The 144,179-nt window shown below is 41.7% G+C and overlaps 2 protein-coding genes and 1 pseudogene across 6 annotated transcripts; 1 reads left to right on the plus strand and 2 right to left on the minus strand.

The window, feature by feature from the left end:
- Nucleotides 1-2,928: 2,928 nt before the first annotated feature.
- Nucleotides 2,929-12,145, minus strand: THOC7 (THO complex subunit 7). 2 transcript variants are annotated; one of them, XM_061354278.1, is made up of 8 exons: nt 11,949-12,145; nt 11,307-11,424; nt 10,279-10,406; nt 9,399-9,485; nt 8,234-8,291; nt 4,458-4,524; nt 4,273-4,342; nt 2,929-3,074 (listed from the first exon to the last, which is right to left on the minus strand). In XM_061354278.1, exons 1-8 carry the CDS (start codon nt 11,965-11,967, stop codon nt 3,007-3,009), a joined length of 615 nt encoding a protein of 204 aa, XP_061210262.1. In that variant the 5' UTR covers nt 11,968-12,145; the 3' UTR covers nt 2,929-3,006. The 2 variants fall into 2 exon arrangements, with proteins under 2 accessions (XP_061210262.1, XP_061210263.1); XM_061354279.1 differs by lacking the exon at nt 11,949-12,145 and adding an exon at nt 11,699-11,720.
- A 15,448-nt stretch (nt 12,146-27,593) lies between these two features.
- On the plus strand, nt 27,594-94,632 carry ATXN7 (ataxin 7). 4 transcript variants are annotated; one of them, XM_061354275.1, is made up of 12 exons: nt 27,594-27,686; nt 35,737-36,000; nt 36,600-36,668; nt 58,088-58,192; nt 86,341-86,593; nt 87,315-87,577; nt 88,346-88,428; nt 90,064-90,329; nt 90,725-90,923; nt 91,785-91,906; nt 92,185-93,136; nt 94,464-94,632. In XM_061354275.1, the coding sequence occupies exons 2-12, from the start codon at nt 35,748-35,750 to the stop codon at nt 94,479-94,481; spliced, it is 2,583 nt and encodes an 860-aa protein (XP_061210259.1). In that variant the 5' UTR covers nt 27,594-27,686; nt 35,737-35,747; the 3' UTR covers nt 94,482-94,632. The 4 variants fall into 4 exon arrangements, with proteins under 4 accessions (XP_061210259.1, XP_061210260.1, XP_061210258.1 ...); XM_061354274.1 differs by lacking the exon at nt 27,594-27,686 and adding an exon at nt 35,353-35,563; XM_061354276.1 differs by lacking the exons at nt 27,594-27,686; nt 58,088-58,192 and adding an exon at nt 35,352-35,563.
- A 7,896-nt stretch (nt 94,633-102,528) lies between these two features.
- LOC133212627 (26S proteasome non-ATPase regulatory subunit 6-like) lies at nt 102,529-108,571 on the minus strand (annotated as a pseudogene).
- Between the last annotated feature and the right edge of the window lie 35,608 nt (nt 108,572-144,179).

Genomic DNA, 144,179 nt, shown 5'->3' on the forward strand with positions numbered 1-144,179 from the left:
GTCCCGGCTGCCCGATGCGGCCTCCCCGGGCTCCGTGTCTGGGGTGCGGGGAGCGAGCAGGGTGTGCTGGGCAGGAGGGAACGCGGAGCTGGGCGGTCAGCTCTGCACTAAGGGAAGCCGGGGATGAGCTTTATGCCGGTGGGGTGGAAGTTAAATGCTGCTCGCGTCATCCTGCCTCTGCCTCGCTTCAGCAGATGCTCCCCCAAGCAGCCCCAAGTCTCTTCGGTAGTTTGAGCGCTGTGGCTAAGCCCGTGGGTCTAACCCTTGCACGGTGTGAGTTGGCACTGCCGGGAGCTGCGGTGGTGTGTGTCACCCAAACGTGCGGCCCCATGCAAAACCTACAGGGAACAAACTGAACAGATGTAGACAAACGAGTTTACTTCTGTTCCTCATAGGTTCCTCGATTAATACCTGCTCCTGTCATTCAGCAGCACTGCTGCCTGACATAGGCAGCTCTGCTTCCGGGCTCTCTAGTGAAACAAGCCCTCCACCATTTCAGCCTGCAGAGGTTCATCCTTCCCTTCAGGTCTCTGCTAACGTGGACAAATCCTATGGAATGTTACATCCCAGCTTTAGGATTGCTCTAGAAACCCTGTCTTGGGACACTGTGCTCCCAGCCTTGGCTTTGTGTCCCAGCGGTTGTGGTGTGCCTGGTATAAGGGGGTAGAACAGACTTTTTGTTGTACAGTGTCTGCAACCTGTGGGCCCTGGGCTACAAGTGGCACTTACAGGGATTTTTGTAACATAGATAATAACATCTGTTAAAACAGACCTGAGAAATGACAGTTAAGGTTATCCAGGAACACATTTGACAATCAGGATGACGCATGAAAGGTAGAGCCCTTCTTTACTGCTTTACTCCCCTGGGTCTGTTGTATATATTAAGTGGTTCATACAGTAGTACAGTATATCCAAGATTGCATCACTGTAGTTCAAACTTGAATATACTCCTTACTTTGCTGTGCATCTGTGTTGCTTCTCTTCTGTACAACTTGTTTCCACTTAATGTATTCTTTACCTGAGGGGCTGACACAGGCTGTTTCTGGTCAGGTTCTATACAGAGCAGCACAACCTCTGGGATAAGATACTTGAGTGATACAGGTAATTTCCAAAGAACTGTGTAAAACAGGAAAAACTGAGGTTTTCATGACAATGCTGTCACAGAGACCATTTGAGCTGGTGAATGTCACCACCTCTGCAGCAAAACACACTCCAGGTAGGCACAGAGGGCCTTTCAAACACAGAATATATATGCTTTAAGCGTGTTTAGATTTTATCATTTACGATCCTTGTAATTCATACATGCATGGAAGTGACTCCTCCCTGGTTTGGCAATAACTTAATATTGCTGCTCTACAAAATATTCTACTAGTCACTGTTGTTAGGAGGAGGGTGTCTAACTGAGAACACTAAATACTTTTTGACAATGTATTTTTCATATGAAATACCTTTTGTTTGCTTACCCATCCCTCCTGATCTGCAACATTTGTAGTGCAGGAGAAGCCCTGCATGCCTCCACAGGCTCTGTCAGGCAAACCTCAGCTTCCCCTGTGTTCTGAGCTGATCAGCTGTGAACTGGAAGACTTCTGACAGCTCATTAGTCCAGGGCTGTGTTGTGCTACCAAAATTGTTTGACTCCTCATTCAGCTGGCTTGCCTTTAGCAAACTTGGAATGTGAGCAAAACAAGCTTGGAAGTGTCTGTTCAGAGATCCACTGCCACTGAGTGGGAATTATATGGCATTTAGACGATAGGAGTCCAGAGCCACACTCCTGGAAATCCCTCAGCTGTCACCTAGCTTGAGGAGGTGGCTCTATTCTGTGTAAGATTGTTAACTTTACTTCAACCATATATGCTGCTTATGACTCAGTCTGAGCACAATCCAAACCGTGTTTCCTTTATCCAAACCACTGGAGGCTTTTTGTAACAGGTGTTCTTAGAACATAGAGAACAGGTACTGACATGACCTACTGCTGCCCCTTGTTCCTTCTCCCTGCCTTGCAAAAGCTTAGAGTACACTCATCACTTCACTTATAGGGAAAGTTGAAACTTGTATTTCCTACCTCCCAACAGACTGCAGAATGATCCAGGTGGATAGATTCCACCTTCTCTATTAATAAAACTATCTGAGATTCTTTAACAGTGTGATTGCTGCTCTACTGCTTCAGTTTGTCATGAGAAAGAAAGAGTTACACCATATGTTTTGGGAACTATGATGTATTTTGTAATAGCCAACTGGCAGGTAAAATCCAGAAACAGATTATAAATGGTATTGGGATTAGATTCCTCCTTCTACATGAACAAAGTTTTTGAAGTGCAGTTTCAAACATGTAATTTCAAAGTGTGACTTTTGATGTGGTTGCACAGAACACAGCATAGTGAGGCCCGAATCACTGCAGTTCTTTGCAACACCTTGAGAAGAAAATAAAGCTTGTACGACTTTTGTTGGTTTGCACCCCTTGACAAGCATGAATTCCACAGAAGTAATTTTTTTATATGAAACTAGCAAATTCTAGTCTAGTCACAGGTGAGTTTAAAATGGCAGCTACTCTGACAAATTAAAGTCCTATTTAGTTCAGGATTAGGTCCCATCTGGACTCAGGTATGGAGGCCAGGACTCACGCAAAGATGCACCACCCTCAGTCCAATATCAAGTAAATAAAGGTGTCCTTACTATTAGGCTCAATGTGTGCTAAACCCACAAAACTCTCTGTAAACACCTTTTATTGACAATGTTTTGCAAAAACCTTACTTCATGAACACTGTGTAGACGTTTCATCCTTTATAAAAACAAAGTATATTTCTTATCAGGAATTGCAGACTTTGTGGATTAATGCAAATTGCCTGTCTGCGTAGATCTGTAACTGTTTTCCCCTGAAGAAAAACCAACATCACAGAAATAGTAGAAAACAATTTTTTTTGCTCCATCCCTTTTTACTGTTGGTTTCAACACAAACTGAAGACACTTGGACATTCTTTAGAAGTATGGTCAGTCTTCATATCACATCTACTGTTTGGTCTCTGTTTCAATCTGAGTTTCCTGAGATTCTTCAGCTTCTGAAAGTTTTTCATCATCTAAAATTCAATATGACTGTTAGTCAAACATGCTTTGCTGTACTTACAGGCTGCATTGCAGAGCACTTAAATACTTTATGTTGATTGCCTTAAATATGTAGTTGATTGTCTCATTAAAATGCTGAAATCGAATTGAAACAAAATCCTTCAAAGTTTAAGGGTTTTGTGTGCAAAAGCTACTGCAGGGAACATGGGGTAAACCCTATAGCATCAATTCAGGCAAAAAGTACCAAATTTAATTCACATCCTTTCACTTTGCCTATTAATGGTTTATTTACTTCAAACTGAAGCTGTGCTGTCCACTGAACTGTTACTTCTTTCACAAAATCCTAGAACTGAAAGGTAATCTATACATTCGTATGTATTTTAGAGACCAATACTTAAGCAGTGTTAGCAGCATATAACAACATCCTTCTGCTAAAATGCACCTAGGATTAACAGTTCATTCTGCTTAAGTAGATCTAGACAGTCTTAGAGAATGAAAGTCTGCTCTTATAGCCACGTATGTATTTAATCAGGTCATGCTCAAGGGCTATACCAATGATTCCATCATTGAAAGACATGGCAAATACTCAGCAAATACTACTTAAAACAATACTATCCATATTAGAGAATGAAAAGTAAATGCTGATTTGAAAATATTAAATATTTGTATGACAAAAGATGAGTATGACTCAATTCCTGACTTTAGCTCTTGTGTATGCCAGTTTTAGTCCCTCCTCTATTACAGACTCACTGCCTGAGCAACTCATTTTGCTTTCCTGTATTCCAATTTCTCTTTAGCAAAGCCTCAAACAATACCACAATGGCAGTGACACATTCATAACCACCGAAACTGGAATTACACAAACAAGTTTGGAAGTATGCCCAAGAATACTTTCCTGTAAGAAATATTTTTTTCTGTTTAAAAACAGAAACAACCTCAAATTGTCATTCTCTGGCCCCACATTTTAAATAAATTTGTCTACAACAGACTAATATGAATTTAGTCAGGAAATGACACAGTGGCCAGTTGGTAGGAGAAAAAAATCTCTGAGCAGTCTCAGGCTCTGGGCTACCACTGGAAAAAACTTGCTGCTCATTCAAGAGGTCTCCAACCTCAGCTGCAAACATCTGGCCACTGCTGGAAGCTGTGAGTCCTTTTGATCTGCTGAAACCCACCCCAGTTATAGATAAAATGCCCAAGAACATCACTTACTCTCCAGGGTCTGCTGAAGTTCATGGATGGTGCTCAGGAGAACATGAAACTGCTTTCTTCTCAGTTCCAACTGGAATGATAAAAATATGTATTTTAGGAAACAGAGCACAGATAGCACATAGCAGATTCTCCATTCATTATGTTCCTAATAATTTATTATCTAACAATCTCTATGAAAAACCTACCTTATCTTCAACATTCTCTTTAATGTGAGAAAGATGTTGCAGTTCTTTTCCCAAAGCTTCCAGCTGCCTGGAAAGAAATTGTTGCAGTATTTTTAAAAGTTCTGTAAAGTTCTTGCAAAATAGATATGAAGAAAGTAAAGGAAAAAGAACCCTTAAATAAACAGCATAGCTAAAGCCTAACAAATGAAGTGACACAGGGGTAAGGCCACTTCATATAGATGTTAAATTACAGAAAACACAGTCTTCAAGTCAGGACGCTTAGTGATAGGACAAGAGGCGATGGGTTTAAACTTAAACAGGGGAAGTTCAGATTAGATATAAGGAAGAAGCTCTTTACTGTGAGGGTGGTGAGGCACTGGAATGGGTTGCTCAAAGAAGTGGTAAATGCTCTGTCCCTGGCAGTGTTCAAGGCCAGGTTGGGTGGAATCTTGGGTGACATGGTTTAGTGTGAGGTGTCCCTGCCCATGTCAGGGGGTTGGACCTGGATAATCTTAACATCCTTTCCTTTCCTGTGGTTCTATAACAGCTGTATACGGGGCATTTGGACTGTTAACAATTCAGTCCTGCTAGAAACATGGTATTTACAATACAATACAATGCATACAATGAAAGTTAAAAGTGGGTTACATTAAACACCCACAGCATTTTTATAGGTTTTGCTACTTCACAGATTTTTTTCATGTTGACATAAGAAGATTAAATAAAAACGCAGCATCAACTTGGAGAACATATCTGATAAACATACATACCCAACATACAAACACAGCAACCGACCACATACAGTCAAGTACATTATCTCTGACAATGGCCTAATCAGACAGAGTTACTGGGCAACATGTAGACTTTACAGAAAGCATATGTAGAATAATCCATGTTTTTGATGGAATTACATGTTATAACTTACGCCTTACCACACAGAATTTAACACTGTGATCCATATAAATACTCACTTCCTTCTCAAATGCCAGTTTTTAATTTAATTGCTTGCCTCTGGCATCAGGAGATAAAGGAAACATGCAACACCTGTAATCTCCATTATCATCCATATCCTTCTGAAGTATATTATCTTTCAACATCTTTTGGGATCTTCCTGCAAGCATTTCTGGTCTCACTTGGACCCATCACATCCAATCCTTTTTGAGGTAGGGCAAAGAGTAATAGGTATAATAATGTACACCAGCTTTCAAATGAGGACACAGCATCAACTCAAACTCAAATGTCCAGTTTGGTCCTTCTAATTTCCCTCTAATGCCTACCACAATTGATGCTTTGTCCAATGAGAACAACGTGTTTCTTTAAAGGTGAAGTGGATTGAAGATGTTCATCCCTGATCAGCAGAGACATGTAAGGCCCAGAAAGGAAATAAGGCTTTTTCTGAAGCACTGAGAACTCCTGCAACTAGTCTGGGCAGGGAACCACAGCAAGGCCTCTGGTCCTAAGAAACTCATGATGGTTGAGAAACAGATTTAGTTTAGTGCTACCTGAGGGGGTTGTCTTCTTTTGAGCCACTACGCTTGGTACCTTGAAGGGAATGCCTGGAAGAGGGCTGGGTGTGACATTATCCTTTCCTTTAATGGAAACAGACTAACAGTTTATAAGCTCATACAGTGGTTTTACTAGTTTCTAGTTTCTGAAAGGCTTCCATTTGGCCAAATGTTGCTGTTTACACCATGATGTCAGGTATAAGCAGACTGTGAGAAGACGTGCAATTTTTCTTCCAGTAACATTCAAGCTAGATCTGGAATTTGACTTTCCACTCCAGAGAATCTCTGCCTAGCCTTTTCATTTCTGTATTTCCTTTTCCAAGACTTGGTGTCTTGTCTTGGTCCTTTTAAGAGCTCTTCTGATACTGCATCTAATTACACTGTGGGCACTGCCATTTAGTAGTTCAGCTCCTGTTACTTCCTGAATTGGCTCTTGTGTATTACTTGTGACTAAGCTCATAACAGCTTTTCTTCCTTTGTGCTGTAGAACTAGTTGTCCAAGAAAGAGTCCCTTTATAAGCATAAAGTATTTTTCCAAACTTTGTTCTATTGTGTCATATAACCTGTAAAGGCTATAAATGTAACTCTTGTAATAAACCATGACATTTCTCCTCACAAAAGGTTTTATCCAGTTTTTTTTAGTGATTAAGAGTCCACAAGAAGTGTGACATTGTCAGTGAGGCTTCCTGAATTCTGATGTAAGGGTGATCCTTCTTGGTTAACAGTCTCATTTTCTGTATGCTTTCCTCAAACTGGAGAGAAAGGAAGCCTTCTAATTGAAGCACTGAATGAAAACTTATCTGATTCCTATATTTAGTCTATTCACTTGGGGAGGTCGGTTAAAGCTAAAATACCTAATGAACCAAGGTTCCTTTAAAAATGTTCTATTCTGTAACCAGGCCCTATTTCCCCATCTGTAAAATGAGGGATCATATTATATTATAGTTACAGTCTACGTTTTTGACTCCAGATATGAAGGACAAAGGGCATATGCTGTGGCTGCTCTTCCAGAGGACTACACTCATTTTTCTAACTGTAATACACTCTGGTAAGTAGATTATAAAGTTAAGTTCAAGAAAAGACAAAATACTCAATTTACTAGCTGTACCTTACCATCATTTCTAGCTTTGCTTAAGAAACTTATGCTTGGATGTGTTAAGACAAAATTAGAACAACCCCTCCAAACCTAAACCTGGCATCCTCCGAGAAGAAAGTATCACCGCTTAGGTATTTCAGCTCTTACTTGATTTATTGAAAACCCTCAATTCTGTAATGCTTTATGATGAAGCCTCACTTGATAAATGGCACATTCTGCCTAATGAAGTAAGTAGTCATGCCTCATAAGAACTGCCTGTAATAACTGAAGTTGTAATAAAATCAAGGCACACAAAAATGACACACAAGAAAGGAATGTGTGAAATACTGTCAGTGGCTTTATAGCTAGAAACATCCTATTTTTAGGGTAATAGAATAAAAAAAATCTTCCTTTTGCCATTAAAGACCATGGAATGTGAAAAGAGAGCCTCCCTCTGCAATTTCACTGGAAATAGGCAACAGGATAGGCAAAAGCTGTGCTTAAATGACAGCAGTAACATCCACGCTGCATCTGTAATCAGACTGAGAACAAACTCAAAGATGCAGTAAGTTCTGGAATGTTTCTGGGGCTCGAAGTTAAAATGATTATCTCCTCACAAATGACCCAAAAGCACAGATAGTAATCCAAATCCCACAGTGACACAAGCAACACTGTAAGTTACATGCAAGACTAGTTGGACAACAGGTAGGTCTAACCTGCATGCCAGGGCAGGTTATAGTGGTACACCATGCAGGCATTTATAACCGGGCATGCAGGAACAACTACTACAAGGAAAACAACAAAAACCCTAAAAGCTTTCTCCCTGCTTTCTCTTGTTGTATGTTATGGATTTAGGGTGTCTACCGATTCCTTCGCTGTCACACTTTACAGCACTTCCCTGCTATCTCACGTTTCAGAGTAGCCCATTCCTGGTAAACTAACGTTAGATGTCCATTCACCTCCGAGTTCGCTTGTTCACTTTAGCGATGGAAACATCTCAAATACAGAATGACCAGCAACATATCTGAGCCTATGCAGGAGGGAGATTAATGAAAGAAAGCTGATAAGGGCGCAATTTTAAAACAAACCCTAAGCTTTTCTTGTATCACAAGAAGTTACATAAAAGTGAGAAAAGGTTAAACTGAAACCAAGGAATGTCAACTATGGTTACTTCCAGCTTACTGGCTTATTATAATTTAACGTAGTCTCATACTTACTTCAGTGTTTCATGTCTGTCTGGATGGTGCTGTATGACTTTAGCCAATGCATCATATTCTGAAAGAAATTTAAATTGTTATCTAAATAATGCTTAAAGTATTGATTCAAGAACCAAAACTCAGGTACCACAGAATGGTGCAGATTTTTTGTCCTTCCTGAAAAACTATTTTAGTATTCTTCCAATTTGTAATAACACCTTACATATATAAAAAGTACCTGCAAGTATACATATATAAAAATGTATATCATTTATACCATAACATTTCATTACATCAAAAGAGATTTTAAATAAACTACAACTATGACTGTAGGCTATTATCTACCCACTCAAACTTACCCCGTACTAGTGATTAGTAAAGGATGTGGCCAGAAAACACCTTTAGGTAGCTCTGCATTGCTGCACACTTGGTAATTTGTATGACCAAAGCATTGGTTTTAGATACAGTCTAACGTATGTGTACAGAAAGTGGTGCTGATGTTACACACAGACTTTTTCTAAGAACTTTAAATGTTTAACATGCTGCCATGAGAAGCAACAGCATTTTTTTTTAAACTGTATTACACATTAAGAACAGTATTATAGTTACATGGGCAACTAACATAGCAGTTTCCCAATAGTAAGATAGTACATATGCCAACCACCTCATTCACATGGCAAGATCTGTGCTGCAGGCTAGTCAGAACATATCAGAAAGCAAACACTTTGGACCTGTGTTTGTGAAGATGTAAGATTTCTACATTCCTACAGGTTAAAGTTCTTTTAATTTCTAGTTGAGTCTAAAATTATCCACAAAATTGATCAGTTGTGTTTAAAACGTTTAATCTGTTATACTCCTAAACATTCTCATTTAGCATTTTGATCATGTCAATAAAAAACATAAATTATTTTCTTCCATTACTAAACTTTTGATAAAACTACTACAGGGAAATGCTTTAAGTTTCTATTGAAATTATCAGCATAAGAGTAGGGAAAAAATACAACCCTCATACCAGGTTCAGTGAGGATATAAACAGTGTTGCTGGGTGTGCAACTGGCACCACTGTCTCTGTGTATAGTCCTTTGCACTTCTTAAAATTGGGAATCTGTTTTCCAATACAATGTATTTGAAAAGCCAACCAAACACTGAAACTGCCCAGTGTATAAAATAAGGTACTGCTCCTTACCCTGGCGATTTTTTCGAATCCTTTTTGCTTGCAGGATTTGCTTTTTGCATTCAGAAATCTTCTCATGAGCTGCAGCTATGCTATTTTCTTAAAGGAATAAAGAAAGTACACAGAGTTATACTTACATCAAACAATACATGTAAACAAGTTATTCTGCTAAATCATACAGAGATATAGAGCTAATTGTGGCATGGTTGCCTGCCAGCTTTATCGTTTCAAAACTACACACATTTCAATAGGTTAAAAAACCTCTTTATTTGTATTGCAGCAAGATCAGTAGAGATCATGAGGATGATTAGGGGCTGAAGCATCTCTCACATGAGGACAGGCTGAGAAAATTGGAGCCGTTCAGCCTGAAGAAGAGAAACTGTGTGGAGACCTCATAGCACCCTCCCAGTACCTGGAAGGGGCCTACAAGGATGCTGGAGAAGGGACTATTCTCATCAGGGGCTGTAGTGATAGGAGAAGGGGTAATGGGTTTAAACTTATACAGGTGAGATTTAGATTAGATCTAAGGAAGAAGTTCTTTACTGTAAGGGTACTGAGGTGCTGGCACAGGGTGCCCAAAGAAGCTGTGGCTGCCCCATCCCTGGCAGTGTTCAAGGCCAGGTTGGGCACAGGGGCTTGGAGCAAGCTGCTCTAGTGGAAGGTGTCCCTGCCCATGGCAGGGGGTGGAACTGGATGAGCTTTAAGGCCCCTTCCAACCCAAACCATTCTGTGAATCTATGTATTTTATATACTGATAAGATGCTTACAGCATATGTATGAGTGCTCCCTATTAAGAAAAAAACCCTAAACCACTCATGTATCTATTACGCTCACAAAATGTTCATGAAAGAGCAACTGTCAAGCAGAAAATAGTTATATTTTCTCACTTTACCTATGTCCTTATAGATTTTTTCGTAGTTTTCCATTTCTCTCAGGTTCATATCGTACACCAGAAGAGTTTTTCCCATTGAAAATTCACACTGGGATAAAGTACTTAGCATTCGTTGGTACTGGGTGTATCTGAAAACCGACAAGATGTTTATTTGTATGTATTCATTATTCATTTATTAAATCTTTATTTTCATATTTATTAAGCTATTTATTCTTAAGCAGCATAAAAATCCCCCCCTACCTTTACAAAACAAGAAAACAAACCCTCATGTAGCAGAAGGGAAGTTAAATAACAATTATTAACCAAAGAAAATATTTAAACGAGTCAATGTTTATTTCTTTACAAGTTTAGGTAGAAACACTGCACCCATTAACAGCACCAGTCTGTCCTTATAGGTGTAAAGTGATTGTTACAGCAAGGAGCAGATTGATCAGGGGTTGTAAAGTTCCCAGCTTGGGCTGGCTCTGTGACCACCAGGATTAGTATTTTGATAGTGCACTGCTTCTCTGTACACACAATCATTATATCGAGCTCTTTGGGAATTTATATCCAGTGCTAGTAGGGATACACAGCAGAACAGCACATTATCACTCATCCCTTACCACTTTAGGCTGGTTTGAGGGTTTTTGGTGTTTAAACATAAAGGAGAGAACTACAGCAGCAGAATATCAGCAGCACTCCCTTCCCTGACAGAACAACTGCAGAACTGCCAACTAAGATATCCGAGGCACAATCCTGTTATAATAAAGAGCAGGGCTCCCAGATGCCAATCCTGAGGGCACTGGAGCAGTTCTGGCAGATTAGATGATACAGCCCTGCAGCCTTCAGTGATTTCTGACCTGGCTCAATTCTTCATCTACCACGGGGCTCGTTGTTTGCACTGGAAGCACCACAGAGCCACAGTGAACAGCACTTGTATACGTTTTAAAACTGATCTTTTCCTAACGGATCAAGCCCAGTTTTCTGCTGAAGCGCAAGCTAATCGGTTCCAAGGCTAAAACAAACAAACAGAATCAGAAAACAAATACCCTTCCTCTTGAGATCCAGAATTACACCACTTAATGAAACTCTTCACCAACAAATTGATCCGCCTGTCGTCACCAGCACCATCGCCATCGATCAGAAGTCGCTTGCGGATAACTTCATCTGAGGGGAAAGAAACCCTCGTTTAATACCTCACGCTATGGCAGCCGCATCCCCGAGCAGAGCGCGAGTTCCACCCCGGGCCCTCAGGGAACGATTCCCGGGCTAAACAGGGAGGGTCTGCTCAAGAGCAGGCGCCGCAGGGCCGGAGCGCGCGGCTGAGGGACCCGGGCGGAGAGGCCTGGGGGTGGGGGGCGCCCAAGGCCCGAACGTGCCCCGGCATGAGGGGCCCCGGAGCGGAGCTGCGGGGCCAGGGTCAGGATGGAGGCTAGCCTACGGGGTGAGAGGCCGGGGGTCGGGGGGCCGCGGGGAGAGGTCTGAGGGCAGGGACCCGGGAGCCGTTCCCGGGCGGGCGAGAAGCCGGAGCTGTGCGGCGGTAGCCGGTGGGCGAGAGACGAGGCGGGCCCGGCGCTGACGGGAGCGGAGCGGAGCGGGCCGGGGCCGAGGCCGAGGCCGGGGCCGGGGTCGGGACCGGGGCCGGGGCGCGGGGAGGGAGGGAGGAAGGAAGGAGTGGAGGGAGGTCTCACCGTCGGTCACGGCCCCCATGGCGGCGAGTGCCGGAGCCGGCGGGGCGGCGGCAGCAGCGAGTGAGGTCAGCTTCCCACAATGCAGCCGGCGAGAGCGGCGGCCATGGAGGGGGAGGCGGCGGCGGCGGCTGGGGCCTGAGCCGGCTGTCGGCAGACGCGCGGCCCGGCGGCGGCTGCCGCGGGGAGGGCCGGCGGGCGAGGCCTGAGCCCCGGGTGGTGAGGAGCGGCCCCGCCAGGTGAGGGGCCGACGGGGGAGGGAAGCGGCGGTCCCCGCGCCCGCAGCCAGGCTCCACCTCCCCGCCCCCTCCACCGCGCCCCCGGCCCCGCCGCCCCCCCGCCCGGGCCGCCCCGCCATGCCCCCAGCACATGCTCCCTCACCCTTCGACGCGCCGTGGCTGGGTGGCAGTCGGGCCGGGGTGCGCTTTCCGCCACTGTCCTGCCTCCCGGTGTCTTCCCGGGGCCGCCGTTACCATCGCCTTTGGCTGCCCCCTTCTCCCCTCAGAGGGCTCCTGCATGGCCTGGGGGCTGTGGTGATGGTGGGGATGGCATGGTGAAGCAAATGGATGGTGCTCCTGTGGTGCCCAGCACTGAGGTGATGGTCCCTGTGTCTTGAGTGCGCGGGAATAGCGGCCCCTTTGTGCCCGCTCTCTGGTAAGGGTGCGGAGGACATGCCCATGGCGCAGGCGTGAGGGAGCAGGTTGGCCTCTTCTGGGCTGCCCTTGGGCGCATCACTGAGGGAAGACAAGCAGCAGGGCCCATGGTGTAAAATACATCATTATTCTGGTATTTTCCTGGCAAGTTTTGCTCTCACCAGTGGATAAGAACAAAAGTTGTTTCTTCCAACCCTGAAAACCTAAGCTGGCACTGAAAAAAAGGCTAGAGGTGTCTGGAGAAAAGAGGTATTAAGTGTTACTCATACTAAGTGTTGAATTTTAGGCTTTTGGTCCACAGACTTTGACACTTGGGCAGTGCTAAAGTTGGCAATGTTACTGCAGTATATATCATGGTACATGAGATATACGTCCAGAGCCTGACACCCTCTTACTCCCTTTTCATTATGGTTTGTACACGACTTGTTCTGCTCAGCACTTCGCACTGACAGCTTTAGGGTGGTGGGGAAAATGAGGGTAAGAAAAGAACAAAGTGAATGTGTGCTGTGATCTGTGCTTCCCAGGTTTTAGAGCTGGGAGTGATTATGAGGTGCTTTTTTGTTCTGGATGGCAGTATATACGGATTTGTAGATTGTTCAAGCCAGTGCTTTGTTGTCAATAAGCAACTGGTGATGCTAACAAGCAACCCAATGCTATTGGGAGAGTGTTACAGAGAATGGTCATAAAAACTCTGCCTGAACTCTTGGGAATAAAGAGTTTCCAGCATAGAAAGCCTGGGTAAGTGATTTGTGTTCTTGAAATTCTTTATGTATTATTATGTGATTTGTGAGTGATATAATTTATGTGGAAACCTAACTATTCAGTTATACAAAGTTTGGGCTGAAGAACAGGTCATGAATTCATGAGCTTTGTAAGCACTATTTAAAATGCTCACTTTTATGAATTCTGAATTTACTGCCATTTAATATAGTTGGTTTGACAAAAACTTTTGGTTTTTGTAAGGCTTTGGTCACTGTGATCCAGCCCCAGTATTTTGCCAAAGAGTGACAAGAAGACTTAGCTGAACTTCTCTTTACAGCACGCTTTTTTGCTGCTTTTCCCTCTTCACCCACTGATTACCTCTTGGAAGTCTTAAGCATCTTGAAGCATCCAGTCCTAATGACTGGATTAAAAACTTACTGTTTTTCTTGCCTGTCTTTGAGCTCTTTCTGTTTTCTAAACCTTTTCCATTTCTACCACAGATAGACCTTGATCTGAACTGCAGACTATTGCAAGTGAAAATCCACAGTTGGTTATTTAATCATGTTAGAAGACTTCCGTGCTCTTTTCTATCATTTAATCCAATAGAATCTTTTCTCACTTTTTGTTCATCATTCCAGTGTTGATCAGATAGTGTTATTAAACCCTCAACAAAGATAGATAGTCCTCGAGTAATTAATATAGAATAAAGCAGAACATATGATTAGTTAATAATATCTAATGATTTTTTTTTTCCATTCTTGTCTTCATATGTGTTACTAATTACAAGAGTCTTACAAATTCTCTGTCCTGGCTCTGAAGTTCTTAAGAACAATTTTGAGAACAAAGTCATTATTTTTCTTTTCAAGACAGGGCTTTATAGCATTGTCAATGTTCATTAACTTCACTCCTTATTATTGGTAAATAAATCACCAAGAAACTATTGATGTAACAGCCCCTTCTCTTCTGTGCTCTATTTTGCCATTTTAAATATCCATGAGATATTTTTGCCCAGGAAGCCAGGTCCAGTTTGCTGGGTTTCTCTATGCACTTGAGTATTTGCTATGTATTTGGAGTCTTCTTTCCATTTGCTCCAAGTAGAGTTCCCCAGCTTATGAAACACACCTTGTTTCACGTGTGTGGAGTGTGTGTTGTGCTGGGCTGTATACTGGCATGTTTTTCCCATTAATTCAGTGTCATGTATAATGTGGATCTCTGGAGCAGGCTTGACCTACTCTTACTTATTTGTCCTTCACCAGTTCTTGTATTCTGTGCAGACTCAGACTTTTATATAATCCTTCAACTGCCTGGCAGAAATTCTGAGTAGCATTGAACCTTCTTAGGGCATCAGTATTGGAGAGTCATGCAGTAATGTCTTGCACAGGGTATAGCAAAGGCAGAGCTGTGCCAGCTCTTTAGGAGTAAAGTACCTGTGTGTGCAGGCTTACAACCAAGCTAAATGTGATGTCGTTTTCCCTCTTCCCTTGAATTCCTTTATGTGTGCCATATGGTAAGACCCTGAAGCAGCTTATACATAATAATTCGCTGCACACCTGTCCTTGTCAAAAGTGTTAAATGATCCTCTGTAACATTTCCAGGTGACTCTGGATATGGAAAGTATAAGCTAGGTAAGTTTAGTACTGCAAGATGTTACACGCATGTGGAACTGGCTCAGATTTTTCATTACTACCCTTTCTATTTTGCTGAAAAAAAAATGGCTTTTAAGTACACCTTTATATTGAGGAAATCTGTTACTGTTGGAGTTTTCTTTCCTAAAAAGTAAATAACCTATAGGAGTCAAAGTTTAAAGTGACTTTATACCTCCTCCCCTTCTCTTTAACTCTGTGTAGATGGGTTTTTTTCCAACTGTAGAAAAGTTAAAAGGGAAGAAGCTTTTTATAGTATTCCAGGCTCTAATGAGCCATGATTTTAGAGCTGAGAAAACAGCTTTAACTATTGATGAGGTGGATTTCAAATATTTTTCCTAAGTCTCCCTAATAATTTATGAGGTGGTTTTAGATTCCAGGTTTTCTTCGTGTTGAATAACTTCTAAATCAGACTGGTGTGTGGCACTAAATCTTACAGGGATCTAAGTATAGTAGGTCAAAAACTACAAGGTATTTTTATCCAGTCCAACCTATATTCTTGTCAGAAAGCCATACCAAATCTATTTAGCGAGACCTATCTTCTGTAAGCCTATGTTTAGTGTTTCTTTTTACCACCATCATTTATTTCTTTGATTGTATACCATGATTTTGGACAGGACCAAATCAAGCTGGTGTCACCCTGTTGTCCTTTTTTAAGTCATGTTGGAGTGTTGGGTTTTCTTTGCAGCCTTCTTTAGCCTCACTTACTGAAAACTAACATCAGTGTTTCAAGAGCTTGTCATCTTATCCTGTAAAAATTCTTAAGACACTTGTGGTCTGGTTCTGCAGATTTTAAAATGCTCACTTCTGGCAGATAAACTTGAAATATTTCAATTGAGTGAAAGGGACAAAAAAGCCATTGGGTTTCTATTTTACTTTTAGACACTCAGCCATGTGGTTCTTAGCCTTGTAAAAAGCTTTCCTAACATGGACCCTTGTGTTTCTGCAGAGCTAGCACATTTTCATAGAATTACAACATAACAAGAGGAGGGAGAGTGCAAATACTTGTTGTGACTGTAGTGACAAGAGCAATAATTTAAAAATGCAATATTTTATTATGGAACAGTAATCAATTTTTCTCTCTGCTGCCTGTGTTACCAAGACTGATTAAATGGACTGTTAATACCATATTTTAGAAAGCAGATAGTAATGGCACCACAAGTTGTGGGCTACAGGATTGTATTTGTTTCTTGTTTTTTGCTTTGTAACTGGAAGAAGCCTGTAAAATTCCAGCATTTTTCAAAGGAGCACTTTGTAAAATGCAAGTCCTGGAAATACTTTGTTTATTGGAAAGACATTTCATTACTACTTTTCTCATGAAGGGAGAAAAAAGCTTATCTTAGTCTTAAAAAATAGTGCTGCATGGACCTTTTAGATAATTCTTCCTAGGAGCTCTGTCTCTTGGTTAATCTCCATTTTAGAGGTGGCATTCTGATGTTGACCTTTTCCAGCTGCCTTCACAGGAATTATGCAACAGCTTTCTACATTTCATACCCGGATCCTACTGAATATTTATGAAGCTTGAAGATCAATTATTGTACATTTTGTTGCTAACTTACTAAAGCTTGTCAAACTCAAGGTGAAACTACAGGATACCGGAAATTTAGGTACTCAGTAGAGAAAACTGAGCTTACAGGTTGGTGGGATGTGCCCAGCAAATGGAAGCATGACTTGCATCTGTGTCCAGTGGTGCTTTAATTTAATCAGACATTTGAAGTGGCACACTGGGTTATGATAGATATTGCCAGTGGCTTGGTAGGTTTCCACTTGGTAAGAAAGTCAAGGTGTTTTAGCAGGTATCTCATGAAACTGATGCAAGACAGATTAGATGGTCAGATAGTTCTTCTAAGATGGTTAACACCATAGGCTTCAGCTGCCTGTGCAGTGCCTTGGAGATCCCACACAGTGTCTGTATGCTAGGATTGAAAATGACTGTCAGGTAATTTTAGTCTGTGTTTTTGTGTGTTTTGTGAGGAAGCAGCTGTTTATCCTTTCGGAATGATTTTTGGCAGCATTAGGCAGTTATCTAGTAGCCTCCTAGTTTGTTGGCAGGATGTTTTCAATGTGGCTTTATTTTATTTTTCTAATGAAAAAAAAAGAGCATGTTTTTCTTTTTCCATCCCCAATACTTCCATTTATGGGTTTGGAGCATTTACATTGTGCCTTAAAGATCATCAGTGGTGTGCCAGAGTTTTCAGAGGAAGAGGTGGATGTTGAATGAGGTTTGAACATTGACTAAGAAGAAGAATTTGTCTGTGTTGGCATCAGGCCAGATGGTAAATGTTTGTAGTTAACTGTGGCTCCAAACACTGGATGAACAATAAGAGAGTTGTGAATATCATATCTACTTGTATCGTGTTTAAATAAATAGCTGTTAGTGCTACTGAGGAAACTTTGCGCACAGATTACAAGGGAAAACAGGCATTTCCTCCTTTGGAAAGCAGCTCCTGCTCGACTTCAGAGTGGTGTTTTCTGAATCACGTGGCCAGATGCTTTGCCTCGGCTAAGAAAGCTGAATCAGAGCTATTGCGCAGCCTCTCAGTCAGCTTTTCAAAGTTTAATGCAAGTTGGTTGGTTCAATTTGTTTTGTTCTATTATTTTTGTTAAAAAGCAATCCAAATCCATAAAAGAAAATGTGGAAATCTCACAAGGCTTTGAGCTTGACTGTGTCTTGGAGAGATGTTGTAAGAAACACTTCTATCTCAGCAGATAAAGGAAGAAAATATCAGTTCTATATCTATAAACTCATTTCTCATTTTAGATTTGGTTTATATTTTGCTTTGGGTTATTTTGTGGTTTATTTTTGTTTCATAGAGTAACTGTCAGTGAGTAGTGTTTAAGCATGGATACCGTTTACATTTCCAACAAAACATGGTACGCTGAAGCATGTTCTCATCCACTTATTCATGAGTGAGTTACAAGCCTGAGCAGTGAAATAGCAGTAACTGGAGGCATGGTCACCTGCTTTGAGATGCCTGCTCAGGTTTAGGTTTTAGTATGTCATATGTTGAATGAAAACAGTGAACTTCGTTTCTGACTGTTATGAGAAGGTAACTTGTCTTTTCCAGAAGAGACTCACAGATTCAGGTTGTGGCATTTCCTTACCTTTCTTAAGCTGATTGTACCAAAGGGAAGGCTGAAGCCACTGGGGTCATGTTTCCAGGAAGGTGGAGGGGGGCAAATGCTTTAGTATTAGCTGATGTTTCATTAGAATTATACCTACCAGAGCAGCTTGAGGGAGATGATGAATCTGCACGTTTTCTATGCAGTAGCCAAAGTAGGAATGTGCTTAAATCCTGCCTCTATCCAGGGCTAAGCACCTTTCTCTAGGGAGCATTTTGGATTCACGCTCTTTTGAAATTAGGATCATAAGCCCTTTCTTTCAAAAAGGGAGCAAAGGTCAGTCTTTGCTTTCAAAACCCAGGAGGTGGCAATGGTTCTGGTTCCCCTTTCATCATTAGCAGAGCTGTTATCCGCTACACTGCTCACCACATGTGTAGGAGACTTTAACCCAGCTATCCTCCTTCCTGAGGGGATTAATGCCCATAATTCTTTCCATCAGAGTAAATTTTGTAATCACCAAGCTGTTGATTAGTGTGAGGTAGTGTTGCTGTCAGAAAGACAAGCTGAACACCACAGCATAGCCCAACACAGGAGGTGTTAGATGACTGGGGACTAAGGTGTTTACGGAAATAATCCATAAAAGAAAACTAGAAGTGCAAAAGAACATAAAGGATAATTTTTGCATTGCAGATCAGATTCTGTTCAAAGATGTACAAGTGTCTTCCTGGTGACTTCCAAATTATATTTGCAAGCAGGGATAGAATTTGGACTTGAAAAGTATAGGGAAACAAACGAAAAATAGTGGAATAAAATAATCTGCTTCATGAACTGTTTCGGTGAGTTGCAAAATGTAAATAGAAAAATTAATGTCAAACAGTGGGAAAAAGAGAAATTTAACACAAAATATGTTATCTATAAAGTGAGTGTATATACCTATTTAGGTGTACGTGTACATTTTCAGTTGAGGTACGAAAGTGGTTACGTGTGCCGAAAATATTCTTTGAAAACCACCAGAAGTTCTTTTTGGATGTCTGTGTTTTGCCTTTATTTTAATATAAATTTAAATACTGATTATACAGGGAGAGAATTGAACTAATAAAGGAGGCAAGGCAGATAAATTGGATTTTATAATTGACATGAATAAAGATTGGCTTGTGAGAGATGAGAGTAAAACAAAGCCATGCTAATAATAACTACAAGTGTGCACCTGTGATTTTGTGGTTCGTTATATTTTCACTTTAGTTCCATTCCAGTGTCACTTTGGCAGTTACGGGTTGGGGTTTTGGTGGGTTTCTTTCATTTTTGAGATCTGCTTGTGGTTTTTGGTGTGTGTGTCAAGTTAGGATGGTGCTGAACAGTATCCTGAAATAAAATTGTGTGCAAGTATATTAAAATAAAACAGATGAGATTTCTTTTTCCTTTATGTCATGAATTTGAAATTTGATTTTCAAAGTGCGCACTTAAGCTGCAGCCACTTTGCCCAGGTTTGGAATAGAAGGATATTTACAGTCAGGTTTTCTGATAAAGCTTTTCTTTCCTGCTGTTATGTGAAAGTCTTTCACGGGCAGGAGCAACTGACTGTAACTGTAGTTTATGTCGTCAAACAAATGGAAGGAAATAGCTCAGGAGTTTCTGTTTTCACATGTTTATGTTAAAGAAGCCCATCCTGGTCTGCAAGCTCCTAAAGGGATTTTGAACTTTACTAGTCTTCTCCAGTGTTGGCATAGACCTGTAATATGGTAATAATACAGGTAATCAGTTTCCTAATGACTGGATTGTTCTTATCAAGTCTTTATTTGTAATTGCCTTTCTACAGAGTCCGTTCCCCATCATGTCTTTCTAAGACTGACCTACTAAATTTAGCACAGAGTTACAGCTCTTAAGAGATCCATTTTGCAACCTACATTTTCTTCTCTTTCTGCTATGATCAGTGAGTGTAATTGCTGTTCTGTGTCTTTTTTTATGGTGGTGGTTCTCTTTGTTACTTTTTTGTGGCAATGGATGCTATAAGAACATGTTGCTCCCTTGAAGAGGCCTCTTAAAGTTACTCCAACAGTATAGTTGTCTTTAAATAAGGAGTTGTTCTCTGCTTTCTTCTGTGCCTGTGGTGTCTTTTAAGCAGCTGCAGTACTGTCATTTCTTGGGGAGAAGTAGGTAGCAGGTAGCTCTAGCACAAGACAGCTTCTAGTAGGTATGGGTACGGTACAGGACTGTTGTTGTCATTGAGAAATATATTACAGTAATTCCCATCAAAATGTGCATTTATTTTGACAAAACTATAGAAATAGGAAATATTACCTTAACTATGTGTCACTGTGCTTAAAGAAGAATGATTTCTGCTAATCCAGTTGTCAGCAGGGCCCAGACTTTTTTAGCCTGCATTATCCTTTCTTTCAGAAAGGAGGGAAGAGTCACTGGAAATTCCATGATCTCTTTTGCCAAAAATCATCTGATGTCAAGTGAAAGATCTTCCCAGGCAAGTGTCTTCATCAAGAGGCGTGCTGAGGCTGTGATACAGTTGTGTCTGTTGTTACCAGAGTTTAAAGCTCAAGAGTAAAACTTGCTTTAGAAATACAAATCGAAAATAGGAAATGTAACTATTAAGAGTTTATGGTGACATTTTGTTCTCAGTTTCGTAGCATGTTTCTCAGCAAACAGGCTGAAACACAGGATTTACTTGAAAAGCAGTGTGGTGCTATGTTAACAGTTTCCCCACACGTACAACTGGAGTGTTTATAACAAAATGCAATTACAGCGTCCAGAGAAAAGCAGGGAGACATGTGCCGAGTTATAACTAGCTTAAAGAAATAACTTATTTCCCAAATATTTCTTTAAGCTAGTTATAACTTTATAGGATGGGAGGGTTTTGAGTTTTTTTGAATGGGCTTGACATTTCTTTCATACCTCACATCTTTACCACTACCATGGTCCGTGTGAGGCGGTGTGCTCTGACTGTAGGTGGCAGTCACTGGTAGGCAAAGGGAAGAACCGGTCTGCGTTGCTGGGCTTGGACCCTGCAGGTCTCTGCACCGGATGGCTTCTCTTGCTGGAATTTGAATTGTGTTGGACAGCAATAAAAGTATCACCTCAGCTTCTCTCCCTTCCCTGCTGCAACAGAGATACTGCGAAGACAAAAACAAATGGTGAAGTATAAGGGAACTGAGAAAATGTTGCACTGAAACATTTACAAGAGAGCTTCAGTAATGCTGAGGATAGTGAAGAGATTTCTTTTATATCAGCAAGACTCTTGTTCTAGATTAACAGAGCTAAATTTGTTTATAATGGATAAAATAGCAGTTTTCCACTAAATTTTGTTTCAAAGAGTAAAACAGATTGACCAAGGTGCAGCCAGGGATAGTAGGAGTGAAGGAATGTGTGACTGTAATCTCATTTAATCAAGTGAGGATTTCCTCACAGACTCATGGGCATGTGTTGTTGGAGAAATAGTTCTCGTTTAGCTTAAGACCTTGTATCTTCCCCCACCCCATTTCCCCCATTGTCCCTTTGCAGTGTCCAGCCTCCCTTAATTTCCAGACTCCATCCCATCGCTTTACAGGTAATTCCTTCATACTTGTTCATCATCTGGCTCTTGACTCTCCACTCTGTCTCTTCTCTTTAAAGCTGGATGAGCTTGAAGTGTTTTCTCTCCCTGTCCTTGTACAGGTGCTGTTTGCCTTCCTAACTCACCCCTATTGAGCAGTTTGATGTAATATTGCAGATAGAAAAGGCAGCAGTGCTCAAGCATATGAACAACAGTTTCTCAGCACTTGCCGTTTTAGGATTATTTCACTTAATCAGATTAATACTGCTTGATAAGAAAGCTATTGTTGTAATAAATGCAGTTAAACCCCAGGAATGAATCTATACATAAGATTTTATTGATGTCTGCTTTTATTGATCTGTGGTTTGCAACGACATGGTTGCAAACGCAGTGTCAAGTTACAGTCTTGTTTACATGTGTGCAAATCCCAAGAAACTCTTTGGAAAGTGCTGGAGTCATTCTGGATTTCCAGAGGGATACGTAAGATCAAGTTTTTGCCTTCAGTTTCAATGAAAAGGATTTGTACTGTGTATTGTATTAACTACCAATATCAGTAAAGGGACTGTGATCCTGTAAGTGCTTTGCAGATACTCTGCAGGATATTTTTTGCACTAAAAGATTAAGTGAAAATCAGAAGATCTTAATTTTTGCTTAATACAATCCTAGCAACAAGCTTTTCATTTCTTAATGTACTAGTTTAACTGTGAAAAACTACAGATGTTTGAAAGGAAAGGTGCTTTAGTTGCAGAAGAAAAAAAAAAACAACCAAAGATTTAATTAGGTCTTTAATTTTTATGTGTTTATAATGAAAAATACCATTGGCTTTTTATGCCAGTTCTACAGTTCACTGTCAAGTGCATTGCCGGAGCCAGTTTGAGAAGTGCAGACTATCGGTTGTGAAGGAAAGCAGTAATTTAACACAGCTTTCAGTGTGAAGCTCGTGTCAGAAAGACAAGATAGAGATAATTCTGGTGTTAAGTCAAAATTATATATTAGGCTGACAGGTATCACCATCCCTAATAGATTGCACAGTACAGTGATATGAGGAGTGATGCTTTCTATTCTCAACCCTGCCTTGAGCCTGGTGGGTAACTGTGGGCAAATCACTCCTCCTGCCTCAATTTCTCTGTCTGTAAAAACTGTGATAACGATGTATACGATTTTGTGTTTCCTTTTGAGCTCTAAAGGGAATACATAGCAATGAAATTGTAGGAACATGCTGGGAAATAAAAGGTAGTAAAATAAACATCTGTATTACAGGCAGCTTTGTCCTGGCAACTTATTATAAAATTATTGATTCCAGTGTTCTTTCCCATTGAGGGTATTACTATGGACTTGTTCACAGGATTGTAGAAAAAAAAAAAATATTGCTATTTCTTATGCTAACCTATCTTTGAGCTTCTCATTCAGAATTTGCAATCAGGTTATTGTGCTTTTATTCTCACCCATTACCATCCCGATGAGGGACAGTTAAAGCTGTAGTTAATGGAGGATAAGGACAGCAAAGGTCTGTCTGTCTTCCTTGTCTCTATCTCCTCCCTTTCTATCTCTCTGTCTCTCTTTGGCCGTTGAAAATGTAGGTCATATTGCATCACCATAAAATGGAACAGTCAGAAAGGTGCTGGAAAAATGCTGACATCCTTAGCCTGGGGTGCATGCCAGTGTCCTTTGTTTACATTGAGAATAGTGTTGTACCTGTGTAAGAACCAGCATCTCTGCTAAGGTTAGTGCTATGGTACCTAAATTATGAGTCAGATTTTAAGATGACTTTCATCTGCCTGCAGTAATTTAAAATTAGGCAGATAAAATTCAACCACTCATAATAATGATATACATGAGGAGCTAATTTGAAATCTTTAATCTGCAATAACCGTGACAGGGTAGTTTGAATAATATTACCTTTAACAGAGCAGCTCAGTAATAAATTTTGCAAATCAGGGTAATCATGTACTCTGCATTGTCTTGATTAGCTGTGCCTTTCTCTCCTGAAAAGTAGATTTATATTGTATGTTTGTATATTCTTTTAAACATTACTGTGTTGCTTCATACACTCTTTTAAATTAACCAACCAGGATTTTATTCATTTAAAAAAGGGGAAAATCATGTCCAGTGTTCTATTGCTTGCTACCAGACTGTTACTGTTTGTGTTTCTGATGTAATACAAGTTGTAATCGGTATGTAATACTGCTGTGGCATAAAGTGCAGAACATGTATTTTTCTTCTCTACAGATGTATGTAAATACCATGTTTAAAGAAATGTATAAATATAATTTCAACTGTCCTTACTTATCTTAGTTTGGTGCAGTAAGCTAACGTGTTTTATGGATTGGACTTTCAAATGGTGATATAAATCATACTGTAAGGTGCAGGTGTTTTGAACTATACGACAAGTTACTTTCTTACAGAATATCTTTCATTATTTCTGAAACCAGATCTTTCTGTTCTGCGCTCTGCGTGGTTGTAGAGCTAAAGTGTAACATGCAGAGGGTTCTTACGACTCTGTTATTGTTGCTGCTAAAAAGGTTTCTAAGTTAAAAGAGAAAATGTTGGAAGATAAAACTATAGTAATATTGTGATTTGTTGAGCAAAATAATGAATGCAAGTCTTTTTCTGCTGCCTTTAGACAAAGGAAGAGGACAGGAGTCAGAGTTAAGACCACTCACGTGCACTTTGCTGTGCACAATTATATTACAATCTTTATGAATTTATTTAGAATTATCCAAAAGGTTATGTGGTAACAAAGATATTACTGAGGTTTGGCCCTTCTCATTCTGAAGATACCAGTGCGTGCTTGAAATATTTCAGAATAACTTGTATCATGTTTTGCACCGAATATTCTGTTGCATTTGTGTTTCAGAGAAATGTTTTATACTGTTATATATAGGAACTAAATGAAATCTTGAGATGCTGCAGTTTTGCAATTGTATTTACCAAAGTTTGGTACCTAATCTCTATTGGAAGGGTGCAGCTGGTGCTTATTTTCTAGTCTGTGAAGATGTAATGAATTGTGTCTCCCGGAGGGAGCTGAAGGGACAAGAAGGTGCCTACAGTTCTTTTACCATCTCTGACCCTCTGAGATTGTGTAGTAGCCTGAGAGTTGCTCTGATTTACCCCTGAGCTATTAGCTAGCTCCAAGAGCAGCCTCCAGCCTTTTGCTGACCAGCTGCTGTTCTTTCCACACACACCCCCTCTGCCCATTTTTCCAAGGGAAAGAATAAGATGTTGTTAGATTATCCCCATAATTATAACATGTCTAAATGAAGCCCAGTATTGAGGTCATTATACCTGTATAAATGGTATTACACCTATACAATGGCTTATATAAATGTAGACATTGTACTTTATCTTAAATTTGGATATAACAAAAGAGAAATGTTCCAAAAGTTAGGGACATTCTTTGGTGCATAGTTCTGACAGCTTAAAAGATGAAAGAGTTAAAGGAGTTTGTGTAGCTGAGGCATTAGTTTTGAACTTCCAGAAGTTCTGGATGCTTTATCATATATACTTACATGAAAATTGTAATTGCAGATCAACTGATTAAAATAAAGGAAATGTAAATGTGTTTCCCCTTAAATGAATAATACACGTTAGTCACTGTAACTATGCCTTTATTATATATGTCTGTGTAGATGCAGTTTTGACTGTGATACAGCTTTTGCTCTGCCAGACTGGTTTCTTGTGTGGCATATGAGTATCTCCTCAAAGTATTAAAGAGCAATTGCAACCAAGTTTCTCTGATAGTCAGGCATTGAGAGTGGCATCATGCTTAGTCTGCTTCGCTGGTTTAAAAATGCATGCAGTATGCAGGCCTTTTCCATTTTCCTTGACTGCTGCTTTGGCTGCTGTTGTCATCTTTCCATCCTCCGACCAGCTCTTCCTTTCCCAGGGTACCAATGCTTAGAGAGCTCCTCCTGCCTTGTTCTCAGTCATCCCATCTCTTCCATGCATTACTCTCTGCTGACACTTGTGGTTGTAATTGACCTGCTGTAAATTCTCGACAAGAATCGTTCCTGCTCTTTGCCACCCATTATCCAGAGAAAAAGTCCTCTTTTGAGGCTCATTAAGCTGTCACTTTACTCTTTTGAAACTTACTCTCTAAACTTTCTTCAAACTCAACTCCAGATGTAATCCCTACAGCAAAATTCACAGGTGGTGACATACTGTGCTCTGATCTCTTGTATATAGGAATAAAATTCTTGCAGATCCATCCTTCATCCTCATATGGTCCATTTTTTTACATTTATTTACTACCCTATTTCTAGATCTTTAAGTCTTTGGAGGCCTTCTGTTTTATAGGTAGTTTTTGTTTTCATTGTTACATGAAGCAATGGAACTTATCTTTGATATGGCAAATAACATTTATGTCAGGATAGAAAAGCGCTTTGCATGCAGAACTCTCATATCCCCTGAAGAAACTGGGGAAGAGATGAAGAGGTGAGTTATTTCCACTGCAGGGAAGTCATATGCTTGAAGGGATTGGGACTTTAAGGCTAAGCACTGAATGATCTTTGGTGAAGAGATTGGTCCCTATGAAGTAAGAGTCTCCTGTCCAAAACAAACGAAGGAGAAAATGGATTTTTAGCAGACACTTTGGCATTGCCTTTCCCAGTGAGCAACAGCAAGAGTTGAAGAGAAAGTTTTATACTATAGTATTCAATGAGATTGGTGTGTGTTACAAGGAAATACGATGTCTTCTGAGATTTCTACTAGTGTAGAAATGTGTTAACCGTGAGTTTTATTAATCATAAAGCAGAACATGTCTGCAGAGAAAAGGGAGGAAATAATCCTGCTCTCAAGTGTTGTCCGCTGAAGACAAGAAAGTTTTGGATTTTATGGAGTAACTGGAATATAATTAATCTCAGATGTGCTTCTTAGGTTTAGGTATGTCACTGAGAAGAGTAAAGCTTGGAAATAGTCAATTATTAGTCAGAGTAGGTGATCTCAGGCAAGATAGTGTCAGCTGCTAAGCTGCAGTTTAAAAGAAAAGGAAAAAAAGAGGGGGGATGTTTATCCTCAATGCATAAGAAGAATTTAAAGCCATGAACCCAGTTTGTAGACAGCTTCCCAGAGGAGCAGCAGAAGGCAGGAACAGGCTCATTCTGCACCTTCCACTGGGGGGCAGAGGCTGCAGCCTGTGGGGCAGCTTCCATGCCCTCTTGGATTGCATTCCTCTCATCTGGACTTTAATCCTTGGAGAGGAAAAAGGTAGTTTTCTCCGAAGTGTCATCTGGTCCCAGCGCTAGATTGGCTTATTTCTATCTATGTGCATGACTTTTTAGTAGATGCAAAATACAATCACCAGATTGATTTTTGTAAGAGCTTTGAAATTAGTTATTTGATCTTTCACATAACCTGTGCACAAGGATGGTTGAAAATTTCTTAATGTTTTAACAGGGCTTTGGTTTGATTTATGCTCAGCCAGAGCAAACTAGGCTTACATTTGGTTCCTGTATAAGTTTATAAGCATTGAATGAAAGGATTTTGATTGTGATGATGAAAGTTCTTTTGGTGGGAAGGACAACCTCAACCTATACATCTCCCAAGCTTTTGTGAAATCCTTCATCAGCAATGCAGTTCTAGTCACTGAGGACTGTTACGTGAGGGATCATTTTTAGCTAGCTGTGTTCTATGACATGGTGGTAAAAATGTCAATGACTCTGTACAGAGAGCCCCTGTTGTAAGATCGTGCTGTATTCTAGCAAAATCCTGGGTAGAAAATCCAGCCCTGTCGTGTAACCAGCCTTGTGGTTACAACTGCCTGCTTGGAAGTCTGGTCAGTAATAGTCGATGTAAGTGCAGTAACTGGGCTGAAGATTGAGATTTCATCCAATGCATACCTTTCTGGTAATGTCAGGCTGCCATTTAGAGAGCTGCTCTGTACATAAGAGTGCATAACAGCTCCCTGCTTACCTTTGAAATCCATTGCAGAAACTGAATTTGTACAATTGATGAAATGCTTCATAGTAGTTTTTAAGTAGATACAGTTGTAGTTACGAAATGGAGGTAAGGTTTCAAATGTCTTAGTGCTTTTTTTGTTTTCTTTCAGAATTAATCAGATACAAGTTAGAAACAGCTTCCAAAATCTGAACAGATGAAGATCCATTGATAAATCAAGCCAGCGATTCACCATACTTTCAAGGTACTGTGACATGCTTTGCCAAATATTTTCCTTAAGCATAATATTCGCATACTTTAGATGTGAGAAGTGTGGGGAACAGGATATTGGTAGGATTGCAAAGCAAGTCTGAAGCGTTACCAGATGCAGTGGGGAGACTTTTATTTTAAATGCAGGTGTTTAATATATGTTTCAGTGGGAAATTCAGCGACCTTACAATCAACCTAAAGGGAGTTTAGTGCATGGAACAGCCAGACTTAGATAAAGTAAGTTGGATTGTTTCTCTCAGTCATTTACATGAAGTGATTTGGAGAAGTAAAATGTAGCAGACAGGCAATAGTTTTAATGTATATATTATATTTTAGAAGAATTAAGCTGCATTTTCTGAATAATTATTTTTGTCTATTTTCAAGTTTCCATGATAATTTTAGGCATTTAAAGGCTGTTAGGCTCTGATATACAATATAATCTACCAGGTGCATCAGTTTTGTTATCTTACAACTTCAGAAAGCAGGATTGTAAACTAAGACTATACAGTTGCCTGATGCAGTGGGGTTGTTCTCTATAACTAACATTCTTGGCAAGATGTTAGGAAGAAGAGAAAACTGCTATAATAAATTGAAATTTTGGTTAAAAAGCTGCTAGTGCTAGAGTGTTTTATCAGGCACTACTAATTCATTGAAACAATATCTGTTTCCTTCTGTATGTTTCCCTTAACATTTATCTGTACTCTTTTTCATCACATCATTTCAGCATTTTACATATTTTTTGGTTGATGTCATGAAATAAAAGACTTCACTCTAAGTTTGCATTTTTCTTATGCACAGACTTGAAGAATCCTGTTTGTTATAGCATGGATAGTATTTTCTGCTCAAATAATCTTTTAATAAATCTTAAAATAGGTTGCAGCAGAAAGGGCCATTACAGCTATCGTGGAGCTGGTCTGCAGAACTTAATTTAAGTGGATGAGTTAACCTGGGTTCAAGAAGAGTGAAGAATGTTTGACATTTATATGTAATGTTGGAAGCTGTGGTATATGAAGTTTCTGTAACAAAATGCTTCCCTGGGTTTTCCAGCAGACTGAGAAACCAGAGTGCCTCAGGCTGCAAAAAATGGCATTGTTCTTATCTACTTCCTTGTTGCTCATCACTAAATAGGTCACACATCTACCAGGTTTTCATATTATCATAGGAAGGTCTAGATTGGAGGAATCCTCTGAACATCTAGTCCAACCTTCTGTTGAAAGCCGGTGATTGTCTGAGGCCTGGTGAAGAGAGTACCTCCATCTTCTCTATAAGTATCTTTTCTTCCTTATTGGAAGACTGTGATTACACCCCAGCTGAGCCTTCTCTTTTTTAGATGAGCAAACCCAATTCCTTTGAATTTCTTCATTAAATTTTCCAACCTTCTCATCACATTGTTGGTTCGCTGCTGAGCCCTGTGTAGTTTTTTAATGTGTCTCCTGAACCTGGCCTAGTCTTCCAGCCTATCACAGTCTCTTGTACGTATGACACTTTCTTTGGGTGTATCCGAAGGAGCTCTGTGACTGCTGGCCAGTTTGATTTTGAGCCATTACCACCCTTTGAGGACAGCAGTTTAGCCAGTTTGCCAGCAATTTCACAGTCAACATCCTTCCAGACTGACTTTCTCACACCCTTGCATGCATCCTGTCAAGTCCAGTAGACCTATCCCTCTCCAATTTGTATGATGTATTGTTGCTAACTAGTTAAATAGGTGGTCAGTGCAAGGAGCATCAGCAAGCAGCAAGCAATATGTGAGAAGGATGGTATAAAGTTAAATTTCCTTGTGCCAGGGTTCTCAGGATCCTTAATTGATGTTAACCAGTGTATTGAACTTCTGAGGGTATGAGGACTGAGGCAGCTTCACATTGTAGGTAGGCATCATTGTGGTCTCAGGGAACTCCTGAGTCCCGAGGGCTGTGCTTAGACCCAGTGTTCTGCCTCAATGAATTGCCAAGGAGCTACGTGGACAAGCTGGCAAGAAACCAGGCAGGGTTATGAAACCTTGCGTGGTAGTTAGGGTCCATTGGAAAATCATAGGTAGCAAACTGTTCCCAGTGCTTTGATTTCAATAAATGGAAATTCAGCACTAATATTTTCTTACAATTGACCTGAAGAGCTGTGTATTTTAATCATTCTATTTGTAATATCTTAGTCTCCACGTATAAATGAGAATTTAAAAGGTCATACCCATTTCTGATTCCTCTGATTAAAGTGATTCATCTGCATAGTTGGATTGGCAAAACGGTTTTAACATTTCCAAATTCAAAAGGTGATTTCAATACCTTAATGTGAAATTAATAAGCATTAGTTTGATTTCCACATATTAACTGGATGAATCTTGTGTAGTTTTACCTATTTCCCTTTAACACTTTAAAACTTTATGTCACTACTCAGTGTATTCTCTGTAACATTCTTTTCAAAAATTGACAGTATTTAGTGACATCTATGCAGGTCAACAATCTGTGTTCCTGTATTCCTTACACTCCATATTCTCTGTTAGATTGCTGTGTCATCAATTCTTGCGGAAATTTGACTTGCATTTGAGGCATATTTGATAGTTAAGAGAAGAAGGAAATAGTTGCAAAGTTTTACTAGATAACTGTAGCTCCTATTAGCCCATGGCAATGACATTGACTTATAAATTGGGTGTAAAAATGTTACATTATGTTCAGTATAGTCACTGTAATGCTTGGATAAACATACGGGGCATCTGTTGCCTTTTTATCCTAATGCAGAATTCTTTGCAGATTTACTTACATTTATTGACCTATATTCTCCCATTTTTTCACCTCAGAAAAGGATACTTCTAAATCTTCAAATCTTAACAATATTGTTATCTTCCCTGGTACAGGTGGTTTATAAGAGTTACCCACAGTAATTTTATATTCCAGTATTTAAAGTAGCTGTATTCCAGCACTTCTGAGCATCTTTGACTCCCCCTTTGAAGTATTACTCATCAATGAAATTACACATATCAACCTGAAGCCAGGATCTGGGGGAGAAAGGATAACAGACTGGCATGGCTTGTTGTGTAATTTTTTTATTGTGTGCTGCTTATGATTGTTGTTCTGGGGAATCACAGTCTTGTGTATAGTTATAGAGGGAGAAGTTGGTTGATTTCAGTGGAGGTGAGGGTGAGCTACAGATTACCATAATGCATTTTTCTTTATGTATTAGTATTTTTCTGTAGCAGAATGAAATAGTCTGTTTTGAATGGCAGATAGTTTTCCCAGCTCTGTCTGTTCTGGTTTATATGAACATTTTATGTCTTGCTTCCTCACTTGCCCAATTATATTCTTACAGTTCTTGTACCAGGGACGTACTTTAAAATGCACGGTCTGTACTCCCCGTTGTACCGCTGTCAGTAGGAGCTGGCAGAGGGTCAGAACTTCAGTGTATCAGCTGCTTGAGTTGTCATTTCATTCTGAATCTTACCTGCCAACAAGTCTTCACTAATAATATTTGTTCTTGGTTCTTAAGCCCTTCTTGATCATTTCATACCTTGTGGCTAGAAATAACATTTTTTTATTTTCTTTAATGCCCCTCAGATATTTTCCTTGACAGACTTTGTTGTGAATTAACTATTTTTCTTTTGAGTACTGATAAAGCAACACCCTCATAGGTTCTCCTCCCTCTCCCTTTGCACTTCAGTTCTTGTCTTCTTTCATTTCCATTGTGGAAACTCATCAGTGAATCGTATTGTTGTGCTTCTGTTTTTAAGAGTTCAGCTACAGATTCATCCTTCCCTTTTCATTCCAGTTAAGTGTTAACCGTATCTCAGGTCCCATACACAGGCTGTCTTACAGGTTGTAACTGAGCAGCTGAAGTAAGTGCTGCCTGTTTGGATGGCTTTACCAGTCCCTCTGGCAAAAAAAAAAAAGAAACCTGGTGGTACACGTACAGCTTTAAGCAGTCGTTGTATGCAGTTTGTCAGCATACATTCAATCATAGTACCACTAACCACGTACGTTACATTGTTAAATCTATTTAGTGAGGTTTAATACTGTAGGTTTTCCTTTTTTGTATAATTGGTTTCCTCTTCTTGACTCCTTTCTTTCATTTTGCAGGCTGTGTTATATTTTTTGTTTATGCTTTCTTCACCCCATTATTTGGCTGCTTTCTCCACATCATCCACAGTTTGCTGCTGCTTTCCTGCCTCACATTTCCTTTCCCACTGTCTATCTGACTTAACTGATCTTGTTTCTTCTCTCCATTCTCTGAACACCTGTTCACGTTCACACACAGGAGTAGTTCATGGTTATTCGCACACTGTCTCAGTCCTGATTCTGAAGCTGTTTTCATTCCTCAGCTAAGGCCTTCAAACTAGCATTTCTGGACCCCTTTATGTTCTCTTAAAGGAACATTGGCTTCTAGGGAGTGCTTTTCACACCAGTGTTCTTCCCACTCCTAACTAGATTCATCCAACTTAACTTTGGGTACCTAATGCAGGTGCCTAATTTATGTGCATGGTCATCTATGACTGCTTCTGTGGCCAGCAGGAAGAGAAGGGCTTCTTCAAAAATGTTTTGGACCAGGAAGAACCAAACTAATCTGAAAACTACCCTGACTCTCTGCTGATTGCCCAGGGGGCTCTGGATGAGCATCCTCCTCACCTGGATGTCTCAGATTTGTAATAATAATTTCTGTTCAAAGCCTACAGTGTGTACATGTATTTTCAATTCTGATCTCCTACTAACATCATGGATTTTCAGGGGTTTTCCCTATTTTCCCTAAAATCATCAATGCATCCATGTGTAGCACTATGGAAACAATTTAAGAGAATTGAACTTGTGTGCTTAAAACAACCCAAGTACATATTCAACCTGGTCAGTTTGTGGGAAAAGAAAATTCTCTCCACTTCCAGGCCGTGTAAAATCACATTTTCATCTGCCCTGTTCCTGCTCTCTGAGTGATCTGTCTTGTGCATTGAGCTGATGCACTGATGATTCTGCTGCCACTTTTCCTCCCTCTGCTGGAATACTGATGTATTCACAATACATAGGGAAAATACTAGTGGAAGAAGGATTACGGAAGGACAGCCTGAGGCCCAGGCTGCAGAATTAGATTTTGAGTGGGAATATATAGGGAAGAAATAACAAAAGCTGTGAAAGAGTGAGGGAGAAAAATGTAACAACCAGTTTGAAAGGGCAAAAAATAAGAGTGAGAAGGGATAATCAAAGTTGCATGAAAGAACAGAGGTGTGTGCTTTACCTGCTTGGCACTTTTAAAGCAAGAGGTGCTTTTGATTAACTTAAGGAGTGTCAACCTGAGAAACTGAAGAGTTGCTGATGCACTAGTTGGTTAAAGTAGTTGGCTGATTAGTGTGATTCTGTCAAATGAGGCTGTTGAACTTTTGTGTGATTTGACATACATCTATCAGTAATATTTAAAGAAAAGAACCATGTGATGTGTGAATGTTAAATTGATAAACCTTGGTAAAATCTGATCACTATTAAAAGGTATATGATGGTGTTCTGTGGCTCTGCCTGGTCACCCGTCACTGTATGTGCTTTATGATCTATGCAAAATAAATAATAGGAAAAGCCTTTATAAATTTGATGGACACTCGGATGTATCAAGGACTCTTTTCCAAACTGCAGCTGAGGCAGCTTTTTCTGTCTGCTTTCTCCAGACTACAGGGGAGCTGTATGAGTGAAGTTTGTAACGTAAACCAGATTATTTGACACAGAAAATATAGTTCTGTCTGTAACATGCCTTATCCTATGGCTGGAGTCAGAATTCAGTATGGATGTTGTTAGACTCCATTTGTGGAGCATTTGAAGAGCTAAGCTTGAAGGAAATCATGATTTTTATTTTTTTTTTTTCCTATCTGGCTTCTACACTGCAAAAAAAGCTCTGTCCAGGAACTGTTTAGCGCCTCACATTTTTTTTCCAATCATGTTCTCAGCTTTGATTTTAAGTAGCTTTCTGTATTACAAAGCATATAGTTTGATAATTAATCAAGCAATAATGCCCATCATTCATCTTTTGTCTTTAGATTCTAGTTCCATAAACATCTTCACTCGTGCTTAAACTAAGAGGAGGAATTATTTCACTGTTTTGGGAAGCTGCAGTACAGTTAAGAGTGTAATTGTCTGAAAGGTCAAGGCTGAGCTTCAGAAATTGATAGCCTTTGTTAATTAACCCTACTACAGATGTCTGCAGCAGGAATCATTGTTGCTCTATACATCTGTTGGTGTTTGCCTTTTATTAGGGAGTTAACTTAGATTTGCAGTGATCAAGACAAGATTCTGTATTAGATCTACAATTCTACAAGATGCATTCCGAGTGTGACATAAATTATCAGTTGAGTGGAACACTGAAACTGTTCTTACAATGACAGCCGATCCCATATGATGATTGTCTGATGAACTCATATTTCTGCATCTTCTATATGCAAGAATTTGGGAAGAAACAGATGAAAGATGGTAGATTTAGATTAGATACAAGGAAGTTCTTTACAGTGAGTGTGGTGAGGCGCTGGTACAGGGTGCCCAGAGAAGCTGTGGCTGTCCTATCTCTATCAGTGTCCAAGGCCAAGTTGGACGGGGCTTGGAGCAACCTACTCTTGTGGAAGGTGTCCCTGCCCACAGCAGGGGTTGGAACTGGATGAGCTTTAAGCCTTCCAACCCAAACCGTTCCATGATTCTATGATCTGTAGCTTGTATAGTTCCACACTTTAAAGGAAACCAGTGAAGCCTTTACTAAGCCTGCATGTATACACCCCTCTGCAGGACTGGGACCTTGTAGCCTAAACAGATTTATTTACATCTTTGATTTCTGTTGCCTGGTTTTGCAAATGCACATATGGGATCTGTAAGCAGTTTGAGTCCTGTGCTTACACGTACTACACATGGGCTGAGGAACCAGCAAGTTACTTTTTTTCTAAGATTTTAGCTATTTTGTTGAGGATGCTGTGAATGCTCCATCCCTGGCAGTGTTCAAGGCCAGGTTGGATGGAGTCTTGGGTGACACGGTTTAGTGTGAGGCATTCCTGCCCATGGCAGGGGGGGTTGGAACTAGATTATTTTAAGGTCCTTTCAAACCCTTACTATTCTATGATTCTGTGATGCTGGCACTGACGGCAGCATCAAGTGTGGCCATAAACCTTTGCAAATTTATTTTACGTTGTTACTAGAACTTTTTATTCTATCGAAGAGAGAGCCCTGTAATAAATTGGGGGTTAGAATCTACAGTTTAGAAACTATAATAAATTTCCTTCTCGTAATGAGTTCTGGGATGTTTTTTAGCAAATAACTCGATTTTGCTTAAACTTCGTAACTAGGAGTTGCCAAGCACGAAAAGATCCTTTAATCCGAGCTTTTATTCCAAAGTTTAGGGAAATAAAACACAACCAAAACACTGTTGGGTAAAAAGAAACGTGGAATATCAATGACAAGACCTCCCCCTGAGACAGGTTACTAGGAGAACGAACGCGGAGGCCCGGCCCCGTCCCCCCCCCCTCCAACGCCTGGGTCCCCGGGCCTTCGGGGGGGGGACGGGGATCGGGCCTCCACCCGCCGAGAACTCGTTTCCTGCTCTCCGCTGCCTTTAAGGAGGCACCGCATTTAAGGTGGACCGGTCAAGCGGGGAGGAGCCGCTTTTGCGCGTCACGCCTCCTTCAGCGTCGCGTTCCTCCTTTCCGTCCCCCCTTCTCCCCGGTGCCAGGCGGGGTTGTGATGCGGCCGTTGTTTTTGTAGGGTCGCGGTGAGGCTTGAGAAAGAGCGGCCCATGGAGCCGGGAAGCGCCTGGAGGACGGTATAACCCTCCTTTATCCCAGCTCCCTTCCGCCGCTTTGTTAGCGCAATAAAGAGGAAAGGGAGCGCTTCCCAGTACAATAATGGGAGCCCGGCTCCTTCCCCATGGGCCGCCGCTGAGGTGAGTGGACGCCTTCCCTATAGAGTTTCCTAGAGGAGAAGAGGGAAAAGGGGTTAAAAGCCATTAAAGCTGGTTGTCATCGCCTCGGCGCTTCCTTAAAGAGCGCGGCGCCACCTTAAAAAGCTCCCGATGACTTCCCCCCCTCCCCCCCACCCTCTCGTTACGTTCTATAGCAGCGGAAAGAATGTCGGCGCGGGCCGCGGGTGACGTCAGGAGGGAGCAGCGCAGCGCGGCGGCGGTTAGGCAGCGGCAGCGGCGGCCCCGCCACGGCGAAGGAGGAGGAGGCGGAGGCGGAGGCGGGAGCGGCGCCGGCCCCGCCGCCACCGCAGCGGCAATGGCGGCCGTCGGAGAGCGCAGGTCCCTGCCCAGCCCCGAGGCGATGCTGGGGCAACCCTGGAGCCATTGGGTCGATGCTGCTAAACTTCACGGGAACGACGGTGAGTGGCCGCCAAGCCTCACTTCCACCACCACCCCTACCCCCCCCATCCTCAACCGTTCTACCGGCCTGGTTTGTAGTGGGGGGGGTTGCCCTCGGTGCGGCGCGGCAGGGTGCCCGGCCGGAGGGCGCCGCGGGGACCGGGCCCTAGGAGGCGGTTGTGTCCGTTTCTGCTCCCGTCGCGCTTCCCCCTAATGTCGCGGCCGAGTTCGTTGTCCGGTGTGCGGTCCCTGGGCTCGGGCGCGGCGCGGGGTGAGGAACGCTTTGCCCCAGTTCCTTTAATCCGGGACACGGTGCTGGGAGGTCTGAGCCGGTCCCCGGAGGCCGGTTGCTCCTGCCCCCGATTGAGCCCCGGCCTGGGGCGGGGGCAGGTCCCGGCTGAGGTGAGGCAGCCCCCCGCCGTGACAGCGGCTCCGCTGCTGGGGACGGGACGAGAGGCGTCAGGCTCTAGGAAGCCGTGCTTATTGCGGCAGCGACTGGAGCGCCTATTCCTGAGTTACCGGTTTGTTCCCGCGGGGGAACGGGCGGTCAGTAGCGGAGGGGTCAGTTCTGCTCTCGGACTTGTGTGCGCGTTGACATCTTGTGGCTTTTCGGTTTTAGGAACGGCGTTAGAAGAAAGTTTCAAGGAATACGGCCGGAACCGAGAAGCAATGCGACTTTGCCGAGAAGGTGAGTTGATTCAGTCATGAAAAGAAGTGCACTGAGAAGTTTTTCTTCTCGTAACGAGTTATGAGAGGACGTGTGTGGGAAAGAGAAGAGAGACTTCAATCCTATCGCTTTGGATTTGGGACTTGCGGCCTGTCAGTGAGTGGTGTCATTAGCATTGTTATTAAATTAATATATAATCTCAAAACTACAAGGTAGGGCAGGGGTTACTTGTTGTCTTTACAGTATTTCTCTTTGGATTATTATTTAAAACTACAAATAAGACTAAAAGGAAGCTGTGTGAACAGCACTGATATTTTCTCTTGAGCTAAAACATTTTGACTTTTAGTGTAATCACTGTCAGTGCTTGAACACTGATACCTTTACTCTGTCATGGCCATGTGTTAATGTTTATTTGTTAGGGTACTCCTAAATGAGAGTGACCTTTCACCTGTGATTAGCAAAAGCCCATTAACAGCACAGTTCATCTCAAGAGTAACAATGCTGCTTCAAGTTGTAAGCAGATGATGAATGAAAGGTATAGATTATTGGTAACTTTGTAACAGGGAGTGGAAAAAACCCAACAGTAATGAGTCTGATTTGTGGTGTTCAATTTCTGTTTGTTTGTTTTTCCAGTCTAACAGTTGTTTTATAGTAGAGAAATGTTCAAAAACTTTCCTTATATTGTTGTTGCTAGCTCGGTACTGTTGGACTTGAAGAAGTGTGTCACAGAACAGGCCTTGCTGTTTTAAATACTAGATCTATTAATTCCAAATAATTAATTTGATGCTGTTAGAAATGGAAGACTGAGTTTGTAAACTTGGTTTAGGACCTTAGGAGATGATCTGATTCAGTGCTTACCTACTTGTGAGCTAGAGACAGCAGGTGAAGTCTCAAGCAAGGTGGCATAGACTAATATGGTGGGGGGGCAGTGACACATCTTGAGGCTGAATCAGAATATCTGTTTGTTGTAGAATTCCTACTGTTGCTAACATTGTGGAAAAATCAATTTCTAGGACCAAAGTCAGTGGTCAGTGACCTGTAAGAAAGATGTAACAGGCAGCTGTGCTGTGGCGTTCAGCATCATTTGTGCCATTGTGCTAGCTTCTGAGTGTCTGCTTAAGTTCTTAGGCATTTAAAAAACGACCTTATTACTTCCACTGCTGAGTTCCAATCTAGTAGTAGTTGTGTTGGATATTTATTTTTCTGTATAGACAAATCATTCAAGTGCTAGAACAGCATTTGTAACAATAAGCGTACACATTACCCTCATAAAGATTTTACTAATAAGGATTTTCAAACATTCTTTCTTATTTCTACCTCTTAAAATGCAAGCATCTACGGTTTCCAGATTTCAAAGATTAGCTGGCAGGGTGAAGAATAATCTTTTTTTTCTTTTCCTCTGGAGAGAGCTCATGAAACTGTTTTTGCATAGGCTGACCACTGAGACACAGCTTCTCTGCACTGACTCCAGCCATGCAAGCCATTTGTAGGGTTAGGAGTTAAAGGAAGTTCATAAAGTACTGTGAGAATTAAAAGTGAAACTTAGTAGCCCTGTCAGGCTTCCAGACCTCTGTTTGTTTTGGTTGCTTTATGACACAGGGATGAGACGCTGCCTTGGTGTCTACCTGTAGCTATTGTATAGGGAGCAAAATAAAGCAGAAGAAAAAGCTCAGTTTGCACTTACAGAGCAGCAAAAGTTGCGAGCAAGTGTGTGTGTTGTGTTATTAAATACAACTTTGAGAATCCTGTAACTGATTCCTTTTCCCAGGAAGAATTTTGCATTCAAAAATGAGGCACAAACCTTAAATAATTGAACTGTCTAAACCATGGATCTTAGCATAGGAAGGTGAACCAATGGTATACATTCTGGCAAATCAAATCTAACCTCAAGATTTTGTCTTTGTACCACACAGTGTTTTAAATATAGCCAACAACAGAACTCGTTGTGTAACAAAGTTATTTCTCTCCAGATCGGGAGTTGACTCAGAGGCCCAACTTCACAAAAGGATTTCAAGGTTATTTAGGCTAATTTAACCTTGCATTGCAACTCTTCCAGTTTGCATAAAAGAATTAAATATTCATGGCCTGGAGAGGCAGCGAAGGAGGGAACATGACTTTACAGCCCACTTATTAGAATCGGGTTCAAACCCAAGAACTGCTTGCTTTATTTAACCATTGTCAGCTTTCAGGTCAGGTTCCCACTCGCCTGTGTACCCACTGGGTCGTGGCATGTACTTGATTCCTTTCCCACATGTGGTTTCTCTGCGTGTTCTAGTGGGAACAGCTTCATCATCAGCCTGCCTGGTGAGAGGTGGATTTCGGGGTGGTAGGAAAGAGTGTCTGTTTCTCCTGAGCGAAGACTGAGCATTCCCGTTGTAGTAACACTGTATTAAAAAGGGACTTAGCATTTCCAGCTCCTCCTTTTGTTATGTTTGTAGGGAAAGAATAATGCCTGTTATTTCTTTAAAGGAATAAAGGACATAACTGTGTAATTCCAGGACAACATTTGCAAGCTGTGGAGAGAGGCAGGATTTTGGGCACGTCTTTGTCACTGGCAGTTCCTATTGGCTGATCAGGCAGCTCCTCTCAGCGTGCTTTTGGTTGTGAAGCCTGATGAGTCCTTAATACCTGTCAGTGATGCTAGTTCCATGTAAGGGTCAGGAAACTAAAATTAATTCATAGTCTCATACACTTTTTTTTTTCTGTATCTAACCGTTCTTGATGTAACCAAGCTCACATCAAAGTAAGAACAAAAAATTGAGCTTCCCAAACTTCCTATGTTTGTCTCTTTTACTTCACTGTTTCTTTTTCACTGCTCTTATGTGCTTTCTGTTCTGCTAATCCATAACATGCAGTCATTCCTGCTGGCATCCTCACAGACCTTCACAAAGTGAGAAACTTGCTGGATGCTTCTACTGCTTTTCGAAGCAGTAGCAGGCCACACTGTGCTTTGATGTAGAAATCGGAGCTGCAGGAACAAGGTACAAGCCCAATGGACTAGGCTCACTTTTGGTATGGAAAATGCGCAACAGATGGAAATAAGAAAGGAGCATCCATCATCACGGAAAAAATGTTACTTTAAAGTACCCTTTAAAATTCACTTTTTACACTCAAATCTTCTTGTGATGAGCAGTACTGTCGATGTAAGAGCATGTTGGAAGCGATAGTTTCAGTTATTTTCATACGTAGTTCACATGACAGAATCTTTTAGCTCACACAGTCACTTAACTGCTTACTGCTTGTGAACCAGCTGAAGGTGTGATTCCTCTGCCACACAGCTTTTGCTGTGATGAAGCAAGTACAGCATGTTGCATTATAAACTATAAATGCATCCTAAAATGGCAAGGCAGAAAATATAGTCTTCTTCATGCATTTTTTCTTTTGTTTTGAAATGAAACATTGCTGAAGCGCATCTTCAGACTTGTGATGCTGGGAGCATGTGCCAACGGATGCAGCCAGTGTGCTCACATATGCCTAGTTCAGCTTGGAGATGCAGCAGGTCTCAAAAGGAGGTCGACGTGCCTGTAGTTTTCATTTGAACATGATGATTCTTACAAACATTGAAAGATTTTGGCAAACAAGTTCATTTTCAGGAGATTCTTGCGAGCCTTTGTTGAATTGGGTTTGCCCAGTTACTGTTGCGAAGATAAAATAGAACTGTGTGTGTGAGCACAGAGTTCATTCATGGTAACATGGACAGGCTTCAACAGGGTGAACTTACGCTTCTTGCAGAATTTGACAAGAGGTTCATTCCTTTCACTCTATGGAAGACTTTCGCTCACTAAGTAGAAACAGATCTGAAGTTGCTTATTGGGATTGGGGGCTTAGCCCTCTCTCACCCCCTGAGAAACTGACTCTCCCCGCACTAGACTCCTAGTTGCTACCAGTTATCTTGTATGTTGTGCTTTTGGTTTTGTTCTATTTGTTCTATTTAATACAAATCACCACCGCCACCAAGGCTGGATTGGGGAGACAGAGGAAAGAACCTATCTGCTCTTCACAGAGATCATAGCTACTTGCTATGACTTGAAGTCATTGGGGTGAAAGTCTGTTAGATTCTTATATCGACTTATGAAATAAGTTTAAGATCTGTATAATAAGAAGAATGTGAAGGAAATTACAGCATCTCAGAATGGAAAATAAGCGTGGAGAAGATTTGGTTAGACAGTTTGAAATTAGGTGTTTAATAATGTATTTAGGGCATTCTGAAACCGTGGGGTGTCTTTACTAGAGCTTAAACATCTCATTCTTTCACTTACTTACATATACAGCCCCTTGTTTGTTTTGGTGTGTTGCATACTTTAAGAGTTGAATCCCTTGGTATTGCCTATTTCAAGCACTTCACTAGTACCATCACCATAGCTTATAGCTAAATGGCAACAAAGGATTAGGAGGAGTAGAGAACAGTTGTAACTTGGGTCTTGAGCTCGATTTGATCAATCATCATGGATTAAGATTCTTGAATCTTGGCTAAAAAGGTCTTGGCCACCCTTACAGCATCCATACAGGCTGCCACTGATTTTTTCTGTTTGCACTTGGTGCTTCTGAGTATCCTGAGGAAGTGTGTGATTGCTTTCTATATGTAGCCAGGCTGTTTTGGCTGAGGTGGTCCTCAGATGGTTGTGGAGGGAGATGCAGAGGAGACAATTCGTCATAGGTTTGGGTCAGTTGAGCGATGGTCACTGGTGCATTTGATGGTGCTTGGAAGGATCTAAGTTGATGCTTGCTGTGTGGTGGCGTAGCGTGGAACCAGTCTTAACAGTTTTTAGACTATACTGGTCTTAGTAAAGCATGTGTTGAATATTCTGTGGGAGTGCAGGTTGCCAGATTTTGGTGGGCACCTTCAGAAGACTTTGTGACTGCAGGAATCCATTTGGATTGCAGGTGAAAGCAAATTTTCTTCAGCATCGTGTCACCTGATAACAGTTGAACTTTGGCTCTTGGACAGTTAGTATGTCCTGGGCATGGGGGAAGAGACTCCATGAACCTCTAGGAAGGGCATTCATTATAAGCTTTCAGATTTGATTACGTTAGTTGTTGTAAATGGAAGTTAACCAGAGCTGTGAGGGTATATGTGATGAACCCTTGTTCTTCTTGAACCCCGAGCTGGGCAGGGTCGAGCAGTGAAATCTAGGACCAGGCCAGGAAGGCTCACTAGGAGCATCTTTACTACACAGACCCAACATCTAGAATTTTCCCAGCAACAAGTTCATTAAATAATGAAGGTATTTATGAAACTTTTGTTCCAGTATTAAGTTGTAAATACAAGTAAGAGCATCTTATTTCATATTTGTCTTTATTCAGCCTTGGGAGGTGCTCAATTGAGTTGATTTTTGTTGTGTTAAATCATGTCTAAGATGCTTAGAGGGCTCTATAGTTCTTGACTGCCTGCAAATACATGGTGAGAATTTGTAATAGATTGAAATACATATTTCAAGGTAGCAGTACAAAGTGCCACTCTTCCCTTTTGACATCCTGCATAGCTGTTCACAGTCTGTAATCAGATAAATCTCCTCTTCATTTCATTGCATTTTAATTGACTATTTACACAAATCAGTGTAAGGATTTGTGGGCTGGTTATCGTAAAACAATTACAAGGAGACTTTAAAAGTGCATTGAACTGTTTAAGAAAATTGGAGAGATTTGATGAGATAGCTTAAGCCCCATGCAGTGTGACAGGATTTTGAGCTGATCTGCAGTGACTGGTCCTCGTTTTCTTGTTATTTTTTCCCTCAAATCCAAGTTCTGTTTACAATATTTAATTATTTCTGCTGAGATGAGTCACATGTTATAAATAGAATATTGTGATGTTCGACTGCAACTTAGAACTGTGTCATCTTTTATGCTTTAAAGATACTTTGCAGGTTTTTGATAGTACTGTAGTATTAGTGTGATTGCAAAGCCTTGGGGACTTTCAGTGGAACTGCAGCAAAAAAAACTGCCTCAATCTGTCTGTAATATGTGAGAAAGCAGGGTATTTTTCTCTTTATAAGAACCTTTGAGATGGTTGTCTGTACACATACATCGCTGTCAGGAACTCGTTGTTACCTAACACTTCTTAAGAGGTATGTATGATTAGCTGGGTTATCCCTACGTGGAAGAGGTGATGTCTTGATAATTCTTGATTAAATACTGCTTTTTATATAGTTTCTGTTCTATATTTATCTACAGATGCTCAGTAAGAGAAGAACAACGATATAAGTATGTAGAAATATGACTGTAATATTAGATTTGATAACACTAGTACCTAAGTAGAGCAGGAAAGACACAAAGGCTTAGTGAAGGGTACTTTTAAATAAATTGGGTTAAGAGGATGCAGATTACTGTCTCTAAGGTAACTATTTTAAAAGCTATTGCTTCCACTGCAGTGGATCTATAAAAGAAAATGCATACAGTTCTTACACCTTCTCTGACTATGCTAGCGTATGGCTGTAACATCCACAGGACAGCTGGAGATACATGTGATGTCTTAGCACTTACAAAACAGAAAAAAATTAATCTTTCACAAAGCATTACAGTATTTGATTTGTAATGAAGTATTCTGAACAGTCTATAACATGCTTTAAAATTGTTTCTCTTCATTTTTAATGAATAAAATCACCAGTGGTGTGGAAGTTGCTCGTATGTAACCAACATATCCTGGGCTGCATTAGAAGGAGAGTGACCAGCAGATCGAAGATGATCCTGCCCCTCTACTCTGCTCTCGTGAAACCTCACTTGGAGTATTGTGTGCAGGGCTGGTGTCCTCAACATAAAAAGGACATGGAACTGTTGGAACAAGTCCAGAGGAGGCCACAAGGATGATCAGGGGACTGGAGCACCTCCTGTATGAAGACAGGCTGAGAAAGTTGGAGCTGTTCAGCCTGGGGAAGAGAAGGCTGCGTGGAGACCTCATAGCAGCCTTCCAGTATCTGAAGAGGGCTTATAAGGACCCTGGGGTGGGACTTTTCATTAGGGGCTGTAGTGAGAGGACAAGGGGTAACGGGTTAAAACTTAAACAGGGGAAGTTTAGATTGAATATAAGGAGGAAATTCTTTACTGAAAGGGTGGTGAGGCACTGGAATGGATTGCCCAGGGAAGCTGTGAATGCTCCATCCCTGTCACTTTTCAAGGCTGGGTTGAACAGAGCCTTGGGTGGCATGGTTTAGTGTGAGGTGTGCTTGCCGGTGGCACGGGGGTTGGAACTTGATGATCTTAAGGTCCTTTCCAACCCTAACTATTCTATGATTCTAGGATACCAAGGTTATTACCTAGACATTCTTACAGTGTAGGAGATGAATGCAGCTTTGTAGAACCATAGAATGGTTTTGGTTGGAAGGGACCTTAAAGCTCATCCCATTCCAACCCCATGTCGTGGGCAGGGACACCTTCCACTAGAGCATGTTGCTCTAAACCCTGTCCAGACTGGTCTTGAACACTGCCAGCAATGGGGCAGCCACAGCTTCTCTGGGCAGTCTGTGCCAGAGCCTCCCTTACAGTGAAGGATTTTTCCCAAAATCTACTCTAAATCTCCCCTCTGTCAGGTTAAAGCCATTCCCCCTTGTCCTGTTCTTATAGGTCCTTATCAAAAGCCCCTCTCCAGCTTTGTTGTTCGCTCCTTTAAGCACTGGAACCTGCTCTAAGGTCTCCCCAGAGACTTGACTTCTCCAGGCTGAACAAGTCCAGCTCTCTCAGCCTGTCTCCAGAGCAGTGGTGCTCCACCCCTCAGGGCATCTTCGTGGCCTCCTCTGGACTCATTCTAACAGTGTACTTCAAGTTTGTAGCAGCGTTAAAATCTGGCAAAGGGGATTCAAAGTGTATTGGAGCAGAGTAGCACAACTGTAAAAGCAGTTGTTATGGAAGGCAAAGAATGTATTGTAATCACTGTTCTCGTTGCTAGAAGGCTTTGCACAGTCAAAAGTTCTCCCTGCCTGTGCAGGCTGTATACAGATGTGAGCCACGTCCGGTAGTGCAGTTGCTGTCAGACTGAATCTCATGGTAAGCTGGATACCCGTGGTAACCCCAGATACTACAGGGATGACTTCATCAAAGTAAACTGCACTCACAGCTGCTCCCACATCAGTTGGAGCCACGATCGCTAGCTTTGGAAATGGTCATCATGATGGTAAATATCCCAGGTTATTGGCTCAAGTAGATGAGAAATACTCAAGTGCTCAGTTACTTGTGTGTAAACGATGCTTGTTAGCCCTTGTGGAATAAGCTCTTTTGTGGGAACCTGCTTTCCCATGAGAAGGATCATTTATTTACAGTCTCACCCTGCCCTGATTTTGACTTTCGATAGCTTCAGCGTAGTCCACAGACAAACTTCATTGATAAAAGAAGGTGAAAGGGAGAATTGGTTATGCCCCCCTTCTCTTCTGGTGTGTTAGAACAGTCAGAAAACTTTGTCATCTTTCTATCACGCTAGAAACATTAAAGGAAAATGCAGCATTCTTAACTGGCACTGAAAACGTATACACAAAGCAGCTGAAAGGCTAAAATCAATAGGGGGCAGCTTTGGGGTTGTAAGTCTGTGGTGTTCTGTGCGTTTTTGTTTGGACATCTAGAGCTCTTTTTATTTGCAGGAAAGTTTGTTGGACAGTGTAATGCTGTTAAAGTTGTCTGAAAGTCCTATGGCAGCTTGCATTAAAATGAAGCGTTGAAGCTTACATTTGAAAAGCAAATAATATGCTGACTACACAGTAACATTTCTTCTAACACCAAATTCAGTTGTATTTTGCCCTTCACAAATACATTTTTTGCTCTACTGGCATTTTCACTGACCGCATAAACACAGTGGTAGGTATTGTCAGTGGAAAAATTTTGGTTCTGATAGTTTAGTAGGTAGTGTCTAGGGATGTGAGGTCTTGTTGAGCCACTGAAGTCTTGATTCTGACTGGAAGGAGGGTGCAGGACCAGGGTATGGGCTTGGCCAGTGAGACTTTGTGTGTGTGACAGCCACATTCACTACAACCTGCGATCAGCCAGCAAAGTACTTCTCTAATGCAAACATTTTAATTGTCAGTCCCTGGGTATTGTAGCCATTGCTTTGTCAAGGTGTATGCAGCCTAAGTGACACCCTATGGCTATTGTTTCAGGGTAAAATACAGAAAACCCGTATCAGTTTATACCTGGGGTGTGGTTCTGCAACCTTTTTTTTTTTTTTCCTCCCAGTAATGTGGGATTAAGCAGCTCCTCCATCTCTGCTGAGTGAAACATTTGTGAAACAGTGGTTGCATTCTAACTGTCAAGTTGTTTCCAAAACAAAGTGATGGTTGCTTAAAGAAGGTGCTGAATTTTCCAGCATCTATTAGGTCTGGTAATCCTCAAACCTGTTGGCCTGTGCTTGATGATGAATCATTTCAGAGTGAATTTGATCCAGTTTTTACATGGCTACCTGTGTGAGCATAGCAGATCTTGTATCTTGGGGATCTCTATATGAGGTGATATGTCAATGGGTAACTGCAGTGTATATCAGTTATGAGTAGTGTATTGTGAAAACTAAACAGTGAGCAAGGACTAGTTTATCTTATTTAACATACTGGTTAGTATGTTTTTAGTATTTATGAATTTTCAGTAATTAGCCCTGTCAGAAAGCCAGGTAATAGAAATCAAAAGGGTTTTTGACTGCGATTCCTGAGGTGGTTCCCAGTAACTTTGTGAACTGGAGAAGATACTTTTTGAATGTGAGTTACTCTGCTGAGGAAGAGTTACGGAACCATTTATTTTTATCTCTTATTGTAAGGCTGTTGCAAATGATAGCAGGAGAAAGAGGGATCATCTATACAGTGTATGTGAGTGTGAGCCATACCAAATATCCTTCTTATCCCTTCAGAGCAAATCTATAGTAATGAGGAATATCCAGAGGCCTCAGACTGCAAAGATTTGAGTTAGCTGGCTGTGGTTTTGATGGCTATATCGAAGGAATGAAAAGTGTTCCCATTAGCCAGACAGTGAGGGTGTTGGATTATTGAGACAGCCATGTGAAATAATGTGGAAAACAGCTTTCAAAATAATAAGTTTTCCCAGGATTTTTCCTACTTTCCCCAGGAAATACTACAGTTGGCTGTTTCATTCCTGTTCAATTAATATGACTCTGGAAATGTGTTAGAGAAGTTTAACTTTGACAACTAGAAGGCTTTGCTGGGCTTTTTTTTGTAAGGGATATTACTTTGGTTTTTAGAATGTTTTCTTCAGATAATTAATTTTTTAAAACATAGAATCTGTGTTTGAATGTCTCTGTTCTGCCCTGTTAAGAGAGGTGGCAGTTGTCCTGCTCTCACTGGGACTAAATGGAAGTGTTTGAGAGGAAAGGCTTAAATGAATTTCCTGGTGGGTAGCATTTGCTTCATAAAAATACTTAAAGTTGAATTATAAAAGCAATTTTGTTTTTTCTTTCTGTATAAGATGTGTTACCCAGAGCATCTGTCTGGAAGTCATGCTTGTTCAGGAGCTACTGTTCCATGTTGTATTTTGGAATTTACAGAGCAGTTTTGATCCAAATTCAATAGAACTGTTTTTCTTACCAAAGCTGGTGCAATATGTGCTTACAGAATAGACTGCAAATTTTTGTCCTAAATATTCTTTTTTATCTTTCTTTTGTGGCCAAGTCACTGAAGGAAGACTTCTACTACTAGTTGTGTTATGAGACTCTGGGGAAAATATCAATGTTTGAACTACTCATGATATGGTTTGATTATGTTTTGTATCTCAGCTGAGGCAGAGCCCTCTCCTTATCTGTTGTTTCTTTTCTCGAGCCTGCTTTAATAGCCAGCTGACTTGGTTTGCTTTGCCTGGCTATTTCAACACTGCTATTTCCATGGGGTGTTTGGAGAAGTCCAAAACACTTCAGCCCCTGTTTGGGGAATTTCCTTTGGTTCTACCTGACTATTAGCTTGAGCCCTGAAATGCAGGAGCATAGACCACCATGTAATTTGCTGGAGTAAAACTTAGACGACTCTTCTGTTGTTTTTGTGGCCTGAATTTAATGATCTGAACTGTTAGCTTCATAGCCTTGGAGATTAGAAAACTATTCTTACCCACGGAGCAGGTAGAGCGCAGGAGTAAAATCTTCAGTGTGCTTGTCAGTGTGTCTCACCTAAGGCTTGTTTACAGCTGCTTGGGATGAAAACGGGGTTCTCTGTGCAGCACTGCAATTCTCTCTCCTCCTGCTGACACCATTGAGAGTCATTGTGGATAACCACAACCATGTGAAGGAAGGCCCCTGTCCTGGGCAAGGACCAAAATCACAGTCTGGATAGGTTGATGTTCTTCATTTTGGAATGGGAAGAAATGCTGGTAAGGTACGGCATCAGCAGGTTTATTTATAACTTAATCACACCAAGAGTTCTCCTGCACTCCGTGAAATCCAGGCTTAACAGGAAGCCCAGTGTTGTTTTGTCATCGCAGTGACTCAGGGTGATGTCACCAGCTGACGGGAGCATTTGGGGTGTACCCACTGTTACGGTGGCCCTGTGATACCCTTTCTTGGACTCCTTTGGCATCTTTCCCCAAGTGCTCCGCACTGTTGCTGGAAGCAAAAGCTTTTGAGCAGTTTCCAAACACAAAGCGGTGCATTGTGGGCCAGCCCTGGGAAGACTGGCTCAACAAGTTTGGCAGCTGAGGTTTTGGCTTCCTGCCTACCCTGGATAGGCACCAGTAGTCTCTGAGCTGGTTTGAGCTGAAGACCTCAGTGTAGGTCCTGAAATCCATGCATGTGTGACTGCTGTGTCTGGCACAGGATCTGCTTCCATTGTAAACCACAGTCTTGACATCCTAGACGTGTTTGCAGTAGTTATCTATTGTCTGCTGTAGGAAGGTGGATGTGTTGGTTCTTGTCAGCATGCTGGAGGGTGGTAAAAAATTTGTTAGACTATCAAGGGATCCTGTTTACTTTTCAATTTTGTGTTGCCTGTTTAACCTTACCGTTGTCATCCTGAGTCACCTAGGGGTGGGTAACTAGTGCTCTGAAATGTGCTTTTCCATGCCTTTTCTTAAATACCAACTTCAGATTTCCTTTGCTGTGCCTCTTGCTTATAAAACTGACTCCATATATCTTCCATAACATCTGCCCTATAGGACTCTGCAAACAGGCCTAGTCTAACATACTGCATCGGGACCACTGCTTGAAGTCTGTAGGGTTCTTGGCGGGGTGCAGGACACCTCTTGCTCATTGCATGATCATACTCCAAATACATTTAAACTTCTTGCATCTGCATAAGGATGACTTTATCTTGCTGCCTGTATAATCAGGTTTATTGGGTTTATGTCCTTTTTGACATGAGATGACTAAAAAGTAAAAGTTGTGCCCTATTCGGTACTTTTTTTCCAAGGGCAGAGCATTTTCCTTCCTGACTGTCCCACAAAAGAGGTGAAAGTTCTTTTGTCACATTCCTCTGTGCATTTAAGTCCATTTCTACGTGTTCATATACCTTCTTCCCAAGTGTGAGAAGAGCACTGTTAGCTGCGGAGGAACCAGAGGAGAGAATTAGTCTTAGACATTTCTGTCAGAAACATGAGTTAGATGAAACCAACTGAATCAGTACCTTAAAGAGCCTGAGAAAATTCTTCTTTGCTTTTGTTTTGTTTCGCTTCTGGTATTATCTTCTGTGTACATCAGAAGTGAGCTGGTGTTCTGCTTATGTTGTAGAGGCCCACACCATGAAAGAGCAGAAAAATTACTTTCAAGTGTGTCAGCCCTTTCAGGTCTTGTGCAGGTATGATATGTTATAAGTGATCTTCAGTTTTGAATGCAGTCCTTCCCAACCAGTCCTTCTGTTGAAGAGTGGAATAGATGATTTTGGTAGCAGAGAAATAGTGCCAGATACGGAAGAAGAATACCGGGTACAGGTTTATTTATCCTGTGTTTTCAGAGTCTCATTCTGTATCAGGTATCATGTATTTCATGTGTAATGTTTGAAGATGGAATTCTGGAAAATTCTGTGAAGTCAGGCTCCTAAAATACGGTGAATGACTCTTAAGAGCTAAGAAACACATCTTGAAATAAGTATAGCAATGGGCTTATTCTAAAGTTGAAATGATGTGTAAAGGCAAACCCTAAATTAAATCTTTAGAAGAATTCAAAATTCCGTAACAATAAAACATATTTCATCTCCATAAAGATTTTTTTAGGCTGCATTAAGTTTTTGTTATATCACAAACAGCCAGCAGTGGAATTACTGACCTTTTACTGTGAATAGGTAGCCTGATTTTCCTCAGTGCTTATCTATTTAGTTAATATAAGTGTGTGTCAGAAGACAACTCTCACTGGTTTAAAGCCCAACACTTTGGAACAGATAACTCTTCTCTTGGAAGGGAAGCTCTGACAACTGTAGCTCTGTATATGCTGGAATACATAGATTGTGAGAAGTAAAGACTTACTGGTTCCTCGGCTTGGTAATTGAAATAGTCATATTTATTTGTCTAAAGGTATGCAATAGCCAAGTTTAAAATACTTTGTGTCACTCCATGTGTCTTCAGATACAAAAGAGGTGAGTTAACTCTTACTACAACAAGAAAAAAAATGCTTTATTCTCCACTTTATCTTTTAATGCTATTAAATATCGCAGTGCTACTGGTTTATTCATAATAGTACATTCATATGCTTGTTGCTGTGCAACTTGCATTTTATTCTGTTTTAATTGTATAAAATCTACTGCTAGTAAATCTGTAAAGCAAAGGAAGTAGATTTTAATGCAAAAGCTATAGTGCCTGCCAAATTGAGAGGGGTATGGAAGTGTAAGTTGGTATGTGAGAATTGACAGGCATCAGTTTTCTTAGAGCTGTAATAGACGTGATTGAAACATTCTTACTTTTGGGGTGGATGTTCCATTGCATGGAGAAGGGGAGTGGCAGGGGTGGGGTGGTTTTAGGTAGTTGGGTTGCCTAATAAAATACTGAAATACAATTCAGTTGACAGGTCATCTCTATAATTTTCCTTACTTCTTTTGGGGGTTCTTGCATATGATGGTTTGCTCCCTCAGGTATTAGGCGAACAGTGTGAAATGATGCAGGATGAGCGCTACACGTGTCCTATGTAGCAGGGAAAATAATGTGGGTTTATTATTACTAAGTTTTGTTGTTTTATCAGGAGCACATTGTATTCCTCCAGTTCTCAATAAGAAAATGTGTAAATCTGTAGGTGAATGGTTGTTACCACTCCCCCAGTTACTGGGTGCTGAGATGCAGCCAGCACCCAGTTGTGTTGCTGTGATTTAAACAGTTACATGGGGAAAGATCGCAAAACCCACACATGCCAAATTGATTTCCTCAGGAGTATGTCTAGATAGGAGACGGGAGAGGATGAGGAGCTTTGGAACATCACTTGGATTCATGATGTATCAAAATACTTGTACTGCAGTGAGCAGTTTATGTAAACTGTGAGTTTAAGTTTAAATAAAACAAACATTTCCCCCCCCCACTACAAAAGTACAGCTGCTGCAATGTACACAGAGTGCCGTGCATGAAAGAGAACCAAACCTGTAGATGTTAATTCATAACAGTAGCATGCTGCAGGGTATATGCCTTGAGATACAGTTTAGACTATTCCGTGGATGATTTATGTAATTGAGGCTATGTGATTAACTGCTTATCCAGAACTTCTCCCTCCCATAATAGACCCTGTTTTTCTGTTTAATAACTGGAGTGGTTATATGTATATGTTCATATTAAATTAGCCCAGATTTGAATTTTACTGTGTGAGCTCCCAAGTTTTTTTATTTCCTGAATTCTGTTTAACTTTTATGTCATAATTGTGAAATTAAACTCAAGTTTGAGGCTTCCTTGAGCTATTTTGGCATTGGGAAGATAGCAAATAGTTTTGTTTGGGATTCTTTTTGACACAAACCCAAAAATAATAACTTGCTGGCTTCCCTGAAATACAGCAACAGCATGATGAGATCATGGCACCTAAAAATAATGCGTGACTTTGAATAAAGATTTTGAACATGACAAATTGGAAGTTCAGCATTTACATAATATTATACAAATTGGCTGGAGAAATTTCAAATATCTTCATCTTTGAAAACCCATTAATGAGGAAATGGGAACAGTTTTTGCAGCTGACTGATTTTATTCAAATTGCTGATGAAAACCTGATATAACAGAATACAATGTGTGGGGGGAGACTTAATCTGCTGAAAAGCTTTAAATACGCTATTTGTTTCATTGAGAAATGTATTAATCAGCCTCTCTGCAGACAATCTTCTGTAAACTTGCTCACTGAAATTTGGTATTATTCTGTGTAATAAACTTAGGAAACCCATTTAATAGTTTTGAATTGAACAATTTGACATAGGTTTTGTGTTAGAATTTCCAACAGATTAATTGTGGGTAGCTGAATTCATATACAAAGAATTTAACTAAATTCTTTGATGTCTGCTTTAATACGTTGTTTTATATATAATTACATGAACATTCAAATCTTCGGAGCCTAAAATTAGAACTCCCAGCTGCATGCTAGGCTGCAGGTGCACGTGTGCATGACATGCTTCTGTTTGGTATCTGCTGCTCAGTTTTCATCAGTAGGCACGATACAGAGATTTCCCAGGACTGCTGAATATCAGAGAACAGGAGATGTGGTGGCTGTCAGTGTTGCATTCTGCATCTTGCAGAGAGAGGGAGGAAAGGCTATGAGAGAATCGCAGTCATTGTGTTCTTGTAGCCTGCAAAAGGATGGTGTTTGGATTTATTGCCTGGGTACGCGCACAGGAGCGTTACTGCCTGCAGCATCAAACCTTTTTGCTAGAGGTGAAGCAGGAAGGCGCGGTGCAGGGGAAAGGATGTTGGAAATGCAGTGTAGCTGAACCCGTGGAAAATGGGAGCTGGGAGAGGTGGGTCCTCCTTCACCCTTTCAGGTTTCACTGGGCAAGGTTCTGCTTGAATTTGGGAAAGCAAAGTCAAACTACAGAACCATAGCTTTGGAAAAATAGGCAGTTTTGAGCTTTGAAAGGAGAGTGGACAGAGGGGGCTCCACTTTTGGAGATAGTGTTCTAACAGCTGTAAAGATTTACAATGGTAATCAAATCTGGTAATGCAGCTCCTGTGCCCAGTTAAACTAGATTGTGGGGGTTTTTGATGTTGAAGTGAAAGTAACTTATCCAAGCTAAAACTTTGAGGTTTAGGTATTCTTAGGACTTCAGTAAAATGCTGTGTAATTGCTGTAGTTGCCCAAGTGGAAAACATAGTAAAACGCTTTAATCAAGTCTTCAGCTGTTCCATCCTTCACCCAATCAATCAGCAACTGCACGGTGAAACAAAGTTCATGCACTTGTGCTGGGAACCCAAGGAGAGCTGTGCCTTTCAAATGCCTCCTCGCATAGCTGGGCTTTCAAAGCTGAATGTGCAGAAAAGTGAGTTACTTAATGTACAGAGTGGAGCTGGCAAGGAATGGAAAAAACAGGTAACCTTGCAGAAAATACTTTAGCAGTGCTTCCCTCTAAACCTAAATGAAATAGCAGCTCAGGTATGGGGATGTCCATTTGTTTTGCTTTATTTTGTATTAAAGGGTTCTTTTGTATCTAAGGCAACATGAGCAAAAACCTTATGGGGCACGTTTTTAAGAGTGTTTAGGTGTGTAAATTTAATCGTCCTACGTTGGGTTTGTTTGACTATGCATATGTTCTTTGCAAGCACAAATTTGTTAGGCCTGCACATACGGTTCATAAAATACTTGTGTTCTATTAATACATAAATGTCCATTACTTGAGATTTTGCAGAAAACCCTAAAGTATGTATATTTTACTAGAAATCTCTTGTTTTGGTTTAAAACTTTTGCGAACCAGAGCGCTCTGAATATTCACTTTGAGTTAGTTTTACTTACTTTGTTCACACTATCTGCTTAGGAATATTCTTTTTCTTATTACCATCTTACAGGGTACATGATAAAAGAATTGCCAGTAGTTTAATTTCACTTCAACACTGATAAGTATACAAAACCACATGTGTGTTCATGAATGATAAGCACTTGAGTGTTTCTGGAAAACAGTTTGGGAAAATAATGTGTAGAAAATAGTATTTCAGTTGCAGGAAGTGAAGTGTTTGTGGATGAAAGGTAAATTTTGAGCTGCTAATTTAGATCACTTTTTAATGAGTTTAAATAAGGCATTATTTAACTTAAAATTGATGGGAGCTTTACGTAAGATAACTGAGTTACAATACCTTATACTACTGTTTAAAGCAATGTACTTTGCTTAAAGCTTGACCTGAGATCCTCCCTGCACCTGAAGATTGCTTGCTACTGACAACTGACATCAGCCATAGGTGCAGCAGGACTCACACCCAGTGTGCAGATTTCTTGGGCAGAGCTTTAGCTGTTTGGGCTGGCTCTAAGCAGTTGGTCTGATTGTAACCAAGCTCAGCTTTCTTTCTGCAACCTGCCTGGATTTGCTGTTTCATGTGCTTCATTCTCCGTCCTCATTCCATGCCTCCAGATCACAAGCTCTTAAATATAGTAATTCCACTGCTTTTGGGGAGGTTTTGTCTCTTTCTGCACAAACAACGCTACAAGGTATCTTAACTAACAGTTATCCTATTTGCCTATAACGCTTGTCCCAGGTACTGTCAGATCCTCTTAAAGTAATAAAAGTAATATATTTCTACTCTTTTACCCTTTATGGTTGTGGAGGACATGACTGTCATTTTCCTTATTACATGCTCAACAAACACTGCAGTTAAGATACCTCAGAACTGCCTATGGCACAGGCTTGTTCCAGTCTTGCTAAACAGTAGAGCAATATATAAAATAAAGTTACCTTTTTAAAACCACTGTAAGTAAGTTACATTTGAAAGGCAAAGTGAACTGGGGAGGTCACAATGTTCAGAGGTTTCATATTGTGGAGGTGAATGAGGTTGTTTTTCTTTATGGCATTAGTAGAATTAACATAACTAGGAGCCCTTGTAATAGTATTTGTATCGATACTGCAGAAATACTGCATTTATGGAGAAATAAATGGAAAGTTTGAGGACTTGGTTTAAATTTTTAGTTTGACCTTGAAAAGCATTCCCAGATGGAGAGAGTTAAATGAGCCCAGCTTTGAAAGAGGAACATATGAATCATGGTTGCTAGGCTCTTCCTTGAGAGGCACAGGCTTTACATGTACAGCAAAGTATTTCAAAAAGTAATCTTTAAACTCGGAGGAACAGTGCATATGAAATGACACTGGCAAAATACTATAAACTTCATTAGACTTTTAAATAGAGAATTTGCACATCATTAAATGAAATAGGTATAAAGTATTAGGTGTTAGAATATCAACCACAAGACTTGAGAACTTTTGCAAGTGGTTGAGAGGAACAGAAAAATTAGGCATCCGTCTCCTCTTGGTAAGTGCTTATTATGTAAGTTCTGTTATCCTCTGCCACTTGCATGGTCTCATTTGTCAGTCTCACAGCAGCACCACATAGGTGTTCGCCCTGTTCAAACACAAACTGAAGTAAGGTTTTCCTGAGACCTGCTCTTTCTCTGCTCATCTAAAATGATAGTGAAGCACATGAAACACATGGGATGTGTTGTGCCTAAGGCTGAGGCTCCTGGGTTGGGAAGTGTGGATTCAGGTCTCTTGCAGTTTGTCTTAGCCAATCTTGGTTGAGTCACACTCCTTATAGCTTCAAACCCTTTGTTAAAACTAGTTCAGGTGAAGTATTGATACTACTTTTTGCCCACTGGTGTCTGTTCTGTGACCCTTAGGTGCTAGTCTCATGTGTTCATGCAGCGCTTTGGCATCATCAGGTTCTGGTGTTACTTGGGCCCTATCGATTTCCATAACAAAAAGATTTGATCATGTCTATTTTGAATAAATGCTTTAATAATAGAAAAGCTGTGGGCTATTTTACCTCATACAAGAGAGCAAAAGGAATTGCATTTAGGACTCTAACCATCACTGCTTCCTCACTGGTTACATTTAGATGCTGCTGTATGTCAGTGTCAGTATCTGTATCAGTATAGTACGAGGGAACTGGGGGTAGAAGATCTTTTACATTGATGACTGTGATCTGGCTGGGAGTCTTGTGTGTGACTTCCTTTGCAGTCACAGTTAAGATTTTGGGTGTGCAGCAAATCCTTTATTTCTCTGTCAAGTGGTTTTACTCTTAGAGTAAACTTATGAGTTTATATATTTCTTAGTATTTTGGCATTACTTTGTCACTCAGAGCTTTGGTTTTAAAACCCCACATATGTGCTTCAGAGTGTAAAGGCCGCTCATGAATCAGGCATTTCTTGGGATCCCCAAACTGAAACAGAAAAACATTTTTGTTTCCATCAGTTTGCCAATTTGTTTCACTTGTTGTTTAAAATTGCATCTCTTTATTGCCAGCAAATATTCATAGAAGGGTACTTAAAGAGAAAGTGGGATGTCTCAGACTTAGTGTCAAGGAGAGCTTTATCTTCCAAGAGATGCAGAAGTAGGCAATCCTCTTCTGGTGTAAGCGAATTTCCCCCACTCCCCACGTGCTATACAGGCTGGTGTAAAGTCTGTGAACCCAGTGTTGTCTGAAAGGTACGATTATGGGAATAGGTACCAGGATGTGGATTTACAGTTTGTTAGATGTTATATGGTAGCAGCCTCTCAGTGTGCTATTAACTGTGTAAATAGCAGGCAGCGTGCTGTTATTGTCCCATTCATCATGGCCTGTGAATAGTCAGATGGAAGTATTTGATTGCCCTGTGAAAACTGTTTTACAGAGGCATACTCAAAAAGCTCCTGCATGAAATATTAGCACTTAAGTTTATACGCTTTTTTTTTCTTATCTATCTTAATATTACATCACGGAAAGTAGATATTGAAAAGTAGAAGTTTATTATTCCCATCTGGCTGTTTTCTTTTTTCCCCACCAGCATATATTTGCTAGTTATGCCTAGTTTGCATTGAGTTAGGTGTGCCTGAGGTCTTCATACTTCTGTTAATAAATATCATATAAATAAATAAGCAAGAGTCACTACTTAATGAAGTGCGAATCAGAGTTATTTACTCAATGTAAGCTCAGTTGCAAAAAGGTAACTGTGACTTAGAGAAGTGTAGCTCTCTGATCTGTCACAGCCAAGTCAGATGTCCATGGTCATTGTATTTGCATCCAGCGGCAAAATCCAGTTGCAGCTGTTATTGCAGGAATCATGCTCAATTTTCATGTAGCACTAACAATATTTTTGGAAAACCAGGGATAAATCTTATTTTTAAAACAAAAGTAGTTAATATGATGAAGACTCTTACTACAAAGGGAGCCCTTCACTCTGGAAGCTGTTCCATGGGGATATATTCTTTTGTCTGTGAGAAACAAAGTGTCCGTGGGGCTCTGCGGGGCTGACAGTGTAGTTCTGCCAGTGGTTACCTTGTGTTAGGGCACATTTGCTCTTCAAATGAAGCTTGCTCAATTTGTATCATAATTGGTGTTCCGTTAATGAGCAAAAATATGGATGTTGTTAAAAATACACATAGGCAAATTAGTATCTGTAAAACAAAGCACTGATGTCAATTCTAGCATTAAGATAAATAAGTTGAACTTAATTTCTAAGTTACTGTTAAGATAAATCTATAATTTGGGTATTTCTTTTGAAGAAAATTCAATTTTCTCATATCCGTTTTAAACCTTTAAATAGTGCTGTAGATCCCTTAGCCACGAGGTTGGCAACAATTTATACTGTTATGTTTGCAGTTTCCTATTTTGTATCTTCTGGTGATTCAAGATAATTTTTAGTTCTATAAATGTAATATACCTTGAAGATATGTAGTAAATCTTGTATTTAGTGCTCCAGTAGTCTCTGAATGCAGTTTGAACTGTTAAATTATATTCATAAACTACAGTCTTAAAAACAAAATGGTAGAAACTAATTTTATTAGGAAAAGTCTGCAAGTATGTGTGTTATCTCTGAAATCCACACATGCTCTGGCATACTGTTATCTCTATTTCTCTCTCTTCCATAGCTGTTACACAGATCTCTGGCAGCAGATGGCTGGACTATAATGCACTGTTAAATAAATAAAACCATTAGGCATGTAATAGTGCCTGGTGAACAACTGTGTGTTTTAAAATGGTTTAAAACAACTACATAGAAAATAAAGTTCATTTTTTTTAAATTTATGTAATTTAATTGGAATAAAAGCCAAACCTCTTTCAGAATACATAAAACATCCCCTCTGATGTTGTGGTTGTCATTTAAAGTCAGTCTCTTTTTATTACATTCTTACATCCGGTATAAGATAATCAGTCCTAAATCAGTTTCCTAATAGATGTTTTCTACAAGTAATCACTCATTTTACATTTACCATCGTAGGAAGATTTTTGCCTTTGTCATTCTCCAATGCAAAATTATCTCTTGCATTATATGCTCTTTTTTTTTTCCTTATTTTCAAATTTGATACAAATGTATTACAGTTACGGTTCAACACTAGTGTCATGGCTCTGTAATTAAACTGTTTCTCAATAATTGTCAGCAGCTGAGAGATGCCATTTTGTCTTTTTGTTTTTAGATATGCCAATATTTGGTCTTTGCCCGGCTCATGATGATTTCTATTTGGTGATGTGTAACCACTGTAATCAGGTCGTAAAACCACAGGCATTTCAATCACATTATGGTAAGTGCTTAACTATTTTTAATAATTAAGGGTGAGGTTAAATCAGGATTAAGCCTGGCAATTTTTTTATTTTTGATGGTACATAGATCATTGTATTGTAAATAATGTCAAAGAACATAACCTGTGTTTGAGCATTTTATATACATTGTGATGCCGTTACATAAAGATCTTGTTCCTTTGGATTTTTTCAATGCCTTCTTGAAATGCTGAAGCCCTGCCATTCAGTTTTGAAATGACATATGTCTAATGTGTTTCACAGACAGTAAATGTAGTGTTCTTGTGTCTGTGTGTGTCATTTTTCCTCATGTGTTCACACAGGTTATTTTTACACAGGTTCTCTTACAGTGCGGACTTAAACTAAAAGCTAAACTTACAGGTTTGGTTGTAAAACAGCCAATGGCCAGTAAGCTTGTTTACTTATTTTCAGAAGTATCAATTTGTATTTGTTTTACTGGTCTGATGGTTTTGTATATAAACTATGCTAGGAAGCTCTTATTGTGTTGGTTGGTGTCAGCCAGTGTTTATAGAGGACTGAAAAAATGTGAAGTGCTGCACAAGTTCAGGTGCACTGTTACTTCCTACAAACCTCACTGGGGGAGGTTGTCAGTTCTTCTTTTCCACACTTAAGGCTAGAAATTAACTTCAAACAGTTTAATGCTAGTGTTTTGATAGGAGGTTTTTGGTATTCAGCTTTTTGTTTCTTGAGAACTTCAGAAGATGTTTTCTGTTCCGGTACTAATAAAATAGATGGACAGAGCATCTTCTGAATTACTTCTTCCTCACGCTGTATTTGTACATATTTCCTCTTTTCTAAACCTACTTACAGTGTTTAAAATGGTAGGAGATGCTGGATACAACTTTTCTTGCATCTTAAATAATCCAGCCCTTTGGCAAGAAAAGATACTTGTTTCTGCTGCTTCCTAGAGACTGGGAAAGGGTCTTCCTGTGCTGTGCACAGGGTGAACTTTCTATCCTTTCCACCTCTCACTTGTTTAGATTTGTGTTGTTGTGCCTTATGGCTGCTGAATTCTGCGCTTGTGTTGTGCAGAGTGACTCGGAGAAGAATCTGAATAGGTTTTGTGATGTAATTCTTACTTGTTTGCATGTTATTCTGTGGATGAAATACTAATAAAACATTTTATAAACCCTGTGGTTTTGTGGACGTAGGTCTTCAGCGTTGTAGGGAGCCACAAGAAGAAGAGGGCATCAGATTCTCTTACTCTGGTTGCTCTAAGCCTTTCTATCAGCCAACAGCAAGTCCACCCCTTGCCATGTTGATTCCTCACCTGTCACTGAGTATCAGTGTGGGATGTCTAATAAATCCTTCTAAAATACCATATTAAATTGGTTCTGACAGTTAAATATATGGGGGAGGACTGGATGGTACTCTGTTCCGAGTTCTGGCATATTGCGTCTTCCATCTTAGTGGCACTAACATGGAACTGGTTTAGGTTGGTAGTGATGGAGAGCAGCGGGTATCTGCAGACACTTTAGTTTGTCTTTCTGAAACAAGCAGGTGATTGACAAATACTGCCTGACAAACATGTATCTGTACTGTAGGCCCCAGTGTTGTAGTTGTTGACATGACAGACTTACGGGCAGATTGAAGAAGTGGTTTAGGAACTGGATAGGTAGAGCATTGCTGCTTGACCATGGACGTGAAAACGTGTTGTAATAGTGCTTGTACCAGTGTTAAGCTTGTTAGGTGACGTTAATTCAAACTCTTTTGTAAGCACTACTTGCAATTTAAAAGGGACAGAGTAAAGAGGGAACTACAAAATGAAGGTATGGAAAATGCTTTAAAAGAATAAATACTAACTATTCCCATCTGTATCACATTTTAGGAGCATAACTTCTAACCATGAACCTTTCTCTAAGGTAAACCTTACATCAGTGGCAGGCACATACTTTGAAGGAAACATAGAAGGAGGGGATGGAAACTACGAGGTTATTCTTAGTATTCCTTAAGCGCATTCTGAACAATGAAGACGCTCAGCGAGGCCTGTGGTGTGCAGAGGAAACAGGCGGGGTCATTCTGATGAGAAAAACAGGCTTGGGTGGGGTGAATGTCATTAAAGGACCTTAGTTTGCCAAACTAATAGCTTCAGAAAGGTAAGAAGGCTGGCTTGGTGATTTTGGGTAGTGCTAGCTCTCATTGCTTTCTGTCAGCCTTTATGTTCATGAAATCCTTATACAGTTGTCCCTTGTTTTAGCAAATTGAATGCAAAAGCTGATGGATGTGGCAGGTGATTGATTACCAGGCAATGGTGTAGGGTTTATTTTAACACAGAAAGAAATTGCTGCAGTCCTCAAAACACACAGTGCTTGTAAATCAGAAAGTACACTATCATGATAGTAAGAAACTAAAACAGCTTTTGGATTGATCGCAATTTGCCCTGAAGTAGTCTTTTATTTGTGGCATTATTTCAGGGATTGGTAAAGGAGAGATTTTTCTCAGAACCTGTGAATTATTGCAGTGTGAAGCTGCACCTTTGAGATGTTCTTAGGGTCTTTTAAAGTTATTTTTAATTGTTACCAGAGAAATAGTAATCTCTTAATACATTCTGCAGCTCCTGGTGGTGTGTGTCGCTTGTACTCGGTGTTCTTTGAAACTTGTCATGTGGGGTTTTGTTTTCTGAAGTAGCAGAATATGCTCTTTTAAAATGTCACTTTTGTCAAAGGAGGGCCAAGCAAACTATTAACTAAACTAATGAGCTAATTAATTTCTTCCTAAAGCATATTTGTGATAAACTACTTAACTAGGTAGGCTGAAAGTGCATTGCAGGACATATGCTGGGTTTTTTTCCCCAGACTACAAGTAGACTCCACATTCACAAGAAATAACTTAAATGTACCCTAATTAATCATAATATTTGACCTTTTTAGTTAAATACTGTATTAATACAAATCACATATTTTTATATGTAACTGATACCTTAATATTTCAGGGGGTTGACTAGAAGAGATATCAGTTTAAAATGAACTTTGCTTTTTGAGACAGTCAAAGCATTTGGAGTATGAATTGTCATTTATTCTATACTGTTGGTATAAATACTTACACTGATTTGTAACATTTGGTGACATACTTGGTACATTTAACACCATGTGTAGGTTAGTTTTTAAAAACATTTTAATATAGTGAGATACATAAAGTCGTCTTGCGGTATTTCTTCTAGCCTGTGTACAGGTAATGACCTCCAGTAACCGCAAATGATTCTAGCTTCTTGGCTTAGGGCAGCAGTGATGCTGGGGACCTAGTGGGGCAGGAACCAAAAAGGAATTGTTTCAAGACAGATCCTGTGTTCTGTCACATCTTAGCTGCTTCATTTGTGGGGCTGGACAAGTGATTTATGTCCTTCATTGCTAAGATTCTTGCTGCTGCTTTTGGAATGATTATGCTTATATGGTACCAGCATCTTCCTTGGATGGCTGTAGATCAATTCAGAGGTGAAAGATGATGAAAGTGTGTAGTATTCAGGCATTCAGTCTTGTGGGTGAAACACCTGAGATCACTTGTCATGATGATCTATTCTGAGAAAACAGTATTTTTCTCCAGTTGGGGTATTTCTCTCCACTCTATATGATCATATGCCAGCATCTCCAGCTTCCATGCCACATAGACCTTCCCTCTGCATTCAAATCGGGTATATTTCTGGAGTCCCTGCACAGTTTTCTCAATGTATAAATTCTTACAATAAAAATAACTTACCTGCCTGTCAAATTGCTAACTGGCACACTGCTCAAGGCAGTGGGATGTACCTGTTTTCCTTTTACTTCCTCTTTCTCTCTCCTTCCACTGAAAACATGCTAGAGACAGTTCTCATGCCTCACTGGAAGGTTGCTCTTTGAGGAATCTATTGTGACAGTTACTTCAGGTTGTTCATGGAACCCCTGAAGTGACATAGTTTTCAGCCTGTGTGAGATTTTGTTGATATTTTGGCGGTTCCAAGGGTTTATAACATCTCCTGTGGTTATCAGCCTCCTGTCTGAAGAGAGCTGCCTCTCTGCACTGTCTGGGATGCTTATAGCTCAGAGAGAGAATGGCTCAGTATGGAAAGTAGCATCAGTGTAGAGATGTGGGGTTTCTTCCTTCTAATTTATCCTAGGGTTGTTTTTTTTTTCCAGTTCCCTGTTTCCTCTGTACTTTGGTTTCTGTGAATACAAAGTGGGGTTAAACTCTCAGCAGTGATACTGAAGGCTACCTGTAAAACTTAAACTGAGAGTACCTGTGAGTCATGTAGTGATTGTGAAAGCCATTAATACAGTACGTGTTGGAAAGAGATGATAATAGTGTGTTGGGCTGTTGAGTCATTAAAAAGCTATGTCTGGTGTTTTAACTTCCACAGGTTTGGCACGCAGTGGCAAAGGTGAGCAACTACTGTGAGCTTTGCTGGCTACTGCTCTGCGAGCTGGTGGGGAATTGCTCAAGTGTTTCAGTTTCTGATCAGTGCACCTTTCAACCTCAAGCACAGCATTCAGAAGCAGGATAATAATACAGATTAGCCTACCTTGTGTGATTTCTAGGACGTTGGGATATTGGATAGAGAAGGCATTATACTCAGTCTGGTTAGACTCACAGGGCAGATCCTAGTGGTAGAGCCAGAGATGCTCACTTGTGTAACTTACTTGGGTCCATCCTGCAAGTCAGTGTAAGGTCTCTTGTGATCTCCTTCATCTAATTGTATAACCATGCTCCTTCTTCCCCCAGCCACTTCTCACACCCACCTTTAGTTAGCAGCAGGTTTACTACTTGGCTAGTCATAAGGGGGGTTTATTTTGGTGTTGGTGTTAAGTGCTTGGTTTGGAGAGAACATGTGATATTTGTTATGTTTTAATTGGGATAAATGATCTGTTCACTATCCCTGCCAATATGCTGTTGTGTTTTGGATGCTATATCATGTGTTATTTAAGTATTGGAGCCCCTGCAGTTTTACATATTTGGGTTCTTCTGACATACTGTGAATCAAATATAAATTTCTCCTACCCTCTTCCTGTTACCTCAAATTTGGCAGCAGGCAGTGGTTCTGCAAAACCTGACGTCAGTATTTCATAGTTTAAAGTTGTATTTTTCACAGTTTTGCAGATGTTGCTTGTTTGCAATCCATGCTAAACACTCTCATTTGATTCGAAAGTCAAAGATAAAATATCTGTACAAGGCAACATTTGAAGCAGATAAGTAAAGAGAGGAATGTCCTGAATCTTGTTCCAAAGCCATTGGACCTCAGGATGGGGGTTTGTTTAGGGTAGGGGTTGATGTTTTTAGTTGTTGGGGTTGTTTTCTGCTCATAGGAGGTTACCTGAGCTCATTCACGTTTTGGGAAGGATAAACCCTCATTATAGCCTGTATAATTTTGGCAGCAAGCAGATTGTTTCAGTAATCAAGTATCCACTGTTTGCTAATGTCTTTTTAAAGCATGATGGGAACATTTTATACAAATAAGAATTTTCTTGGGTATCAGTGATCTTTTGTAGTAGTCTAACCAAAAAGAAAACTTGCATATTACGTGATGTGCCACAGATGTGCTGGAGTAATCTGCCAAGCATATTGCCAAACATGTGCAGGTGGCTTTTGGCATATTATGGCTCGAGTTAATGTGTATGATTGAACAAATTATCACTGGCAGCTTCAGCAACTTCTGTTTAAATACCCAGTCCTCTTTCAGTAGTTTGCACAGTCCAGATTCAAGCAGTTGGATCTTAGTCTCTGGGTTCAGCAACAAGTAGTTTAATTTCTTGGCAGAGTTATGTGAAATGCTGTGCTTTTGCAAGACTCATCTTGGCATATTCCCAGAAGTGAATGGACTCAGAGGTCAGCACAGGATTCACTTTAGAAACAGCAAGAAAAAAACCATTTCAGCTGATTATTTAGTATTTTTAAGTGATGCATCGGTAAATAAGAAAGCATTACCACCTGGAAAGAAAGAATGTGTGTTTATAATATATATACACACGTATATATATTATATATGTATTTCAGGCTTTGAAATGTGTACCTCAAAGCCATTAGCTGAATACTAAGTGTGCCATGCAGATTTTAGGGAGTGCTGAAGTCAGGAACTGCAGTTAATTGTAACATCGCAAACGGTTCGTATGCTGAAGGTTATTTTTGTAAGTGTAATGGCTGTGGTGCTTGTTTTATTACCTGGAAGCACAGAGAGGCTCTTTGAGAAGCTGATAGTAGTTTTCTAGGAAAACTTCCTCCTTTTTGTGAGTACATGGATTTGTCAAGCTCTGTTGAAGACATAAAGCAGTTTTAAGTATCAGCTAACAAAAAGGTGATGGTCAGCTTCAGAATTAAAGAGGAAATTGATCATTCAGTTTACCATTTACACTTATCATGTAACTCATGTTGCATGCACTGTGTGTGCTAAAATGCTACAAACTTGAAGTGCTTTGGTGTGTTTTTCCCTTCCCTGTGGTTAGTGTCAATTGAATTTCATGCTGTTCTGCCATAGATGCAGAAATCCTTGTGGTTTATTACTGAGAATGTTAATTCTGTTCTTACTCAAATGTTAAAGTATTTAAAACAAGCCTTGATGTATAAGGGTTCCATGAAAGCCCTGCTCTTTTATAGTGATCTCCTTGCTAGGTGTTTAGAGACTGGGACTGACTGCTCCCTTTTCAAGGTAAATATTGACAGGGAAGAACAAGTGGAAAGAAAGAAAAACAAAGATATTTATCTTTGTGGGAGAAGAGGAAGCGGTGCCGCATTCACTGTCGCTTACCGAAATAGCTGTTCAGCAAGACGGAGAAAGTATGTTGATCAATAGAAATGGAGTAAGAGCTGAAGAGAACAAGTAGTTCTCATAAAAAGTATCTGTGGAGTGTATTTGGCTACAGCTTCCCTTTGGAAGAAGCCAGCTGGGATAGTTGCACCAGGTCTGCAATTAAAAGTGATTGACAGTGAGAGAGTTAACCAATGTAAAAGTCAGTGTGAAGTTTCATCATTCAGAACTTGTTTTGAGTGATGAAATGGCACGTGGAGCAGAACACAGCTCTCATAACCATCATTTCACAGTTTCTGGAGGTTCAGGGAAGGCTGTTCCACATCAGCTTATGGGCCTCTCATCCTTGGAAGGTTTCCTTCACAGCTAAAAGGGCTCTTTCTAATGCCTAAGCCACTCCTTCAGACTGGAGTCCTGCCAGAGGAGGTGGCACACAGTGTGAGGGCAGGCCATGGGCATGCAGGGTTTGGCATGTAGCCCAAGGCTGAGTGCAGAAGAATGAAGCTGCAACCTGTTTAGGAGCTGGGGAGGTGGAAGAAGCCTGAATTGGAGTAGAAAAGGGCAGGATTTCTGCTGTTGTGGAGGAAAGTTGAGAATGTCAGAGCTCTGTGTTGAAGAGTGGGGCTAGAAGTAGTTTAATTTCAAAAGCCAGCCACATGCAGATCAATAATAAGCACTTGCTAATTTGTTTTTTGGAGGAGAATGAGTTCTCATGAACTCTGCAGATCATTCTAAGAGCTGCAAGCCTCAGACAAATACTGTGGTGCTTTGCGATTCCAGGGGAAGTATTCTGGGAAGTTTATAAAACCATGTTGAGTATTGAACTGTCACGAAGAAAAAAGTTTGGGTTGCTTTTTGCCTGTTTTGTTTCCCTAGTTTTTCCCTTCATGGAAGGATGTAGTTTCAAGTCGCACAGACTGTACTCTCTCATCTCGCCACCAAACTCTCCCAACAACCGCTGCATTTGGAAGAGAGAGGATTTGTGCATGGTCTCTCTCTTCCTCTGCAAAACAGCTATGAAGGTCAGATAGGAAATCTCATCAGTGACCATGACCTCTATGGCCTTGTTTGCCAGGATACCACTGCTCCCAGCACAGAGCTGCGCAGCACCCGACAGCAGCACAGCAGCTTTGGCAGGGCTGGCTCAGCACAGCTAGAATTAAGTGGTTTGCAGTCTGGGTGGGTGTGTGTCCAAGGAGGGGAAAGAGACGACACAGGGGAATAGCTAAAAAGGGAAATGTAAAACAAAAAACTTAAGTAAAAGACGTATAAAAAGAAAGAGATGAAGACGGTAAGGGAGGAACTAAATAAGGAAGGTAGGAGAAAATGACCTTGCAGAATGAAGTAGATACGGTGCTGATTTTGTGAGTCTGTATAGCAGGGGTGGGGGGGAAGTGAAAGAAAGGAGATGCTAAACAGGGCAAAACAAACACAAGTTGTTGGTTTGGTTTTTTTTTTCCACTAGTTTTTCCTCTCTGTGTTTTGGCAGCAATGCTGTTAGTGTGGTTTGTGTAACATCCTGGCGTTCTTGGATTTTGCATGTTTTGGTAGGGAGAACAGCAGTGTGTCCTACTTGAGATGCCTCTCCTGGCTTTACTGGGCACTCACCATAAAGAAAAGAGATGGTTATATGCATGCATATGCACTTATTAATAGGGCATCTTTTTGTTTTACTTTTATACATTCCTTCTACTGTCTTTTGCTTAAGTTTATTTTTAAATTCTCATTTTCTGTGCTCTAAATGTTATTTTTCTTAGAAAGTAGGATGTATGTGTAGCTTTCAGTGGTGTTTGCAGTGAGAGGAATGCCCACCAGTTCCCTACAAGTAGAGAGAAAAGGAGGTACTGTACTAGCTAGAGGAAAGTTACCCATGCTGGACCTACATAAAGGCAGTGTTTTGTGGGAGCGTCTTCATCTGCTGCTTCAGGAAAAGTAGGCAGCATTATGAAAGCTGTATTGTCACCTACAGCAATAGGGCACCAAAGGGTAACTAGACAGGAAGGTGAGTGATGCACTTTGGGGAAAAACTTGAGACAGTATTATTCTTGGCAAATGAAAGAAATCGATAGCATTTTGGTTTTAGGCATGGCTGCAAGGTAGCTGCTACTTAGTTTATATAGGCATTATGTCAAGTAATTTTCACCTGTTGTTTACTCATTTTTGGTAACCAGTTTGCAGGCTTCTTAAAAACAAACTTGCTGGTATTGATATGATACTGCTTGCTTTGTTCTTCTTCCAGGCAGTATAATACATTTAAAATCTAAAATATGATACACATACAGCCTGGAAACTGTTTTTAAGGTATTCCCAGAAGAGGGAGTGTGTAACACTTTGTATACACTGAAACCTGCAAGTTTATTGATGAATAGCAGTCAATAATCTGTTTTACCTAATAAGTTAAAATGATAATTGCAGGCTGAAATTCAGAAGAGCACAACTAATGCCAACTTCTTCAGCTAGTCATTAGGCTTAATTCAGATTAACACTAATTAATTACATCAAAGTAATGTAAATGGCCTTGAAGTCAATTCAGATTCCGAAATGTCATGTCTGCCTATAACAAACAGCTTTTCTGTGTCTTGGATTAGCTATTGCAGTACGCAACTTTGTACAAGCTCCGTAACAGTGTGAAACTTGAAAACACAGATAAACTACTTTTTATAGTGTAGAAAATAAGAAGCAGAAATAGATAAATATAAGATGAAATTTCATGTAAGTCCATGAAACTGTTATTGACTAAATAGACCATTATTAGCTATCTCGGGCAGTAACAGCCAAAATACTTCCAAACCCTATTGTCTACTATTGATGAAACAAAAAAATAATAGTGCTTGTATAGGAAAATCCGTATTTTTACTCTATGTAGATATTCCTCCAGTTGTCATGCAGCAGGGGCAACAGGCTAATCCTTTGAATAACAGCAAAATGATGTAGGAGAAAAAGCCATCAGTGTAGCTTAACATGCAAACTCCTGATAAACATCACATGTTCTGCTGCTCATACAAGTTCTGTAGTGTCTGAGAGTGCTACTGATCACAAAGATTGCAATTGCATTTTGTTTCCTCAGGTTGGACAGCCATCACCAAGTGATTCTTGTCCTCTTCTCTCTTCACCTGATAACAAATTGCCCATGTCGGTGTGAAACTCTCACTCTTTACACTGCTTTGTAGAGGATGCAATTAGACCAGGCTCCTGGAGAGTTGAAGCTGTTCCTACACAACTGATTTTTTTCTTTGTTGTTTGGCAAGTTGGTCAGAAGAATCTTTAACTCACAATTCTATAGAGTAGCTTTTGAAAGGAAGCCTCCTCTTCTATCCATGTCACCTCCTTATGTTTTTACCCCATAGGATTCTCTTCCTCTGCCAGGCAGTCGTATTGTGCCATGTGTCCTTTATGTGTGACCGTGCCAGTTGCAAAGAACCTGTTTGTCATGTCTTGTGGTTGGAAAAAGCCCTAGTATCTGGGTTGCAGCTAATTCTGTGCACTAGGCAGAAGGTGTATGTACTCTTTTCAGTGTGCCCTTCCACCTTTTGAGCCTGAAAACTTGTTTGTGGGTTATTTGTAGAGTTGGATTTGAGCAGAAGTTTTGTGTGATATACTTTGATAGTTTTAAGAGCTGTGCATTATTGTTTGTAGATATTCACGTGAAATTCATGGCTCCTCTCCTTGCTAAGAGGAAAATTGGCTGCATCTCCTTTGCTACTTATGTGGCTGAAGTATTCCTTTGAGCTTGTAGGCTAAGCATTTTGATGTTCTGCTGTGTCAGTGTGGTCTTAATGAAGTAACTGTTTAATCTCTTTCACTTTTCTGGATCATAATGAGAAACCTTATAGTATTCTTTAAGTCTCTGGCCATTCTCATCATTGGCATGGGACTAGCAAGCGCTCACTTTCTTCAGTTTCATTTTGGCTTACAGCCTGTGACGAACCACATGTAACCATGTATGTGCCTGGAAGCATGCCACGTGGGCCCTCTCCTGGCCTCTAAGGTCTAAGGAGAGGTTTCTAAACTGCCACAGTTCACTCCCCTCCCCTTGTAGTGCCATGTACTCTGACCAAAGGTCATCATGTGGGTCACAAAGCTATCCACCAGCCAGCTTCTAAAAATATCTCTGATTTAGAGATTATATAAACTTATATATGTGAGTAGTATTGCAAAGCTTGATGCTTGCATCTTGCTTTTCACAGAATGAGAGTGACAGCTAGTGTTACTTGTATTTCATGGTGGTCAGTTCCTTTCTCAGCTCAGCTCTCCATAGGCTCAATCAGTGTTCAGAACAAGGGTGGTTGCTGACTCAGGACCACACTCGTCACATTTTCCTGTGCACACAAGAACATACCAAGGGATGATGAAGGCTTGGCATATAGTTAGGATGTGCTGAAAGCCCATATTAGCTCCTGGGCTGCGTGCTATTTCCTCTGCCCTGCCCCAGTTGTCCAGGTGGCAGTGGTCCACAATAGCTGTGGTTGGACACTTGAAATCTAATGTACTAAATGTCTTTTCCTGGTTTCATTCCCTGAAAATAGCATAAGTCTCTATAGAAGCCTTCCCTCTCTGTGTGCACACGTGCTATATGCATAGCAGTTATTTATCATATTTCTGGTATAAACAAGCACATCGTGTAAGTGGAGTTGATACTGAGGCATAAAATGCTGTCACTTGGTTGTGCACCAACAAGCCTGACAAGTTGTTCCTCTGTACTTGTTTGAATTTGGACCTGCACTTCTCTAAAACCTGAGGAACTTCCAGGCATGCCCACTTGGAAAAGGAAACACCAAAACCAGAAATCTTGCCTGATACATTTGTGTTTTCTGTAGCATATAACACGTTCTCCAAAGTGGCAGCTGCTGGAGAGAAAAATCCACTGACTGCAAAATCCATTGTCCCATGCTTCTGGAGGTTCTAGGTATTTCATTCATGATGGTACTTTGGAGCACTTGTTTCCAGCTTTGAGGGGAGGAGGAAAGGCATGCAAGGCCTTACAATCAAGTTTGTAGTGCTACTTTCTGTATGATTTTGCTGTTCCTTTCACTAAGGCTGGTTTCGTGGTGTCACGTAGCACATGGTGGAGTTCTTTCTGTGCAGCCGCTATAGCAGCCAAGTAATTTTTCTAACTAACTACGCTGGAGTTCTAAATTGATCAACTTTAAGAAGTTTGGTGCTGGCTCATGGCCCATCATTCTCTTCCTTCCAGGAAGAATAATAATAGTAGCCAGTAACCAAACAATCTCTTTAAAACAAAATATTTACAACAAAATTGTTTTAGGCAGTATTAGATGTAAACATAAGCAAGCTGCAGTGTAAGCAAACCCAGCTTATGCAGTGTTGATATCAAGCAGATGAAATTCCATGGGAGACTGAACTTTTTTGTTATGCACCCTCCAAAACTTTTAGGAACTGGCAAAGTAATGACTGCAGTTTACAACCCATTTTTTTGCCATCCCCAGTTGCTTAGGCCTCCAGCCCATTCCCTGGGATCAAGTCACACTTTAATCCCTGCTTCTCCTAGCTCTATTTAGTTGCACAAGGAGGCCTTTGGTTTTGTGAGACTGTCAGGTCTATGAGCTGATGGGTTTGCTCTTTGTTAGGGAGCAAGCAGATGGTGGGAAGGCTTGAAGGGAGCAGTTGGGACTGGGGGAGAGGGCAGGGATCTGCTGTGGCAGTATTAGCTCGCACCAGCCAGTTTAAAGTGATTGTGCAATTGGTGCCTGAGATTGCTGAATTTTGGGAAAGGATAGATGAGTTGTTTCATGTGCACTGCAGATAATGAAGCCTAGTTGTCTGTGGCTTTCTCCTGTGTGTTTTGCCATTGCGCACCCTCCTGTTGCAACACCTACTGCCCTGTGTACATACATAGCTTTAGGTCTTGTGTCGTGTTTTGCTCCTGGCTCCCTTCCTGCCCCCTTGGTTTGGTTTAGGGTTTTTGGTTGGGTTTGGTTTCTTTGGCTGCCAGATTAACCAGTCATACCATGGCACAGCTAAGCTGGAATGTGCATATGATGACTGACTAGTGAAGATCTTCCTTCTATAAAAGCACTTGAAAGGTCTCACCTTTAATGTTTTAATGCTAATTTTAATGCTAATGATAAACCCCAGTATCTCTGGGACCTCTCTCAGCAGGGGCAGGAGGCTGCACCACCTGAAATTCAATTCTTCATTTGTCTTAAAATTAACCCAGTTTCAACATACAGAACACTAAAATGTAGTCAGATGGTAGCAGACATGGTAGAGCTGTATTTATCTCGCTTCACAAAGCCAGGCAAGAAAATATAATGTAAGTAAAATATCAAAAATGCTCTAGCCATTCTTAAAAGTAATTTTCTTGGCAATGCAAAATGTGCAAAATACTTCAGGTTGTAGAATTTCTTATTTTTTGAGGCATTTCTTAACATTCTGCAGTTCTCATTCATACCAGGGAGCTCTTGCATGTGTGTGCATAGTGATAGCATCACAAATCACGTAAATATCTTTTCATGTTACCTGTGTTCAGTGAGAACAGGAGGGGGTGAATGCTGTTCTTCACCCTATCTTGAGTAGCAGGAAGCAAACTTTCTCCCATTGCAATGGTTTCAACACAAGTCCAGTTGACCTTCTTGGATGATCTTGCAACACCAAAGACCTGGAAATTATGTTCTCTGCAATGATTCACATTGAACTGCTGCTCTCCCTTCTGCCCTGCCTGTGCTGCCCTGCTGTTAGAGAAGGGAGCAAGCAGTGTGTAGGTCTACACAAAGGATCCTCACAGCTTGCAAGGCTGATTTTAGGGCTCTGAACTCAGGTATTAACTGATAGTATGTTTATATTATCTAATGATGGTGGTGCTTTGGGGAATTATTTTTGATGACTTCAGTTAATGTTGATAGAAAATAAAACCTTTTGCAATACTTACACCAGGAAAAGAATTTTGGAATTTCATTGCCTTCTGTAATGGGTTGTTTTTTACCATGTTAAGTAAAATTACTCTTGCATTTATCAGAGTACACTTGCAGAATGTGATTGCACTGTGGCACGCGCACAGTCTGTTTCAAGGTGAAACTCAGTAAGTGTTTACTGTATAGACTTACTTAGACTTTAGTCATTGGGAAACAGTAAATAAAAACAAACATTTGTTGTTGAGACAGTTGGCATGTATGCTTCTGTTATAAGCAGGCATAAAATCCCACTGCATTCTCTCTCTGCCATTGTGTGCCTTCCTGTGGGCTGTTGTTTCTCCCCATGTGAATGTACTGTCATGCCTCTCCCTTCCATTCCAGCTCCTGCCTTGATGCCCAGCTGTTGGGGTTTCTTAGCAGTTGGGTTCTTTGTCCTCACTCTTACCCAGAAGGAAGACAGAGTTCTGTATTGTTCCACTTGGGAATTAAATTGCCTGATCTTGGTCAGTTTATTTGTGGAACAAGCAACAAAATAGAAGTTACTTGTCCTCTTGGTCCTCAAATGAGGTTAAGCCAAATCAGAGACTAAAAAAGGATAAATTGTAGTTTTTAAGAAGACAAATACATCAGTGCTGGTTCCCCACATAGTAGTTTAAGGTCAGGGATTTTGTGAACCACTGAAATATGATGGAGATTTAACCCGGTCTTAATTACGGGTGTCAAGTAGAAGAGTGTACAATAGAAACAAATTCCTTCAAAAGCATGCATGCCTATGGTACTAATTTTAGCTATGGAAGGGGACGTGTTTTAAAACCAGCATAATCCAAGGGAATGTCTTCGTTTTCCTGAGTTGTCCTTCACAATTAATGGTTAGGTGACACGAGCTGTCAACTTGAAATTCAGAGCAAAATTAGAGCTGGTTTCTGTCTTGTACTCTGAGTGCATAGACATGGGGAAAGTTAGTATTTAGTATTTGTGGTTTAGGATTTAGTATTCATTTCTAAGCTTGTTAATGGGAGCAGTAGTCAGGATTTCTGCATGTTCCTTTAAAAAGAAAAAAACACCCCAAACAAACCCTAATGAAATGGTGCTCCCTGCTGCCTTTTAACCCCTCTTAATGGAAGTAATATGCTAACACATTGATACTAACACATAAAGGTGTTTGTACAGGCCAGCTGCCTTTCCCCTTGGCTTACTTTGTTTTAGTGAAAAAGTGATTTGCTTGGTTTTAAAAGTGAGCTTACTCGGTAAGTGAGGAAAGACCAGAGAAATCAGCTTTGATTATGGTAATTTAAAACAAGAGCAGGCCACAAGCTGTTTCTTCCCATTTTTTCTGTCAGCAGATTCACTCTAAGTTTTATGAGTGATTACTAAGGAAATGGCCCAGAAATTTGGTAAAAATTAGATTTTAGTATCTCTGCACTGGCTTTGGGTGGAAATCAGTCTTTGACGTTCAGACCTCAGAATCTGGAAATTTAGGTTGTCGAGACCTATCTGGAAATTCGGGATAGTAAATACTGGAGTGAATTTTTGCTGCTGGAGAATCATAGAATGGTTTGGTTTGGAAGGGACCTTGAAGCTCATCCAGTTCCAACGCGTTGCTTGTAGTTGACCATAGAATCATGGAATGGTTTGGGTTGAAAAGGACCTAAAGGTCATATAGTGCCATATACCCTGCCGTGGACAGGGACACCTTCCACTAGAGCAGGTTGCTCCAAGCCCCATCCAACCTGGCCTTGAACCCTGCCAGGGATGGGGCAGCCACAGCTTCTCTGGGCACCCTGTGCCAGCGCCTCAGCATCTTCATAGCAATGAACTTCTTCCTAATGTCTAATCTAAATCTCCCCTCTGTCAGCTTAAAGCCATTTCCCCTTGTCTTGTCCCTATGGGCCCTTGTCAAAAGCCCCTCTCCAGATTTTTTGTAGGCTCTCTCTAGGTACTTGAAGAATTTTACAAAGTCTTCCTGCAGCATTCTCTTCTCCAGGCTGAGAAGAAAGCTAAGGGGAGCCTGTCTTCCTAACAGCATCCATGCAGCCTGCCACCATGGCTGTACATCCCTGGTGCCGATGCCACCTCTGTGGCAGCAATGCCCACCGTTGGTGAAGCTGAGCCTGGCCAAAAGGCTGAAGACAGCACCTTGCCACCAGCCTGGAGCCGCAGCCTCAGTGCACGGTGGTTGGTGTGGACCGCAGCGTTGCCTGCAGGTGTCGTGGGGCCTCGACAGGGCTCCCTGTGGATAGTCAGTCTCACAGCGAGGGATTAAGTGCTGCAGGCAGCCTGCTGAGCCCTTCTGAAATGTCATCGGCGCTCCCTGGCCCTGCTCCAAGAGCAGGCAAGCAGCGTGTTCCCTGCAGATGGGGACAACCCAGTGAGGGTGAGCTCTGCTCTGTGCAGGCCCTGCCAGGCTCGCTCTGGAGCTGCAGGGCAGGGTGTATGAGTACCTGACCACAGGCTCTCTAAAGAAACTCAGATATCCCCAAAACAGCTCTAAAGGCACAGCTCTGATGGGAAGTTCAGAAGCAGAAAATAGCAATAAAGCCTTCAGGGCCTGTTGCAATCCTGTCTAGGTTAAATCGGCAGCTGTTAGTCAAAGTGTTAATTAAATAAACTGTTAAGACTGTGTTCATTTTATCTTGTTTTCCTGAGTGTGCTCACCCGTATAATTTATAAATCAGAGGGCAAATACATTCCTTGTTATGGCTCTGTGGATGACTAGCTCTGGGCAGGATGGTCTATGCTGTTATATCTCTGCTTGGGAGGAGGTGGGAAATGCAGACACAGACTGGATATGTCAGGTGCAGTTGTGTTCTTATTTAAAGCGTTAAACTTGCACAAACATCTTAGCACATCCTAATTACAGCATTGCTCCATTCTCAAAGTGAAACGTGCAAAGGCTTGGTTATCTAATTTGAAAGACATTATGCAAGCACAGTAGCTTCATGCCCTCGTTTGACTGTATTTGTGATTTCTGTGATACTTTGCTGTGCTAATGCTGCTGTAAAATTTTAATTAGGGTATAGTTAATGTGGTCAGCGTGTTTAAACATGAAACTTGTTTCATACCTATTCTGATTGATGAGTGTTAGTGAAATAAGCTGTTATGATCCTATTTTATGGTTGAAAAATGACTAATGCCTAGAAATGTTAAATCAAGGTAAAATAATGTAAGGATCTGACTTAAAACAAGAAACCAAATTATTTATTCTCCATTTTCCATTTGTGTGGCAAATTTGAGTATTTATGTTACAAGAAATTTCAAGTTTTTAGAAAGTTGTTCAGCTCTTGAAACATCCTTTAAAAATACCACTTTTCACCTGACCACAGGGTTGCTTCCTGTCTTTCCTTTCCATTCTGACAAAGTTAAAGATCTTGTGTTTAAAACCTCAGAACAGAAGATGGGGTGTTACCCAGCCTGGATCCCTTCATTTCTCCACATTTTCCTGGAAGTGGGCACTACCTACTAGCAAGTGGGTGTAGAGGCCCAGCAACGCTTTCATCCTGTTTCTCGTAGGGAAGCACATGCGTTGTCACATCTGTAGGGTGTGCGTGGTCAGTGCTGTACATACATGAACAGAGGTGTCAGATGTATAATGTTAGAGACAACAACGGGAGCTTCCAACTCGACTCCATCAGTGTTTTCACTGTGAGCAGTAGCACCTCAGGGAAGTGGAAGGGCTGTTGTAGTTGCTAAGTAGCCATGTGCATGTTTATTTTATTTTGTTAATCTTACAGAGCTTTTGTATCGTGTGGCAGTGGATATCCATCACTAGGTAGTTGTACAGCATATAAGGAAAATGTTTGTGCTCAATGTCTTTTGACCCTGTATTTTCTTAATGACAGAATCAAAGCATGATATTTACTTAGCTGACGCTGCTATTTTTGTGTATATCGTGATACTTCCTCTTATTCACTGGCTGAAAGCAAAGTCAATTCACTCTTCTTGATCTCTTTCATATGGAGAGCTTTCCATTTCAAGGCCTTGTTTTTTATACCCATCTCCAGAAGTTTATCCATTAGCCCATAACCCACTTCATATTTTGGTTCCTAACTGTGGCATGAGTAGAAGCTGGGCAGGCACTGGGATATGTGAACTCATCCGAATGCATGACACAATATTATGATATTATGTTCTAAGGTCATGTAGAATCATAGAATAGTTAGGGTTGGAAAGGACCTTAAGATTATCTAGTTCCAACCCCCTTGCCATGGGCAGGGACACCTCACACTAAACCATGTCACCCAAGGCTCTGTATAACCTGGCCTTGAGCACTGCCAGGGATGGAGCATTCACAACTTCCCTGAGCAACCCATTCCAGTGCCTCACCACCCTTACAGTAAAGAACTTCTTCCTTATATCCAATCTAAACTTCCCCTGTTTAAGTTTTAACCCATTACCCCTTGTCCTATCACTACAGCCCCTAGCAAAGAGTCCCTCTCCAGCATCCCTGTAGGCCCCCTTCAGACACTGGAAGGCTGCTATGAGGTCTCCACGCAGCCTTCTCCTCCAGACTGAACAGCCCCAACCTTCTCAGCCTATCTTCATACAGGAGGTGCTCCAGTCCCCTGATCATCCTCATGACTTTTTCCAACAGATCCATGTCCTTTTTATGTTGAGGACACCAGAACTGCACACAATACTAGAAGTGAGGTCTCACAAGAGCAGAGTAGAGGGGCAGGATCACCTCCTTCGACCTGCTGGTCACGCTCCTTTTGATGCAGCCCAGGATACGGTTGCTTTCTGGGCTGCAAGCACACACTGAAGCCGGCTCATGTTCATTTTCTCATCGACCAGCACCCCCAAGTCCTTCTCCGCAGGGCTGCTCTGAATCTCTTCTCTGCCCAGCCTGTAGCTGTGCCTGGGATTGCTCCGACCCAGGTGTAAGACCTTGCACTTGGCCTGGTTAAACTTCATAAGGTTGGCATCAGCCCACCTCAGAAGCGTGTCAAGGTCCCTCTGGATGTAAGGCGTATTTTTGATGCTGAAGGGGAAGAACATGGTGATAAAGGTGTAAACCTGATTTCTGGGTAGATAATAGGTAGAAAGAGAGAAAAAGAGAAATTAGGTGGTGGTTATTGCTTTAGGCTTGCTTTGAAAAACTGAAGCTTTTCCTTAATGTCATTCAGAGTAAGCATATGTTGAGACAGCAGTTTTCTAGTGCATTTTTGAGGAAGCTGACCCACGCTGCTCCTTGGTATGCTGTGCATCTGTACTTTTTAACTTTGTTGCGTTTGATGCTTTTATTTATTATCACTGCGGCTTTTCCAAAGCTTACTCCACATAATTGTATTTTTAATAGCAAAAGAATAATTTATTCAATATCTGCTTTTTAATCAGACAGCGTAGGTACTGATGTGTCATCCAAAGGCTATGCAGAAATTAGTGCTCATAATGTGGACATTGTAATCTCTCTATGGCCTGATTACCATCTAAGACACTCTACTGTCCTTCCGTAATAACTGTAATATTTATATGCCAGTGCTTGACAGACTTACAAGACAGCTACTGACCTAAAGGGCCAGAGCCTGTTCCCTGGTGAGAAATCTGTCCTTTCCTCCATCACTTGGCATGTTGGACAGGAAAGTGTACTAGAAGTTTGGTCTTGGATATTACATCAGTCTTTTTGAGATGTTAAAGCCCTTGTGCTTGGGTTTACCTGAGTAAAGAGAGGGATGAAGTAGGATGGGGAAAACATCCTTTTCTGGGTGATGAAGAGGGACTTCCCATTGGTCATGTCTCCATTAAGCTTGTGATTCTGCTCTATGAATAATTTAATGTCCAACCTCTATCAGTTTTCCCACATTGCTCTCAAGAGTTTGACTGGTCTCCAGAGGGCTCTGAATAGCTGAAACCAACCCAGTGGGAGCATCCCTAATTCCAGTTTGCCACTGCATGATGGCGCTGCACAATGCAGCAAAACCCTAGTCTATCTGCAGGCTTGGGGTGACAGTGTGTATTGGTTGATACTTCAAAGGGTGTTTTACATCTCTCAGGGGCAAACCCCGTGTGTTTTAAACAGGAATTTTAAATCCTGTAGGAATTGATTACAGAACTGCTCAGGCGCACTGAATACAAGGGGGTTTGAAAGGATTAGTAATCAAAGCAGAAAAATGGGAGAAGTAGCTTTAGTAACACAGACTTATGGGGAGGCAGCAGTGGAGAAGGGGATGAACTTGAAGGCTGTTTATTTAAATACATTTTAGTGTTTCTGGTTTATTTGCTACATTCTTAATAACTGCAATTTGCTTCTTGCTGTCCTTTCTGTGATGGTAATCTTGGAGATCAGGAGAGGTGGTTTTGGTCTCGGGCCATCTTGCAGCAGTTACCATGGTGGAAATGGACATTCCTGTCCAGTCAGCATTGTACTATTGGAGAATCACAGCACCCTCTTGGTCACACTGTAGGTGTACCAGTTTTAAAAGCATCGTTTAAATACCCTAAGTCATAGGTACAGAATCATCTTTTTGAAATAGGATTTTAAAGTATTGAAGTTGGAATTCACAGTTGTACTGATGAAAACAACGTTTATTTTATTCCTTGTGTTTTTTCAATGGCAGAAACAAAACTGTGACCCTGCTTACATGGAGTTTCATGCTTCTTTATCTAACATATTTTGCACAGTGATCACTTGGGAGGGAATTTTAGTTCTTGAAAGTAAATCTCTAGGAAAGTAATAAACACACATACTTAGAAATCGGAAGTCGAGTTGTTGCCCGTTCAAGAGAGAAAACACAAAACAACAAAGTTGTTTTATGCGGTGCTTTATTGAGGGCCCTGGGGACCTGAGGACTAGTGTCCAGAGTCAGAGCCCCGCTGAGACAAAATTTTCAAGAGGTTATATACTGTTTGCAAAATGATTACTTCATCACAAGTCTACCTGCATTTTCTCACATTTCTGTCGGTTTATAGATACATTGTATCTTCAACTTACATTTTTGTTAGTAACAAATGTTCTTGCATGCTTTAGATTAGACATTACTACTTGCTCAGTATGCTTCATTGGTCTTAGCTAACAGTTTCCCGTGGCTGATTGCCTAAGAATCCTTCTTCTAAGCCTTTAGCACAACTACTCCTACAGCTAACGCGTTACTTCAACTGCAACAGAGTAATTGCATTAACATTCTTAAAAGTAGCCGGTGCTTTTCTGTAACTGCTGTAGTGAAGTGAACAAAATAATAGCAAAAGCTAACATTTGTCTTCCATTTCTATCAGAGAGATGTGGTTAACTAATATTCATAACACCTCTTGGGAGTTGAGTAAATAATTTGCAAATATTCAAATTTAAATGGGGGGAAGCTTTAGGTTGTTCAAGCAGGACACCTAATGCAGTGCAGTGAGGCTGGCAAAGACCAGAGCCAGAATGTTTTCCAATTCCCAACTTGACTTGCAATTCCTGTGTTAAGTGCTTTGGTAAACCTGCTTTTAAAAACAAACTAAACTGAGAGTTGAGCCTAATATCTGTCAGTCTCACACTTCTGCACTGATAGAAATAGGTTACATGAAACTTTTAGTTAAAGTAGCTACTACAACCACATAATTTGAAATGATCAGTAACTTTTAAGTGTAGTGGGCCATCATAAACACCCAGATGTGTTTCCTTTACATGTCTTAAACCAGTGTGAATTACTATGGGGGGATTTTGGAACTTGAATGTTACACTGAAATCCAAATATTTGTATATATGAGAGCTTAGGGTTCTGAATTGAGCATTTGTAACCAAAGCATATCTTTATTTTTTTCCTCTGTAATTATGAGTTTTCGTAATAGATCAGTGTACCCTACTTAAAGCAAAGCCAGATTTTATACTCCTTTTTCATACTCCCTTATCCAGTGTATTTTATGCCTTTTAGGAAGCTTGTAGTGTGTATTTTGGAGATGAATGACAAGGGAATGGTGCAGGAATTTGTACCTGCAACAGTGGAACCTTTGCTAGGATGAGGAGCAGTGGACAGCAGAGTGGGAATTAGATGCACTGACAGTGTCATTTAAACAAGGATGCAGAAAACAGATGACAGACATGTAAAGCTTAGTGGTGTTACAGCCCTCATGTGAGAAGTAAAAGTGTCCTAGGAACTGACAAATAACTTTGGAGCTTACCCAGTCAGCAATTAGAAAGATCTTGATGTATTGGCTTTATTTGTCTTTTAGCTTCAACAAAAGATTTTCTGAGTGGAAGGTCATTTTCTAAGTTCTCATTGTGGGTGAGGGTAAATGTTTTACGGCCCTTACCAAGCTGAAGCCTCCATGAATTGTTTTAATGTGAAAGAACATTTTATAGGGAATTTTAAAAATCATTGATCTCTATAGTTATGTTTTTCTCTAGTGTATGACTTTTAACTTTTGGTCCTGTTTTAACCTCTTGGGTATTAACCATCTCAATGTAAATGTAAGACTGTCTTTGAATAATGCTGTAGCACATATGTGGTGAAGGTGTAATGTAAAATATATATATAAACCAGCATGTTTAAATCTCTGCTAGGCAAAGCAAACCTGTTAACATACCAACTTATGGAGGATAAATCTGGGGTTTAAAATACACTCTTCAGAATTGCTGAGGTATTGTATTTTAATAGACACTTGAGAAGAGACACATTTTAAGTAGCTTAACTGTCTCTTTACGTGATGGTATCTACACAGGCAACAGAAATATTTGCTACTGCAGTTGTGCCGGGTACTTTTAAAGTGAGGAAGTGCAGGACGTAAGGTTCCATCAGTACTGCTTACTTGGCATAGTTACATGCATAAAAGATACTATAAAACCCTAAATAGATAAATTATTTATACCTATTGCTATTTATGTATAATACAGAAGAACTCTAGTCAAGTAAAAGCTATGGTGGCAATTGATGTAAATACATAAAGCAACATAATGCTTTCGTATGTGCCACCCTGACTTGCATTTGGTATGCTGTGATATAAATGATACACTCTATTTTCCTTTCTCTTCTGCTAACCTGCTATTTTTCTGTGAATGAAGTGCTGTAAGCATACACGACTGTCCGTCAGATTCTCTTTGTGGTTTTGCTAACACTGAGTGGTAAACAATAATATCAGCTGCCAGTTGCAAACCAGTGTGGGGTTTTTTTATGAAATAGAAGAATTCTCTCTAGAGACATGACAGATTGTACTGGTGCCAATCAAGCCCTGGCAGTCTGTTGTACTGATAGCTTGGACTCTATAAATATTCTTTTCTGTAACTTTCTTTACTGGAGTGAAGAATACAGCTTCGTTTGGATGCTGTCTGTTCTGCTCAGTGTATGTTTAAACACTGCACATTTGAAGATGGAGTGACCTCATCCTGACTTACAGTGCAAACAGAACTGATGGGGTGATTAAAGGGACATCAGTGGAAGATTAAGACAGAATCCTTGGTATCTAGCCCCTGTGATTAGAGCAGGATAATGAAGCAGCAATAAGTGAGTGAGCAGCAGATCAAGATCCCACACAGGCGATTGTTCCCAAGCAGCTGCGGCTGCCAGGGAGGCATCAAAGGAAGAGTAATTTGCCTGCTATGCTCATGACTGATTTAGCTCCCAGGTTTCCCCTGTGAAATCCTCATGGATCTAATGTTTTTCTTATTCCTGTGTCATGGTGAGTCAGAGCCCAACATGATCGTTTGAGTTAGAGCCACAAAAGGGATTTTAGTTGCTTGCTGAGTAAGGTTTGGTGCTCTGGTGAAATGCCCCTCCACAGCAGTGTCCCTGCTCTCCTGTCAGGCCACGGATCTGATCTTTCTGGAGAAATTAGATCAAGTTAATTTGCTCTCCACAATTACTCTAGGAATATAATAGCCATATTGACAGAAAACAGATGATATCCTCAGGTGAAAGATGTTTGTTTTAATGTGGCTGCACTAAATTTCTCAAATGACAAGTGAAGCAGCAGCTTGGATGGAGAAAAATGTTTGCTTTCAATTGCACTTTTATCATGCTCAGGTGAGACAGTGGTATGAAAGAATAGTTTCTTCAACATGAAATTATCATTATGCTTTGTTTCAGTATAGACATCTAATTCTATATTCTTGAATTACACACTCAGGCTAAACCTATTTTCAAGCTGTTTTTCTGACTGCTAACTGAAGTTGCTCCATATTTCACTGAACTAAACCCGTGTGTTCGGGTGTGCTTCAGTTGTAACGACAGCTTTGCTTGCACTGACACAGGTCAGTTTGACTTTTTGCCCAGCACTTACGTAAGAAGTGAGTATAAAAACCCCAAGGGTTTATGAAATTTGATCTGTGCATCCTGTATTTGCTGCCCAAAGCTATTAATTGATGCCCAGACAGAATGAACAGAAAACACTTCCTACATTTTGGGAACTAAGTGCAGACTTGGGAGGAATGTTTAGAGTATTATTACTCTTTTTTTGATGTTGTTGTTAGGCATACAGCAAAGAAAGTAAAATTTTATGAAAAACAATATTTTTCTCTATAAAGGCGTATCTTTTTTATTTTAATAAAATAAATGAAGTTATTAATCACAGTAAGTCCAAGTGTTTATTCCTTGATGGAAAAACAAGTAGTAGTAGCCAAACAGGGTAAGAAATGTTCCTTTTTTCTTTCCCCTTGTTTTTGTTTACCTTCCAGGTTACTTTTTAGCGTTTTGTCAGAAATTAGTGCAAGTTTAGTAGCAAATACACAATGGAAAATAAGATTTTAAACCCAAGAAAATTGGCAGCCAGACTAAGGGCCAAGTGAAGCTGTATAACTTTGTATTTTTTAAAAGCTCTTGAGATTTGTATTATCAATGTCCATTTCATCAGGAAGTTTTGTGTTCTTTGGCAGTATGCGTATTTAATTCTTGTCTAGTAGCACAAAACCTCTTTGCTGTATTTGTCAAAATCGGTAGATAACACACATCCTGGTCACCAAGCAGAGGCAACCTTTGCCGTGTGTGATTCCATCTCTTCTCACAGCTTTCTGACTTTCCATACAGGCCTTCTACTTAGGATCACAAAGATGTGACATAAATGCAAAGGTATTTAAGGGGAGAAATTTGTCTGGTAAGGTTTAGCATTGAATGCAGCTTTCGTTTTAGGTCAGGTTCTACCCAGTGCTATGGGATAAAGGAAGGCTTCCCAGTTCTTTTTCCATAACCAAAACTTAGATAGTTCTGATATTTAAAAAAACAAAACACCAAAACCAATGACAAAATCCTACCTGAAATTTTAGAGTTTAGAACCGTGTTCCATAGGTACAGTATTTGAAATATCACTTTGATGTGTTGCAAAAGCAATCGTGACATCAAAAAGTTGTTTTTCTCTCAAGAAATATTATTAAAGGACATGAATGCTAACTTGTAAAATATGAAAACTGAACACCTGAAGATAATTATATTTTTTAATGTTTTCAGGCTGAGTCAGAGTTAATGGGAAATGGGAACTGTATTAGATTGGCAGATGATTAGTAGAATTTATCATTATAATATGCTTAGCATAATAAGCATGGTGGTCTTCATTATTCAGTGACAGTTTGTGTAGTAATTTTTTCATTAAAAGACTATGTCTGTCAATAAATAGATTCATCAGATCAAGATTGCCATGCTAACACATGTCTGGTTTCAAAACTATTAGCTTTCTGGAATAAGGTGAGGCACCAGTAGTCTTCAGATGCTGCACAAAAGAAACCTTGAGCAGATTTAACTTGAAAACATGACGTTTATAAAAAGGCCAAAATAAATCCCAGTAGCAGCTCCACCTCTACATAAGTCAACTTGAAACATGTCCAGGCAGGTTATGACAAATGAGCTGAAAAGTCTTTTCCTTTTGTTGATAAATTACACAGGTCATGGTTATGTACAGAAGGAGCGATTGAAGATTTCACAGACTTAGAACATCTCTTTCAGAAATTGTGTGTGTTCCAAATTGTGTATCTGTCTGTAGAATAGAAATTCTCTCTGTTTTATTTGGGTTTTTTTCATTAGCAGCAGTTTTAAACACTTTGTTTTGGTATTAACTCACTTGTTTGAGACTGGTGCTGTGAAATGTTCATACAAAAACAGTAGTCAGTAACAGTTCAGTATTAGAACAGTAGCATTTGAAGCTGCCAGAAAAAAGTGTTCATATCATTTGGATTAATAGCTGAGATGAATATTTTGTCTAGTTTATTGCTCATGATGGGGATGCAAGGAGATACCAGTCTTACTCTAGTCCCTTCTCATCTGCCAAGGAAGTAACACCCTCTCTTCCTTAAAAAAAAGCCACATTTACCTCCCAATGATTGCATTAGTCATCCACTGGATTGAGATTATTTGTAACTGTGGTAAAAACTTGGGCTTTGAATTTTCTAAATATACAGAAGGTGGAAGAGAATTGAACAATTTTTCTCATTATCTCACAGAATAATCTGACAGGGTGTAGCATTGCTTGAACTAATGGCCCTCAAATAGTAACTTATCAAAGCTGCTTGGGGATTCTTGCCGTTACTATAAAAAGACATTTGGCAATAAGCAGTACGTCATATTAAAAGCACAGCTATTTACTAGAACGTCAGTGTGCTAACATACTTCACTTACAAACCCTTTAATGGCTTCTGGTTCTAGAAACCTAAGTAGATGACTTTGAGTATCACAAATAACTATTTCTGAGCACTGTCATTTTAAAGTAGTTGTTTCTTGACATGGGTGATGCATAAATGCAGTGATTTATTTCTGTCAGGCATTTCACATGACCTCTCAGAGCTTTTTGGTAAACACTAATTAAGAACTGATGACTCTCTTGCCGAAGGTTCGTTAGGTGGCACCCATTGTGCAGTTAAACAGAGAAACACATCATATGGTTCAGTCTCTGAGATGCTTCTTGACTGGAGTTTCCTATTCCAGTCAAAGCTCTTATGCTTTCCCCTTCCTTCCCCTCCCATAACTAATGAACGTATTTAAAACACTGCTTCCCCACCTCTGTAAGAAGGTTGCTAGATGTTAAGATTCCTGTGTCTTCCTCTTGCACTGCTGGAGTGGCTTGACTTTTTTTTCTTCTGGTTCTTGCTGTTGCACCCTGTTAATCTTGCTTGCAGGTGATGTGCCTCATGACATTGGTGCAGGGTTGGTGCTGACTTGTTTGGTGGCTTCCAGCTATGAATGGAGTCCTTGTTGGTCATCATTTGAGTGTTTGCTGTATTGAGGATAGCGGGGGATATAAAATTATAGAATGGTTTGGGTTGGAAGGGACTTCAAATATCATCTAGTTCCAAACCCCTAACACCTTCCACTAGACCAGCTTGCTCATAACATGAAAATAGCTCATATAAGCAGAAGATGGATGTATTAATTTCTATTTTCAGGAGTGCTACAGCTTTTCATACAGGTTGCACTGGACTTGACTTTCACTCTTGAAGTAGTTGTAACTTCATGAGTAGCCTGCTTCTTTCACAGTTTACTGAAATTAAAGTCAAAATCTGTAAACTGATCCTGGGATTGAGGGGTGGTGGATTTGGGCACCTTTAACATCAATTGGCTGAGGAAGAGGTGTCATTGCTGTTGAGGTGAAAGGTGCATTTCCACTCCTCTGATGGACCTGCTAATTCTTGAGTCTCACTTAGATCTGAGGTTTGCATATACTTGATTACCAGATGTCTCTTAAGCAGGTGTTGATTACAGAGATCATCGAGGAAACTCAGGTGCCCAAGTATCAGTTGAGCAAAAGGTCATTTAACGTGTCCATGTGTAGGCAGAACTGGGGGCTCCCTGGAGCTGTGACTGGGAATTCATTGTTCCAAAGAGCTACATTTTTATATAATTACAGTAATAACAAATATAGTAATTAATACCATTAAATGCATCAATTAATTATATACTTTATAGATCTGATTTAATTAATTGTAATTACTTTAATATTTTAACTGAATTGATGCTAGCAATATATTAATGTCTTAACATTAAATAATGTATTTGCCAACACATTCATTGATGGAACCTGACCACTCTCAATTCAGATGTTCAGATTTTTATTTTTATTTTTTTTAGAGGAAATAGAAATCTTATAGAATTAATAAGAGGAAAACAAAGCAAACAAAAAGCAACCACCACAACACCCCAAAATCCGCTGTAGTCAGTACTTCAGGTATTGTTCTCAGGGGTGTTCTCACACTGAAGGTCTAGTAGACCATACCAAAAGGTTGTTATGAAGTCAAAGTTAAAACATATTAATATGTATAATACTGACCATTAGGAGACAAATTGTTATCCTTTGAGGAAATACATTTAAGCTTGTTTGGCTGGAGGTTAGGGGTCTCTCTGCTTTGTGTGTCTGAGGTCTAGGTTTCATTCTCACTTTCTTGTTCTTTAAGATGGAAAGTGGGGAGCATTGTTAAAAGCGAGGCTTTAGTGACTGAGGCATGTAGCTCGCAAAGTTAAAAGAGACTCCCATAACCAGCTGGGGACCAGCAGTGAGTGGAACCTCCTGGATTAGAGTGAGGCTTGAATTCTGTGTGCTTTGTGTGTGGCAGGGGACCTCCCAGGCTAATAAAGGAAAAATGTTAATGGAGTAAATGACAACATGAAATATTTGAGAATTGTTTCTGTGTGGGAGCTTAAAATCCCTTTTTCTTCCTCCTTTTCAGAAAGAAGACACAGCTCCTCCAGCAAGCCACCTTTGACTCCTCCCTCCTCTTCAGTATTTTCCCTCATTTCATCCTTCCCTTCAAAAAACAAAGGTAGCTGTGGAAGTGGGAGCAATCGTTCATCCAGTGGAGGTACTAGTGCATCATCATCAAATTCCAAGTTGTTGAAATCACCCAAAGACAAGCTGCAGATGAGCGGAAACAACAGGTTAATGCATTCGGTACAGCACAGCAAAGTTCCCCATGATAAAATGTGAGTATGCCTTTTGACAAAGAACTAAATGTTATTGCATAGACACTGCTATATCAGTAGAATTTCCTTTGTGTTTCAGAGGAGTTTGTATGAAATCATTTTAAACGCCTCCAGATCTTTTCCAGCAGCCTAGTCTAAGATTATAACATGATCATGTTATATATGTTATGATATATATATATAATGATATAACATGACTATGTTGAACAAGAACTCTTGCACAGCTGCATCTTAAATCAGTGTAAATACAAGCCATTTTATTAGAGGCTCTTGATTCTTCAATCTGCTGTGCGCACTTTGATCATAAGGGAGTTCTAGCTCTGATTCAGGTGAGTTTTGACCTGCACACATGAGACTACACAACTGATAATATAATTTACTGTCACAGAACGGGGCATTTCTCACTGGACACAACTGGCTCATTCCAGTTGCTTTGGTAATAGGTTTATTTGTGAATCCAAGTAACTGTTTCTGAAGTCTCTGATGACTCACTCAAATGCTTACAAGAAAATGGGGAAAAGAGGTCAGAAGAGATTACGGACATGGTAAAAAATGTGAAAACAAAGATAAGAACAAAAAATCTGGGAATAAAGGAGGAAGGCCTCCATTTGCATTGTGAATAGATCGGAGTAGTGTTGAGTAATAACATATTAAGTACATTTATAATTTATGACTGTAGTTTTCAATTTCTTCCCCCTTTTCTTTTTTCCATGAATAATAGTATGACTCCATCTGTCAAAGTGGAAAAGATTCATCCAAAGATAGATGGTGCCCAACTGAAAGCTGCTGTTGGTCCAACTTGTTCTACTACTGTGACTTCCTCAATAAAGACTGGCCTTAATTGTCCCTCAATACCAAAGCCACCCTTGCCTTCCCCTGGACAGATACTGAATGGTAAAGGTCTTCTCTCTGTGCCTCCGTTTTTGGAAAAGAAACCTGAAGAAAATACAAATAATAGGAAATTTTTACATAAAAGATTGTCAGGTAATTGTTTTTAATTATTATTTGCTATATGCCTCTTAGTAGTGTATCTAAAGAAACCCATACACAGAATATATAGAAATAAGCTTCAGAAGTAAATTAAGCACTTTTATAGCATTAACTTGTATTTATATATGGTTTATATGTTAGAATTTAAATCTATAACGGGACATACTCTTAAAGAACACAAACAACTTGAAATGTGGATATTGCTTTCAGAAACCATACAGACCTCTAAGGTGTGTCAGTTCTTACAGTTATAAAATTACATTGAATTACTATCTTTAAGTATTTTCCTTTCCTTCTTTCCATGTGGAAGATCCAAAATGTACATAGCAAATGGAATGACTAGCACCTTAAAAAATGGAAACCCTGTCTGACCTTTACACTTTTTAAGCACAGTAACTTTGAGTGTTAGTGGAATGGTAGAAAAGTTCTCAACACCCAAAAAGCCACCATATGAACACCAATAGTTCATACTGGTGGTGTACTCTAATCCTAAAATGTAGGATCTACTCCTCCTTCAGGGTCTCTTATAGCTGTGAATTTCTCCATTCTGTTTGTAGACTTGAGATCTTATCTCAGCACACCATAAGCTTGCTGAGAGTGTAGACAATATTGTGTGCAGTGTTATTGTGCAGTTTTTTTGCTACATTTGCCTGTGTTGCATTTGAAAACAGATTCCAGTCTGGTTAATTTTTATAATGAAAATAGATGTTAGTGTTTCACAATGTCTTTTGATAACTTTTTAATACTGTGTTCCTTTGACAGAGAGAGAATTTGATCCTGATATATACTGTGGTGTCATAGATGTGGAAACCAGGAAACCTTGTACTAGGTCTTTGACATGCAAGGTAGGATATCGAAATCAGAAGAAAATTGTGGAAAGTTTAATTCAATTTCCTGAGGAATATGACAGCAAATGGAAAACTCAAGATTTCTGCTGTCAGTAATTACCACTGTAAATGGCACCTCTCAAAATACGTTGCCCAAAACTGAGAAGGAATAGTTTTTGATGTTCAGTTAATGATTTATCAAAGACTTATTTTTTAAAGTAACTCGGAGGTTTGTATTTTTGTATAAACCTTTTAAACATGGATATTGACATGGGGCAGATTATGTTCCTTTGCGTGTAGGTAGTAGGGGGTCAGCATGATCTTTTTGGGGATACCTTTTGGGTCATAAATGATGAATTTTAAAATTTGTCATGAGCATTGAAAGTATTTGTTTATGCAGGATTTAGGTAAATCAAACTCCTCTCCTTTCCCCCCAGCAAAGTCTGCAGCAGATACTTAGGAGGTATTAGTGTAAGTGCTCATGCTGCCTCATGTACCACTACAGCCAACCCAGAAATAAGTTTTAGAGTTAGTAACTCTAAATTAAACAACCCATAAAATCTTTTTGATCAGATGAAATGTGTCCTCTGGCTCAAAAATCTTGGGGAGTCAGATGTGGAGAGGTATCAGTCCCAAGGAACCAAAAATCTAGATCCCTGCAACTGTGTAATATCACCTACTGTTCAAAGCAGCCGAACTGTCAGTAGGGGGATCATCTGGTAAATAAAACACCTACAGAACAAAGGTAAATGAAGCTGGTCCTGATGTGCCAGAGGAGCTGAACTTGAACACATTGCCCTTTTGGAATTGCAGGGGGAGGCAATTGTTTTGCTACTAAAGAAGGGAAAAGCTTCAAGATTTTACAAGAGATGTAGGCAAATCAAAAATGTAAAGTAGAAATGAAGTAAAAATGCTTCTCAGCAATTCCTTACATTATACCTGCTGACATTTTTCCTGTTGGAATAGCTGTTTGTGTTTGAATTACATGATGGTAATTTTTGCCTATGAAAATTGACCCAAGGAAAACTTTTATACCATGTGAAAAAAGGTATTGTATGTGAATTAAGAATTCAGAAAAATAACTTCCATCTCTTTCACTTCACCTAGAATTCGTGCCATATAAACACGTATATTACATGTAGCATTCAGGATACGCAGAGGTCTCACTCTGCATTCTGCTCTGTTGTTTTGCATTCCTTTGTATCTATTTGATAGCATTAGTTTTTAAGGAGTATATTATTATGCAGAAGGAAGCAAAGTATTTTTCCAAATATTTTTCATGTCTTTCATTAGATTTAAATATTGTGTTAAATATTTTTGTAAGTGAAAGTACATACTCAGTATGTTTGTTTGTGCAGTAGTTGGCAATTAAAATACCAGTGTGAAAAATATTTTTGGTTCTAGTCTTAACCTTAGAAGAACTTTGGCAGCTTCTTCTTTAGAAAGAAATTTGAAAGAAGCCTTTTACTTTTATCAGACAGGGATATCGTCGTCCATGCAGCAATCTTAGTTTGGTTTCTATGATTCTTCTGTTTATTTGCTAAACCATGAATGTGACAATTTTCTGTTTCAGAGCTCTAGACACATGCTTTGAGTGTTTGATTTCCACACATCTAATAGCCTGGGATTAATGATTTATTCATGGTTTTGCAGACACATTCCTTAACCCAGCGGAGGGCTGTACAGGGTCGAAGAAAACGATTTGATGTGTTATTAGCTGAGCACAAAAGCAAAACCAGGGAAAAGGAGCTTCTTCGACATTCGGATCATCATCAGCAGATGCCCCCTCTCAGGGAACCACATCCCTCACCTACTAAAACTTCCCAGGAGCTGCACCAAAATTCTCATGGAGTTACTCTTACAGAATCAAAGCCTTTATTACCTAACAAACCCAAACCTCACCCCCCCAGTCTTCCAAGGTAAGAAAAACCTGCAGATCCCATGGTATGAAATTAATACTGGTAGCTTCATCAGGTGGATTTTGAAAGAGCGATACAGATCTGTTGGACAGGGAAGAATTCTTGCTCTGGGCCTGGTGACTGTACAATTAGCAATTACCTGCTGAGCTGTAACTCCTAGCAAGGAGGGTTTGGTGTTTGAAATAGTAAAAGCAGTGTCAGCTGACTGCTGACGGTTCAGCAATGGTTGGGCAGTGCTGCTTTTCCAGGGGTACCAGCGGATGTATTATAAGACTCTGGAAAATACCGGAGATCTGTTAATGTAGATTTCCTTCTGTTGGTAGTAGTAAGCATTTAAGCTTGGAATTTTTAACTAGATTTAGTTCAGTAACACCTTTCCTGCTTGCCTTGCCTAGGCCTCCAGGCTGTCCAGCCCAGCACAGTGGAAATGCCCCTAGTGAGTCTCCTTCTGTCCACGAGTCCCCGCACCCTCCCTTGCCTGCAGCTGAGCCAGCATCTCGGTTATCCAGTGATGAGGGCGAATGTGATGAAAAAGAAGAGCCTGTTGAAAAACTGGATTGTCATTTTTCAGGTCATCATCCTCAACCAGCCGCTGTACGTTCCCAGTAAAACTTAACCTTGGTCTCTCACTGGCTCTGAACTTGCAAACAAATTACTTGAGGGGGGTTTAGGGGTTGTTTTGTATTGGATATGCTTGGGGGCTTTCCCTGGATTTTAAGAAAATCATTTTGTTGCATAGTAAGCAGTGAAGGTTTAGCTGTACTTCTAAAATACATGTGCTAAAGAACTATGCTTGCAGATCACTTCCTCAAAGTCCAAAAGAAATCAGAACACAAAACATGGAGGATCAAATTGGTAACTGCTTTAAAGGGCTGTGGGTTTGGAATAAAAACATGTAAACAGTGCCCTTTGGGTGAGATTTTGTTACTGGACTTGCTCCCCCCAGCCTGCACCCCCCCACCCCATTCATGCACACAGTTTTTTACTTCAGGTGCCATTCATCACAGTACAGGTAGCAGTGATGTGTTGGTTTAATAATTGAGTCTTGACAAAAGCTTAGTCTAAAAGCACAAGCTTTATTGCCTTGCCTGTATAAAAAAATATCTCCTTTGCAGAAAAATACAGACTATGAGCAGAGAGCTGATAGCTCCTCAGAAGTAGATCTTACATGTATATGTATTTATATAAACTCAAACTGATATCCTTCCCTTGTTCAATCAGAGGCAATTAATTTTGACCACTGCTTTTGGTCGTAGTTATGGGAGTATCAGAAGGGAAGAAAATGATCATAATAAAAATGGTGTTACACCATAGAAATAAAAATTGTAATTTATATTTTTTAATCTTAAACATCTAAAAACATACTCATTTAGCAGGATTTATTTGTAAATAAACTGTTATTCAGTGAGTTGTTACTAAAAGTAGAAAACACCAACAAAAATCTGTTCTTTCCAGTTTTGCACATTTGGTAGTCAGCAGATTGGAAGAGGTTATTACGTGTTTGACAAGCGGTGGAACCATATTCGATGTGCACTTGACTTCATGTTGGAGAAGCATATTAATTCACAGATGTGGAAGTGAGTAGAACTGAAAGACTCCTTATTCTTCTTGGTATTTGTAGAAATATGTGAAACCTGTGGTTCTGGTTAAAGAACAGTAACCTTGTGTTCAGATTAATTGGATCTATAGCTGGTAGTCTGCTTTACATATTTTGGAACAATTAACTGTCAGTTTAATATAATGTTAGTGGCATTAATCAGCCTCGACACACTTTAATGTAGCATTGTTAGACTTGATATTATTCCAAAGAACACTAGCTCCATAGGTTTTCACTTGTTTTTCTGTTCACCTGTAGGAAAATTCCTCCAGCAGCCAGTAACACAGCATCAGTTCGTGCACCTCATCGGACAAACTCGACGCCTGCTTCGCAGTACGGTGTCAATGCAGCAGGTTTCCTCTTACCCACCACGGTTATGTCATCGCCAGCATTGGTATCTCCTTCTTGCGTGTCTCTGAATAATAAATCGGTACCATCACATGGAACAACACTAAATGCCAATCCTGCTACTTTGGGTGCAGTGGATCCTGTCTGCAGTATGCAATCAAGACAAGTGTCTTCATCCCCTTCAACACCTACAGTGCTTTCCTCTGTACCTTCACCTATGCCCAGCAAACCTCAGAAAATGAAATCCAGCAAATCTTTTAAACCTAAGGAATCTTCTGCTGGCAGTGGCACCTGTAACAGCACCGGCAGTGTCAGTAGCAGTGGTGGCTCAGGAAAGAAGCGTAAAAATAGTTCCGCACTGCTAGCACCTTCTCATTCCACGGAATCCTTTAGGAAAAACTGTGTGGTTAACTCTGGAAACTCTGGGACCTCCTATCATCCATCAGTGACAGCTTCGTCCCACAGCGTTGGCCTCAACTGTATGACTAGCAAAGCTAACTCTGTTAGCCTCAAACATGACCAATCAGGGAGGGGTCCTCCAACTGGAAGCCCTGCAGAATCGATAAAGAGAATGAGTGTGATGATGAACAGCAGCGACTCCACGCTCTCCCTAGGGCCATTTGTTCATCAATCCAGTGAGCTGACTGTAAATTCACACAGCAGTTTTTCACATTCGCATACTTCCCTTGACAAATTAATAGGAAAGAAAAGAAAGTGCTCACCTGGTTCAAGCAGCATAAACAGCAGCAGCAGCAAAGCAAATAAAGTTGCCAAATTGACATCGGTGAACAATGTTCATGCAAAACACACTGGTGCAATCCCAGGGACACAAGGACTGATGAACAATTCTCTTTTTCATCAGGTATGAAATTTTCTCTTGAAGTGAGCCAGGATGAACATGCCTTTTCACTTGCTTTTATTGCATGTGTTCTTTTAATTATTAACAAGCCAAGTTCAGATCCTATTCAAGTAAAAAATAGTTCTCTTAGTTGTCCACTACTCATTTAAAGTGGTTTTATAGTACATTTTTTTAAACACTCTCATAAAGTGTAGCTTTATTTCTTCTAAACTTAACTTTAAATTGTTCCTTAGATGTGGCCTCTGAACTGCTCTTAGGTGAAATCCAGTCCTCACATTTAAAAACCCAATGATTTTAAAAGTAAATCATGCCAGCCAGCCATGGAACTGAGCTGTGTCTCAGCCTGACTTCTTGTTTCTGTGTCAGTTATAAACATTCTACAAAATGGAACATAATGTTGCTGATAACAGAACTGTGATACTGTGATAAAATAAACCTATTATCCCAAGGTGTCATTGACTAACTTCTTAGTAATAACGAGATTAAATGTTATGAATAAGATAGAAACCTTTTAGGTCAATAAAGGAAATAGATTTACTATAAAGGAAGCAGATCTGAATATACAAGATACCATTTTAAAATTTAGTTTAGGGTTTTGTTGTTTTTTTTTTTTGTTTTTAGATAAATTGCACTGGAAAAGTAATCTATTGGGCGAGAAAGTTCTTGTAAGTTAGGATGAGAATTTAGAAACTGGTGGCTCAGGCTTCTTAACAATACTATTCAAATTGACTTGTAGGAGCACTTGGAGGGGAAAAAAATATTTGATAAAGCTTGAGGAGAAGACAGAAGATGGAATTTTAGAACTACATTTTGTGTTTGAAAAGCTAAGAAATTTTTTGTTTCCCCTGGTACTGATAACCTGATGTCTGGGTCCCTGCAGGACCCAGAGGAAGGTCAGGAAGATCTGCTTCAGAATGGTTTCTTACTTTTCAGTTTCAGCCATAGATGAAGATTTTTCACCATTATATTGTGTTCACTGTAACAAAAAAGAAGCATTCAGAGGCTGAATTTCTTTTTGAACTTACCTAGTAGTTTCTTTTTCAACTATGTAGTATAAAGGAGAAGTATAATTTGAGGTGAATTAAGGAAGGAAATCCTGTCTGAAATCATTGTAACTTTAAAGAGCTTTAGCTTGAGAATTATCAGGTCTTGGAGGAGCCAACCTCATGTTGTTACATACAACATCTCGGAGGATACAACCTCATATGTATCACATTGTTTCTGCTGATGCTTTCCAAAATATGCTCTTGTTATCCAGAATATGTCTTTTAAGGAACCTGCTCTAACAGCTGCCTCACTCATCCTTCTCTTTCTTTTGCTTGTTCCAAAGCCAAAGGCACGTCCCTGATAGCTGGATGCACCACGGTGAGAAACAAACTGGACACTTTTCACTACAAGCAAAACCTCCATCTGGATTTCTGGACTCCAAGATGCCTTGAGTTTTCCCAACTTCCCATGGTCCTCAGGTGTGGAAATCTACTGGACTGTCACTTAAACAAGAAATTTCCCTGAAGCCATGTCTGTAGCAGCGAATATACTAGAAATGGACACTGGATGAAGTTCAGCCACATCATTGTTCTTATCAGTGTTAACGGTGGTCTGGACTGTTTGCTACAAATCTGTGAGATTTTACTTACAGGAGTACATCATCTTACCACTATTGGACATAGACTGGCTGGGCAAAGGAATGTTTTCTGTGAGGAAATAAACGTTATTGTGGACTTATTTTTATACTGATGGTGTCTTTTGTAGGTGATAGCTAACCAGACAGACACCCTCAATGGAGAAGACCCTGTGACAAGGGGGAAAAATGTGTGAGGCACAGGGGAAAGAAGCCCTCGAGAAGGGAATATGGCTTTAGTGTTCTTATAGCAATGTTCCTTTAATGGAATATAAAAATAGCACAATTAAAAAACTACTCTGTTTTGCCCAGCCTTTTGCAAGTAATTTGGGATAAGAAGCTATCAGGAGTTTCAAAAAGACAGCAACAAAACAAACCCAACAAAACCCAGAAAAGAAACTTATTTGAAGCCATTGCTTAAAAAACAAGTATAAAAATGTTATACTAGCATTATACAAACCTTATTTTCTGTTCTTTAGAATAAGATTTGGTTGCAGAAGAAAATAAGTTAGGTTTGTTTTTTAAAAGAATCCAAAACCATCCAACAGGCAAAGGCCAATAACCTCTAAAACTGTATGCCCAAAGAACGTATTTATTGACATATGCTGTATACCATAGGCCTTTGTTACTTAAAAGGAATAACGTGTATTGGTTAAATGAGGCTGGATTTGCCTTCCAGCTGGTAAAACCAGCCCTTTTTAAAGTATTCAGATATTTTCTAAGAAAACTCATAAAAGCCAGTTGCTTTATGCCTTGTTTGTACAACTATGTCTTTGACACGTTATGCTTCAAAACCACTACCCAGTTCTGGAATAAAGGCCAATTTGGCAGCAGAGCATCCCACGCCTACCCCAGGCTTTCTGAGTAAAGGGGCTTTACCCAATTTTATATAGTCCAGTCAGTTTTGATGAATGATTTTTCTCTTGCTCCAAAACACCTCAAAAGTGAATTCCACTAAAGGGCTTATTTGTCATGATTTGATCTACTTGGATGTTTCTGTTAAGTTTTTAAACATCAGGTAAAGTTTTAAAACTGACCTAAACTTTCATAAAGGGGGCAAAGCAAAGGAAAACAGATTCCTAACCAAGAAGATAGGGGGTTTTTCCTGCCTTAAAGGGGCACCAGCTATTGCTGAGAAGAGACAATCTGAGCCTGTCCAATTGTTTGCGTAGCCCAGCCTTCTCCCCAGTTCTGGTGGCAAGTAGGGAATCCAAAGCCACTCTGAGTAGCAGTTGCATAGTTGTTTACCTAACGATGCTTTCAGTTTTACCTGAACTTGCTACGAAATCATTGTTATAGCAAAGTAACAAGAAGCCTCTATGCAGACACTTTAGCTTTGAATTGATGAGAAAGATCACATTTGAGAAAGCAATGTACTTAGAGACACTTATTATGCAAACTTAAATATAGACAACTTTTCAGGAACCCCTAAGGATGCCCTGTTGAAAGGATTGTTACAACTGCAATTGGGATAATGTGAAAGGAACCAAAGTGGTAATGCCACAAAGAGAAATTGGAGTGAAATCCACGCTCCGATGAAGCCCCTGGGGCAGAGCTTCCATGTCGGAATAGCGCCAGTCACAAGTGCAATTGACTCTTGATAGGCACAGAGGTAAAGGAAACAGGAATTTGGCCAAGGTTGAACATTAGCGAGTCTGTGATCCAGCTCTCCTCTGGTCTTTGAAGGTTCTGTTGATCTGAAAGCATAATGGCAAACTCATGCTCCCTTGGTAGCGTGCAGCCACGTTAACATCGGAATTCCCCATCGCTGCTTCTGCAGTGCCTGTGTTGCTGGAAGACGTTGGGAGTAAAGAGTTAGAACATCCTAAATCCTGTCTGCCCTTGAGCATAGACCTGCTTCAATATTATGTTTTCGATCTTGGTTATGAGCAGAACATTGTTCCTGGAGCTTTTTTTTATCATCACATAGTTCTTACTGTAAATAATTAAGAAAGCTTAACAATTAATTTTTTCCATGCAAAATGGAATTTGCAGTGGCTGGGTTGTTTCTAGACAGATTTTGGTATTAATTTAAGAGATACAGTTTTTATAAATCTTTCCAACTTCACATTACGACTCCTGCAGTTTTCTTAACCTACAAAATTGCTGCAATGATGAACAAAGAATTATACAAGAAAAAAAGAAAAAAGACAAAAAAAACCCCATACTTTTGTATCTTTATTTTGGAATTTTCTTGTTCTATTATAAATATTGAAGTATCCCTATTTCAGAAAAGACATATTTTGTTAATTGATTGTACATATTTAAATATGTATTTTTGCACAGGTCTTTTTTTCTTATATCCAGTTTTGGTACAATTGAGATCATCTACTATTTATTTATTAATTAATTAATAAAAAAAGAAGAAAAAAGTACAGGAAAAAAATAAGCAAAGCAAATACCTGTTTTTTTCTGTCATTTGAAGTGGTTCACTGCCAAGCCAATAGCTCCCAGGCCTCCTCTGCAACGTGAAGGGATGCCTCCGTGCTGTGAAAGCTGTGTCCCTCATCCTTGTCTTGGGAGCCGATCCATCCTTGCGGTCGGGTTCTGCCATAGGATCCTGGGTGCAGGGTCAGAGCCCACACGGTCAATGCTGGCATTACTTCTCAGTTGCCTGATTCCCGGATGACTACATTTAGTTCCTAAGTGACACACTGCTTCTCTCTTCCCTTTAGTGTCCGTGTGTGTGCGTCGTGTGTGGGTCTCACGTGGTTTCCAACTAACGGAAAAACTGAAAGTGCCTGATTAAAACTAGTTTTAAGCTTGGACTGTTCATAGACAGCTTCTCCTTAAAAGACTTGAATGTTCAGTTGAAACTTTGGAGCTTGCTTTTTCCACCTGTATATATGTGTGCATGTGTATATGTATGTGTGTGCGTATGTGTGTATATGTGTACACACATACATATATATGTGTTTTCTGAAATGAACGAGATGACAAAGCAAATGATTCTGGTGACTTTTTTTAAAAACCTTTTTTCATTAGAATACCTTGTGTTGGAACAATCCCATTGATAACTTGTGTTTAATGTAATGCCAAGGGTTTGGAAAATGTGGTGTTAACCAGCTATTTCAGTCTCATTTTGGGAAAAGGGGAGTATGGTATTCATAAATAATCTAAAAGATGGTCAAAAGAGTTGGTATCCAGGAAAACAAAACAAAACCCCAAGTAAGTACCTCTTAAAAGCATTCAGAAATAGATGTGATTTCCAAATGGCATTTCTGAGGCAGTCGTCTTCCTGTAAGAGTTCTCTTGCCAAGGAATCTCTCTGTTTGTCTTTTACTCATTCTGTCCTGGAGGAGGGAATTGGGCTTAGAAAGACTCTTATAAATGTTTTGCTGTTCAGCAGGAAAGAATCATTTTTACCTTTTGTGCAAAGATATTTTACGTTTGAAAGATGATTTTAACATGAGCACTACATAATGTCAATGTGAATGTAGGCCTTGAAAGCATCTTGCTCGGTGTTGAGCCTGGTTCTAAAAGCAATCTCCTGTGTAAAATGTGTGAATAGTTTGATAATTTGTATACATAATCAAGAGCATCTGATCAGCTGAACCCTGTGTTGGCTGCTGTATAGTACATGAACAAATGTCATGAGATAGAAAAAATTACTTTGGATATTTAAAAGAAGAAAAGAAATATATAGTCTATTTGTTTTGTAACAAGTTTCTGTAAATAAAATAATTTATACTATTTATAAGAAAAAGTTGTGCTTTGCTTCATGACAAAAAGATTAGTTTGTTGAACAAACATGTTACTAAACAAGGCAATAAAATTAGGACTTTTCAATAAATGAGGTTGGTTGCATGGAATACATGATATGTTTCTGCTTCATTCTAAAAATCTTTCACCATTAAAAGGAAAAACATTACCTGTGTTGGTGCCTACGTGAGCTGATTTCAGAGGATTGGATCTGGGCAAATCCTGCCACCGCTCCTCAGCATCGCATCTGTACATCCTGCAAGGCTGGGTACCTTTTCTGGAGGTACCTACCCTCATTGTCACTGCAGTATTTCTCCTGTACGGAGGACATTTTGCTGCTTAAGATTCATTCTTTATCTTGTTTATTGTTTTCTAAAGCAGATCATGAGAAGCAGCTTTTACAGCCCCAAGTGTGGTGTGGGGAATGGCCGCATTTCCTTTTTAAGTGTTTTTTTTCTCCCCTTCCAAAAAAGTATCTTTGTGTTTTCAGTGTTTAAAGACCTGGTGTGTGGATTCAGCTGGTTAAATACTCGTTCCTCTGCTGCGTGTGACTCGGGACTCACACGCAGTGGACAGCTCCTGAGGAGCATTTTGTGGAGCCAGGTAACTCCTGCTGGTGGGATCAGGCTTCCTGGTTACACCCATGGCGATGCTGCCTTCTCTCCCCCTGCTTTGGTTGGGTTAACAGCAGTAAGAGCAAAATTTTCCTTAGTGTTCAGAATGAATGCTACAAGATACAAACAGGGCTCAGGCAACAGGCAGGTTCTGTTTTGTCTGGGTAGAGTACTTTTAATATTTCTGCATTTACCTCTTGGGTTGACTGAAGGTTTTGACTCACCTGACTGCAAATCTCTCTTTCCAGTAGCAGTTCCTGGTGTCTGCGCTGTGCGACGTGTTTGGTGCTGGAGCTGGGTGTGCTGAGCTGCACAAGTGATGCACAGGGATGGCAGCTTGCACAGCAGCAGGACAGGCAAGTGTCTGAGCTGACTCTGTCTGCTTCAGAGCTGGGATAACTTCACATTCAATACAGGGCTCAGCATCCTCTAAAACTTGGAATGGTGGAGAAAGAGAGGTAAAAAGGTGTGTTTATCCCATAGAGCTCTGAGCTCTTTGAGGTTCCACAGAGCTCGGCAGGTTTGGGGTGTCCTCCCACCAACCTCAGGGCAGGGAGTGGAGCTGCTTGCGGGGGGTTATCCCTTCTCCCAGTGACTCAATTGGTACAGGAAAGGGGTTTGTCATGAAAAGTACCTTCTGATGCTGTGCTGGAGCAAAACCCAGTGAACGTGGGCTTCACTCACACGGGCAGAAGCAGTTTCTGTCTTGGCACTGATTGTCTCACAGGAAAATACCCTGGTTTGTATCGGGAAGAGTTACTTGGTGATGCAGGAGTTTGAGACCAGGGCCTGCAATGCAGACTCAAATGTCAGAGGTTCTTGGTGTGCACACCATATTTCCAGTGCCCTTTGCGTTTAAAGTGGAAGCTGGGGCTGTATCCTTTGAACCTGAAGGCATCAGCTGCCTTCTGATGTGTTGGGCTCAAAAGATTACAACCTAAATCTCAGTCCTGCACCCACAGCACTTGCAGCTCTGGATGCAGGGGTGTGAAGCTGGCGCCTGTTAATGTTGAGGCCATTATTTGTACCAACCACAACCAATACCAAGAGCTTGCAACTGGCTTTATTTAAATGCAAATTCCTGTTGGTTCATTATTACCATGTTCTGCTGCAACAAATAATCAAACACATGTGGCTTGCAGGATCCATCCCAGGACTCTTGATTTGTCTGAATGCTTTCCTCAGTGCTTTGGCTCAGAACTGTTAGCTGCTGGATATGTTCCTAACAAGCAGCTCTGTGGGATCTTGGTTGGGGAAAAGCAGCATATACTTGTTTTCTGGCCCACCAAACTCAAGGGGAATCTTGGAAATTTTCCTGAAGTTGTTCGAACTGACCTGGATTCAAATCCTACAGGAAAGGATGGAAAGTGGGCTGAGAAATGCAGTCAGAAAGCTCTGTCCAACCCTGTGAGAAATGGCTGCAGCTGGCATCTGCAGCCAGGTCAGTACAGAAGCTTTTTCAGCACTGGCTGGGACAGTGCTTTAGGTGCTCTGATCATCCTCCGTTTTGCAGCTAAGCTCACTCCCCCTGCCCTATTCCCTGCTGCAAGGCTGGACCTTCAACTTCGGAGCCCAGGGTTCAGTGAGAGAAGAAATGGAGCTAAAGAATGTTTGCACACAGAACAGATTTCAAGCCCATTGTAGCTGAGCTACAACATCCCTGCAACACCCCAGCTCCTGTCCTTCCCTTCTGCGTCCCCACAGCTCTCAACGACAGAGCAAGGTGGGAAGTGGATGCATCCAAATCTGTGTCTGCTTCTGGCCACCTCATCTGAAGTGAGCTTTGCGAAGTGAAACTGGAGAATGGCATTAGTTCAAGGGACTGCATGAGCTTAAATTACGAGAGGGAATGTACAGCTTTGGCATGTGGACTATAAATCCATGGAAGGGTGTCAAGACTGAGGCATGAATGGCTCTGTCTGGAGCGCTGCTCACAATCAGTGAAGTAAATGGAAATTATGAGAAGAAATAAACCAGTGGTAAAACCAACATGACCACAGGATGGTGAAAGGTAACTTGAAGCTATTTCAAGGTTTAAAGGGAGCAGAAATCTCATTGCTTCTGATTTGACGTGGAAATTTAAGCAGCGGTTAAAAAAGGAAGAATAGGAAAAAATGTGCTTTCGATCAACTCAAGGCATGACCACCCTGAGCCCTCAGCATTCCTACTCTATGGAAAGAACTAGGTACCAGATCAGGTTTTCTTCTTTGCAGGAGAGCAATATAGAGAGCTGCTTTGTGCATCCAGCTGTGGACTTGAGGAGGTGCTGCCTACAACCATCCGGAATTGTGTTCCAATTCTGAGCCGGGAGGCTGAGCTGCTGCACAAAGCCTTAACACTGTTCAGGTAAAATTGTCACGACTCTTTCCTGACAGTTCTTGGCCCAAAAGGCTTTGCCAAGCAGCTCTTCCTGAGTCCTCCTTCGCAGGACAGAGGCTGAGATCACAACCCAAGCAAGGCAGGGCTGTCAAAGGGGGTCTTCGCTCTGGTAGGATTCATGTGCCTGTTCTGAACAGTGTTTTCACCCACCTGAGCAGAGAGCACCAGACTCTGAAATGCTTGGCTCCCACAGGGGGACAATGATGACAGAATAAACTTTTGAAATTAAAAGCTCTGCAGATACCTTGCAGCACACTGGGAATCTTTAGGAATGCTTTATTTTTGACACAAAGCAGACATTTGGGGTTTTTTGTTGGTTTAGTTTGTTGTTGTTGCTCTTAGCTATGCTAAAAGAGCAGCAAGATTTCTCCTGAGTGAGTGAAGCCTGTGTTAGCCTCGTTGTCTTGAATTCCTAAGTGCAGTGGCATCAAACAGAACGAAGTCACAGACTTTTTTGGGACAAGAAACCTCAAGCCAAGCCAGGTGAGGAACACCTGCTGCTGTAGGCTCTGGTCCAGTCAGAACCCATGTGTCATCAGGATGGCAGCAGCCTGCTTGAGACTTTTATTCCTCAGCAGCTGTGGAGAAAGACATGTACCCCCCCACCCCATCAGCATCTGATCAGTTGTGTCAAACTGCAATGGGATCTCATACTGTTCGTACCATCAGTTTGACATCTAACAGAGGAAGGAACTACAAGTGTAAGGCTTTGCTAATATGCTGACTGTTTTCAACAGCTAGCAAGTGTAATCTTCAGGGAGAGGCTACTTCAGGTAAAGGTGTTCCCAAAGTTACAGTCCTTACAGGTTTTGTGGTTGTATTATAGCTTCACCACAGCCACTTGTATCCTTACCCCTTCTCCAATCCTCTCCTAACAGGAGTTTGTCCTGCCAAGAGGGCACAATCTCAACTAAACTTTTTGGCTACTTCACTATTATACAGCTGATACTTTTCACCTTTGATTAAAACACAGAAGTCTTCAAAAAGCAAGCACGGAACCACCACTAGTTCTCCCTGCTCACAGATCTTTGACCACTGCATACACAGTGAGGTCAAGAAACAAAGTGTATTACAGGAGATCACCAACTGTATAATACATTTAATAACTGAACCAAGATCCATACACCAACACAGAACATTGTTTTACAGAATGAAGTGGAAAGTGAAAACACTACCTCTCTTGCTAGTCACGGGGTTTTTTTAACCTACAGTAGAGCAAGTTATACAATACATTTATAGGTTACTTCCAAAATGTTTTAAACATCTAAAGTTTGCATTTCCTTGCATTAAAAAAATTACATATTAACTACTCTGGAAAGTTTCTGAACTCTGTTTAGCAGCAAATCTCCTTTCTTGATGGTTTCTTGGTACAGCCAAGGTATCAGACCTGGGAATTGTGAAGGAGAAAAAAAAGAGAAGTGAGAACATATTTTACACAAAGCCACTTACATTTCTGTAATAAGTGTCATCAAATGTCCAGAATTCAACTGGGCTGTCAGGAATTGTCAGCATACCTGTTAGTTTCTACAATCTCGTTGTCTATTTTGCAGTGTAATTGCCCTGCTGCAATGAATCTTGAAAGCTCCCTAGGTAAAGAAAAGAAAAAGCGAGTTGGTTAAATGATGTTTCAGCAAGGACTTGCAGACCCAGCAGCGCTGAACCTGCTGTTACAGACCAGCAGTGTCAACACACTGTGTTTCTGAAGCAACAGCCTATATATCTTCATAAGCTATCTTCTTCCCCTCATCTTACTAAAGCTTGGACATTACATACAAGAATTCTAGTGATCTGAACACAAAACATCTTAGTACCTTCTTCTCAAGCCAAAGGGTCATAGTTGAGTGAGTGAAATTTATCACTTAGCTTATCAGCTACTCTTCAAGTGCAAAGGTAGCAGCCGTGCAGTGTGCCTATTTGTAATTTATCCTGAGGTAAGTATCTTCAATCCATTCTATCAGCTCCTTAGGAAAGCCTCTGAACAGTTCCCTACTTTGTAGTAGCTTCAAATATACTGCTTGTTTTAATTACTGTTTTGCTTAATCAGCTGGTGGTCTACAGCACATTACTGATAGTAGAAGAAAATATTCCTGTGATCAACAGTAAGACAAGTTACAGCTTGGGAAGCATAAGGACTAGTATGACTTTAACACATTTACCTTTGTATTGAAGGCATTTGGTTTCTCTTGAAACACCTATTAATTAATTTCTGAGTATTTCAAGCAGTATTCACATTAACACTTTACTATGTTTCTATGAAACTTCTCTATGAAGGAATGGCTCTAGTGAAGGCATTTGAATCAAAGTTTCCTGTATTCAGAGTAAAAGTCAATTTTGCACTTCCCTTTAGTTCTCACCCTGATCTAAATCTGTTGGTTTTACACTAGAAAAGAACTGCAAGTTAAGACTGCAGAGTATGTTTGAAATGAAAAACATCAGATCCAGTCTGTGTACTTGAAAGCAAGTAGTAGATAAGGAGACATGTAGGGTATGTAAAATGCGTGGATTCCCAAAGTTATGAGGTAAGTTTTGTCACAGATTGCACTAAAATTATTTTCTTTACTGAAACATAGGGTTTGCTTAATTTTAGCCAAGCTCTTGCACAAAAATGTAACTTGGCATGGTTAGAATCAAAGCAGAACAAAGGTTTTATTCATAATCGGATCATTATAAATAATTCCAAGATGTAAAATGAGATCTTTATGAACTTAAAAAGCCAAGTAACTTACTCATCTATGAATTCTACACTGACTCCAGATGCTTCTGCCATGTATCCTAATGTCAGTGACCAGTAGGACTCTAGGAGCTGGCTATAGGCATGAATTCTCATTTCCCGTACGTAGTATCGATAGCGAGGTGCAAAGAGCCAATCCTTTTTCAACTCTTGCTCTACAACAGCTGAAAAGAATAAGAAAAAGAGTCAGTAATCTCTAAGAAATGGAAATTATCAGTTACTTAGATAAACCACAGAACACCAGTTAATAAGTGACCAGTGTGGACGTAACTATATTGTGTTCTTGCATACTTCAGGTGTTCTAGGCCAAAGAGAAGTAAGTTTGTATAATCTGTATCAGTCCTAGAAGGAGAAGCAGTGATAACATGCAGACAACGTTGTGGCAAAGCTAGTGAGACCCTCTGTCAGCATAGAGACGACCTCGCTAAAGGCAAGTGCTGGGTCCTGCTGTTATGTGCTGGGAAACAAGCAGTACTTTGTATGTAAGTACTTGAAGAAACATTGTCCCCAAAGCTGTGTAAGGAAATAAGATTCACTTTCTTGTACTACCTCTTAAATTAATTACAAGGATTTCCAGGCACTGAAGTAACTTTTACTCCCACGAGTTTTAGTTCCCAGCTAGTGGTAAGGCCAACAGTCTTCCATAAAATGAAGGGCTCTTTTTTTGCTCTTCCTAAATATCTTATTCTCCTGTATTCAAAATCTCACAAAAGAAAATGAGCACTCTGAGAACTGGCAAGAATGAGAGTTTTCTGAAAAGCTTTCCTTCAGTGTCACCCTTTTACATACAAACCAGAGCCAAAAGCCAAAGGTAAGATCCATGAAAACCACATTCTATGTAATTTTTTTACAGGTTGAGATTTCAGGGGCTTTAGTATACAAGTTCTAGAACTTCTTTCAAAGATAAAAACATTCAAAGCCTTCCCATCTGATCCTGCTCTTCAGGTCAGTGTTGCACAGCCATTTTCAAAATGCTTTTACACTTAATCAGATGTGACCTTTCAGAAGGCTCACTGTACATGAAAGTCTTCTTTGCTTGTTGGAGAAATCAAACAGTAGCAGATTTTAGGTCACTGTACAAGAATTTCTTGTCTTCCTGTGTAAAGTAGTTCTAGTTCTTGACTGTAGATACACAACTGAAAGTTGTGTCTGAATCTGAAACAAGGAACTGAAGCACCTGAACTAGTGTTGTGGGCCAAAACAGAGATTTACCTAATGACTGGACAAAGGCTGAATAGCAGCATTTGTAGAGAGAAAAGAGATACTGCTGTACAGCTGGCAAACTGTGTAATGCTTCCAGAATCTCTGCTCCTTTAATAACCTGAAAGCAAATAAACATGTTTGAATACTATCACTTTCAGCCCAGAGATAAACTGTGTTGTCACCTGCTTTCCTTACCTTCTCCCTGAGGTCAGGCCTGTCTAATGCAATCATGCTGACATAGACAGAGTATGTCACAAATGTTTTGTAATCCATCAGTTCATGGGATGTAAACGTTGAAACTGTGTCAAGGAAGAGCTCGGCTGCTTGCCTGAAATCTCAAACAGCTACACAGTAAAGGCCCTGATACACTTTGAGACAGTTTCTCATGCCCCAGTCGTCTTCTATTAGACTGAAAATAGAATAAAAAGCAATATTTACTTATGTAAATGCATTTTGTGAAGTATAGTAAACCAACTACTATCATGTGACTAGAGAAGGAATAACTTGTTTTCTGTTACAGCTTGCTGACAGTCCAGGAGGCTTTGTGATAGGAGTAGGAAAGTGGCTTCCTTGGGACAGGACAGATGCTTTTGCACGGTGTAAGTTTCAGCTGAAAGGAAAAGTTTACAGCCCCCTAAGTTGTGCCAACAGTCTTCTGAGATGTGCAGTTAAATCTTGCTGTCAGCCTTGGCTGTGGCAATGTATTTCCCCTTCCTTTGCTACTCAAATCACAGCTGTCCAACTAGCAGCATAGAAAATACCTGAAAGTTAACATGGTTTTAAGAACCATACTAACACAAAACTGATGTGGCTGTGAGCAGGGGCACAGGCAGAGACAAATTCTTGTTGCTGTGAAAAGACAGTACAAGAAGTTGTGGCTCAAGAAACATGGTAACTGAGAAGACCCCCTGTCCCCTCTGCCTTGGTGTCTCATGGCCCCAGCAGAGACTGGCAACAGCAGCCTGCTACAGGAACTGCTGAAATTCCAAACCTGGAAACACAGGGACACAGAAGCCAGCAGTGGAAATGCAGGAGGAACAACTGCAGCGTGTTGACACCGGGCTCCTGCTTCCAGAAGTAAAACTGGCACTTCACAGAGCCAGCTCCACTGTCAGCAGCTGCATTCAGCTGGCAATTGTACAAGCTAATCACACACAAAATTGTCTTCTAAGAACAGAGAAGTGGGAGCAGAGGGTGAGCTACAAATTCAAATCAAATCAGCTGCTAGAAAACAGATGACACAAAATATTAACCTTTCTTTTCTCTTCCCTCTCATAAAAAAATCCAGGTATAGGAAGCGTTCTGCTACAAGGTATCACCCACCCACCCCCTGTGATTGTCTCACAACCAGCCTTAGCCATTTCTTGACAGCAAGGTGTTATTCTTCCATTGCTTTTGTTCCACTTCATCTCAAAGTGCTTTAGTGCACTCAAATGACTGAATTGAGACCTTTTTTGCCTTCTCAATGTTCTGTGTGATGAGATCATTATCCATGTAAAACAAGCCAATCCTTAGGAGATAGAACACGATATCCAGACAATGTCCCAGTGCCAGTTTTGTCATAGGTCTTATGGAAGGCAGTGAGAGCTCCCTCCTAACAAGACAGCATTTTCTACTGTAAGAACGTTAAAAGCACCTAGAATATTTACAAAATGTCTGTTGTAAGTTCCTGTATTGTCTTCATCTGATAGTCCTGATGTTGTTAGCTACCCACAGAACTCTAACATTGAATAATCTTAAAGAATCAGCTAAAGTCAGGTTAGAAGAGGTGATTCTAATATAACTTTTAAATCTCTACAAAAACCTACTCTGTACCTTGATTTCAAGTTTTACTGCGTAAACACCTTAGAAAAGGCTGTAAGACCGCAAGAAGAAAAAACATCTGCAAATGGAAAATGGTTTTCTTACAAGGGCTATTTTTTTCCCTGAATTTCAGTAACAAGCTCCTCTATTCCCACTGTTCCCACCATGTTTGAGTTGTGCCCTAGAGGAAACACACTGTAAGTCACTCGGTGCTCAACGTGCCTAGCTAAAAGGATTACAATGCAGTGGTTTTCATATGAGTCCATAAAGCCTCTGCATGCACCAACCTTGCCCCCAGTGCTGCACAGGTACTCGGCTTTGGCCATCATTGCATCTCGGATCTCGCTCTCCCCCAAGATCTTTTCTGCATCTTCTAGTTTGTTGTCCAGACACTTCAACTCTTCCTCATTGGCTTTCTTCATTTTGTTCAGCAGCTCCGTGTCCATCTGCCACTCCAGAGACTTGCAGAGTGCTTCATAATACAGAGCCATGTCTGAAAGAAAAGCAGGAAGGCTTCTACTGCTGACTGCTGCAACAAGCGTGTTTCTAGAGCAGAGTACTGGAGGACATTAGGACTGATCCTCAATGCCAGCTAACTCCTTTATGATGAGGTACCTATTAAATCCAGATGTAGAACAGCCAGTGTTTCTGCACTGTCACACTTCTTTTCTGGCACTTTTCAATCACTGCTCCCGTTTGCACTTCATAACATTACAGAATAGTCTGGGTTGGAATGGAGCTTCAAAACTCATCCAATCCAACCCCCTGCAATGTGCAAGGGCACCTTCAACTAGACCAGGTTGCTCAGAACCACACTCAGCCTGGCCTTGAATCAGGCATGGTGCATCCACCACCTCCCTGGGCAACCTGTGCCAGTATTTTGCCGCCCTCATTCTAAAGAATTCTTTCCCCACATCCAGCCTTAATCTCCCCTCTTTTAGTTTAAACCCATCACCCCGCGTCCTATCACAACGGGCACTGCTGGGTCTTTTCCCATCTTTCTCATAGGCCCCTTTTAAGCACTCTGCTCTCAGATCCGTGCCGCACAGTACTCAACCCGTGCCTTTTAACCTCCCCCCGCCACCCCCAGCACGATACAACAGCGGTCACAGACGGGGGAGGGCACCCTCCCCCCCCCGCCTACCCCGAGCACTCAGACCGGCTCCTGCCCCAGACAGACACACGGGATGGAAGGGGCAGACAAGGAGGTTAATGGGGCCCGCACTCACTGTGGAGCCGCACGGCTGCCATCAGCTCGTCGCTCGCGGCGGGGTCGGGCGAACGGGGCGGGAGGCTGAGGGGGAAGCGGAGCTGCGCGATGCGGAGGTCGGGGTTCTTGGGCAGCCCTTCCTCCTCCAGGTTCTCCAGCGGCATGGCTGCGGGACGGGACCGAACCGGGGTAGTCGAGGCCCAGGCGGACTCCGAGCGAGCGGCGGCGGCGGCGCTCCCCAGTGACTCACTGCGACAGACGGAAATCGGCGGCGCGCTTCCGCCTCACAGCGCCCCCTGGTGTCGCGGAGGCCGGGAGGAAAGGCGCGCATGGGCGGGGAGGTGGCGGCGGGGCTGCGCAGGGAGCGCAGTGTGCGCGCTGTGAGGACGCGCAGGACACGGAAGGTGGGAACGGCCGCTAACGGCCAGTGACGGCTGCAGGGTTTGAGTGTGACCGGTTGAAGCGGTTGCGAACGCCCGGTGCGGGAGACGCTGGGTCCCGTTTGCTGGTGGATGCGCTGCGCCGCGCCCAGGGTCGGCAGGTGAAGCCTGGCAAGGGACCTCGGCTTCTGCCAGGGAAAACAAGAAATCAGGAGGTCCAAGGCCTCGAAGTTGTAAGAAAGAGGTGGGGTGTGTCACCCCAAAGCATGCCTGTGGCTCAAAATGCAGGAAGCAAATAAAAGGGGCTTTAAACCGCTGTGTTTGTGTTATATTTCATCCAGTTGGGACACACACACCCCATCACACCCGACTCCTGTCCCACATTCCCATGTGCTTTTCATCCAGCTTTTCTTAACGTTTTCCCATCTTTTCATTAAATACCTTTATGTTTGTGTTTCCAGACCTCACACAGCACACACTGTGCCAAGGCAGGTGAGTGGCAGTGAGGTCCGATGGCCCCCCACCCCATCAGCCCCACTGCCCTGCCCACTAGGGGCTGCCTGCACGCTGGTTGTGCCAGATGCTATAGGTGGAACATCTGGATGAGCAGGGATGCGTCTTCATGAATTTGCATGTGAGGAGTTTTCCTGGGCAGTGCTGGGGGAGTGGGGCTTCTGCAGAGGGGAATTTTGTGTGCCCAGGGCTATCCTGTGGGATGCAGCATCCCACACAGCCTGGTTGGACCACGTTTCCTTGCCCAACGGGGCTCCTCCAGGCACTTTTTGGTTTTAAATAATGTCTGTTGCTGGGTTTTAAATGCAAGGCTTTTTTTAGTGCCTCTATTTTGGGGTGATGCTTTTGGTCTGGGTCATGGGATGAACAATTCCCTTGACTGTTTTGGTGCAGTGTATCCCTAAGATTGGCTCTTTTTGTTGGGTGTGAATGATTTGAAAGTCTGCTGGAAGGAACTGTTGTCTGCTGCATTTTTCATAAGTGCCAGTATCTGATGTTGATTCTGATTTTTTCTTCATAGAATCATAGAATGGTTTGAGCTGGAAAGGACATTAAGTTCATCCAGTTCTAACCCCCTGCCATGGACAGGGACACCTCAGTCTAGACCATGTCACCCAGGGCTCTGTCCAGCCTGGCCTTGAACACCACCAGGGACGGAGCATTTACCACTTCTTTGGGCAACCCATTCCAGTGCCTCACCACCCTCACAGTAAAGAGCCTCTTCCTTATATCTAACCTGAACTTCCCCTGTTTAAATTTAAATCCATCACCTCTTGTCCCATCACTACAGTCCCTGATGAAGAGTCCCTCTTCAGCATCCTTGTAGCCCCCTTCAGATACTGGAAGGCTGCTATGAGGTTTCCAAGCAGCTTCTCTTCTCCAGGCTGAACAGCCCCAACTTTCTCAGCCAATCTTCATATGTTTAAGTCATTGGTTTGTACTTCTAATGTTTTAGAATAAAATACAGGAGAATCAGTGCTTTAAGTTGAGCAGCTCCTTTATTTCTTTAAAAACGGGGGGGGGGGGTGCTTGGTCTTCATTTCTTATTTTTTGAGTTGCAATCACTTTTGCATTGATTGCATGATAAGGAATTGCTTTGATGCTTTCCAGAAAACTGACGTCTCCTGCAGCAGCATTTATGTTACTTGCCTGTTGGCCTTTACATTTGCTCAGAGACCTATTGATAGGGGGTTTGTGACAGACACTTTCAGGCCTCTTGCATCTTTTTCTCTTGAATCTTGTCCTCAGCTCTATTTCTTGGGCAGTGTGCTCCAGAGCTGGGGTGTGCTGCTTATTCTTCTACATTCAGAACTGTTACAGCTCTGGGCAATTCTCACTGTACATAGGGATACCCACATCTTGTCAACGTTGCTGTGTTCACTGCAATTCATTGTGGCAGTAAAAGCCACAGTTTCATTACATACTTTGGCAGAAAAAGTGTTTTATTCCCCTGTTTCTGAATTTTCCACTTTTTAATTGGCCCCAAACTACGTTGCTCTGTGGGAGAAAAGGGAGCTGAGTTTTCATTTTCCTGGGTTCAGTTCATGCTAAAAGGTTGAGGTTTCTTTTGTAATGAAACACTAATTAATAAACCCCATCCATCACTTATTGTATCTAAGTAGTGGCCCACATTTTCGTATTTTTATGTATATATAAGCAGTAACTGGGAACAAGGGAGCTGCCTACACAGACGTGATGTTCACTGCTAAACATGAAAGATTCAGAAAGAACATTTATATCTCAAATATTTATATGAAGAAATAAAGCCTTGTATTGAACATCATTCTCACGTGGTCTTACAGCATTCAAATGGTCCATATATTATGAATATCCCCACAAAATGGACTTCAAATGGTTGTTTCCTTCCCTGCAAGACGCAGCAGGGCTGCCAGGACCCTGGTGGTGGCTCCTGGTAAGAACAAATGATGCTCTTGCTGAAAGAGAAACAGCATGGATGCAGGTTGTTTAGATGGCATAATGCACCCTGGTTATCCAGCTGAAAGCAGGAGCCAGCTCCTTATGCACCTCCTCAGGACTTCTCTATGGCTCTGCGCCCACAAAGCACTAATCCTGTCTGCATTCCTGCTCACACCAACCCCAGCAGTGGTTTTGATAGCATTCAGGGAGGTGACCCCTACCTGATGGGTGATTTTGGCACAGAAACTCCACAGCTGGAAAACGCGTTTTGCCGTATCTCCTGCTTCCCCAGAGCAAGGCGGCTTTCCCTGCCCCTGTGGGAGGTTGCTCCTTGTTTCCTGACCAGCCCTTCTGCCTTAGGGCCGTACCCGAGCCACCCGATGACCGTCCAGCGAGGCTGCTCAGGCGCAGCGTGCCCCGCCGCGGAGCTGCCACAAGGTGGCAGTGTTTCAGAGCAATTCCGGGTGCTCGGTGTGATGGGCTTGTATCTCTTCTCCCCATGCGTGCAAAAGGAAGCCCTGCTAGCGCTGAATGCTACCCGAAGGCTTTGGGGACTACCAGCCAGGGACCCCGCTGCCACTGCTCCATCCATTCATAGAGCCCCGCTGGGTATGGGGGCGCTTCTCTCCCAGCCCTCAAAGGGAAAAGCACACCTAGAATCATAGATAGATAGGGTTGCCAGCAGCAGGTCACAGAAGTGTTCTGCTTCACTCTCCAAGGAGGTCTGGTGGCACTACCTGGTTTTCTAGGGCTTCAAAGGCAGGGGGGACCCTGGCACTGGGAGCAGCCTCTGCTGGTAGATCAAGATTCACAACAAGGCCTGGGATTGGACCTGGGTATTGCTGAATGGCTTTAATTCCCATCATGGTAGAAGTGAAGTGTCTGGGAGCTGGTTGGTATGTCCATAGAATCATACAACAAATCATAGAGTGGCTGGGGCTGGAAGGCACCTTAAAGTTCATCCAGTTCCACCCCCTGCCACGGGCAGGGACACCTTCCTGAAGCAGCTTGCTCCAAGCCCCTGTGTCCAACCTGGCCTTGAGCACTGCCAGGGATGGGGCAGCCACAGCTTCTCTGGGCACCCTGTGCCAGCGCCTCAGCACCCTCACAGGGAAGAGCTTCTGCCTCAGAGCTCATCTCAGTCTCCCCTCTGTCAGGTTAAAGCCATTCCCCTTGTCCTGTCCCTACAGGCCCTTGTCCAAAGCCCCTCTCCAGGTTTCTTGTCACCCCTTTAAGCACCAGAAGCTGCTCAAAAGTCTCCCCAGAGCTTTCACATCTCCAGGCTGAGGAAGCCCATGCTGTATTGAAGAGCTCTTTTTGCACCATGAGCTGCAGCCTCACCTCAGTAACACCAATTACACTTTCTTACCTCACTATGATCCTCAAGACATCTTCAAGGCCAATGGGTTTGTTTCATTTTCAGGGCCGTTAAACTTTGGAAAAGATGACACTTGAATCAAGCCTGGCTTCATCCTTCAGTAGTGGAAGTGTTGACAGCAATACTCACAGCTGCACTGTATAAACCTACAGGTGTTTGCCATTGATTTCTTCCGAGTAAGCTCCCAGAAGTTACCTGGGTTTGTAAGTGATTACTTTTGGCAGGATATGGCTCTTTTCTCTGGAAGTGTGGCTCTCAGGAATTACAGTCTGTGTTAGCAAGGAGTGAAAGGCACAAGGTCAAGCTCTCTGACAGTGCAGATCCACTAATGTCTAATATAATATTAGACAACCCCTGGCACCAGTGTAAGGACAGGTAGAAAATGCCCTCAGAGTTGGATTTATGCACTTCTTCACCTCCTTGATGCTGTTTTGTCACCCTTTTCATACTGCTAATTGCATCTGTTTCACAGCAATTCGTGTCTCTTATTTATCTGCTTATTTTCAAATCAATAAATTTTTCCCTACTAGCACATCAGGATGTGTTGAAGGACAACATCTCACATAGCTCCCAGATTAAGTCTTTTACAGGATTAAAGTCTGTTTATCAGGGTGTTCCAACAAACAGCCATTGTAGAGGGAGTTTATTACCCTGGAATGAAACCAGGAGGGGATGGGATGGGATGGGATGGGTGGGAGCCTCTTCCTTCTCCCTGTACCTGGGTGCAGCGGAGGGTGATGGCATGCTGCTGCCTGAAACTGCATCTTTTTGGACAGCAGAGGACCCACTGTATTGGGTGCCAGGACAACACATATGAAGAGACAGCTCCGGGGTGAAACGACTGTAATGAGGAGTGGGAGAGAGCACTGCCGGCACAGGGAAGTGAAATCTTGCATGGAGCCTGTCCCATCATCAAGCCAAGAGACTGAAATGCTGTTTGTGGAGATGTGTAAATATACACACACACACAAGCGATTTATGCTTGAAGCCTGTGTTTTAGGTGCTGTGTTCAATCTGCCTGTTTTTAATGCAGACTGGTGGACAGTCTGTACCAAGTGGTAACCTGTGAGGCTGAATTTCAAAGTGAGGTCTATTTACTGAATCTTTTCCCCTTGAGCTCCTTTCAGAACATTGGTACTCTACACCAACTTGCTGATGTATCTGTTTCATGCACAGCAGCAGCACCCTGGACATAACTGGTGTTTCCCATGACAAGCGGTGTCAGTATTGTCACAGACTGGTGCTGGATCCGGCCTGTGCTTCCCCACATGGAGCACTAATATTGATGCCCCATTCAGGCTGATGTGATGGTTTCTGGGGGGTACCATCCACAGGGTAAGGACTGCTGCTTTTTAAGGTACCCTATTGCATGTAGAAACCCTCAAATCTTTATTAAGGTCTGTCAGCTCCAGCTGTGTGTCTGTATCTGCCTTTATCTTTTAGGTAATTCGTGCTGTACACTTTCACCACATGATTGCCTTTATTGTATGTGGTTCCTTCTGCTGGGCACTTCTCTGTTGACTATGATTACTACCACATCAACTCAAAATGCTCCTCTACTGTATAATTATCTGCTTTGCTACAACGCCTCTCACTGGTAATTACACAACTTCAGCCCTTTTACTACATTTCAAAGACTTTAAGAAGTGCTGATTGCTTTTGCCCAGTCTCTGTCCAAACTTGAGTTTTACATGCCTGAAATTACATGTTTTAACCTTGTAACAGCCCTCCTGTAATTGGGATACTGATTACAGTACATATAATATCTTCAAGTTGTTTGGAATTCACTGGGTGTTACATGTGCTGGTAGCAAAAAGCTTATTTAACCCCTCCAGTTGTTGGCTGCTTGATGTGATAGTTGTTAGTTTATTGAGATGATATGAAATGGAGAACAGGGATTTGGAAACCTTTCAGTCCTCTGGGGACTTACTCCATTTTCCTTGTCAGCCCGGCCTTGTCAGCCTTCCCTGCAGCGCCTTCCTGACTTCTGTCCTTTGATGACTTTTTTTAAGCCTGTGTTCCTAAGGCAATAGTCTCATACAGTTATGCTCTCTGCCCATCAATCTATACTTCTCTGCTGTAATGCACTTGAACCCCTTGGTCAACATGAACCAGACTTGGTAGCTGTTATTAGCTCTCAGTAATGTCCAATTCCTTTAAGTTATTGTTTGAGGTAGGGCAAATCCAAACTGGGAAGGCTCAGATGTTCTGGCTAACCCACACTGTCCTGCCCTTCATTTCAGTGCCCTGTGCTAGCAATGCCTGTAGTTTAGCTGGTGTTCAGGGAGCATCACAGGGCTCATGGAGGGACAGGATACATACAGGCATGAGGCACATGGAAAGGAAGAGCCATAGTGGGGATGGGGTGGGGAGAATGGGTACAGGATGCATGAGAATGCCACCTCCATCCATGACTTCTCCCAGAGCAGCAGCTGCCACTGTAATTACAAATATCGATGTATTTTCCACAGCTTCTTTTCAAACACAACCCCATTTATTTATTTTACACTCTTTACAACAAGAAGTCACTTTCACATCAGGCAAAGAAAAGCGCTTGGCTCAGCAGCATTCTACAAATTCTGAGTTAGCAAGCAAGGCACACGTTTACTCATCAAGGGAGGTTGTGTGTGATGCAAATACCACTGCAAGGGTTTAATATCCTGTTGTCTTTTAAAATAAACCCATTGGGGGAAAGGGTGCAGTCTGAACGTACTGCTAAGTTCTAAAACATAGGGGAATTCAGCTCTGGCATCACTGCATATTTTCCTGTACCTAAACAGCATCTACCAAATGGCCACTGGCTTGAATGCCAGTTTAACTGAAGCAGATGCTTGCTTCGTTCTCCTGAGCGCACTATGAGTCCCAGAGTGAGTGGGATTTGAGGGTACATGCTCACAGCCCTGTGCTGTACTGCCCTGGTACCTATTGCTTTACTTTGGCTGAAAATAGGGAGTTTTATGCCATGTTTAATGAGTGTGCAGAAAATTCAAACCATCTGGAATTGAGAGTCCATCTCTGTGTGCTCCTCCTTCCTGATGGAAGCTGCTTTGCATTGCAGAGGTGCCTGCGTGAGTTTGGGAAGCAGAGAACTCAGATGCACAAGTACCTTCAGTACCTCTCTTCCCGTTATCGTAAAGACTAACCCTGCTTTCCCAGAATAGGAATAGCCTTCATTGAGCGGAGGTGAAGAAAACTCTCCAGATGATTTACATCATGTCTTGAGACCAAACCTTCAAAGGTCACAGAGAAGGGCCTTAAGCAAGGAAAGCGTGGTTTAGCCCTCTCTAAATGCTAGTGTTATTAGCAGTATTACGGCAATGTGGGAAACTATTGGTTGTATATTTCATCCTCTTCAGCTGTGATTTGACATTTTCAAGTAAAAAACACCTCTGCAATTAGTTCCTGTTTGTGTCCTTCTATCTTGTAACTGCTCAGAAATAAACCTACGCCTCCACAGTGTTTCAGGAATATCTGGTTAGTGCTCTGTAATGCTCCAGCTGGCGGCAGCATCCATCCTTAGCTGCGGTGGCAGGTATCTGCCCATCTCACAGGCTGCGCCTGCAACTGGGGCTGCATTTACCTCTCTTTTTGTAGCTGATTAAAATTGCCTCTTAAATGGTGTTTTTTAGTCTCAACTTCCACTATCCTTTCATCTCTCCCTTGACTTTCCCATCCTCATCCCTTGCTTTATGGACCTTTCTTTTTCCCCTGTTCCTCATTCTCCTCTGGTAAATGAGACGGTTCTGCCACTGTTGCCTCCTTTTGGGGTGTGGTTTGAGTTTTGATCATTATATTTTATGTGGTGCAGATGTGACCAGCTTCTAAAACCCACTCCCCACAACTCACATGAACCTGATGCAATGCTGGAACATCTCTAAAGTACTTGCCCTTGAACCAACCTGCTTTTGTCTTGCTGCTGAGACACACTGCTTGGAAGTTAATAGCACACAGGCACCATTTGCTGTCACAGGATTATTCCCATTTATTCACTGCTTGTTCCAATGTGGCATGAAAAATGGAAACAGATTATCCTCTCCCCAGCCAGCAATGTGTGCTAGTAAATCATATAATAGATATTCTGCTGCTGCTTGCATTTTCCAGCTAATATTTTTCCTTGTTACAACTCAATCCTTTCCTCTCCAAGTGCTTAAATTGCCCTTTAATGTTTTCCAAGTGTGACCTGCATGACAGTACCTTCACATCAGTGTTAACACTGAACCCTGCCCTACTGCTCCCAGCGCTGTCCCATAGAGGTTGTCCCTGTTGCTCTGCTTTCTGGGGTGGCACCCCTGCTCCTGCCCCTGCACTTGCAGCTCACATGCATCAGCCCACCAGCTGGAATAACCCTGGATGTGCCACCATCCATCTGGAACCAGGAAGCGCTCCTCACAGCAAAGAAAAGGCACTTTGTGAATCGTGGTTTGCTGCCCTCTTGAGCAGAGACAACGGTTCCGCAGTTCGTGGCCATCAATACTTGCTGGTAATTGCAGGGTACCTCCCAGTTGGTTCAAGGCTGTACCCTGCCTTCCCCCCATTGGGGCTTTCTGCACACCTGCTGAGCTCCCTGTTTTGTGCATGTTCGGATTATTCCAGCTCTCTGGCATCCATCCATTCTGCTGCTGGGTGGCTGGATCTCGCCCTCACTGTATTCTGGTCAGAACCATCCTTGGTCAGATGCCATTTAGACACTGGTCCAACTCATCAAACAACTTGCTTTCCTTCTCAAGGCCTTGGACTTATGGTCAAGTTAACCTCTCTGAAACTCACTCATCTTCAGTTTGGTGCAGGAAGTGTTGGTTTTGTGCTGGCTTCTTTTTTTTATCAATAGTGTGTATACATACATATACACTACATAGTTATATATAGAATCATAGAATAGTTAGGGTTGGAAAGGACCTGAAAATTATATATAACTATATATGCCCACCGTACTCTATATCTGTAATCACATGCACAAGCATGAGTTAATCTATCTATACATACATAGGTATCTATATAATAAGGCTTGCAAGTGTCTTACGTGCATTCATTTTCCTCTCCAAGCTTTTTTAATCCTGGATTTTTTGCTGAGCCATAATTTTCTGGTTTGCCCCATTTTGCCCTTTAAAATCTATTTTCCAAGATCATCTAAAATTACCATGCTGTTTACTCAATTGACTTCTGATGTCTAGAACCTTTGCAAAGAAACATTCCTGGAGCAGCTATTTTCAGCTACCTTTTTCATACCTACTTGTGTTTTGTGCTACTTTACTTGTAGTTTTCATGACAATTATCCCCAGAGTTAGAGGCAGCCTTGCTCTTGGTTGCTGGTTTACAAAGCTGCCCCTGCTCTTGCTCATCTGAAAATATGACTGCAGAAGTTTATATACAGTTCAATTTCTAATTCTCCTATCTCCTCTGTGTCCCACTAGCACTACACAGGTGCTGCAGGCTCCCATAATATATATTGCATTCTCCACAGTGACATGGGAATGATTTAGAGGGCAGAGCCTTGAAAGCAGCAGCATGTTCCAGCTACTGGAAGAGGATACATCACCCATGAACGACTCTTACAAAGGATAATCTTCACCCGGTGCAAAGTGAATCAATCCACTGCCCAGCAGGGATTCCCAACACGGAGTGGAATCAGGTCTGGTACCTGCAAGAACAAAAGGAGGGTGAAAAGACCACTGTGTGTGGGGATGGTTTGCACTGACCCTGAGGCCTGACTGGCTCCTGCCCCACTGTAACCCAGCAACCAGCCTCTGCCCAGCCACATCCTCCATCTTCCCTCCTGGACACATTGCTCTTACTGCAGCATTGCCTAAACATGAAAAACAGCATTTTGAGTCATATATTGGCTATTTCAACATGTGTTAGAATTTTTAGCATCTTCTTCATGTTTTCCTGTTGCTTATCCCCCCTCTTCCTTTTTTTGCCATCTCTACTCACAGCCATTCCTGAAGTGCCAAACAGCAACCCTTTGATATGTTATCCTTACATATTTCCTTATTATCTTTATCTCTTCAGTCTGTAACTCTGAGCTTTTGTGTGATCTACTCTACTCTACTGCCATTCCCTCATCTTTTCTGTGCATCGTTTTTTCCTTTATTTGACCATTTTCTTGCATTTTTCCATGCGCTGCCTCCTTTCCTTCTTACCTACTCATGTCCTTCCCTCTTGCCACCCCAGCTTCCTCTCCTGAATCCACTGAAGTGTAATCTAAACCATATTGCACGAAAATGGAAGCCCAGAGAAATATTTGCTCTGGCTCTTGCTAGCTCCTCGCAAGGCCAGTGAGCTCTGAGGCAGTGGATTCTCAGCCCTGCTGTAAAAGGAGCTTTTCCTGTAAGTTGAAAATCTGAGTCTTTCTCAGCAAACTCCAGTCAAAATGATTGTCAGCTCCAAAAGTGCCTTTTGACTGAATTCAAAGGAACGCATTCAGAGCAGATCTTTTCATTTCAACTGTGATAAAACTAATTACAATTACCAGCCTGTTACTGAAACAGAAACCATTCAGAATGCCACAATATCTGAAGTTAGATTTTAAGGAACAAACATCCCAGATCAGAGGAAAAAAGGCTTCAAAGCGATCATCTTCTTACACAGTCTTAATTGCTTGCAAGATAAATGGGAATGAAGAATTAGGAGAAAGAAAACAGGCTTGCAGATAATCCATATGGAGAATGTGATCTGCTATATGGAGAATGTGATCTGCTATGACAAATGCGCTGGGATTCAGTACTGAATTGTCCCACCAACCTGCCTGCCCAAATGCCACCACTGACTTGGCTTGTGATATGCAAGGGGGACCAAGAGGTCCTATTTCAGGAGGTTATGAGATCTGCTATCTACTGCTGGCAACCAAGAGGAGCTCTACAAAGCTCCTTAAGTTGTTTACTCATCCTTGTAGCAGCTCTTGCTCATCTCATCCATAGTCAGATGAAATGCAGGGTGAATTGCAGCCACTCTGGGTGAATCGCTCTGCCCTGTGGGAGCAAATTATCCCCGTTCTGGGAAAACCTTTGGGAGCTTGCCAACACTGTGTGGCCCTCTTTTGGTGGGGAGGGAGATCTTGGTTATATGTGAGATTGAGCTGCTCTGTGCAACTTTTTCCAGTTAGCTCAAAAACTCCACTTATCCCTCTAGAAGGCTTTTTATTCTGGAAATAAGTTATTTTTAGGTAAATGACTGATCAGAGCCTTGACTTGTTCCACTGTCTGCTGGAGGTGATCTCCATGGGTGCGCTTTGCTAGTCTTATCCTTGCAGTATGTATTGCTCACCATCAGGTCCAGCCCAGCCACAGTGGGTTCGGGGTGACATTCCTTATCCGACTGTCTCACCAGGACCTGGAAACACATCACTGTGGGTAGCTTCATCAGCAAGAGGTTAACCTCACTTTCCTGAGGGTCGCTAGTGTTTGGTGCTCTATCTCCATGCTCTGCTCCCAATCCCTGTATCCAATCCAAACACCTTGGGACACACCTTGGTAAGAGCTGCATTTCCACACCACCATGTACTCAGTGGCCCTTTGTGCTAAGAGGCCCATTTAGGCTCCTTTTCCTGGGTGGTGGGAGGGGCTTGCCGTGGTGCCACATCGATGTGGATTTGGGAGCAGTCATGGCTGGCTTCTCCTCAAGATATGGTGTTTATGGCCAGCTGTGGTTTTGGCAACATTGCTCCTGCTCCAGCTTCTCTCCGGACATGTGGTTCGGGTACAACAGTTCCCTGTAGCACAGGGGTCATTGCTGATGGCTTCCCCATGATCTCTTCCCAGTAATGATGGGGCTGCTCGGTGGCCCACTTCTGTCATGGAATGGTATTTCATTCCAGGTTAGCACAATGAGAATGTGCTGGATGCTGGAAAGAGATGTCTTGAGCACACAAAGCAGCTTACAAGCCTGAGAAGAGAGAAGGGAGCTTTTCATTTGGCAGCACAATGTGCATAGTGAGCTCTTGCTTTTAATCAGCTCACAAAGCTTTCTCAAAAGCCAGGGATTTTTTTCTCCATCCTGAACACATGAGGTAATTTCATAATGAATGTGTGTTATGTCCAACTTCCAGAAAGACTTTCATGTGAAAATAACCCAGCAAAGGATTTTTCAGATGCTGAAGTGAACTGAGTGGAAGTAAATTATTACAAAAAAAAATGACCAATTTGGTGGCCTTTTATGATGGGGCTACGGAACCTATGGACAGGGGTAGAGCAGTTGATGTCATCTACCTGGACTTGTGTAAAGTGTTCGACACTGTCCCACACGACATCCTTGTCTCTAAATTGGAGAGACATCGATTTGATGAATGGACCACTCAGTGGATAAAGAACTGGCTGGATGGCCGCACACAAAGAGTTGTGGTCAATGGCTCAATGTCCGTCTGCAGACCAGTAATGAGTGGTGTCCCTCAGGGATCGGGGTTGGGACCAGTCTTGTTCAACATCTTCGTCGCTGACATGGACAGTGAGATTGAGTGCGCCCTCAGCAAGTTTGCCGATGGCACCAAGCTGTGTGGTTCGGTTGATACGCTGGAGGGAAGGAATGCCATCCAGAGGGACCTTGACACGCTTGTAAGGTGGGCTGATGCCAACCTCATGAAGTTTAACCATGCCAAGTGCAAGGTCCTACACCTGGGTCGGAGCAATCCCAGGCACAGCTACAGGCTGGGCAGAGAAGAGATTCAGAGCAGCCCTGCGGAGAAGGACTTGGGGGTGCTGGTCCATGAGAAAATGAACATGAGCCAGCTTCAGTGTGTGCTTGCAGCCCAGAAAGCAACCGTATCCTGGGCTGCATCAAAAGGAGCGTGACCAGCAGGTCGAAGGAGGTGATCCTGACCCTCTACTCTGCCCTCATGAGACCTCACCTGGAGTATTGTGTGCAGTTCTGGTGTCCTCAACATAAAAAGGACATGGAGCTGTTGGAACAAGTCCAGAGGAGGGCCACGAGGATGATCAGGGACTGGAGCACCTCCTGTATGAAGATAGGCTGAGAAAGTTGGGGCTGTTCAGCCTGGAGAAGAGAAGGCTGCGTGGAGACCTCATAGCAGCCTTCCAGGATCTGAAGGTGGCCTATAGGGATGCTGGGGAGGGACTCTTCATTAGGGACTGTAGTGACAGGACAAGGGGTAATGGGTTAAAACTTAAACAGGGGAAGTTTAGATTGGATATAAGGAGGAAATTCTTTCCTGTGAGGGTGGTGAGGCACTGGAATAGGCTGCCCAGGGAGGTTGTGAATGCTCCATCCCTGGCAGTGTTCAAGGCCAGGTTGGACGAGGCCTTGGGTGACATGGTTTACTGTGAAGTGTCCCTACCCATGGCAAGGGGGTTGGAACTTGATGATCTTAAGGTCCTTTCCAACCCTAACTATTCTATGATTCTAAAATGCTGGGGTATTTGCTCTGCGCTCAGAGGTTGTGTGGCATCTTGTATAGTGTGAAACAGCACCAGATAATAATCATATGTGCAGATCTCTTGGACTGAGGGAACATGGAGAGGAGCCAATCCCTGTGTCTCCACAGAGCTGGTAGAAATCTCGGATATTTCTGTTTGTCTGCAGAACACCTGGGGATTTCTCAGACATGAATCTAATCAAGCTTATTCCTCACCACAAACACTTCAAGCCCTATTTCTGAGATCTGAATGTCTTTCCAAAACGAAGCCATAGGAATATTGCTTTCATGCAGTGTGCTTTTTTTTTTTTTCCTTTTTTTTTTTTTCCATTCTGGGCAAAATTAAATTACAGTTATAGGCTCAGAGCAGTATTTGCTGGAGTCAGTAATACTGATTGATATTTTACTATCAGCAGAATGTCATGCATTAATAATAGCTGAATTTAATCCACAACCCCAAGAGGGCTCCTGGTGGGTACTGGGATCAGCCAGGCTGGGATGACATTTGACATGCCTGGTGCTCTCTGCCCAGTGATGGGTGTCCTCCCCACCGTGGGTACCAGAGTCTGTCCCTGCCTCCTGCCCTGCTATGTGTTTGCAGGTACTCAGGCTAGGGCCAAACCTGAAATATTTAGCTTTTTTTTTTCCTCTCACCACATCCCAAGCTTTAAATTAGAGCAGTAATTTCCTTCGTAGAGAAAAGGGCTTAATACAGCAAGGGGCTTCACTGGAGCCTTTTTGTTCTGCCTAGGATGTGGAGCAGTGCAAACCTGGCTCCAGCAGCATGTCCCTGCTCCCTCTGGCATTGGGCATCCTGAGCCCCCCTCAGCTGTTTTCATGGCACACATCCCCTCTGCATGGCTCTGCCATCCCACAGCCACTGAGACCACAGCTCTACAATGCACTAACTTCATCTTGTAGCCGCTTGGTTTAAAATCCGTGATTTCTTGATTGTGTAAGTTCTGTAGCTCCATGTTCACATGAGTTGTGGCATACCTGAAGACAGACAATTGAAAGCTCAGGTTAGCTACTTAGTTAAAAACTGACTGTTAACACCCTAACCAGAAGCTTGAAAAGTCTTTGGTACTGTCTTGCTTCTTATAGTCCCTTAAGCCCACAGCAGTGGTCTCCAATAGGCATTGTCAATGCTCCTTTAGACACTGATTTCAACATAAAGGTCTCAAAGACAGCTCTCTCTCACAGACCACAGAAACCCAGCTACTGATTTGACCCAGTAACCCAGTTTACCTAGACCAGGACCTGCTTCCATGCACCATTTTACCCAAGAGTCAGAAAGACAAGCAAGAATGGGCATCGCCTATTTTGAGACATTTGCTTTCTGCAGCAGTCTTCATGCCATAAAAGCCTTCTGTTTACACATACTCAAAGCAGTCCTTTTTCAACATCCCACACTTACCACACACAGAAGTAAAGTCCTTTCCTGCTCCCTCCCCATTTGCTTGCCAATAAGCAAATGTCTGAACCCAGTAACTAAAGTGCAAAGCACACTGGGCCTGTTAAGCCCCAAGTCTTCTCTCTGAAGTTGGAGCTGGTGTTCCAGTTACTATCCTGTCCAAATCTGCTTCCATAAACCACTGGAAATAGAAAGCATACTGATGAAAACCTTTGAATTCTGTAATCTTGTTTAAAGCTTTGAAAGAGTTAGGCTGCCAGAATTAAGATTCTCAGCAGTAAGTTTAGAATGTATTTTCAAATTAGTATTGGTCATGTAATTTTGATAGAAATTGAGAGATACTGTTTCCTGAAGAGCCTTCTTTGGCAGCCTGTTTGAAGCATGCTGTGTATCCCATCACACCACAATCCAGCACAGTTACATCACCCAAATTAAAGTGGAGGTTGAACAAAAAAAACCCACTACCATTTCCACCAGTGTCTGAATTCTGGGGGTAATATGAGGAAGGGAAGAACTGGGATAGTTAAAAGGACTGGAAGAAGTCTGATTCGTAAGTCCACATCTAAAAGGAAGTCAGTATCTCACCAGGAAGCATTCAGTGCCACATTCATCTATTACACCCAGCATATCAGAAATGCCACCTTCAATTTCTCCTCAGTGTTTGATGCACATTTCCACTCTTAAGGGTCAGACAAGTGTTTGGTGGGTACACATATCTGCCTGTATTCAAGACTGTCACCCTCAGCAGTGTTCAATAGAGACCTTATCAGGATAAGAAGTTTCTGAGACTATGATCATCTCATTCCAAAGCAATGTCAAAACCAGGGCAGATGAATCACATTCTCACCTACAAAGGAACCTACAGAGCTTCCGATGTCCACCACATGCAGCAGCCAGAATCTGGCAAGTCAAGTGTAATCCTAAATTCCAGTCATATTAACGTAGTCAAGTTTAGTTAGCATGGACAGCAGCAAAGCTCAGTAACTTGTCAACTTTATGAGTAAAGCTACAAAAACATTCCACCCAAGTATCTTCCAAGCAGTCATATGCACACCAGTCATGAAACAGCACTCTGAACAGAACTAAGAGCTCTAGGATACTTTGCATACAAGAACAGAACACAATCCCAGGAAATCCACTAGAAAGTCTCTATCACAACAGTATGCCATGGTGAGATGTTAGCAGCTGAGGAGATCAGCAGAAGCTTTCCTCATTGTATATCTAAGTCCTTGTGCAAGCTGAGGACACTCTTCCAGCTTGTTTTTTCTCGTTTGTAGTATGAATAACAGGTTTGCATATCCTAATTTGAGCTGCATTGTTATTCAGAGTTGTTTTAAGACATTTCTCTAAGCATATCCTAATTTGAGCTGCATTGTTATTCAGAGTTGTTTTAAGACATTTCTCTAAGCAACTCCTGACAGCATCACCTTTTAGATCAGCACCAACTGCAAGCCACCTAAAAAACAACCAGCCAGCTTGATCTACTACGTGTTGTAATAACTGCACAGAAATAGGTTTCCTTAACTAACATGTCACATACAGAAAATCTGTACTTGTAAGCCTTTACAAAGGGTTTCTGTCAGTAAGTCTTTACTATTACTCTAAACCTGTACATGCGCTGCTAACATCCCTGCCCAGGAGAGCAGTTATTTTTATGGAATCCTATTTGATTAGTTTTCTATACTCAGTGTTCTTACAAGGACTGGATATCTGATCTCTGTTCTACCTGATATGCCTTGGACCTGGGAGTAGACAGGAGAAGCAAATATGAACATTCACATTTCCAGGGTGGTCTAAAGCTCAGACCTACAAGATCCCATAGAGTGATCCTGGCCAAACCAGTCCACTGACAGATATCCACACTGAAAACTGAAGCACAGAGCAGATGCAACATGGCAGTAAGAAAGACCTTCACATGAAGTGTTACCCAGATTCTGCTTCAATATGCTGGGACAAAAAGCAGACAGTGTGAGTGTCAAGAGCTTCCTGCCCTCTTCCTCACCGAAGCCACCTACTCTTCTTTCTCCAGGCATCCAAGTTAGTTCTAGTATTTAGTTAGTTCATACTTTCGGAACAGCAGCCACCTTTCAGTTCAGTTCTGCTTCATCAGAACCCAGTCTCTACACTGGAAACAAAATGCTGTACTTCAGATCCAAATAGAGGTTCCATTAAACACATTAGTGGAATGAAGTTTAGCAGAATGCTTATCTGAGGGAAGAAAGTTTTACCTACAAAGTTCACTTATTTTCAAACTGTTTAGAATTAGGCCTTTGAGGGAACTAAAAAACCCCAAACCTACCATCAAAACCAAAACCTAACAACTTGTACCAACCACAAAAGGGACTGAGCAATCCTGCCTTAGTTGAATATGCACAGACTATTCCAAGTCTGTGATTTTTGTTTAAATGCAAGAAAGAGCTACAGAAGAGTCAAGGCAGAATCAGTTATAATCACAATGTGTGGTTTTATTTGAAGACTATTCACTCCATTTAGCCAAGATTAGTTTCTCAAACCAAAGTAGTTTATAACAAATCAACAGATCTTTACAGTTTATAGTTCTGGAGCAGATAATTCTTCATACTGAAGTTGGAATCACTACCAATCACACAAGGCAAGACATTTCAATGGGATTTGTTTGATTTAACATTTTCATCTCAAGTAAAGATGCTAATGAAGCAGGAATTCCTCTAATGAAAGTATTTTCTCAGTCAGTATTAATTTTGCTCTTTATCTCACAGGACCTCTAGCAGCATTCTCCCATTCCACTATTCTCTAACAGAACAAAAACATCACTTTACTGTCAGCTATGTCCATACTTTGGTGTAACTTACACTGCCTTGTTTGGAGGAGCAGAGAAGGAAAGAATCACTAATTTATGACAAGCTTGGCTCCTTCCCTGAAATATTAGTAAACTGACCTAGCCAGAGCCAACTGGCTGTGACTGTAGCTGCCCCATCACAGAGTAAGCTTATAAAGAAGGCTGATACTGCTTCATCCTGTTAAAACAACTGGCTGAGTCATCAAGGCCCACTATTCTGAGGATCAGCTAAACCTCACTTCCCAAAACTGCCAGCATCCCTGAATTTTTCCTCTTATGACTGCTGTCATAAATACTCTTTGAAGAGGCACAGTTCAGCTTGTTTCTGCAAGAGGAACATTCAAAAAGCTATTAAGTGCAGCTAGTAAAATTTGCCACAAGTCACCTCCATTACGTTATTTGCAGTGCAACAGAAATTCAGGCTGCTGGTATTGCTCTGACTCTACACTATAGCAAAGCATGTGGTTTAGCCTGATACTATCTATAATGAACAAGGAGCTTTGATGATTCTGTCAACACATACTCACAAGAAACAGAATTATCTAATCTGCTGAAATGGGGCCCTACACTGCAAGAGTGTGAAGGTGAGTGGTACACACATGCTGTATCGAAGCATCCCAAAAAGCATCAAAGCAACAAAGATTGTTATCTAAAAATACGAGTCCTTTAAAAAAACAGGGTGGTTACAGCATTTTAAGCGATAGTGAAGTCAAGTTTGGCATGGCCAGGACCTTGGTGTTTTAACTATAGAGGATAGTACAGAATATTACTGCATACAGATCTCTCCAAGGAAGCTAACAGACAGACTAGCATCTCCTTAATACTTCAGATCAGTGCCACTAAACTGATCATCGTGTAGGCAAAACCACCAAATAACCAGCACTCCAATGTAACAAAGGCTTCTTTCACAACCCAAGAGATATGCATCTCAGCTTTGATCTGGAAAGTGATCTTAATTCCATAAGTCCCTCAAAATTTTCACTACTCAAATATTTCAAAAGCAAATCTGTGTAATTGCCAGAAACTCAACCCACTCGAGATTACATTGCAAGACATTTTCCACACAAATAAAAGCCATTGAGCTGTCATATTAACTATTTAATAGTTTTCTAACTTCTTAATTTCATTTTTAGTTAGACATTTACAGCTTGAAATAGAAGCTGTGTCCACTCTAAACTGAAATAATGCCACATTTCTCCTGTTTTAGAGCAGTATTAGTGCAAGGTTTTCTGCATCCTAAGTTCAGGAATATTTACAACATACTGTAACTGGGGCCAACAAGGGCATGGCTATTCCCCTGGTTTCAGTGGTCCATGTTTACGTTAAAGAGGACTTGCACTTCTGGTTCCACCGCATGCTATGGAGTTAACTGCGTCCTCCCTGCGTGATTTTGCTGGTTGAACCAGACAAGTCTGCCTACTCTAACAAGTCTCTGTGTCAGCAAGGATTTGGCAGAAAGATGAAATAAAAGCAGTCAGAAATGGCTCAGCCTGCAACACCCTTGGGCTTGACAGCTCTGGAGAATGGAAGAGAAGCTTTACACTCTCAGTTGTCTCCTGCCTCTTTTTAAAGAGCATGGAGTTTGGGGACAGTATAGAGAGCACAGATTGTCCTCCTCCACCTCCCCTGGGGGGTGAACTCTGCCAATCTAGTGCTATATTGATCTGCATACTTGCTGTTGGTTTGGGGGGGGGGGCTGTCAGAGGCACTTCATTCTTGAGTTTTTCCTGCACCTTACCCATAAAAAAAATGGACAGGTCCTGACTTCTATTTCACATTACTACCAAGGCACAACGAAGTGCCTTTGTCCTTAAAAAAACACACCAAACAAACAAAAAAACCACAACAAAGGACATCTATGAGAACAAGCACATACACTGAATGCATCAGATCGTTACTGCATAGAAAGAACAGAGATTAAGAAGAAATAAAGTCACCACCGAATCATCATCCAAGCCCACACTTCCAGCTGGGAAGCGCTGTTGCAGCCAACGCCAGGAGTCTCAGGTAACTTGAAAAATTCCTGACCCCGTGCATCCACCCACAAGTGAGGCTTCTCTCATGGCCACAGGAGGGTCCCGCTTTTATACCCGTATCAAAACAGCCGGCTTTAAGCCAGACCTCTAACCGTTTACTCGTGTTACCCTCCACACACTCCCTAGCTCGTACACGGCCAACCCCGGCTGGGCCATTCCCACACGCATACGGCCCCGCTCCCTCCCGGGCAGCGCCCGGGCCCGCATGTACATCCGCCTCCCGCCGCTCCGGCCGTGCCGCAACACCCGCTACCTCACCGGCGGAGAGCTCCCGCCTCAGCCCAGGGCACGCCGCTTCCAGCCGCTTCCAGCCGCCTCCAGCCGCCTCCAGCCGCCTCCAGCCGCCTCCAGCCGCCTCCAGCCGCCTCCAGCCGCCTCCCACCGAAGCGCGCCGTTTCCCTCCGGACAGAGATGCAGCGACGGGGATACAGAGAATTGTGTAGAGGCGGTGACAAGGGAAGCAAGGCGAGGCGGATTCAGCCAATGAGAACACACCGCGGAGCGGCCCCGACCAAACAGGTTGCAGCGCTGGACGAACCCGGCCAATGGGGAGGCAGCCGCGATTGCCGATGTGTCACATCATTTTCACCTGCACGCACGGGAGCTGCGTGAGCATCATCCTCTGGGATACCTAATCAAGGAACACGAGGGCTGCACGTTTCAATACGACACATTTGTCTCCAGCAAGGGCAACCTAGATTACAACGGCTGCCAGTGCTGGGCTGTCCCCTGAGATGCCCCTATTAGGTGTAATGAGCAAAGTCTGAGAGACTTCTGGCTTTGGACAACTCTTCCAACCTTTTTCCACAGCTATTGAATGGTTAGAAATCAAGATGGAATTTGTGTCAGCCTTTTATCACCAACAGAAATGATTGCTTTTAGTGATGTTTCTCTGTCATTGTCACCACTAAATGTTATCGTGTAAATCCAGTTACCTATATCTCATCCGATCTCTGCAAAACTGTCGTGGAAATAGAAACAGCATTACCCAACTGGGACCACAGTGTGAATTCCAGTAGTATTTCCCTGGCTATGGGCTGCTTCAGCCACCCTTGGCTTATGAAGGCTGTAGACATTTGCATCCTGGCAAATCCAATGTGACCTAATTTAAATACTGTATATACTGAAACTGTTAACAGTTATTCTTAACAGAAGGAGTTTCAATTCATCTCAACATTCTCAGGTCAATAATAATGTTTTCGGCTTACCTGTATGAGGATAGCTGGCTGCAAAAGTTTGCTACTCTTTTGTTACACTTGTGTCAATTAAGCTTTGAACTGGAAGTTGTTTCTGTGCTTCTGTACTCATGGTACAAAAGAAACAGAACAGTTGTAATTGAAACAGTGGCTAAACTGACTCCTGTGTGACCTCCATGGTGGAAGATCATGACTTTTATCTCTAGTGGTAAGGATTTTCAATTCCCTGTGTATCTGTACTTGTGGTAGAGTCATGGTTTACATCTATGTGCAGCAGCTCTTGCAAGGCCTGTTCTTGAAATAAATCTTTGAGTTGGCAAATGAAGGGAATTAGAAGGAATGAGCAGGATCATCGAGTGTTTGTGTTGCAGGGATCCTGTTAGACATACAGAAATACTTCAAGCTCAGTGATGGGGATATGGGTGTGCTGCAAACAGGTAAGAAAATCTCTTCAGTTTGCATAGTTTGCTTTGCCTTGCATCTGTGCAGCCTGTTCCTGAAGCACAGGCTAGTTCCTTTTTTCTTCTGGTTCCTGCTTGTATGTGGTGTTGCTCACTTCCAGCCGTGGGCAGGCTGGCTATGACGCAAACCTGAATGTTGTTGGTTCAGGGTATACTGGAGTTGTGTGCTTCAGGAATCCCACACTATGTGAATAATTAAAGATGAAGAAATTTGTCAAGAAATACAGAACTTGATCAATTCCCACATGTTTTATTTTTGTATATCTATATTGTAATCTACATTCATCTTTTTCTAAACATTGATCTACCTGCTACTCCTACAAACTCAGCTTTTAACCTCTGCCCCCAAAATAACTTGAGTTTCTTTGAAGCATGAGGAGTACAGAGAAGGAAAATAATTTGACCCATGTTGTCTTTGATCCTTCTTGGATTTCCAGTCTTCATCCTGTGTTGCATGCTGGCTGCCCCCGTCTTTGGGTACCTTGCTGAACGGTGCAATAGGAAAAACATCCTTGGAGCTGGTATTTTCTCCTGGTCTGGTGTCACATGAAGCAGTTCATTCATCAGTGAATTGGTAAGTTGCTTTTTTAGAGCCTTATGAAAATAATCTGCGTTTGTCTTGCAGGAGTCAGTAGTCTTTATCTAATCTTAATCTAATCTTGATGTCCTTTGGGTGACATGGTTTAGTGTGAGGTGTCCCTGCCCATGTGAGGGGGTTTGGAACTGGATGATACTAAGGTCCTTTGCAGCCCTAACTATTCTATGATTCTATTCTAATCACATTTGGAAAAGCAATCAATGAGCACTTGCCCCCCCGGGCCTGGACTAAAAGGACTTTACGCAGGAAAGCTTAAGGGGATGCTGGAGTCCAGCCTAGGCAATGGAGAAGCTACCCATTACTGTTGCGCTTGATGGGATCTTAGTTTTGTCCTGAGCATTTGTTGACCATGACCTTACAGTGCTGCAGCTTGTTCAGTAACCTTGTGTTCTGTTTGACCATATCCTGTCATTCCCCCTGGGTTGGGATGCTGTCCCAGTGCTGTGGGAAGCAGGTGTGAGTGGAAGGAATGCTGATATGCAAAAGGCAGTTAATTCTTGTTTCCTCTGGTACATTTGATACAGTCAACTGCATCTCTCTAACAGCAAACGTTCTTTCTTGCATGGGCGCTTTTGGACTGTGATGTGTCTTTTCCCTGCAGTATTACTGGATAGTCTGTCTTTCACGAGGACTAGCTGGCAATGACAGGGCCAGTTGTTCCCCAATAGCACCTACCATCATTGCAGACCTGTCTGAGGAAGGAGAAAGGACCACGGTGCTGCCTGTCTTCTACCTCTTCATTCCAGTGGGAAGGCTTGTTTTCCTGCTACTAACTGACCTGCCTTTGGAAATTCTGTCTGACCACACTAGGCATTCGATATGCCCTGAGCCTTGGTTAGATCTATTTTGATGTATATCTGCATTGGCTCTTGCATAAGGATTTGTCCCGTGCTGCTCCTGAGGGGGCCGCAGCCCCTCTCCCTTCCCAGCCAGGCTCCTCCCGGTCTCCGATGCTGCCTGCAGCATGCTGCCAGCTGCCCATAGGTGCTGGGGATGGCTCCACAGCAGCAGGGACCCCCCAGCCGCCTGGCACGGGCACACTCACAGGGGCTTTGGCCTCACTGGGGAAACAAGAGCCAACTTCTGGGACTCCCAGAAAAGGCAGCTCCCCGCAGGAGCACATAAAATGAAGTGCTGTGGAGCATCCTCAAGGTGCAGGTGACTGCTATTATTTTCCCCTCTTTGTCATCCCCCCGCTCCCCCCCGAATAAGCATCACTGCATCTTTTGTTTTTTTAAGGAAAATGTATTTTTGTGAAAATAGACATGATTCTAATACAGTGGGATATTAAATAAAAACATACCATATCACCAACTCTCTGGACGCTCTACTGGCGTCATTCACGTACCTCAGGGAACTCTCCTTCTCAAAACAAGTACCCCACTGAAATATGCAGAGAAAGTGACGCTGAAGGGGACAGAAACTATGGAGTACAACACTCTCTGTGGCTTAGAAAGGGATGAGGCTGAACTCAGGGAACACATCATCTCACATGAAAATAGCTGCAATCTCTCCATCCCCAGCTCTACATTTCTAAATGCTCCAACTCGGGAGCAGCCCACTCAAACAGCCAAGGAAAACTGTGACCAAGGCAGAAACCAACCTGAGGGCTGCCAGGGGCAGGACGTGCTACTGTGGCACTAGCTGCGTGCTAGAGCTGAGGCCTCGCACACCCTGGTGCCATGATGCTGTGTTCAGAGCCACTGCCCACACTGGGTGGGCACCCACGGCCGCGCTCTCAGCAGAGATCGCAGCTCACAGACCCACTGAAGAGTTTTTTTCTCTCTTCAACGTACATTTGTCCCCTGTGAAAATACTCGAGTCAGCTTATTGCAGGGGGCTTCTCCTGGATTGGCAGTCTCTGTGGGGACTGCACAGCCAATCTTTACAGAACAACAAATCTCTTATTAACTTCTCTTACTGGACCCAAGTGTTTTCAAGAGCTCTTTTCTTCTCAAGAAGAAGCCTCTCTTCTTTTTCCTCTGACCACGTACATGACTGCCTCTGAGAACAGCCAGCAATGCCTGCTTGCCCAGGCCCAAGGCAGCAGGGTGGTAGAGTAGGAGGAGTTGGGGAAGTGTTGCTCTGCTCAACAAACCCACCTGGATTTAACTGAGTGGGAAAAAGAGAAAACAAGAGAAAAAGGCCCAAGTTAGAGCTGATGAAGGACAGCAACAGACAGCTCAGCCAGAGAGCCCTGCCTTCTCCCCACCAGCTGCCCCTCACCCTTGACCAGATTAATCATTTTGACTTACACCATCCTTATTCTGTACTTTGTGATTCTTTCTTAAGGAAGCATCTTAATGAACTTAGAAAACTTTCTGTTGACATAAACCTCATTGTGAGGCAGAGAATATCAGCTTTTTATATTCTGGAAACCTGGGTGACTGCAGTTCTTGAAGCTTCTTAAACTCCTGTAACTGTTTTAGACATTAGAAAGAAGTTCTGAGCCTCTTAGGGATTTACAAATAATAGTGTCTCCTAAGATTTTTCTTTCAAGTAAATCTACCAGCTAGATAGATATTAATGCTCCTGTTGGTAAGAGGTGTAACATTATCTGAGTATTACTTTCTGCTATGTATATTTTTATCTTAACGCAGTCATACATAACAAGGGAACATGATTAAAAGCAAGTGTTGACAACTAATGAAAGGCATCTGAAAAGCTCCTTTGAACTGTGGCCTAGAGACTTTTCTGGTTGTTGGTTCATAAGGACAAAGAAAAGTTCTTTCACTGATGATGAACTTGTCTTAAGCAGAAGTAGCTGCAGACATCATCAGAATAACATTTTCTTATTAGCAGGCAGAGATTCTGTATTGTTTTCTTGTCTTGAAAGTGTGTGAAGTGTGCAAATGCCAGCAAGAAAGGCCAGATTTTGTTCATACACCTTTTAAATGTATTTGGAAGATCTTCTGAGGCTGTCTTCAGATGAGAAGAAATTACTGGTAGTATAAAGAGTGGGTGGAAGCAGCTTCTGAAGGGAATGACTAGATAGAAGGGTAAGATGTGTCTACTTTTTAGGGTAGTATTGGTAAGTAATTAATAAACGTAAATGATTCATATCCTGGTTTTATTCCTGTGGTTGCAGATTTTGTAAAGAATATTGTGTGCAAACCAGAGCCTGAAGAACCAAGGGCTGAAGCCCGAAAACATCTTGTACATTAGCAAAAGTCAGGTGTTAAGTATTACAGAAACACCGTGTAATTCCAGAATTACACAGGAGGAACAGAAGCACTGCTTTGAAGTTTTAATGCTCATTGTTTCCTTCCTCTCTTTTAAGGATTTGATGGTGCCATTTGCTTTAGAGCTGGGGACCTGAAGCCCCTTTGTTTAGGCAAAGGAAATTCATAGCGGAGCAAGCAATTTTTCCCAACTCTTCTCTCCCAGATTATCAATATTACTGAGGCTGTCATTCCCACACTTGACAGCTTTTGGTCCATGTCCGTGGATTGTTTTGGTTTTGTTCAAGTCTTACTTTGAGATTTTTCTTTCCAACTCAGTTTAAGTTCTTAAACTTTATAAAAGTATTAGATGTTTGACTGCAGCATGGATGTCTTCATCCAAGGCTGAGGGTTATAAAGCCACCTCACCTTGTTTAGATCCCTTGTTGTCAGGCTCAGTGAAGAACTGATTGATCTGTAGGGCTGAAAAATGCTGTCTTCAAGTATCACTTAGATCATGCCTGTATCAGAAACTTGTTGGATGGGTGTTCGTATACAGTGCCTCTCCTGAGGTTTGTTTTTTTTTTACTTCAATTCCCAATGCTATTAGGCCAGAAGAGTTATATCAGAAAAAGAGGAAAACAAGAATCTGGTTCTAGAGAATGCAGAAGCTTTTGTTGCAGCTGGTTTCAAGTGTCTCTCCTCCAACATGCAGTGTCTGTGCAGAAAGATCTTTAGATTCCTCACAGCCATGCTGGCAATATTTGTCCCTAAACATTTTAAACTTGTGTAGTTAAGAGCCTTTACTGATAATACCTGGTCATCCAGTGAGTGAGACTGATGGTGAAAACACGGAAATCTCCTTGCACATAACCTAACATTTTGTGGTGTCAGTGACATCTGTAGATGTCTGAGTTCTGAATGACTCCAGAAACCCTTCCAATGCTTTGCAGTTCAGAAATACTATTATTTTTCAAGTAATCCTGTAAATAGCTGCAAAATGCTTTCAATCTCTATCCCTTTTCTCAAGGCATACAAGCAGTTGCGAATGAATAAATACTCAGTACAGATTTTATGAAGATTGTACTTTGTAGTCAGGCATTTTCCAGTTTTCTTTAATTAAACAAGAGTCTTTTCAATGATAGAAACCTTTTTATTACACTCCATTATATCACTAAAAGCTCTTTATTAAATAAGTGGTTTTATTTTTACAATGACAGCGTGCGTTATTTTCATATATATTTATACTGTAGAAGTTCCAAGTTTTCCCAAGGATTTGCTGTTCTGCTTTTGCAAAATCTCAAACCATGGCAGTTAGGAATTAACCATGTTGATACTGTACAGTTTGCTCCATAAGCAACTCCACCTTCCCAGTACTTCCTCCAGCTCCTCAGTCAGCCTGAAGTTGGGTAGTGCAAAGAGAAGCCCCCCCCATGCTTGGTCCTAGGCTCATGTGGTAAAGTCCTTCCCTACTGGAAGCTACCTGTAGGTTCCGATTTTGACTGTTTCTGTTGTTACCTGGTTTTGAAAGGCCGTTATTCAAACTGAATTATGTTAGGAAAGCTTAACAAAATTTGCTGCCTTAATATTTCCCTAAGTATTGCAGCTTCAGAAGAGGACAGGTCCACTGAACACTGGGCATGGTGCCTATCCATGACTGACTGTGACTCTAAGGGGTTCATGGATGTTTCTTGGCAGTGTTTTATGATCCAGCCCTTTCCAGCCTTTCCTCAATATCTCATAAGCTCTAGAAGAGCTCTCTCTTAATTTGGTGATACATGACATAGTGAGGTCATGTCCTTGCTGGCAGGTGGAAGCTACTAATGTGCAAATAATAGATCTTTGCCTTGAAGAATAGGAAACTTCTGCTGAAAAAGAGCTAGAACAGCCTTAAGCTTATTCTGTGAAGGGCAGAGGAGGGCGATATTATATTTCCCCCAGTTTCTGGAAAAGAAGCTGTCATCAGTTTCTATGGACAGATAAATATTTTCCCTCCTTCTCTTTTCAGTGTTCTGTTATTTAAAAACGTGTTATATTAGCCCAACTGTCAGAGAGTCTGTACAGAAAGAACCTGCTGAATCAATGCATCCAGAATGGGAGTGAAAGCATTACTAAAATGTATCCTGCTTGGGTTATTCATAATTTAGCTATAAAGCAAAACATGATCATGAGCAATAACGGTATGTGACTTAAGTAATTTCATTCAGAGCAGTGCATTAGTGTGAGCACTGGCAAAACTGCTGCAGCAGTTTAATATGCATGGCTTTATAATGAGGGTGTCCTGGGTTCAGCAGTAGCAGTCATTTTTCTCCTTCTTAGTAGCTGGTGCAGTGCTGTGGTTTTGACTTTCGGCCTGGGAACAGCGCTGATAACACCGATGGTTTTAGTTGCTGCTCAGTAATGTTTACGCTGACCAAGGGCTTCCTGTGTCTCATGCTCTGCCAGGGAGGAGGGAAAGCCAGGAGGAAGCAGAGACAGGACACCTGACCCAAACTAGCCAAAGGGGTATTCCATACTACAGCACGTCATGCCCACTATATAAACTGGGGGCAGTTACCAGGAAGGGCTAGATCACTGCTTGGTCAGGCTGGGTATCGGTCAGCAGGTGGTGAGCAGTTCTATTCTCTTCCCTTGTTATTTCCCTTATCATTATTATTATTGGTGGCAGCAGCAGTGATTTGTGTTATACCTTAGTTACTGGACTGTTCTTATCTCAACCTGTGGGAGTTACGTTCTTTCAGTTCTCCTCCCCATCCCTCTGGGAGCTGGGGGAGGAAAGGGGGGAGCGAGAGAGAGGCTGCGTGGCTGAGCTTAAACCACGACAGAGGGTTATGACTGTATATTTGTATCTGTCTTTGCTGCAGTACTTCAGACTTTTCATCCCCAATAGGATTCAGTGCTTCCAGCACTGAAAATTCTCCCTCTGTGGTGTCAATGGGAGGCTGCATCCAAGAGCATTGTGTTGCTATGGCAACAACATTGCACTTCCCCAGGGACCTCATTGGCTTGGTGACATCTGTGGTAGATCAAACTCTGTCAAAGCAGCTGCTCCCTATAAAACAGGACAGCCCTGGCCCTGGTGACAGGAGTGTGCAGAGGTAGATGACCTGATGGGTGTAGAACCATACACTCATAGCCTGCTCTGGACTAGAAGAGAGTCACCAGAGAGTGGTTCTTCACAGGCAGTGAGATGAGGTTACTGCCAAAAGGAGCTTTACCATTTGGTGAGTTAAAATAAGGTGGCAGGAAAAACTGAATCAGCAGGAGGGGCTTAGCTAAGGGAGCAAGTGTTGAGGCCACTGTTCTTGCTTTGTATAATCAGGACCTGCAAACATACTGCAACATCAAAAATAATAGTCTCTTGCTGTACGATGCATCTATGAATGGAGGCAATCTTGTATGTTGATTTTAGAGTAGTCCAGTACACAGCATCATGTACACAGTAGATTAAAGATCAATTTACAGCATGCCTGTGTTCATACAGAGTCTCCTGCTTGATGTGCCTTCAGGCAGTCCAACAATCAGACCCCACCTGTGGAAAAACACTGACAAGTTCTCAGGAGCCCATAGACCCTTTAATCATAACTGAGTTTATGGAGATCTGCACCAAACATGTTCTGGGGACATTACGTAGCGCCATCTGTGTAGCTGCTAGCAAAATGAGGGTGTTAAAGTTTTAATGCATGGATGTCAGTTATCCACAGCACTTGAAGAGCTATGAGAAGCAGGCAGATGGTAAAGGACAGAAGAATTTATGCAAGACAATAGGTAATGTCCTTGTCATTTGTCATTGTAGGAATCCTTTCTCCCTTTACACTGTTGGATTAAGAAGCCCTTGAATAAACAGCATCTCTTGAACGCAACCCTCTGTTTCTGTGTGCTAGCAGTGCTTTGCTTTTCTTTTTAAGCGTACACTGAATCTTGCAGAAGAGCACAGACAGTCTGCTTCAGGAATCTAGTGTTACTTTTTTGCCTCTGGAGACATTACCATATGCTGCAGCGCTGTGTCTCGATGTTAACATATCTGGTTTTAAGTAAACATTGCCTGTACTTACAGATACAGCACTACTACTTGATTTCATAGAATTGTATTTATCCTTGTGTTTCTGATTTGCCTTACTCTCTCTGAGACATTCTTGGCACATTTTCTGCAGGACATTAGCTGTCTTTCTTCGCACAGCAAAGGTATGGTTAATTGTGCTTGCAACGGATGCCTGAACTGTGAGAAATGTTTCTCAGAGTATGCAGTTTTGCATCATTTAGCCTTGAAAGGATGCTGCTTTCCCTGACCTCTCACTGGGTTTTCTGAATGACTGTGCTAATTGCAGCAGTAGCCTTGGGAGCCACATTTTCCTTTCACATCTAGGAAAGATCCAACCTTTCTTTATTCCCTCTGAGCTGAATCACATCCAGTCCCTACATTATTCTGCGGTTTAACCACAACCAGCTGTTTTCTTGGCTCCTGTGGCTGCAATCTTGTTTCTCTCTTGTCCAGAATAAACGCTGCTGTTTCCTAGCTCATCGTTTCCACCACTTCACTTTTCTATGGACTCCTCATTCTTCCTTCTCCTCCCCTGATGCAAACACATTTCTTCTTCATCAACAGCCTTTACAACCCATCTTCGGTCGAGTCTGTCAGCAGGTGCTTTCCATAAATGTCTGCAAAAGGGACTTGGGACACAGAGACCAGCGTGGTGCCAATGTGGTCCATCCTGTTGGATTCATCTGCCATGTTTCACCTTATGCTTACATTCAGGCTGCCCTGGGAAAGGAAGATTTGCGGGAGGATCTCTGTGCAGGGGATATGCATTGCTGTTGTTCCTTTGATCCTGTTTAATCATATGAGAAGAAGAATGTAATTATGGCCTGTCTCCCTCAATCTCATCCCTGCCTCTGAGTATTTGAACTCTTTATGATAAAGGCAAGTGGGAATGTAGCTTTTTCTGACAGCAGAGCGCATCCCAGAGCAGATTGGAAGTGATTCTGCCCCCATCACTCAGCGGTTTCCATTTGGCAGCAGTTTCCTGCTGAGTTATTTTCCATGTGAAGGAACACGGCTGTCCGTTACAAACAGCCCTGCAAGTACCGCAGCCTGATCAAAGCTAGAAGCATGGTGTTTCCTATTGGTTTCCTTTGTACATTTGACAGCCCATTCAAGCCGTGCTTAGCTTTTTCCCTCAACAGCTGTCTAATTTCTCCTTGTCTGAAAACACCCATATGCAGTTAACTAGATTTGAGGATGCAGAACCAAAATGGGGCTTGGCTCAAAAGCAACTTTTCTAGTTGTCTGTTTTATCTGTTTATTTTGCTGTTTAGCTTTATATTAGAAGGTAAACTCTCTCCACTTACACTTTAAACCCATCAACCCCTTTAAAGCTGGGCACAGGGTTATGAAAGATTTGCTATCCCATTGAGAAGGGTGTTTCAAGCTTGAAATGTTGGTTGGCTTTGGGCTGAAATGAAACCATAACAGCAAAGACAAGAAGGGGCTGGAAGTGGTACAGAAGGATGAGTTGACCTACCTGGGTGCAGTAGTAGGGAAGCAGTTTGGGATGCTGATGGTGAGGGATGGTGTTTGAGCAAGCCAAGGAGAAAGCTGAGCCTTAGTAGTGTGACAGTGCCAGAGAGCTACAGAAAAAACAGTCCATGAGAAAACAGTTGATTGATGAAATGGCCTGAAATGAGGAAGGAGGGAAAAGGCTGTAAACACTTTAATTGCAAAGTTGTTTAATCTGAGCTGTCCTAGGAGCTGACAGGGTGTTATTGCTGCTTCTGAGGCTACGTAACAGGCACAGAGACTGAGAGGGGAATTTTCCACTTAGTGGCAGGGATATTAAGTTATAAAGCACATAAGAGTTTATCTCCAAAGCAATGAGCTGCTATTTTCTCAAGACTTTCCTGCCGAGCAAATGCTGTGGAAATGAAAGCAGTGATCAGAGAAATCTGTTCCAGAAAGAATGCTGATTTAAATCTTCTTTCAGTTTGCAAAGTTGTTTTTACCTACAGAGAGGTTTTAAACAAAAAAACGGAAAATGTATTGCAGTTGCTTGGGATCAAACTCGAGTCTCAGGTACACAGAAGAGTCTAGAGAGAGAAAGAGAGAGAGAGAGAGAGAGAGAGAGAGAAAGCCAATAATTAGCTACTGGAAAAAAAATCCGTGGCAAATGAGAAACTCAATAGGGTGGAAAGTGAAGGGGAAAAAGGACAAAAGGATGGAAAATGTTATTGCAGTAGCGAAAGTGCAGCTAAACCAGAGGGTTTGAATATGTGAGGAATAACCAAAAGGTTATATGGGAGTATTTCTTGGGAGTTAGGAAGTCTGAAGGTTGCACCATGACAGCGCTTGTGCTTAGAAGGAAAGCTCTAGGGAGGTTGATTTAACTCGGAAGAGCCTATTCCCACTGCGGAAAAATAGAGACAATGAGCTTAGGAAAGAGGAAGTTAAATAAAATGTAAAGGATCCTCCTGAACACTTTCAGTGATGAAGAAATAGGAGCTGGTGCCAGGTACACACAGCAGCTGCCCCATCCCTGGCAGTGTTCAAGGCCAGGTTGGACAGGGCTTGGAGCGAGCTGCTCTAGTGGAAGGTGTCCCTCCCCTTCCACCCAAACCAATTTGGGATTCTGTGATCCTATGAAAGATCTGCTCCATCAGCTGTTTCCTGCAGCTCAAGCAAAGGGAAGCTGTGCACTCTTTACTAATGTCTTTTCAGACTGAAGCTGTATACAAGAATAAGGATTGATGGTATCTCATTTTAAAGAACACAGTTGCCTGCCCAGTTATTCCTATCACAGGGTTCAACTTCTGCTCACAGTGAAAAGCAAAGAGTTTAAAATGCTCTTTAAAATAGGCCAGTACTTTGGGAAAGGTCAAATTCTTGTTGGATTTTTGACAAGTATATTTTTTACAGGAAAACACCCACTAAAGAAGGTAAAATATAGAAGGCAGCAAGTACCCACTGTATCAGCAGTTCAGGCTCCCAGACTGCTGAGGAGAACTGCCCTTAGTGAAATGAGATTGTATTTTACTTATGACATAGATGGAATAACAAGTTTCTCATCCATCTCTCACTTCATATTGAAACCGATTAGGAAAGAGCTACTGGAACAGAAGGAACATCATGACCAAACCTTAGAAGCAGTATTTGATCTCTGGATGATGTCTTAGGGAACACTCTTTTGGAAATGAATACTCTGGTCACTGAAACAAGTTAGAAAAATTAAAGATACTGCTCCATGTTCTCTGCATGGATAAATGGAAACCTCCTCATATATTTATTTAGGAAAAGAAGTCACTTAAGCAACACTTAGGGCAAAGAAGCTCTTGGAAAAAAGTTATTCTTGATGTTCAGTTATTCTTGGCGTCCGGTTGAAACCATTTTCACAAAATGAAGTTGGACTTCCCATTTTCATCACCATGGTCACCCAGGCGAGGTTGGCACTGCAGTTAGCCCTCCCAGACATAAACATCTCAGGAAACCAGTGATTTTGGCAAGATCCTCCCCTTCAAAGTTGAATTGTGGCAACACTCAGAAGTGACAAACGGCTGCCAAAGATCTTCAGAAAACACTTGTGAGCAAACATTTAGCAGTTTTCAAGTTTCCTAGCAATCGCACTGTAGTGACTCCAGGACAGCCATATGACTAATAGGATAAGCAGCTCCTTTAGCAAGTAAAACTAAGCATAAAAATCAAGCTGAGCAGCTTCCCTAGACATCTCACTTCAAGCTCTTACCATTATTCTCAGCGAAGGTTTAGCAGGTGAGCTGGAGTACAAATAGAAGGGACATAAAGTAAGAAGACCATGTAAATGCTATGGGCTGAGAGTTGTCAATATTGCCATCAGTAGAATGGAGCCAGGATAAAGAAATAGCTGGGTAGTGTTTTGCTCAGAAAAAAACAGTTCTCATTTATTGATGGTGTAAAGGTTGCTAGGCTACACAGATTAAATTAGAAAGCTCATAATTTCCCATGTGTACATCATCTTCTGCAGAGGACATGCTGTGAATTTAGTAGAAGTTTTTTCCAGATAATTAAAAAATGATGGACCAGAGGGGTGTGATTATAGAAGAACATAGAGAAGACAGAATATTACCCAGCTGCTCAATAAAGAAACTTTTCAGCATATTTAGAAATCAATACTGGTTTTAGTTAAGCAACTGTGCCAGTGCATGGAGGAAAAGAATAGAGAATAAAATAGAAAATATCAATAGAACTATTATCTTTACCTAAAAAATGGTATGTAAAACTAAGAATACAAAAAAAGGGGGGAAGCAGGATTGCGGCTTTGTACAATGAAAGGTTACACAAGATGTCAGCTTGGTAAGGGAGCCAAAGGAGAAGGGCTCAGAAAGTCTCAGATTATTTCAGAGAAGATGAAGGGGAAATAATTTGTTATGAATTCTCACAAGACAAGATTTCAGTGACACTAGTGAAATCACCATTCAGCCCATCTGAAACAAAGCAGCGCAACATTAAACAGTGCCACTCTTTGCCATTGGATATTGTAGAGGCTAAATCCAGGAAGGTGTCCAAAGGGTAATTACACTGAAAACCGAGTCCTGAGCTCTAGCTGCAGATAGCTCCATCCCAGTAAATCCCAGTGTGTGGCTGTGGGTGGCAGAGCTGGAGGCAGGACCCTGGGGTGCTGGGTGCTTCATGCCTCCTGTCCCTCTCACTGGGGGCAGAGATTTGTGCTGAGAGATCCCTTGTGCGAGTAAGGTAGTCCTTGGTGACACAGTGTGTTTTTACCTTCTCCAGAAAGAGCAAGCTTGGCTGTCATGTCAAGAATTACATGAATACAGTCCCTGTTTGAGGCAGCAAGGTGGAGGAGCCATGCTTACAATCCAGCTCCCATCGGGACGCTTCTCTGCAGACCTCCTCCACCTTCCCTGTGCCTGGAGCAGGGGCAAGGGATAAAGCAAGGGTAGAGGGTGGCACAGATCCATCCCGGGAAAGGCTGCTGTCCTGTATCAGCAAACAGCTCTGGCATCTCTAAACGTGCCTGTGCTGGTGACCGGGACAGCTGCTCACCCCATTTGAGAGCGTTAATGAGGGAAATGCCAGGAGGCAGCTGTGCCTTTGGGGCAGGCGGACAGCAGGGTGCTTCATCCCCTTCGCTGCACCCATGGGTAAGAGAATGGGGAAACCTCAACAATTTATCATCAGCACACGAAAGAACTCGTCCGTATCACAAGGAATTGCCCATCTCAGGAGAGACAGGCATTTCACACCAGCACCACGTCACCGTGCCTCGTCCATGTCACCCCTGGCAGAAGCAGAACCACCTCCAGGCACCTCCCAGCCCAGGAGAAGCTGAGCTTTGCTGTCTTGATCCGGAATGGAGGCAGAGGGGACCCCGCTTCCCCTGTGTGGAGCCGCTGGGGTGATGCGCAGGGGTGGTGATTGGGAGCACTACCAGGGCTCTCGATCCACACTCCTTCCCCATCCCGGCAGCAGCAGATCCCGGTTTCCCAGGGTACTACCAGAGAGGAGCCCCTGCCCCAACCTCCCTGCCAGCGCGGCTTCAAGCCCTTTCCCAGGGTCAGCCTGTGCTGCTCGGTCGCCTGCAGCAGCTCTCCCCGTGGCTTGCGGCTGAGCACGGCTGCCCCTGCTTGGAAAGAACAGCGAGTTCCCTCCGCCGAGTGATCTCCTGGCATCCTCTGCCCGCTCCTGAACTTTGGCTCCGGTCAGGAGGCACTAAACGAAGCAGATAATTGCCTGGCAGAGATTCATGGGGAGTCAATGGTGAGCGGAGAGCTGGGAGGGGGATGAGCTCAGGGACTGCGTTTCAGAGGGAAGTGGCTTTTTAGGGTTTGTCCATGTGGGCAGACAGGAGCTTTTCTGAATCACATTGGCTGAGCTCGAGTAGGAATCGCTGTGATTTTACCCCTTTGAAAAGGTTCTGCTGCAATCTGCATAGGGACTAAAGATGGGAAAGGACAGGGAGTTTATTCCCTTGCTTTTGGTCCACCAGGACAAATACTGAAGGGTAAATCACAGTCCAGAATTTTTTGATGGTATGAGCAGAGAGAGGAAGGAGTGTTATAAAAATTCCGTCTTGGACATGATCTGATTTAATTAATTATTACAATTGATCAATATCGAGAGGCAATAAGCAAGCAGCACTGGGTGTTGCCGGGGAGTCTCCGCTCCACCCAAGATGCACACCAAGATTTCTGGGGTACAGTCTCTTGTACTCCTTGGTTTTGAGCTTCAACCAATCCTGTCGTCTCCTTCACCCGAATATCGACGTGTTTCCTTTTCATTGTTCTCCTCCTGTTGCTGGGGTCTTATCTTTGGGTGAAGAAAACTTCTTAAAAAGTTACTGAATTCTTTGGCAATACATTAACAGGGGATGTCTGTCACAAGATTAACCACCGTCTTAGCCCCCTAAATTCCATTTCTTATATAGTTACCTATTCAATACGCAAGTTTCACCTCATCCTATAACAGGATGTATCTTTTGATTACCTAACCCCCTTAAGGCATTCAAGCAGTTAAACCAAGTAGCCCTGTAATTAGCAAAGCGTTTGAGACATTCAAGTAG

The sequence above is a fragment of the Neopsephotus bourkii genome, unplaced genomic scaffold (genome assembly GCF_033783945.1).
Source record: "Neopsephotus bourkii isolate Nb327-2 ecotype Australia unplaced genomic scaffold, CSIRO-AGI_Nbou_v1 NB_719, whole genome shotgun sequence".
NCBI lineage: Eukaryota > Metazoa > Chordata > Aves > Psittaciformes > Psittacidae > Neopsephotus > Neopsephotus bourkii.

Coding starts and splice junctions, on each gene's coding strand:
- ATXN7 (XM_061354275.1), top strand. CDS start 35,748: ATGTCGGCGCGGGCCGCGGGTGACGTCAGGAGGGAGCAGCGCAGCGCG. Junction 58,193..86,340: donor GGCATTTCAATCACATTATG/GTAAGTGCTTAA, acceptor CCTCCTTTTCAG/AAAGAAGACACAGCTCCTCC. Junction 91,907..92,184: donor ATTAATTCACAGATGTGGAA/GTGAGTAGAACT, acceptor GTTCACCTGTAG/GAAAATTCCTCCAGCAGCCA.
- THOC7 (XM_061354278.1), bottom strand. Junction 9,486..10,278: donor AAAAATCTATAAGGACATAG/GTAAAGTGAGAA, acceptor TATTCCTTTAAG/AAAATAGCATAGCTGCAGCT. Junction 4,525..8,233: donor GACAGACATGAAACACTGAA/GTAAGTATGAGA, acceptor ATTTCTTTCCAG/GCAGCTGGAAGCTTTGGGAA.